Raw genomic sequence first — 144,179 nt, forward strand, 5'->3', positions numbered from 1 at the left:
GTGACGCAATCCTAGATAAAACTGGCCCCTAAGTCAGATGTAGGGCTGCTGACAGAGCTGTATTGGTAGATATACCAGCGGATCATGGATTAGTAGATCATTGGCGTCTCTCTCACCCTACAGATCAAGAATATACATTTCTCTCTTCTGCTCATGGCTCAAATCCAGGATAGATGACTTTCTTGTCTCTCATTCAGTAGTTGCATTTACTACTGATTACCATATTTTGGAAGCTGCCATTTCGGATCACTCTCCAGTTCCTATTGCCCTAGAACTAGGTCTAGTTTCCCCAGGTCGAAAACTATGGCGCATGGATATTCAAAAGTACTGTTCACCCCAGGGCAAATCTCAATTACACTCCCATTTTACTGAATATCTAAACAACAATAAATCATCAGTTTCTTCCTCAAGAACAGTTTGGGCAGCTGCAAAGGGAACTATTCGTGGACAATTGATGAGAGACTCAGCTCTAGCCAATAAAGCAGAATCTTTACGTCGTACTTAACTTGAGGATCAAATCATCTCTCTAATTCGTCTGTATACTTACCAACCCACCGCAAATAATCGCAAAAGTCTGGAATTGGCTAAAATGGAACTCAATAACTTATATACTTCCAAAGCAGAATATGTCCTTCAATGTTTAAAAGGGAAACATTACAAGCAAGGCCAAAAGGCACAGCTTAAACAATGTGAGGCCTCTATGGCCATCCCAGCAATACGTACTGAATCGGGTGAAATCTTCACTAAACTGCAGGAAATAGCTAATACTTTTTCATCCTTCAGTAGGAAACTTTACACTCCCGAAAATTCAATAACTGAAGAACATATAGCCACTTATCTTAAGAATATTGAACTTCAATGTCTTCCAGATGAGGACAGACAGTTACTTTGTGGTGATATCACCAGAGAAAAGATTGCTGCAGTCATTTCCAAATTGCCTTATCATAAATCCCCAGGTGAAGACGGTTTCCCTGCAGAATTTTACAAGTGATCTGGAGAGGAAACAATTGACATTCTTCATTCTGCTTTCCATTAAGCTATCCAGTATATCCAGCATATTTTAGTTAATTGCGCCATATAAAATAAAAACAAAAATGGAATGAATAAAACAGAGGTTGAAGGTTACAGAGGTCTGGCATCCCTAAACTGCCTCTTCCAGAAATTGGTAGATGCTCTGGCAGCCCTGCTGACCAGTCTAGAATTTAAGAAAGTGTTATGTGACCACCTGGCTATAGGTAAGGCTACAAGGCAAACGTGCTGCCTTGTGAGTTTTACTTGACCTACGTATAAGCACTGTATGTGACTGCTGGCTTGAGAATCTTTTCACCCTTGCCAAAGAGAGACCACTGTTCATCTCCTTACACAAGCCTAGACAGGATCCTCAGGCCAGGACATCTGTCAAGGACTTGTCAGTGTGATCATTGATTACTAAATTCTTAGCAAGTCAAGATTCCTGCCCCCAATGAGTCACCCTAATTACTCTGGACTTGTGCAGTGAGAGAATGCTTCCCCAAATATTTGGATCATATCATGTACTTCCATCTCTATACCTTGACCAATAGTAGCAGCGTTAGATCTGGACAAAACTTAAGTAACATTGGGTGGAGATACATTCTTACTATGCTGATGAGCAATAACTAGGGGAAAACATGATGAAATGGGCTGCTTTGTTATATTCCCTACCAACAATCATGGTTTGTATGTGTCATATACTCTCAGATCCTTCAGAAGTTAGAAGGAAATTCACACTATTGTTGTCAACCACCTTTTGTTTACTCTTGTATATTGCTAATTATAGCTCTAACTATGTAAACCCTTCTTTACTGAAACATTGGATATATCTGCTTCTTGTACCTGAAGGATAATGGTTGCATACCAGTTGTTGGGAACATACATGGGGAAATGCAAATTATGGAGGTGCAAAATTGTTTTTTGCTTATATATGAAACAACATTATGTATTTTTATTGTTTTTAAAATCAAAATGTATTACACTGCAGAGTTTGGTAAAGCATTATTGTTAAAATTGCTCCCATTGTGTGTTAAGTGTTGAAGGCATGAAAAATGTTTGCATGGTATTATCTTAAAATCCAGCACTGTTACTGATATGTGGCTAAATTCGGTACTTTTATATTTTCACGATGTAAAGCAATGTTTTAAAAAATCATGTTATAACTATGCATTCAAATTTAGAGAATAAATAGTTTTTTGTTACAGCAATATTATGTATTTGAATAGCAAGCTTTTGGAGCTTGTCAGATACATTGTTAATGTATTCATTGTGTGCAACAGCTTTTTGTTGAATGAACAACCACGGCCCATCCTAATGGACTGAGGGGCCATGCGCCCTCACCCTTTGGCCGCTATAAAGAATTTCTCTCAGGCTGAGCAAAGGTCAGCCTGACAGACACCCTTTATTTTCAGGTCAGACAGCTGGAAGCTATACATGTGCTAAATGTGCAGGCTCCTGGCTGTCTTAGCTGAACTTTACTAGGCTGAAGAAGTAACAGCTCCTGTGAGCATGACGTCTCCAGTCTGGCAACGCACCTCAAGGCCCTACCACTTGTGATGAGTGGGAGCGTCACTGATTACCTCGGACCTGGGTGCTTCAGTTTTAAGCCCTGAAGTGCCCAGGGCCGAGTGTCAATCACTGACACCTCATCATAGAGCGGGGTGGGAGCACTCACTGAAGCTTGGGACTTCTTCCTTCACTCATTGGCTGACCTTAGGTCAGCCATTGAGGGAAGGTAGCTGTGCCAACCCTCCATGGATCTCTGAGGCAGAGCTGCACTGGTAAGTGTGATTTTATTTTTAAAGTGTGGTGCATGAGTGCAGGAATATTTGGGAGTGAGTGTTGTGAACAGATTTGTGTGTGTGTGTGCATGTGTGAATGCTGGAGTGTGAATGAATGTGTATGTTTGCATGTTTGGGACACTGCCCTCTTCCCTGGTAAAAGTACAGGTCATCACTTTGAATGAATGGCTTTTTAAAATACCATGGAAAAGTTCAATGCAATGTATTAGATAGAACTTATGAAGTCCTGATTTCTGGGTACCAAAGTCAAGATCTAATTATGTTGCACTATTGGGGCTTTCAATTAAATACAAAGACACACACTGTATAGCCTCTTCTGTCAGAAAGATTTTGAAGGCAGACAACAATATTTTCCCCTGTATTTCAAAAAAGGAGCCACCATTTATAAGGTTTTGTATCAATCAATCAATCAATAAAACTTTATTTCTGTTTTGTTCGAAAACCATAAAAGTACACATGCAATAGTACAAAAATTCATTGTTTTAAAAAATACATGCCATATCAGGATATAGAAGGTGCAAAATATAAAATCAGCATTTCTGAAAGAAGGAAAGTACATAATTTTTCCAAGTTGAACATACTATTTCATACAGGAATTTCATTGAATAAAAACCATTACAAATCCATGCATTTCCTGTACTTAAAAGTTGATTTTAAAAATTCAAGTACATGGAGAATACTGTCACTGTGCAAAAGTTGTACATACATCATAACTGGTATGATCTGGCGGAAATTAAGATTTCTTAAAAGTGTCACCAGATTGCGTTTACGGGGATATTCATATAAGCTACATAAAAACATAAAATGCAGCATATCCTGCAGAGACTTTCCGTCGCAGCCGCAGGGAGCTACAACTTTACTAAAAATAGCAGTTCTTGGCCTAACAAGCAAAACATGAAAGAGATTCAGCCTGAATCTAGTCAGTAAATTTTTTTTATGAGAGGTCAGAGAGCACATTAAATAAGGCTCGATAGATGCAGATGTTTTTAGCATAACATATTTTCTGACACTCGGCTTCTGGATCTCAAGGGCTATAAGGTTTTGTATTTTGGATAGCAGGCTTTTGGGGCACAACAGAAGCATTCTAAATGTATTCACTGTGTGTGATAGGCTTCGTTAAAGTTTATTGCTTTTCAAAATAGAATGCAAGCAGTCAATGCACCCCTCCTCTTTCTGCCCTAAGCCCCACCCATTTAGTAGTAAGTGTGCCTCATGTTCCTACCCCATCCATCCTACATTTACTACCAAGTAGTAAACATAAATGTGTAGAAATCTCTCCATGGAAAAGGTAGGAGAGGTGGAGGTGGTATTTTCCCCTCATATGTTTGAGTATTGCATTTTTACAGTAGGTAGCATTTTTGTAGTACTACTTTATGCACTAGAAAATGCATATTGTATTTTGGGACACGGTTGTCTGTGTGCTTATCCATTCCAAGCACCCTTAATCGTTGTGAGCTCCATATCCCCAAAAATGTAATCTAATAAAAGAATTGTAATATATTTATATACTTTCTTCATTGTAGTTCATTTCTCCCTCAGACCCTACAATGATACTTAAAGATCAAGAAACAGACATGTATGACATTGCCACAAACCAGGGCACACTAAAAGTATGCCTGGACAGAGTGCTCAGAGTTCCGCTGCACAGAACTCTGCGATGTGCTTAAAAACTCTACTGCACTACACGGAGAACCGCAAGTCAGAGTGTGTTAGATAAATGCTGCTCGCGGTGATTTTCAGTGCCAGGTGTTTGTCCGCACTGTGCAATCATCGCTAACGGGCACCATGTACAGTGCAAGCGGGCACTCCTTCCTTTCTGCCGCTTGAGTAGATTTTTTAATCAAGCAGCAGCTTTCTCAACACGAATGGCCGGTTTCTCAATGTAAGCGGTAGTTAGCATACACAACCACTCGCAATGAGAAATCTGACCACTTGTGTTGAAAAATCTCGCTGGGAGGTTGATTTTCCATGCCCTTGCTTGTCAACTTGACGTTGACAATCACGAATGAAGAATAATCTTGCTGGAAGGGGGATGTTCCTAGCTTGCTAACTTGATGTTGATGAGCACGAGCAAGGAAAAAAACTCTGCTCCGCTACTTGGAGTGGACTTTTTACGGAACTCCGCAAGCCCTGCGTAACGCAAAGTGCAGAAAAATCTGAAAACTCTGCAAACTCCATGGACGGAGCATGATTCAACACTGAGACTTACCTAAAAGCCTCAACCATGTTCTAAAGAAACAGTTAATGGATGAACCCATTTCAGGATCTTTCACAAAGAAATGTTCTTCACAAACTGAGAAATCAATGGTGCTTTATGAATTGTAACATGAAAAAATACCCAAATGTAAGCAATTCTTTTTTTTTTTTTTTTTAAGAATTAACCAGGTTAAGGAAAAGGACAACAGACTATCTATTATTTCACTAAGTGTATATTTTCTGGTTGTTTAAACAGTAGTTAACTTCCATATTCCCACTGATGGTGCAACTCTACAAAATAATCTGAAGCCATCATCGAACTGAAGGAGCCAGACAGCAGTGCTCCAAAACCCAAAACTACTGTCTTGAACCAGTGAGCACAATTCTGGGCCTAAAAAAGGCTATCTGTTGACTCTAAAAATTGTTATAGACCTTTCAACTCTTCGTAGATTCCTGTGAACCTAACCCCACTTCCAACCCTATTACTAAAATGAGTATTAATAACGAAGAAGATAGATTCTGACTTGTGATGTAGACCTCAAGGCTTACTCAGCAACAGTCACCATGTCCCCACTTGACCTTTGCATAAACATCCAGCTCTAAATAACCTGCAATTAGGATTCTGAGTTTTGATGTAAGTCTCGAAAATCTCCAAGAGAGAATTCCTCTCTTAACCCGTGTGTTAAACCAGATTGTTCTACTCAATCTCATGCTGTTGATGCTGTGTTGAGAGTCTTTGGTTATCTTGAAATTCAGGTGGGGCCTCAGCCATAACATGAGATTATTGTGAGAAATTCCCATAGATCCAATGTTTTATGTAGATATAGAAGTTCTACCACAACCAGACCCATACACTCTAATTCTTTTTCCCTGTTGGCTAAATAGATCATGAGTGCTGGCAGCAATATCTTTGTATGCGCCATGCATACTTTCCCATGATTTCAACTTCTGATGAAGTTTTTAAGGCTTTCCCTGAACCAGCACATCAACACCGCTTTGACATTTGAGATCAAAACCATATGAAATCTGGGCATTAAGCCACATTTCAAAACAGAATGTCATAAAAGGAATAGTTTAGCAATTTGATACAGCACCTCAAATTCATTTGCAAAAGCTTCAGGAGAAGATGACTTGCCAAAAGATGGGTCCCTGAATGAGAATATTGAGGGTGTGAAGAGAGCAGGTCTCTGTTAGGTTATAGACCATATACACCCAACTCCTTTCCACATTCACAATGTCCAATAAGGTACTGGTAAATGTGTACAAATTGTGCAAGCAGTTTGCATTGAAGCAAACATGTGTTATCCTGTCATGTTTCACAGGGGCAGGCATAGCCCTATCACCCCTGTGATGAAACAAAAGGATTAAAAGGAGCACAGAGCAGCTGGAAACAAATTTCAGTTGCTGCTCATGACAAGTGTACTGAATCTGTGTTTTTCTGGAGGGGAAGGGTTGGAGTGATGGCCTTCCGCTTTGCACTGGCTGTGCGAGATCTCCATCAGACTGGACTCCATAAACCAGGGTAGTAATGTCATAGTGGTGGCTCTGATGTATTTTATCATTAAGTGTTAGGTGTTAAAAACAATAGCCAAGGGCAGTGTTACAAGAGTTTATTAAGCAAAAGGGCTGGGGTGAGGCTGGTTGAGGGGCACAAAGTTGGAGGGGGTGTGATATCAGTGCTCTCTGCCTCCGTCCTGCAACCCAGCAACTGGTGTTGTTGCTTATTGATAGGTGGAATGGAGCCTGAAGGAAGAGTCCAGCAGCCCCCTTCCTGGTTAATTAAAGCTCGTACCACATTATTTCAAAGTTCAGCGCATTTAGTTTGGAAGTTGTAGTTACCACGTCAATTTTGAAATCTCCTCTCTCTCTTTTCTTATCAGAACTAAGAAATTTGCCAGTTTCACCATTTACCAATGCCCACCAGTCTTGCCATTGTCCAAGCTGGTTTTGTTTCCTGAGTGGATTTTAATGTTGTGAGCAGAAGGACTTGATGGATCCACAAGCAGGAAATGAACAGGCATTGATATATTTGGCCTGAACAGCAAGTCTACACCAGCAGCCAGCTACATCTTCCACCTCTTTGCAGTGGACTGCTGGCATTACTGAGTCTTCTGCCTCTGGCTGCCAACAATGACCATTAAATAACTCCTTGAAAAGGTGTTGGTAGGGACTGACGCGGGGAGGTACACACCTCTCCTGCCTCTGAGAGTTCTTGCACTTCTAGCGTAACAAAAGTCGGTTCCCAGGCTGGAGGTTGTGTGGGCTGTGAACTGCAGACTTGAGCAGCCTCAGGCTGGGCTAGGGTTGTAGGGGCTATAAAGGGAAGGTGTGGGCAGTCACAACTATTCGTGGTCTGACAATTGCAGCTCGAGTAGAAAATATACTTGAGTGGCAGCAAATCAACTAGAGAAGCTGCGCCCTGTGGTGTGCTGTGTGGTGCTCTTTGCACTATTTATTCAGCCAGAACTAACTCCTGGGGCTAAATCACAGTATGAGCAGCGCGATGTGTGTATTTACGCTTGTTTGTGAAATTCCACTGTATCTTGTGGAGTTTTTTGTAACACCTTGAGTTCCACCCAGGCCTAGAAAATATATTGCAAGAGTGTTATGTAGAAAAAGTTGTTCACAAGCACATATACATCTATGGCCATCATCTAAATTCTGATAAAAACTGGGAGTAAATTTCCTTAACACATTCTAACAAAAACAAAATTAAAGGGCTGTACAGTATTGGCCCATAACTTTGAAGCTTATAATTCATTTTTTATCTTTAAAAAAAAGTATTCTTGAGGCTCTAAATGATGGCCATTAACAATGGTTGCTTTGTTTTTCCGTGGTCTAAATGTTATTGCCCACACTTCTTTAGCATTTTGGCAAATCAAAATTAATAAGGGTCTATTCCTTCACATGAATACTAGGGCACTTATCATAAGATGCGTAGGAGGAAGAGGTTTTTTAAAATGGTCCTGTGAAAACATTGACAAAACCTTTGATTGTCAGGCTAAGCTGAAAGCATACTGTCAAGATGATGTATTTATCCTAAGCCAAATATGCAATCTGTTAAGCGACATTGTCATGCAAAAGACAAAAAAAGAAATAGTTTACAGTAAGACACCACTGAGATGATAAAGTGTATTGAGTACATAGACCCCTTTCAATATGTGATGTCAGCTTCAATGTTCCTGCCAGTGAAAGACTACCAGTCTAGCGGGATCCGTGATCCCAGTGGTGCTGGCGGTCTCGTGGCAGTCCGACCACCACAGTCAGAATACTGCAAGCGACCTGTAGTGTGGTGGCCGTCGGACTGCCACCCCAGGTTCAGCAGTCCTATGGATCCGCCAAACTTGTAAAAAGGCCCATAGCATTGATGAAACCTGATTTGTATATTGGTCAACAAAAACTTGCTATTCTACCCCTCCTCTCAACGGGAAACATTTTTATTCAGCACAACATGGAGGCTGATGAATTTTGGATGGTGCTATTTTTCCTAGACAGACCTTTGTAGTTAAGGGTGTGACAACTGCATTTTAATATGTTAGGTGTTTCTCTAATGGCTGTACCCCATGCTACAAACCGTATGCGTTTTTTTAGTTTGTGTGGGTACTAAATATAAACCAACGTACCATGGACTGTTAAAGTCCCATGATGCTGAGAACCACAGTATCTTTGTGAAATCTTTGCTGGAGCATGAGGGGTTAGGCATGGTAAAATCAAATCAAATCAAGAACTCCTGTCATTCATTAAGAACAGGATTTTGCCTGAGTTGTTATGAAGCTATGCAAGACCCTGTATCCATAAGCGAACAAGGTGAAACTGTACCTCTATGACAACTGTGCTTCTTTGTAGGAATTTTAAAGACCTTAACAAATACTTTTCAGTTTGCATGTGACATAAATCATTTGAAGTATGCTGCTCTTTAAGGACTTTTTAAGTGAGGCTGCAGAGATGGTGGTAAATAAGGAATGCATCTGCTTCAAACTGGTGTCATAGCGGTGATACTTTCAAAGGAGCTGAAATAGATGGAAGGATTTAGAAACATTGTGTGAAGTAAGATCTTAATATCTCCAAAACTGCAAAGGCATGCAGTAAAGTATCACAGAAACTCAAGAAGGAAGGTTAGGTCTAAAGGGAAACAAGATAGGAGCTATATCTTCGCATTATGATATTGGATATCCTCAAATGGGCTAAAATCATTGTTAGACCACAAATTTAGCTTGAGGAGTTTGGGTATGTACTGGAACGGGTAATAATCTTGAGGCAAACTGATGATGTTTTGTTGTCACTACTGCACATCATTGGTAAATTTGCATCTGAAGTAATGCACTACAAGTAGTTTCCTATGTGTTCGTCACAAATCTCAAAGCATAAAGACAGATGGAGACTCTCCACAGTGACAAGAAAAAGGCAGCATGGTTTATTGTAGAATCCATTTAAAATGAAATGCTAGAATGAAAGTATTCATACAGTGGAAGAATAGAGGCATAGACTGCATATAATAGAGGCAGGCACATGGTACAAGATCTAAGAGTTTTTATGTGGCACTGATCTCCTGAACTGGCAGTCCAATCTCTGACCGCAGGAGAAAATGCGTGGAAGCTCAGTTCATGCATTAGAAATTCTTTGCTCACAAAACATTTCAGTGACTGCACAGACCTGCCTCCATGGAAAAGTGATGAACCAAAATATGTATGAAGAAGGAAAGAAACAAATGGAGAAGTGCTGGCTCCCCATGTCCAGAGTAGATTGATGAGTAGGCAGACATGATGGACATTTACGTTTCTATGGAGGCCCTTGTTATCATCTTGCTGAACAAGATTTTGAAGCAACTGCTGTATCTGCTCGTGCAATATTTGGTGGGTGAACAGGGCTTATATGCCTCTGGTGATAAGGCAGGGAGAGGATACAAGCTTTGATGTCAGCAGAGGGATATGGCATTGTGCCCAGGTTGACCCACCTGTCAGTCACAGGGTTATAACAGTGGACCAAGTGGGAATCTCTGTAGGTTTCATAAGAGTAGCCACCAAGGATATACAGCTCATCATGTAACACAGATGAAGCAGCAGCAACATGAGCCTGTGTGAGACGTGCAAACTGAGTCCAGCAGTCTGTAGCGGGGCTGTACACTTCACACATGTACTGATCTTCAAAACCCTGCACACTATGTCCAAGCCCCCCTGCCACATATAACTTTTCCCTGATAGTTTCCATTACGTGGCCAGCTCTGATGGCATTCATTGCTGAGAGATATGTTGCATTCTTCACCGGGTCATAGAGGAAGAAGGAATTAAGGCATTGGTAGCTGCTGTCACAGCCTCCAGAAACATAAATCTTGCCATCACAAACGGCTGCATCATGCCCACATAGAGGCTGCGGAAGTGGGTGTGCATACCTGAAATCATAAAATATTAGTTAGTGACAAGAGACAAGTGTTGACAAACAATCACTCCACAGTCTGCTGCAATGCTATGCTCCGGCTTCAGTTAGCCTGTGGTGGAATCATCCAATTTGGTTTTGGTTGATATTTGACTTTCTGATGGTAGAGGCCTTCATCAGATAGAGTACATCTGCCTTCATCTTTTGTCAAGCTTAGGTTGGGCCTTAATGACATACTTACAGCAAGTGCTACATTAAGGTGGCTGTAGGCAGCATGGTTGTAATGAAAGGCCAGCAAAATAGCCTACTGATGAGGTGAGGTGGACCAAAACCTAAAAATATTATTTTGATAGGTGCTCCAAAAGTCCTTGCACTGGACTTGGGTGCACTAGTGCCATTCAATGCAAATTAGTTCTCTTTGAAAGTAAATCAAGCATGGACCTCTCAGAGGTTGAAAATAGATGCAGTCCTCTTTCTGTTCAGACCAGTTTGTTGCATTGTGGCTTTTGACTGCTAGGAATAGATAGTGGACAGACAACTAATAGAAGTTTACCATGTCTAAAGGTCACTAATTGAGAGGAAGATTCTCCATAACTTACTTCCAGGAGTTATTGGCTGGATTGTAGCACTCCACAGAATTCAGGCAATCTGCATTAGTGATGTCTGTATTTCCCCCAAGAATGTATATCAGGCCATCTAGACACACTAAAGGGAAGTAGCTGTGGCATTCTTTCATTTCCGCTAAAGTTTCCCATGCGTTTTCCTGGGGGCTGTACCTAGAGGGAGAAGAAAAATACAACTCAAACCCAAGTAATACAGACAGAGCCAAGATCGTTAGCTCAGCTCGCATGCACCCTGTTCTGCTAATGATGCTGTTCTAACACTGATGCCTACAACTGTCTATTCGGTAAACCTTTTAAATTGATTCCTAAGGTCATTGCAAGGCTATTACCGCATCTCTGGGGAGAGTGAGAAAAGCATTCCTAGAACTACAACAGCTTGGGAAGCTTTCGGTGACTGAGTATCCAAGTCACAAAAGTAAACCAAATTTACCTCTTTTATGTCCTTTAGGAGGGCGAAGTCTCAGCCCATTTAGGACACCTCTGTACTTTTACTCCCACTGAAGGGGTAGGAAGTGAGAATTCCCAGGATGTGGTTTAACAAGGAAGTTGGGGAACACCCACACACGTACATCTATGCGCACTCCAAAACTCAGTTTCCTCCCCTTTCCACCATAGATAGGCTTCTATATTTACTACAGAACAAGGCTGGGGTAAATACACTTCCAGGGAGGGAAGGGGGACACAGGATCCTATTTCCTCTGTTCAGAGTTCTTCCTAGGAGAACACCACAGAGCGATAATAGTATCCCACTAGGAATGTCACTCCACCTTCCCAGAAGAATGTTTGAAAACCTGCACCTCATGTAGCTTTCCATGTGTACCACTAGAAATGTTTGTGAAATGCAGAAATTTGGACAATTACATACAGGAACAGGCAGAGATCTCCACCAATGATCTTCTGACTTTCTTTATGAATTGGGCCCTTTCTGTTGGTTAACCTTCATGCTTCTCCCCAGGAGTTCTTTCTAGAAATCGTTCCGCATTTAAAACATGTCTGGCCTCTTTATCTCAGGGACAGCATGAAACCTGAGCTGAAGCTGAGTCTTTATTCAGAGGTAGAAGCAGAGGTGCCCCCCAGAACCAAGGCACAAAAGCAAAGATGTGAGGCTAGTACTGAAATTAGATTAATGACTATTTTTAAAAGTTTAGACCAGTGTTTGTTGGTGTTCCGTACCAGCACTATTCTGTGTGAGGTTACAAGTGCAAACAAACTCTGATACGTTCATGAAATATTTAATTGTAAAAAAGAGGTACTTACTTTGACTGCATTCTACAGTGAGGCCTCGTGAAACAACCAGTCACAATCCATTGGTGGATGGTCTATGCATGTACATGTGAAAAATGCCCTCTTTTTGGCTCTCCTTACCACTGACAGTTGCATCCCCTCACTGTCCACGATTCAGCAGTTGCTGCAGTGATGTCTGGTTTTATCCTGACAGTGCTGATACCAACCACCCCCCCCCCCCTTTGGGGGCAGAGTACAGCAGTGGCTGGCATTGGCTTATGAGTGGAGGGTATTGGGGTCGCAGAAAGGGGGTGTTGTGGGTGGTGTCACGTGGGGAAAAAATAAAAAAAACATAAACTTACCTTGAGGATGGTCCTGTGTCACTGCTCCTGCTCTCATGTCTCCGACTACAGGAACAGGAAGCAGGCAGCTAGGATCCCTCCCCTAAGCCAATCACAACACTGCAATGCAGCATTGCGATTGGTCTGAGTGCCGTGACACAGTGATCAGCCAGGGGGTGGAGGGGGCAATGCAGGCTGTAATGCAGCTTGCATGGAGAACAGAGAAGTACACATGACTGGTTTGGTTGCCCCAAAAAAGTACGAGTGCCCACTAATCCATCCCCCACTTTTTCTCTTTTCAGTTACAACCATACAAGGAAAAGGTCCACTAAATATGGTCTGTATGGTTACGTGAATGTTTTTTACTATTTCATTGCACAGACAATTAGCAATCACAAAAATCAAGTTAAAAATGAGGTCCTGAGGAAAGCCTACTGACCCTTCATGGGCTACGGATGCCTGGGAACATTAATTCCTAAAAGCATCACACTGATCGATTTTATCCTAGCCCTATATCCCAGAAAAACAAATTTGTTACAAAGGGTTTAAAGCGTATTTAACACCCTCACTCAACCTGCATTTACTCACTGTTACCACTCAAAGAGCTCCACTTACAAACGTGTCGAGGCTACTCATTTACGCATGGGGATACCTGTGGGTGAGGACCCTATATATATATATATATTGTCAAAGGTACTGGATCCCACTAGTTAGGAGGACACAGAGACGGCACACCAGGAGGTCTTTGCACAAATCCTTTATTGTGCACTCGTAAATCAAGGACGACGCGTTTCGGCGTTTTTCAATATATACAACAGCAAATATTGAGAAGTCAACACGCCTTAATAATTTCTTTCCGCTTTGTTTTTTTTTTTTTTTGTGGTTAAAAACTTTTATTGAGCAACAAAGTCATGTGTACAGAGATGGGCCTACAACCGCACGGGCTGGCCGCTAAGATCGGAGCATAACACGGTATAAAACAGTGGTCGCCACTCTGGCGGTCAGGCACAATCCGGATACAAAATGTCGCCCACAATATGGAACAGGATAAGACATTTTTCTTATTTTAAAGCACACCAGAAACAACAAACAACAAAAACAAGGCGAAGGAGTAATACACAGAGAGTCAGCCCTGGAGGGGGGGGGGAAACCTCACTAAGCAGGAATACAAAGTCACAATCAGTAGGCTAAGTCAAGGCGGGGGGGACAGCGGAGAGGTCAATCAAACCAAAGGACAGTATACGAAAGTTCAGGAACGCCAATCTAGGGTGACAAGGGAATATCCGGGGCCTCCACCAGGGGAGGAGCACAAGTATATCAAACCAAAGGACAGTATACAAAAGTTCAGGAACGCCAACCTAGGGTGACAAGGGAACATCAGGGGCCTCCACCAGGGGAGGAGCACAAATATCCCCGCGATAGGCATTCCACTGACACCAGATCTTCGTCCATGCCCTAGGTCTGCCCCTGGCTGTGTAGACAGTCTTTTCGCGGAACATAGACCAGTCCATGTTTTCTTCCCACACGGAGACAGTGGGGGGCCTGTGCGAGCCCCAAAGTTGCGCTATGTCCCGCTTCGCAACCATATACCCCAGGGTCGCCCACCTGGTTTGAGCCACCGAACAATCGGTAGGTTCCCAAACATTCAACAAACATCTCCTTGCCTCCGGCACCAGGGCAATTCCAGTCACAGCAGCCATCACCGCAAGTACCCCCGTCCAATAGGCAGCCACCCTCGGACACTCCCAAAGAATGTGAAGAAACGTGGCACTCATCCCACACCCATGCTTGCAGAGGCCATCCGGGGAAAAACCCATCACAACCAAACGAGGACCAGTAACATACACCCGGTGGAGGATCTTGAGCTGAACCAGACGGAGACGGGCCGGAATGGCGACCTCTTTCGGAGAAGATAGCGCCACTTGCCAATCCTCGTCATCCAATTCCAGCCCGTCGCCGACCCATGCCTCCCGAAGTCGAACGAGCAAGTCCGTGCGATTGTGAATAAGCTTCTTATAAATCAAGGAGATAGTGCTATCAGGGATATGACCATCCAGGATACGATCTTCGAGGGGGGAGGACTCGGGGACAGCGGTACCGGAAGTCAGAACAGAAGTGAGGGCATGACGGACCTGTAAATATCTAAAAAATTCCCTATCACTCAGGTCATAATCATTCCGAAGGGCCTCGAAAGACTTCACCGTTCCATTCGCACACATGTCACCCACTCTACAGATCCCAATCATGTCCCAGCGGTCAAACCCCTTCGTTGTCCAAAGACATCCCAAAAGCTCAGACGCGAAAAGCGGAGTCGCCAGCGTCACTCGTTCATCCCACCCTAAGCTCACATTCGCAGTGCGCCACACACGAACCGCGATCCTAGTCGGTCCCGTAAGGTGGAGCCCAGCCGACCTAGAGTAAAGCGCTCTGTTAAAGTCACTACCCGGTAGCTGGAGTCTGTCCATTTCAAAGGCCGGATCCGGACCCGGGGAATACATCGAATGGTTAATGGCAGATAGTTGCGTAGCCCAATAATATCTCCTGATATCAGGAAGTGCTATGCCCCCGTCATACCAAGGGATGGTGAGCTTCGCAAGTGCAATACGTGGGCGCCCGTCCCAAATCAGTTGCCTTTGTAGACTCTCGACCTCTCGGAAATAAGTAGCGGGGATATCGTCATAGCAATTCTGGAGCGCGTAAAGGAATCGCGGCAAGGACATCATCTTGAATAGGGCGGCCCTGCCCAGCGGCGACAAGGGTAATTTACGCCAGCGAGCAACGTCCAGCCTCAATCTATGAAGCGGGGGAAGGAGATTACGTTCAAATCTGAGCGACGAATCCAATGTAATAAAAAACCCCAAGTATTTGAAACCAGACTGAACAACCTGGATGGGAAATCTATTCGGCAACGGGGGCAGATCACCCGAAATAGCATAGACGCAGGACTTGGCCCAGTTGATAATCAAACCAGAATTCTTACCAAACGAGGCGAGAACGTCAAACAGGACATTCAAAGATTTACGCAGGGAAGTAAGATAAAGAAGAATGTCGTCCGCATAAAGCGAAACACGGTCCTCGAAATCTGGGGACCAACGTATACCCTTGAGAGAAGGTTCCCAGCGAATCCACGCAGCTAGCGGCTCTAACGCGAGAGCAAAAAGTAGTGGAGACAAGGGGCACCCCTGTCTGGTCCCCCTACCAAGGGGAAAGGGAGCCGACACTCGACCGTTAACCACGACCTGTGCCAGGGGGTCGGTATACAGCAGCTTCACCCACCCAATGAACCCCGGGCCAAAACCAAACTTCTCAAGAGCCGCCCAAAGGTAGGGCCACTCTATCGTGTCGAAGGCCATCGAGGCATCCAACGAAGCCAAAATGGCCGGCTCCGTCAGAAGCCCCGCCCTAGCGATGGCTCCATGAAGGCGACGCAGGTTAAGAGCTGTGTTACGGTGCGGGATAAATCCGGATTGGTCAGGATGAATCAAGTCACTAATGACCGTTAGGAGGCGAGTAGCCAGGACCTTGGCAAGAACCTTAGGCTCGACATTCAACAGGGAGATGGGTCTATATGACGAACAAAGATCCCGGGGCTTACCATCTTTAGGAATTACCACAATCGTGGCCAGACGCTGGTCATAAGGGAGAGCACCCCGCTCACGGGACTCCGAAAACATCGTTCGAAGATAGGGCGCAATCCGATCAGGGCGCAGTTTGTATAACTCGATTGGCAAACCGTTCGGGCCCAAAGCCTTGCCCGAACAGAGAGAGCGAATAGCAGTCGCGATTTCGTCCGTAGAGAACGGGGCCTCCATGGAGGACCGCTCCAAGTCGGAGAGGCAGGGCAAAGCTATGTCGCGCAGCAAGAGGCGAGAGTCGTCGTCATCCCTTACCGACACTGGGGAGTAGACCGCACGAAAGTAGTCCGCAAAACATTCCACTATTCCAACCGGGTCCGTTACCCGCTCACCATTCAAAGTCTGAATCACAGGCACCACTCGATTCGCCCTCTCTTTCTTGTCCAACCAGGCAAGCAACTTACCCGCTTTGTCCCCAACATCATACAGACGACCCTGTTGCTCCCTAAACATCATTTTGGCCGCATCTGTGACCAGAGACTTATAGGCAAATTGCTTCAGACCCAGGGCATGAAGTTTGGCACGAGTGACACCCGATTCCAGGTCAGCCTCCATCTCAAGTATTTCCATCTCAAGATCCACCACCTCCCGATTCCTTGCCTTTTTGGTTTCAGCAATAAGGGACAGGGCCTGCCCACAAATTACTGTCTTAAAAGCCTCCCATAGGGACACCGCAGAAGAGACAGACCCCTCGTTCTCCAGAAAGTAATTGTCCAGGGACGCAATCAATTGACCACGGGTCTCAGGGGAGGCCAGGTACCAAGGGTTGATAGGAGCCACCCGGCCCGCCGCCTCCACCCCCACATCAAACCAGAGCCAGAGCGGAGAATGGTCCGAGATGCCCCGGGGGAGGTGCCTAATCTCCCGGACAGCCGACGACTCTTCAGCTGGCATGAGGAAGTAATCTAATCTAGACAAACTCCCATGGGCCCCAGAGTGGAAAGTATACTGAAGTTGAGTGGGGTGCATAAGTCTCCAGCAGTCCACCAAACCAAAGGTATCCAAAAAGCCACCCAGCCATAAATGAGTCTAAGGAATATCCCTAGGGGGGTAACGATCACTCAGACCAGAGAGAACAGAATTAAAGTCACCAGCCATGAAAAGAGCACCATCAGGGAGTCCCAGCAAAACTCGGCCCAAATCAGAGAAGGTAGAGGTCTGCAGGCCAGGGGGCACATAGACGGTGAACAGGGAAAGGGTCTTGCCCTCATATCGTCCCACGAGGACGGCATAACGCCCCGATCATCGAGGATCACATCATCTATCGCAAGGGGAAGAGAAGCCCGGACAAGGATGCCCACCCCCCTAGAACCCGTTGTAAACCCTGAGTGTGCAGCAAGACGATAGCCCCACCCCAAGTATTGCCCACTAGGTGCGTCTCCTGCAGAAAGACAATATCGGGAGACAAACGTCGCAGGCATCGCAACACCACCCCTCGCTTTATACGATCCCCTAGACCATTGACATTCCATGAAATAAACCTCAGCCCGCTACCCCCCATCCCACGAAGTAATGCAGAAACCACCCCACCCCCCAATGAGCATGACACTGAAAATACAATTAGCAAAATAGAATCGCCTTGAAAAAACAAAACACAAACTACAAACGCCCCAACAACCCCCCCCCAACACCCAAGGAAACACCCCCCACCCTGCACCCCTGCAGTAGACAAAAAAGCCACCCCAACATGCAGTGTGCCTGTCGCCCAAAAACCCACATTCTACAAAAAGACCCCGGAGGAGGAAAAGGCCCTGTCCCACCCGCCACCCCGACAGAAATAAGGGGAGAAGAGAGTACACAGAAAACAGATCACTCAAGTACAGAACCCAGGAAGAAATTACATGATACGGAAACCGGGGCCCAGATAACAAGTTCAACTCTCCGCGCCACCCTCGGCACCACCCGGGTGCTCGGTGGGATCAGCGAAATTAGGCCGGTCCGGCAGAGAGTCCAGCCAGTCATTCACCGAATCAGGTGGATCAAAGAAAAGGGTCCGTTCATTGTACTCCACTCGCAGCCTGGTAGGAAAAAGCATGGCGTATTGCAGACCCAGGTCCCGAAGACGCTTCTTGACTCCACGGAAGCCCATTCGCTGCCTCTGCACCAGCTGTGAGAAGTCCGGATAGAAGTTCACCGTGGCATTTTCGAAGGCCACCGGGCCCTTAGCTCTCGAGGCCTGCAGGATAGCGTCTCGGTCCCTATAGTAAAAAAGTTTTGCGACAATGGGCCTCGGCGGGGCGCCCGGCTTGCCCTGGCCACCGGGAACACGATGGGCACGTTCCACCGCAAAGAATTTGCTCAATCCGGATGGAGAAAGGTAGTTTTGTATCAAGTCCTCAACCAGGAGATCAACAGAATGCGGTTCAGGATTTTCCGGGACACCAATAACACGTACATTACAACGCCGTGCCCTGTTTTCAAAATCCTCCAAGCGCTGAGTCATGAAATCGTTCACCTTTCTGAGGTTGCCGATCTCCGTCTGTATCTCCGAGACGTCGGCCGTGAGGCTAGATGACTTGAGGTCCAATGACTTCACCTTCTCATTGGTTTTAGATAAGTTGGCCCGAATCAGGTTCACATCAATAGCCAGAGTATCAATTTTGTGGGCCAGAGCTTCATACTGTTGGCCGATGGTTTCTCTCATACCCGAGATGGTGCCCATGATGTCCTGCAGGGACGGCTCCGCCGAAGCCTCCGAAGGGTGCCCCACGGCACTCGGCCCAGACAAGGCGGCACCGGGGGACACCTTCGACTGAGTGTACCGGTCCATGATATTAGACTGGACCGGGCCCCCGCGAAGGGGCGTCTTGGTCTTCCGCCGCTCTTGGTCCCCCCTGCCAGTCATATCGGAGACCGCGTCCCCACGGGACCCACGCGACCTGGTGAAAATGGCCACAGGAAGACAGGGCGCCGGAGCCAGAAGTCAGCAGCGAGGGCAAGTCGAGGTGTGAACCGGCCCGGAGGGACACGAAGCAGACAACAGGCTCAACTGCAATCTCGCGCCGCTGGACTCAGTACCGGCCAGACACCTCCGTTGGAAGACGTAGCCTGAGTCAGAATCGAAACCGAAAGTTAAGAGGGGGACCCATGAATCGAGTCCCCCTGCCGCTGTTGTTCAACTCCGACACGGCAACAGAGCCTCACCAAGACCCGGGCGCGCCACCAAGGCGGGCCCCGAAAGTTTGAGTCGATGTAGCTTCGGTGCCCCTTGTCCAATTCAAAATCCGAAAACAATATTAAGATCAGCCCAGGTTCCTCTCCATTAATCCTTGTGAGAAATCAGGATATGTTCAGGATATCATGCCGGGAGTGGCGGGGGTCCGGAGAGCGCTGTGCTCACGCGGCCATCACGGATGCCCGCCAAGCTCCTCCTGTCTTTCCGCTTTGTTGCTTAATAATTCTTTTATTCCTTTCTTTGGAAGCTTCATTCAGTACAACATACAGCCTTCAAACCCGCAACCAGGCAACACGTTTTTCACGCCTCATTGTGCTTCTTCAGGGCTGTTACAAACATAAAGTCATGAATCATTTCACAACCATGAAAAAACAGATAAACATGGGATTCCAAACAAAATGTATGTACATACACAGTCTATTATTCTACACATTACATTCCTATTTTACAACACACTTGATGGCAACTACTTTAAATCAGTCCTCCTAAGTTGCACTACAATTTAAACAAAATTACTAAAACTTCCATTGAGACATCGACCAGATTCAGTTTACCCAGGTACACAAAAGTAAATATTTGAATAAGCAAATTATGTTTAGTAAAACTGCATAGTATCATTAGTCATTTGTTAGGCCCAATATAAATATTCATGCTTTTCCATGCAGGTGTCCTCATTATGAAACTTATTTCATACTTTTTACTCTCTTGAATGATCCCAGTAGAAACGGATATGTAATAAAATCAGTTACCTTTTAATATATATATTTTATCATCTTCCTGGTCTTTTTTGTAAACTTCAATTTTCCTCTTTCTGGTTCATTGAATATCAGTCTAGGAGAGGACAAAAAAATGAAAAACTCCCTTACTATTTCTAATTGTTTACGTACCCCCAACAACACTTATTAGCTATTCTAATTTGATTTTGATTCTAATAATGATCTCACCTCATGAATTTTATTATGCGATACTTCATGTCACTTGTATAGTTTCCAGTGTTCTTATTGATAGTTTGCCAATGTAGAATCCCCCTGATAAGATTCTGAAAAAAGGGAACAATGTGAATATCTTATTGTGTCTATTACAAGAAATTGCTACTTCCGTAGTTTTCTCTTTTTATAATCCATGCTAACTCGAGCAATAATCTTGAGTATATCTCAATCCACATTCCACCCAAGATTCCACTGCCAATTTCCTTCCCTGTCCAAGGAATCAACAACGTTCTCCCGTGCCCATTTTTAACTAAATGTAAATTTGTACATTTTTCAGGATAACTTGGGAGTAAGGTTTTTTGTCGTGATAGTGTAACCCAGTATTAAGTGGGACCACCGGATGAATTTCGGTTTGACTTCAAATGACAGACAGAAATGCAGGGCAACACGAGGGAGATCCATTGAACATGGAACCATTTGCTAATAATTGCGGGTGGATGTTTCCTGTCTCTCATTTTGCCCGAATAAGTTAATAGAAATAATTTACAATTCGTTACAAATGGGCATGGGAGTACGCAGTTGATTCCCTGGACCGGGAAGTCAATTGGCAGTGGAATCTTGGGTGGAATGTGGATTGAGATATACTCGAGGATATTGCTCGAGTTAGCATGGATTACAAAAAGAGATAATTACAAAAGTAGCAATTTCTAGTAAATAGACACAATACGATTTTCGTATTTTTCCCTTCTTTCTGACCCTTATCAGGGGGATTCCACATTGGCAAAACTATCAAAAAGAACACTGGAAACTATACAAGTGACATGAAGTATTTGAGTATCAAAATCAAATTAGAATAGCTAATAAGTGTTGTTGGGGGTAGATAAACAATTTGAAATAGTAAGGAAGTTACTCTCCTAACATATAGACTGAAATTCAATGAACCAGAAAGAGGCCAATTGAAGTTTACTAAAAACATCAGGAAGATCATAAAATATGAATATTAAAAGGTAACTGATTTTTATTACATATCAGTCTCTACAGGGATCATTCAAGAGAGTAGCAAGTATGAAATAAGGTTCATAATGAGGAAATATGCATGGAAAAGCATGAATGTTTATATTGGGCCAAATAAGCGAATAATGATACTATGCTGTTTTATTACACATAATTTGTTGGAACATTTACGTTTGTGTACTTGGGTAAAGTGAATCTGGTTGATGTCTATATGGATGTTTGAGTAAATTTGTTGAAATTGCAATGCAACCTAGAAGGACTGATTTAAATGAGTTGCCATCAAGTGTGTTGTAAAATAGGAATGTAATCTGTAGAATGATAGATATAGAGAGTGTATGTACATGAATTTTGTTTGGAACCTCATGTTTATCTGTTTTTTCATGGATGTTAAATGATTCAGAACTTTATGTTTGTAACAGCCCTGAAGAAGTGCAATGAGGCGGGTATCATGCGTTGGCCATTTTGTTGTTTTGAAGGTTGTATGCTGTACTGAATGAAGGTTCCTAACAATGGAATAAAAGAATTATTAAGCAACAAAGCGGCAAAAAATTACTATTGCATGTTTAATTCTTGGTATTTGCTGTTGTAATGATAAAAAAATGCTATACTGGTGAAGACCGGTAACTGAGATACCAAGCGCCGGGCAAGAGTCCTATTACGCAAAGAATTGTTATACATACACTCTCACTTTTTCTGCATGGAACCTCTTTACCAAAAACTGCCAACGGTACATATGATGCATTATGCTCGCATTTGACACTAAACATCGATCTCTAAGCATAAATGTAACAAAATAGTGCTTCACACCCCTTGCACTCTCAGTATGAATTAGAACAGCTCTTAGAGAGAGCTCCAGCAAATTCTTAATTGTTGTGGTGCCTCAATGGTGTGCCCTACTCTAAAAACCAAGGTGAGCCAAGCTCATGAGTGACCTCAATAGGTATATCTTTAACTGCTTTAATAACAGCATACTAAGGAGGTGAACATTCATATGTTTTCTCAAAGGCGACTCGACCACCTGGCTTGCCTCACACTTTGGGTAATGTGAAAGCTTCTACCGCCTTACTATTTCACTATCTACCTAATTTCCCATTCACAAAAGAGAGAGCTCCAGCAAATCCTTAATTGTTGTGGTGCCTCAAAGGTGTGCCCTACTCTAAAACCAAGGTGAGCCAAGTTCAAGAGTGACCTAAAGAGGAAAAAATTTATATCTTTAACTGCTTTAATAACAGCATATTAAGGAGGTGAACATTCATATGTTTTCTCAAAGACGATTCGACCACCTGGCTTGCCTTACACTTTGGGTAATGTGAAAGCTTCTACCGCCTTACTATTTCACTATCTACCTAATTTCCCATTTACAAAAAACCTGCAGGTTACATGCAGCTTTGAACAGTGCCTTGTAAAGTTTGTGTGAAAGTGGTTAAACAACACCTCTTTTCACAGGAGAGAGGCTGTAGGGATATGCACCCTCCAGTGGTTAGTGCTGAAACCTTCTTAGATTTATATGTTTGTGCTGTGCTTGTGAAATCTCTTGTATTTACTGTACCTTAAAAGAGGGTTCTTACCAGTTCGCAATGGCTTAATTGCTGTGTTCACTTGCTTTTGAGGAACTTTTTTGTGTTTATTTTTTAATGTCTTTTTCTTGTTAGACTCTAGCCAACACGTGTTTCGTCGTTCGGAACAAGACACCCGCGACTTCCTCCGGGCTGGAAAACATATACAAATAATACAGTACCAGCCCAGGTTACATCGGGCAGCAATGCAAAAATACAGGTAATCTTGCATTACACTCATGCAAGTTGCATAAAAGGTCCTTGCCAATCAACAATGCAGAGGACTCACACGTGTGAGGGAAGGTAAATATTTCACCACAGTAGAACAGGACCTTATGTCTGATACTCAATAAATAATATCAGAGCAGATCAATGATGGTCGTGTATGTGAGACAGGAAAGCACAGCTGGTGCATATAACGGTCGTGGGAATTGGGAGTGGGTGACGTAGTGTTCAGACTTTTATTCAATAAGTGCTTTAAAACCCCCATGTGATTACATTCCACATGTGATGTCAAAACTGAGGCAAGCCCCAGGCCTACCTTATGAAAATCCACTCAGTGTTAAGTGCCTAAAATAAATGATAACATCTGTATGTAACAATAATAAGTAATGCAACATATGCTTGACATATCAGCACCCAGAGGTAGGAGACATACCTTCTGGCTGGTTATAATTCCGACCCAGCCTAAATATGGCTGGGCAATATTGCTGGGAGTTCATTATCGTTCCTTCTAGGAGTTATCCAATCTGCAAAGATACATCCAGTAAATCAGAGATAACCTAATCAGCTAAGTCCACACTATATTCAAACTGTAATATCCCTAATAAATCTCCAAAATCCAATCAAAGCCAAAAATATAATCGTTTATAACACCATTGTCTGTAAATATCACACGCTACCACCCAGCACATCCTTAGTGTCTTATCAGCTGTCACATGGGAGTAGGGCATGATATTAGCAACGCTAGATGTCACCTCCCTTTACACTAACATCAGAACCGATCTAGGTATTAAAGCTGTGAGACGGTTTCTGAGTAAAAGACCCGCTAACCAATGGGGAAATGATCATCAAAATGATTGAACTAATTCTTGAAAACAATGTGTTCCTTTTTTACTCTAAGTGGTACAAACAAATGCAAGGCGTGGCTATGGGCTCAAGGTTCTCTCCTTCTTACACCAACCTCTTTATGGGTGGGTTTGAGGAGGAGTGGATGTGGGGCCCAAGAGGCACCCCATGGAATGAATCGATTATATTTTGGGGGCGCTATGTAGACGATTGCATCATGATCTGGTCTGGGAGTATGGCAAGCCTGACCCAATTCTGTGAACAGTTGAACCACAAAGATATGGGTATCCACTTCACACATAACCTAAGTGCTACACAATCTATTTCGCAAACCAACCTCTTGTAACGCTATACTGCACACCAGCAGTTCACACCCTAGATACCAAATGGAATCCATACCTTATGGGGAACTGACTAGGGCGAGGAGAAACTGTAGCAGCGACAACAACTTTATTGCCTGTAAAGACAATATGAAACAAAGGTTTAAAGCAAGAGGATACAAGGCCCACATATTTAAACAAGCAGAAATCAAGGTGGGGAAAATTGTGAGAAGTGATACCCTTAAGGACAAGACAAATAAAAAAACAGACCAGAGACAGGTCAGACTTATAACCAATTACAATGAGGCAGCCATCACACTTAGGAAGAGCATGAAAGCTCACTGGAACATGCTCACTAGTGATAAATCTCTGAAAAACCACATCTCAAAACATCCCTTGATAACATACAGATGCAGCAAAAACATAAAAACTTGGATCAGTCCCAGCTATCCGAAAAGGGTAGATAAATCATCCAACTGGCTTGCTCAAAGATGTACAGGATTCCACAGATGTGGATGCTGTAAGATATGCCCCTTAGCTATGAATAATACCAGAACGTTTCGTAGCCATCTGGAGAAGGAATATGAGATCAAACAAATGATTAATTGTAATAGTCACTACATGATTTACATGATCAAATGCAAATGTGGTAGCTTCTATATAGGGAGCACTATCAGAGCATTAAAAGAAAGAATATACGAACATCTGAGGGCTATCAAACATAGAGATACATGATTTGTTACTGCAAAACACATCAATGAAGGTCTTGCCCAAGATGATAAGAAAACAATTGCCTTCTGTGGTATTGAACAAGTGAATCTACACCAAAAAGATGGTAGAGTTGCAGCTTAGACGTAGAGAAGCTTTATGGATAATGAAACTTCAAGCAGTCGAGTACTGGATGAACTCGGATCATGAACTTCATTACTTTCTAAGGGACTGAGGAAATTGAGGTTCTTAATTGCCATCATGATGAAAGTTACAGTGCAACTGAAAGGGAATCCAATTACTAGCTCATACAGTGACATTACATTGGCACCAATGTCGTGTCACTATATTTATAAACTACAGGATATATGATGTGAAACCAATCTAATGTGATATTATGGTTAACAATTATGATGTATATATTGAGAACTGGAATAGCTACATGAGATATAACGGCATGTCACAGCATTAATAAGAGATGTATTTTGACGCACAAAAATAAGTGATACTGCTGTGTATTTGGCAGTTTTTTAGCAATTTGTTTGCAATTTTGTGAAATCATCATCTTCTGTGGGATTCGCTTGGTATTTCACTAAATTTATGTATGGCATTACATGCTGTATCTCTGAATGATCATATGGCGATTCCACATTGTATCATGCATTTCATTTCCGTCGAGCATCACGGATAAGACTAATTAATGATGGCATCACAGTATATATATTGGGTAATTTGCACCCTTCCTATTCCCGCGATATCTAGAACCTTTGTAATTATCCGCCAAGGGATTCTTTCTCATTATCATCATATTGTATAGTGGATGGATACACTGGACGATACTTACTCACTCTTAATCACATAAGAAACTGAATGTGAATCATTTCACTTATCATTTTTTTAATAGAACCGGTCTATACATATGATATTAATATGTTCTGGCGATACTGGAGACAATCTTATTTATATGCTTTTGTTATCTGACACCTATATGTCTGCAGAACTGAAATACGGATCGATTTAGATATGAAGATAATTTAAATTTTTTGAGGCGCCGAACCATTAGATATTGATGAGCTTGGCTTTTATGTTTCATTTTTCCCCTGACCGCCTTAGTATTGGGGCTCAGATATACTCATCAGTATTATTGACTAACTCTATGCGATTCATATTACGCACATTTTAGCCTTTTTAGTTAGAACAACCCAGTTTAAAGATGGCGACGACTCACTTTCTATTTTTCTATTTACAGCAGACATTATGGCAGAATGATTTTTCTAACTTTTTAGAGCTGCAGATCGGTAATCGGCTCATATTACATTGTAGTGTCGTGTACTTTAATTCACTTACAATCCTGATATGAAGAGAACATATAGAGTGTTCACGCGTACTACGCACAACATGGTGGAGATCTAGTCTTTAGATTTCCAACTATATAGGACTCATTTCCGGGAACCCGCTCACACACGAGTGGAGACGCCGATGGATTTCATGGTGGGGAGTTGCAGCTTGCTGGCGAACTCGATATAATAACGTCTGGATTTATTGTACACGTCACAGACCTTGATTAATATGTAAGTAGGAGCCATGAGCCCATTTACACTGAGAGGGGAATTTGTTGTTTTAATCTGATATATCAGCCCATGGATACAGATATTAGTCACAAGGGCTAGTCTAACTCATATGGTTTATTATATACCTAGGAATCTAGTAACTGTTATAAATCGGAGACTGAATTTGTTGTGTGGTTTATACCTGTGCCGGCTGACCGGGTGGTAGCGTGTGATATTTACAGACGATGATGTTATAAACAATTATATTTTCGGCATTGATTGGATTTTGGAGATTTATGAGTGATATTACAGTTTGAATATAGTGTGGACTTAGCTTATTAGGCTATCTCTGATTTACTGGATGTTTATTTACAGATTGGATAACTCCTAAAAGGCACGATAACGAACTACCAGCAATATTGCCCAGCCATATTCAGGCTGGGTCGGAATTATAACCAGTCGGAAGATATGTCTCCTACCTCTGGATGCTGATATGTCAAGCATATGTTGCATTACGTACTATTGTTACATACAGATGTTATCATTTATTTTAGGCGCTTAGCACTGAGTGGATTTTCATAAAGTAGGCCTGGGGCTTGCCTCAGTTTTGACATCACCTGTGGAATGTAATCACATGGGAGTATTAAAACACATTCTGAATAAAAGTCTGACCACTACGTCACCCACTCCCAATCCCCACGACCGTTATGTGCACCAGCCGCGATTTCCTGTCTCACGTATTCGACCATCATTGATCTGCTCTTATATCATTTATTGAGTATCAGACATTAGGTTCTGTTCTACTGTGGTGAAATCTTTACCTTCCCTCACACGTATGAGTCCTCTGCATTGTTGATTGGCAAGGACCTTTTATGCAACTTGCATGGGTGTACTGCAAGATTCTCTGTATTTTACCATTGCTGCCCGATGTAAACTGGGCTGATACTGTATTATTTGTATATGTTTTCCAGCCCTGAGGAAGTCGCGGGTGTCTTGTCAAGAACGACGAAACACGTGTTGGCTGGAGTCTAACAAGAAAAAGACATTAATACATAAACACATATGATGCTAATGTTTATGTCATATATTTTGGAATTACTGAACTGTTGAAATCTATGTATTGGTGTGCTAGGATACTGAACAAAGCCTTGTTTACTGTCAGGATAAGATCTCTTCCCACGGAAAAGGCATACAGCTACTAGTAAGGGTTGGGCAGTGAACTCTGCTCCGCTGGTGGAGTTTTTGAAGTTTTGGGCACTCCACACTCACACTGGAGGGTGGTATCCGTTCAAAAACTCTATTCTGCAGCACCGTAGAGTTTACGGGCGCACCCACTTACCACTAGTGAGCAGGGCGGCCCTATTCCTCACTCATCCAATTAGTAAGCCTGTTCTTTCGCAGTTGTAGTTACTACTGATAATCCATAACCATGCAATGCCACTTCAGTGCATGCCACACTGCCAAGTCACAGAAGGCTTCATCTCATTGTTAGTGCACTGATACTCAAAGTACGTCCCGGGGGCTGCATGAAGCCCTCCTGACCCATACATGCAGCCCCATGGTCAACAGCAGCACTGGGCTGCTGTTTACTCTACTTAGTAATAACATTTAATATAACAAATATGTTAAATGAGATATTAGATAAACTGTGAAGCATTAATTTAAAGGTTAACTGAAGCTAGAGAGATGAAGTAACCAGATTGTCCTGTACTGCTTTCTTTCGAAACACCTTTATTTTTACAGAGATTGTGCAGCAAAAGTGTAAAATTGATAGTCAAAATTCAAAAAGTGTTTTTTATTAGAATGCATAACCGTTTTGCCTTAGAACATCAGAATAGATCTGTGGATTGAGTAGTATTTGTTTAAAATGTTATAGTTTCCAAACATTATTTAGAAACATTTATTTGCCACCCACCCTGGCAATAATTCCTGTAGTGAACTAAAAGTCAAGTCAGTTGTTATGTGCACTCTTTGGGTTGCCTTGGGTCCTATTATGCATGAACAACATTATAGTTCAGTAAATCAAACACAGATGATTTTTTACAGCGCACATCCTGAGAGTCATGTATCTTGAGGTCCTATTATATGTGATAACGGAGATAAAGGAGTGAAAGCAGAATAAAACAATACCCTGAGATCACACAGTTTGGTGAGCTGGGGAAGCTGAGAATAATCCCCAACCTTCTGGCTTCTACATTGTTCAATTCAGTCGCTAGAGCAGTCGCGGCCCATGCAGGTAAGCGCGGTGGGGCCCGGCAGGGGGCACGGCAGGGCGGGGGAATGACAAATGACAGAATAGTGAAAATAAAATAAACAAACAAATACATAAAACCACTTACCTTGCACTTTCCGCATTGCAAAGTCGGCAATATGGTGAATGCAAGGTAAGTGGTTTTATTTATTTATTTGTATTTATTTTTTATTTTCCCTAGTCCATCGTCTGTCATGTCCCTCCCCACCACACCACCATGCTTACCTGCATGGGCCGCAACTGCACTAGGTGTATATGCTTTGCTTCCCCTACATTCACATTACTGCCAACAGCCTCAGCTCGAAACCCCGACCGCCAACCCCCAACCAGCTGGCATCAATGCGGCCCTCGGTCACATCACAGACCAAACTTTTAGGAGAATGTTTGCAAGCACCTATGTGATAGTGGAGGAGAGGCCTCCACATGCAGGTAAGCCAATGAGCCTACCGTTGGCTGTGCTGCTCATGATTCCTATCATGAAATACCCCAGTAGTCATACTCTCTCCACCTATCGACCCCTCCCAAGGGTTAGTTCTTTTAGAACATGTTGTGTGCATGCGATGAAAGGTGCAACAACTGCGTGTGGAAATCTGTGGAATCTCACAGAGTTTTTCGGTAAATCTGCAGAATTCCACACAGGCCTCCTTCTAACAGAATGCTGGAATGCTTGCTTTTTATTACTTAGTTGAGTAAAGCATTTTCTTTAGCCTTAGGACATTTGTGGCATTTTCTATTTATGCCTCAGTACCTTTCTTTGCATTTGTAGACATTATCGTATTGATTATTTAAACTTAATCTATTTGGTCATTAGATCAAATTCTAAATGTGTGTTTAATGTGCATTAAAAGTAAAGCTATTCTACCAGAGCCATGTTGTATTTTACTGCTAAACAGGCAGACACAAGTGCAGTTACCTTGCAGACAACAGGTTCATGATTTGAATAGTACAGCAGGTGCAGTAACACTGGGTCCAAAAGTTGTCAGAAGTCCTCTAAATACATAATATTGCTATATTTGACTACAAAACAGGATGTCACCATTGCAGTTATCTTGCAGTTAAAAGGTACTTGATTTGAATGGTATAGCAGGTGCAGTGGCTCTGGGGCTAAAAACCTCAGGGACCCCACTTAACCCAGATTATTCCTAAATGTTACTACTAAACAAGACAGTCACAAGGCTTTTATCTAGCAGTCAATAGGGTCATGGTTTTAATGGCGCAGCAGCTGCAGTAGCACCAGGGCCAAAAGCTTTAGGCACCACACTAAACGCCTAATATTGCTATATTTTGCTACTAAACAGGCAGTCAGAAGCTCAGTAACCTTGCAGACAACAGGATCATGATTTGAATGGTGCAGCAGGTGAAGTGGTACTGGGCTCAAATGTTGTCAGAACTCCTCCAAAAACCTACTATTGCAATATTTTACTACTATGCAGGCAGACACAATTGCAGTTATCGTGCAGTTAAAAGTGGCGTGATTTGCGTGGTGTAGCAGGTGCAGTGGCACCAGGGCGGAAAGCTCCGGAGACCCCACTAAACACAGAATATTGCTAATTTTTACTTCTAAACATGCAGACACAAGTTCAGTTATCTGGCAAGCACTAGGGCAATGATTTTAAAGGTGCTGCAGATGCAGTGGTACCGGGGCCAAAAGTTGTCAGTACTTCTCTAAACACCTAATAGTGGCATATTTAACTACTAAATAAGCAGTCACAACTGCAGTTACCTTGCAGACACTAAAGTAATGATTTCAGTGGGCATCAGGTGCAGTGACACCCGGCCCAAAGCTCTGGGAACCCCTCTAAACACCAAATATTGCAATATTTTACTACTAAACAGGCAGTCACAAATGCAGTTACCTTCCAGACAATGAGGTCATGATTTGAATGGTGCAGCAGTTGCAGTGGCATTGGGGCCAAAAGTTGTCATAACTCCTCTAAAACACCAAATATTGCTATATTTTACTACTAAACAGGCAGTCATAAATGGAGCTATCTTGCAGACACTAGGGGCATGATTTGAATGGTGCAGCAGGTACAGTGCACAGGGCCCTAAAGTTGTCAAAACTCCTCTAAACACATAATATTGCCATTACATCAATTAATTCTATTATTTTCCTCTTTCATTTCATTTTTTTAAATGTTGCTATTACTTACCCGCACTTTACCACTAGTTACAGCACAATATATAGGCTTTTTGTACATAAACAAGTCATAAAACTTTCACAGGCTTTCTGTAACTTATATTGTACAACTATTCAGCAAGCTACAACTTGCAACAAAAAACAACTTATTATTAATCACATAGGCAAAACCTATGCCAATGCGCGTTTCACTTGCTATGTGATATATCTATGAACGCGTTGAACGTGTTTTTATGATAATAATTATTGAGAATCTACACAGCTAGCCTTCTCTTTTAAAACCCCTTGGTGCTATGTACAGACAGAATTCTTTTTAGGTCTGGTGAAACTAGTTTCTTGTGTTTAATACACAGAGAGTGGCATTTGGGTCACCCTTTGTTTGAACTTTTATTCTTGCTTTTGTGAACCCCCTTCAGCTACTGGATTGAGACATTGTAAACCACCTCTTGGATGAAGACAGGGAGGGGCAGATTTACAAGCCCCCTGCGCCACCATTACGTCACTTTTCATGACGTACTGGTGGCACAGGGGGCTCCTGCATATTTGCAAGGACAAGAAAAGTCACCCTGAGTGACTTTTTCTCTCCTTGTAAATAAGGCCCCTTCACACACAGCACTTTGCATTGAAGGGGCATTCCATGGGTGTTTCTGTGGGTGTTCCCACGCAACACCCATGGAACAAGACAAATCTCCAGATTTACGAGAAATCGTAAATCCGGAGATGCGTCTGAATGCTATGCCACCCTAGAGGTGGTGTAGAAAAGTGCAACGAGGAGAAATGTTTTAATTTCTCATCGTTTTTTCCTCTTTCAATGTGTGCTGCATTCTACAGCATGCATTGAAAGAGGAAAATGCCTGTAATGATTGTTTTTGTGCAGGAAGGTGCCCCTTGCTGCACCACAACAATCTCCCCACGACGCAGGCATCCTTGCCTGCGCCAGCGCATGGTGGCAGTTTGTGCGACAGTGCAGGGGGAGTCACAGAGATGCAACTTATTCTTGTAAATGTGTTGCATCCCTGTGCTGCGGCACTTCCTTGTAGGTTTGGCCCGAAGTATTTAGACTCAGTATCAAACTACAGGGTATCTGGCTGTCTCCTTCTACCTCATAGGAAGTTTTTCCATTGTAATATATGAAGGGATATTTGATAGCTGAGAGCACTCAGTCATCATGTTTTTGTCCTATTCTGTTCTTTATCTCATGAATACGTTTTACACAAATCAATCCTTTCTTGGCATGTTTCACCGCAAGAAAACCTTATTTTTTCAGCAAATAAATGATTTCTATGATCGTTCCTCTAATGGTTTCCATTAGACGAACAAACGTTGTCAGTCTCTTGCAAAAACATGCAGCCACTAGTCCACTGGAAAGATTCAGTGTGCCCAGAATTTCCACTGCTTCTACCTCTGTCCTGTTGATGACATACAAATCTAGTGTGCCTAGACAGGGGCGTAACAAAGGCCCCTGATGCCCCTGCGGTGCGTGGGGGACCCCAGGCTAACCCATACTGGAGGGGCCCCCCTCAGCCCCTACTGATTTGAGCGTGAGGGGCCCCTTCAATATATCTTGCAGGGGGGCCCCCTCACATTTTGTTATGCCAGGCCTGTAACTGAAAATACAAAACTGAGTTATTGGCTTTACTATTGATTTTATGTTTGTATTGCATGTTTTGGTTAACAATGGCATTGGTGCTACTGTGGGGTAGGCACATAGACAAAGCTTCACATTTGTTGCATACTCACAGAGTGCATCCATTGTTACACATTATGTCACAGTGCATATTGGCGTAAGAAAGGTGCAATGAATTGGGCAATAGCAAATGCATTTATGGCGCAATAAATGCAACTAGTTATTACGTTAAGAACCATAACCTGATATAGCCTAAACTATTAACAAACCTAGACTAGCAGGCAAATACATTTAACAAAAAATAAATATAAGATGTAAACAATGGAATGCTGATCAACACATGGATCAGTGTGAGGGGAAAGGACATGATGCTGATCAGATAAATGCTTAACCCCTTCCCTGCTGCCGTCTGCCGTTGGCCGTCGCGAGCACTACCTTGCTGGTGCTGCGAACGTCCAAAGCCGACGCGGCCCGCCCACTCCGCGGAACCGCTGCACTGCGGCAAAATAATGGCCGCGGTTAAGGGGTTAAACCCTACCTGTGTCCCATAGTAGCTACTTTCATTAATACCTTCTTGTAAGCTCTTTGGAACTTACACAGAGTTGTGAACGCAGTCTAGAAATAGCCTTTAGGAAAGATTATACCTATGTACATGTTGAAATATCCTGAGCTTACCTCTTCAGAGTGCCAAGTCCATGAGATCTGCCTAGGTGTATTACTTATTCCAATAGGAGTTCATTAAGTTTGGTTTGAACCACCTGGTTTTGAACCATTTGTGGCAAACTGTTTGTGGCTTTCATGTCTTTAGAAGCACAAAGGCAGGGCGGCACCCTAGTCCAATGCAAGCATGGAAACAACCTCTACACTTTGTAATATATTCTATTTTGGTACTAAAACAAAGAAAGGAACCGTTCACTGTAAATATTCAACCATCTGGCTAATCAGACAGAGATATTTCTAGACTGTAGTTATGTATATCTCACTCTGAGTCAGTGCTACACAGTGTGACAGAGACAGGACCTTGGAGCCTGGTGGCCATCTGCAACCTCACAGGTTTGGCTTACCTGATAGCTGTCTTCAGGACATCTTGCTTGCCATAGTAAAAATTTCCCCCAAAAACATAGATATTGTTATCCAGCGTAATCGCCCCATGACGAAAACGTGGCATTTCTGGAAGAGAAATCAGCTTGCGCCACTCAATGTACTTCACAAGACCAATTCCCGTGATGAACTTGTGTGCAAACCACAATTCCTTGCTGGGTTTTCTGTTGGAGAGATCATCATTGAGGCTATCCCCTCCAATAAGGACCAGAACCTTGTCTGGGAACCGTACGCGGCAAGGAAGCTGACTCATCACAGAGGGTCCTCTGGGGTCACTCAGAAGGGAGGCCTCCAGGACTCCATAGCACCTTCCTGATGGGGCCATCAAATCAACAGCTATAATCTGCCTCATCTCCCTGTTGGTCATTAGTGGAAACCTCACACACTTCATGACCCGTGCCGCTTGGGACAGGCGCTGCTTGCGGTCTGTGTTGATCCACTGGACCACTGATAAGAAGACCTCCAGCTCTGTGGTTGTGTAAAGAGCATCTTTGCTGAGGAAGGTCACAAGCTGATCTGCTGTGAGGTCCTGGTATTTTGGCACTGCCACCACCTGTTTGAAGTTCCTCAGGATGAACTCGTCAGTGAAGCTCTTGAGATCTTGCAAACCATAGGCTTCAGCCAGGGACATCACGTCCAAGCTAAACTCAGGACTCATCTCTTCTCGCAGGAATTGGAAGCATAGTGTCAGCATGCTTTGCATCTGGTATTTCATGGCAGCTTCTGTAGTTTCAAAGATACTGTCCCAGTTTACCTGAATGATACCAGAATAGATAAAATCAATGAACAGACGAAGGTCTGCAACAGAGAGAGTCTTCAGCTCAATTGTTTCCTGTTTTGCTTCTCTCATTCCACTCATCAACATGCCATGGAAGAAGTCACTCCCAGCCGCTAGAGCTGCACGGTGCACTGGAAGAATACAGGAAAAGAATTATAAATCTTCTTAATCGAACTAAAATGGTAGACTTAAAGTAAGGCTCATACAGCAGTTCAGTTTGAGACAATGGAGTGAGGAGTGTCAGGGGATTCAATTGATTAATGTCTTGACACTAGATTGATTGGCTGTAACAGGGAATGCTTGTTCTATATTCTTTCTTTACAAAAGCATATGATAGGATGCACATTTCAAGGCATCACACTGTAACTTTTGAATTAAATCAAATTAATACATTTGAAATGTGGCTATTAATATGACAACTTTTTGTAATGGTTTAAGACTGGAATATAGCATGTTATGACACTGAAATATGCTGTTATTTGAATTAGGAAGGTGCGTGCAGTAAGACTATATGTGCACAATACATTATTCCTTGCATGTCATCACACCAGAGGGGGCACCTACTTGCATTCTACGGCTCCTGTTGCTTCACTGGGTCTCCCTCCCTCCCGCCGACGCGGTATCCCATCCCACGACCGCTGTGCGGAGGGGGGACTCCAACCCCCAGAGCCCTTTGCGGCGGACGCCGCCTCTGACGATTCCGCGCCCGGGGGCGCTTGAAATAGAGAGGACAGTCCCGGTGGAGCGGGCGCTGTCATCACACCAGAAGGGGCACCTACTTGCATTCTATGGCTCCTGTTGCTTCACTGGGTCTCCCTCCCTCCTGCCGACGCGGTATCCCATCCCGCGACCGCTGTGCGGAGGGGGGACTCCAACCGCCAGAGCCCTTTGCGGCGGACGCCACCTCTGACGATTCCACGCCCGGAGGCGCTCGAAATAGAGAGGACAGCCCCCACGTCATGGGAGCGCATGGGCAGCGCCTTAGAGGGGTAAAAGCTAAGCCCGGGCAAAGGGCGGGCCCTCTGTGGCCCTCAGGGGACATCAGCGGTCGGGCGGGCCACCCCTCTAAGACGATATTAAGGTGAGCTCACATACAGATCATGGGGAAATGAAATACCAGCACCATCACACAGGCCCCTGAAGGTCCTACTGTTCTCCCGCCCACCTTTGAGAGCATGCTGGAAAATGCCTTCCATTTAGTTAGCACGGAAATTGCTAATACTAAGAGGAGAATGTCAATGGGCCTCATGAGTTCATAGTCCCAGCAAGATTGCTCTACCAATGCTGTGCCGCTTTCTCCTATGGTCCTAATTACTAATCCCTCTTTGTCGGCCATTCCACCGGTAGCTCAACTTGGGGGCAGCTGTCCAACCATTATCATTGACTCACAGCTGGATTCTGACGCTCCAGCTGCTAACCCTTCCTTGACCCCGAGTAACAAGACTGTCGGAGAGAAAAGGAAAAGAGGCCCTGCGAAACTAACATTAAATAAAAGGAATCAACCCCCACGTAACAAGAGTCAACCCACACCTCAGAGTATGTGGACTAGAGGGAAACAACCATTAGGGGGTGGCACCGATAACAATGAGTCTTTGCAATTAGCTGAGGGGGACACAGCCATAACCCCCCCTAAAGAAGGACATAACTCCACCTGTACACAGACAGAGCCTACAAATGAAAGTGTTACTCAAAAAAAGCTACATGGGAATTTTATTGAGACTATAGTGGACACAATGTTTAAACAAATGGAAAGTCAAATGATCAAACAGTTTAATACAATTTTTAAAAGATTAGACAGATTGGAAAATCTAGTAAAAAGGGAAGATGCAAAAAGGAAAGGGGTAATCAGTCTTGATCTACTGAGGGGAGAACGGCTATTGAAGGATATGGAGACTGCTAGTAAGGGCATTTTGGGAGGTGGGCCAATTACCACTAGTAGTACACAAGCATCTAATACTGTACCCAGGGATGCCTCTGCAGGCAAACGTAAATCTGTAACCGTATTGCAGCATACTCCTGCAGCTGCTGCTGCTGCAGTTGGACCACCGTGCTCCGCTAGTGCGGTTGTTGGCACCTCAAAAGGAGGACCTAGTTCAGACATTAAGAAGACAGGGAATACAACTAACATGGGTTCAGATAAGGGACAAGTCGCTGACGCCAGGCCCATAAAACATCCTGGGCCAGCACTGCACTTGCCCCCCGACGCCTGCCCTTATGTTTTGATCTTAGCAGGTGTACCTTCGCTTAAGGAGGGACAAGATGAGTCCTGGGTCAGCTGAATAACAAGTGTATCGACTGGTTGGTTAAACATAAAGGGGTAGGGCCAAATATCTCAAGTGAAATTCTGTCAGTTCGCCGTGTGAGCTTGGTTGGTCCCCTATTTAAGAACATTAATGGAGACTGCATTGTAATTAATTTTAGGCATCCCTCAACATCAAGATTCATATTTAATAGCAACAACATCTATCCTAGCCCTCCAACTGTCGTAATTCCTTTATCGTTGGGTTATTTTTACAGGCCCCCACAGAAATTACCTGGCCCTGGTCCACCACCCTACCCACTGTTTAATAGATACAGCATACTATCTGAGCTAGAGACCCAGGACTGACCACCAGCTATCCCTCCAGATATAGCATGCAGTGATTACCTGAATGCAACTGGATCCGTTGAAGGACTGACAACCTGTTCTCCTATAGAGGAGTCGAAAGGTAATATCGAGGTTGTACTGCCATCTGACCGGAAAATAACCGCTCATGCCATTGCTACCCCTATATTGTCTGACAAACTAACAATTTTGAGTTGGAACATTGCTGGCCTAAACACAAAAATGAAATCTAGGGACTGGTTAGATTGGGTTACTAACTATGATATTCTAATGTTCCAAGAAACTTGGTGCACTAGTTCCCTGCTCCTTGAGGGTTATAGCTGCCATAACCAAACTGCAGCCGTTCCGGCTATGGGCCGACCGAGTGGGGGCCTATCTACTTGGGTTAAGATTACATCAGAAGCTAAAATTGACCCCCTGAAGATCAATGACATGAATTTCCAGGCCCTAATTTATACTAATAGGATAAAGTTATATTTTAATTAATTTTTATAATAACGACTTCACAACACATCCAAATACAAATTTTATAAGATTGTTTGATTTTATTGATGGAATTGTGGATCGGCAAAAGTATGGTAAACTTGATGGCATTTGTGTTGGAGGTGATTTTAATGCCCATATTTATTCGCGAACCCCCCCTGCAAAAGAGGGAAAGAACTGTTGAATCATCTAGCCACACGAGACTTAGTCAATGTTATAGAGAAAGTAAATACTACTGTGAACACAGGACCTGTGGCCACGTATATTGGGCGTGGGAGTTCAATCACAGTAGATTATGTTTTTATATCTCCCCTGCTCGGAGATTGTCTATTAGAGGCTGAGGTTGTCAACACCATATATAGTGACCATAACCCTATTTTGTCCACTTTTAAATCTTTCAAAAAAACGTGTAAACGCAAAGAACCTGGGGCAAAAAATCTGGTGGCGTCAACGGACAAACATAGGGTAGCTTGGAAGGGGATAGACAATAAGGGGGTCTTAGCCCGTACAATTAAAAAGTACCCTTCGTTAGTGTCTGTCTGTTTATCTTGTGATAATTCTGGACATGACATTATCGAGGCTTTTACAGGGTTGTGCATGGCCATAAAAAAGGAGATTTCTGAACCCGCCCCAGCCAATAATAATGAAAATCCCAGGTGGTTCGACACTTCATGTTCCAGAGCAAACCGTGAATTACGGGCTGCTCTTATGGCTGATCCACGGGACCTGCCTTTGGTGAGGAGTCTTAGGTCAAGTTACAAGCGCACCGTAAAAACACGAACAGAAGAGCTATTAAAAGATCACTGGGAATCCCTTGCACGCACGGCAGCACTGAGAGATGTCGGCGGATTCTGGGGCGAGGTTAGGAGTTTGAGATCAATTGGATCAAACATCACCCCCATAAACTGTAATATATCAGGGGATATGTGGGTGGATCATTTCTCAAGCATTTATGCTGCACCACACCCATTAACGGAAATATATTACCTCTCTATGTCATTGAACATCTCAATAACGGAGGTGGAAGATGCTATCTCCCAAAGTGCAAGTAATAAAGCACCTGGTCCCGATGGATTATCCATCGATCAAATTAAATCAGAACCTGACTTTTGGTCACCTTTATTGTGCAATATTTTTAACAATTTATCTAACAGCCAAGTCCCGGCAACCTGGTCAAACAGCATTATCGTGCCAATCTTTAAGAAAGGCGATAGACTAGATCCTGGCTGTTACCGCCCCATATCCTTAATAGACAACACCCTGAAGATTCTAGGAAGAGTCATTTTTAACAAGATCAGGACCTGGGCAGAGGAAAACATGATTTTACACCCATGTCAGTTAGGCTTTAGAAGCAATGTGGGGACTGTCGAGCAATGCTTAAATTAAAATTTATTATTGGCTAAATACACCATTGCCAAAAAATCCCCTTTGTATTTGGGGTTTATGGATTTAAGTTCAGCTTTTGATTTTGTCAACCGTTCCCGCCTATGGTCTGTTTTGTTAAATTATGGGTTAGATGAGTCACTTGTTTATTTTTTAGCTCACCTACATAGTGATTTGAAAGCCCGCGTTCGAATAAATAATGAAGGTGAAGTCTCAGGGGACATTTTAATTGGCAGGGGGTCAGACAAGGTTGTGTCCTGGCCCCCCTGCTTTTTATCCTGTACATAAATGAATTGAGTAACTCTTTGTGTAAATTGACTAGTGATGTCCCGAATATTAATAGAAAACCACTTCCCGCACTTCTTTACGCGGATGATGCGGTCCTTATAGGCCGCACACCCAATGCATTACGCTCTTTAATAACAGGCTTCATTCTATATATGGCCGACCTTGGTCTATGCACTAATTTTAGTAAATCCTTTATAATGTCCTGTGGCCCAAAAAAGCATAAAATTTGTCATATTGTGTCAGGGAATAATGTTTTAAAAAGCACCAGCACTTTCCCTTACTTAGGTCTGTTGTTCTCCGATTCTGGATCCTGGCAGCCTCATGTTGCCAGTGGGAGGAACAAAATGGGCAAAGCCATCAATTCCATTATTAGCCTCCGCCAACCCAAACACGCCGATGTAATAACACCACTGCTACAAATTTACAAAATCCAATGTCTACCAACAGGAACTTATGGTGCAGAGGTGTGGGGTTATTCGAATTGTACCAACATACAGACCGAGCAGAATAGATTCTGTAGGAAGGCTCTGGGGGGGGGGTCATCTATGCTCCAACTTATGTTTGCCATAAGGAATTGAATCTCCCATTTATAGAGGACTTTATAAGATCTAGGCCCGCCTTGTTTTGGTTGAAAATATGGCTGAATCCTGCTGCCTCTTTGACCCGTGAAATTATCACGGATTGTTTAAAATGCGAGCGGGCTAACTACATACCCTGTCTTAGGGCAGTAGAGAAAAGCTTAGTAAGCGTGGAAAAGGGGCATCAATTTTCATCACCCCTAACTATTGATTGCTCCCATAAGAACTTAGTAAAAAGGGCCTTGTATGACCAGTACAGAAAGGAGAGGGAAAGGACCGAGCTTGTAAAGCCCACTATTATAAAGTACATCCCCCTTTTTGAAACATTTGGTAGGTCTAATAATATGCCCCAGGGTTACTTACGGAAAAAATTGGGCAGATGGAATAGGAGTTTGCTGTTTCGCTTCAGGGATGGGAGCATTAAAAATTTACTCTGCTTCCCATTAGGCTTTAATAAAAATTTGGAAAATGTAAGCTGTCCTTTTAATTTTGGTGGTAAACAAAGCCTTTTACATTTTATGTTTTTCTGTGGTTTTTATGTAAAATATACTAAATATTACCTAATCCCATATTTTAGAGAGAATGCTCTGATGGATTTTAACTTAGCATTTAGAGATTTATTGATGCGAGGCACCAATGATGTAATTTTCAGAGTTAATTTCTTTTTCCAATCTGCTGTTCGTTCTCGAGCAACAATGAACATGGTCTGATATAGTTTGCACTACTTTTGCATAGTTTGCACTCTTGTATATTTGCACTAGGGGTTGTATTTTTGCACATCTTATAGTTAATTAGTTTGTATATTGCCTCTATTGTAGTATATGCCTGGCTAAACATAATACACGTTGTATCCTAAAATAACGTTATTGGAAGCCTATCTTATGAAATTAATTGTGCCACTTTTTATCAGCTTTTTAAATGATTGTTTTATTGTTTTTATTAGGATGAATTGTTGTGATGTACCTGTACTTTTATGGATTGTTTTTATATCCGAATAAAGATCTTTTGACTTTGACTTGACTTTGCATGCCTCACAAACTGTTAGTACACTAATAGTACAACGGAAAGAGTGTTATCCAGCAACTCTTATTGTAAACCCATCCTCTGAGTCAGGCTATCACTTCAACCTTTGACATCGATGGAGCTCTGTGCACCATCATTAAGAGGAAGGACTCCATGTTGCTGCCCTCCAATGAGAGTCAGGGATTAAGGCTTCAACTGACAAAGAAGGCTTGTTGCTGGTGTGACCTGAAGGAAGTGAGTTAGACTACCCTATGTGTGAATGGCCTGTTCTGACTCATTTCAAGGAGTGTAGACTGAAAAGGTTCCAGCCTTGCAATGGGGATCCACCTTCCCAAATTCCATGTTCTGATAACAGAGAAACAGGGAAATTGATTTATGTTTTTGAAAAACCTGCTTTTCCTATTTGCTGACGTGATATGGTGGGTTAAAAGGAACTGTGTATTTTCACCAAAAGTGCCCCTGCATTGTCAAAAGAAGTTCTTTTGATGGCAGAGGGCTGCAGCAAGCTGCAACTCATAGATTTGATGAGCGGGCTGTGTGCGGTTTTGTGGCCCACACTATAACAAAGGCCCTTAATCTTGCAGGTGACTCGGGTTCAGAAACGAATACATAGTTACCACATCAGCATTGTGCTGTCAGTTGGATGTCATTTGCTTGTTAGTTGGATGTATAGTCAGTGTTATAGTTTATAGAAAGGACATTAAATTAACTAAGAGCCAGCATGGATCACTGCTCTTAGAGGTGCATTTCCCGGTGCTTGAGGGTGAGGGTTCCAGAAATACATTTAGAAAAATCCAATTGATATTTTGACATGAACTGGGGCTCGACTGACACCAGTTCAACAGAATGGGATGCATTCAATGTTCTGGTTCTGTACTAGGCAAAGCTGACGGAGTGAGCTAACAAATAGAGAAATACATTATGACACAAGAAGATAAATCTGTTGGAAAGAGTTTTGCTGTAGGCCCCAAGAAATAGTGGTACAGTTATGGCCCTTAAATGTCACCTAGGTGATTTGTGTAAACAACTAGACAAGCATTTGTACATGTCATACAGACAGAGACTCGATACAAAGAGTGATACATCAGAAACATGTTAGTTTGGTTGTGGAAGGGGAGGATCCAACAGGAAAATACATCACATATACTGAATGAAGAGGAAGAGATTCTTAAAGTGCAGTAGTTCAGTAGAATGTGATAGCTTAGAGTTTCTGGATCGCTCTGCTTTCTCTTTTTCAGGCGGAGGTTAAGTATCAACATGCTATTTTAACTGCGGGTTCATCATTTTGTTATTGCCTCCTAGCTATGTGATACCCAGTGGGCATGCTGCTAAGTTTCAGACACTCACATTCTGAGAGCCAGATGGAAGAATTACTGGAGCTAGGAAGACGTTACAGAGCAGGATTGTATGGTTTGGGAAGGGCCTCAGCTGTGGCTCATGGTCGTAGTCCTAGAAAGTCTGATAACCTGCCAACTGAGTCATGAGTAGGTGAGGGCCACAATGTACGGATAAAGATGCAGCGTGATGAGAACATCCCATAGACACTGAGCCAAAATGGGGAACAGACCAAAAAAGGAAGTACTGAGCTTTGAAGAAACCAAAAGGTATTGGTTTGCCCTGGAGATCATGAAACCTTTTCTTCTTATCTTGTGGTTGCTTGAAAAAAGGGTATCAGAGAAGAATGCTCCATCTTGGTACAAGTCATATAGTATATAGGTGTGTGAGTGGATTTGTGAGTCAATGAGTGAATGTGTGAACGCTGTATGGGTCTGTGAGTGCGTGTGTGAGTGGTTTTGTGAGGGCCTGTGTGAGTAGGTTTGTGAGTAGCTGTATGGGTCTGTGAGTGGGTGTGTGAGTGGCTGTATGGGTCTGTGAGTGGATATGAGAGTGGCAGAATGGGTTTGTTGGAGTTCTGGACTTTTTGGTTCCGTCCAGAGGTGTCAGGGAAAACACCCGAAGACCCCGGAGTTCAACCTGTCTCGGTGCACAAACAAACAGAAACACGGGCTTCTCGATGGTGGCGTCAAAGACCAAAGGTTTATTACTGCAGGGACACAGAAGTCACAGAAACTGCACACGGGCAGTGTCTAGGAGCCTGTTCAATTTGTACAAAGAGGGTTACTCCTTAAATACTAAATATTCTGCTCGGGGCAAATTCTTTACATGTTACCACAGTTCTAAACATTCGTGTCTTAAACAATAAATATTTGGCGTTTGCACAGGAATCGTCAACAGTATCTGATGTCAAAACATTACGAATGAGGGGTTCCCACTATTCCATCATAATCCCATGTCAATTTCTCATTCAAGACCCGGACCGCCTCATCGTGAATTTCGTTACCTCCCCCTAATAAAGGCCCAGAAGGAAAGGAGCAGAGCCAGGTGCAGAAGATAGAAAGACAGGATAAGAGATGTTTGTGGGTCGTAAATGGGCACGGTTACCAGCTTCGGCCGCCTAATCATGATCAGGCCAACGAACACAAGAACCAGTATAGCAGGACTGGCCTCAGGCTGGGGAGGCAGTTCTTGCCGAGTCATGCTGCCACAGCATTGCTGGCCTAAGGTGCACGTGTCACTAGCAAGGTGAATCGCCGGTTAAAGCCTACGTGTCCTTAGATGAAAAAGAGGTCATTGCGTGTCCATTGACTATGTGAGGGCAAGGAATACAAAATGGCTTCCGTGTTCCAAGATGGATGCCACGGGTAGATCAGAAATGTGTTCATAACAGGAGTGCTCTTGCTCGTAGCATAGCGAAAACACCAGGATATACTAAATGGATCATTTGCGGTTCACTGATACCAAAATCATGTGTTTACGACAATGATGAAAACACGGGTTAAAATCGTCACGGAACCTCAGACCCTCCTTTTGCCCTTACATAGGCAATTACTCAGTCTATGTCAGAGTCTAACTCTATGCTCATTAGGTCAGCAACATGTTGTTGCATCATCATCCTGTCTCGTGCCTTTTCTCCTAATGCAGGTGGTTTTCTGAAACAGGTTGCAGCACAGAGACTACACAAAGCGGGACCACATTGGATAATAAGGCAGCACGAGAACAGAAATACTAGGATGACACCAATGACCATCAGAACCTTCCATCCCCACGCTGATACCAGAGTCCAAAACCACTCCATGAAGGACCAGTTTCCCTTGTCTACATGTATAGAGTCGGAAATCTTGTGTAGCTTAGAGATCGCTTCATAGACAGTCGGTGCATTATTGGGAATAAAAACACAGCAGCTCGATTGGATCATTCTGCATACCCCACCTCGATCTGCAAGTATTACGTCTAGAACCATTCGGTTCTGCAACGTCATGAGACGATCCGCCTGAAGCTCAGCTGTTAAGTTACTAAGGGCACCAGCCGTTTCTGTAATAGTAGATTCAACTACCCGTGTTAGTTGACGTAGATTTCTACTATTGTCCATAGGCCCCCAAAACGGAAGGAAACCTTTGAAGAAGTCTCCAGCTTCCTGACCAGCGGTATCTTCCTTGCTGAAGACACCTCTTGCTACTCTGGTCTTGTGATAATCTGAAGAAGCAGTGTATGTCGGAGGTAACAATCGAGCAATATAACATGAACCTGAAAAATCAGCAGGCAGCCATGTATATGCTCTGTCCTGACAGATGAAATAAGTACCTCTAGCAGTAAGGAAGGCAGGGGAGGAGTTAGACGGAAATACGTAAGTCTCAACGCACTCACTCCTCCCTAGCTGAGCTCTCAGATTTCTCCCATTTCCTTGCAAACAGACCTGACCTCGGTGAGGCACGACCCAAACTGAAGTGGAGCTTTTACGTTTGCTTTCTCCCAAACTAAGGCGATACTCTGTAGAGTTCCAACTCAAATACACCCGTAATTCATCTCTAGGGTAAGATGGAGTATTATTGACGTCTTTAATCATGTCAATAATTCCCTGGACTAAAGCTTTGTTGGCTGAGTTGTATTTAGTGGACCGTGGTGGACGCGGAGGATAGGTCTCAAGGGCATATGAAAAAATGGTCTGAAAGGCCTGAAATGATCCATTGTAGCTAAAAGGCAAGACTAGATAGGGAATGCCTTTATCCATAGTGTGAGGTATCAAGCCACACACCCAGCAGTCTGTAGTATTAACTACCAGTTGGTGTTGATGCAAGAGCTGTACAAATGTATTGTTAATAAATTCTGAGCGTCGAGCTTGTTCGTGTTCTGGAAATGAGTGAAAAGAATGCATAGAAGAAACCGTAGAAGTAGTAGGATCAAGGGGAGGTACTGTAGTTACTGGCATAAAAATCAAATGCACACCAAAGATGATTCCACCCACCAACGTTATCAAAACAATTAAAAATGTAACTGCACATTGCATTAGAAAGCATTTGCTGTGAAGTATTCTGTACAGTCTATTTCTGCGAACATAAATTGCATTCTTTCTTTGCAGCTCAGGAAGCTCCATCTTCTACGACCGTTCGCGACCACTGATGATGTGTACGTAGATGAAAATGCCTCTATCAGCCCTGGGAGTTCCCAGAACTAACAGAAAGATCGACCTTGTGTCTGACCCCCGCAGATTCAACTAGGCACACAGCCACGACCCTACGGCTTACCCAGACGGCAAGGCAATTTTAAAACAAAAAGAAACAATACAAAGTATTAGCAAACTTCCTGGCTGGAGGCAATGTATAGAAAATTCAAATCTGAAAATAGGCAGTTTCCTGCTTTATTTGTCCATATTGCGAGGCCGCAGATTGTATCTCAGTTTTGCAGGAGCTGTCTGGTCTGGAAACAATGTATTTTCAGCCGACGTTGTAATGTTCACGTTTTCAGATGACAAATGTTCTTTTGGTGCAGATGGCAAATGTTCGTTGGGTGCGGATGACAAATGTTCAGGGTTCAAAAGAGCAGTTTCAGGAGGAGAGTCAGAATTTGGTGAATCCGTGATCAGTTCTGCATCGCTGAAAGGTATGAACCTGGGGACTTGTTCCGTTTCAGAGGCACCGATTCCTTTCTTTACCCAGTTGTCGTAAGGAAGTGGCAGAGGCACACGTTTGACGTGTGTCGTATGGATCCAGTTCTTCCTTCCGGCCACACGAATAGCAGTTCTCGTTGCTAGTAAGACTTGGAAAGGGCCAATGAATCTGGGTTGAAGATTTTTCGTTCTTCCAAAATTTCTAATGACCACCTGGTCACCCGGTTTCAGCTGATGACCTGGACTCTCCGGTGGCTTTGGCAATGCATCGAAAACCTGTTGGTGAATAAGACTCAATTTAGCAGTCAAGTCGAAAAGGTAATCAATTAACATTGGGTATTCCAGCTGCTTGAATTCTTTTGGTCTAGGTACCCCCCAAACATTTGCAGGACGACCAAAAACTATTTCATATGGACTAAGTCCTACTCTAGAATGTACAGTTGCTCTTGTTGATAGCAAAGCCAAAGGCAATGCGTCTGGCCAGGACAAACCCGTGGATGCTTGTATCTTAGCAAGTTTCAGTTTAAGGGTGCCATTGTAACCCTCGACTAAACCCGCGGACTGGGGATGATTCGCACTATGAAACTTCTGTCTAATCCCTAGGCCGGCACACACACTCTGCATAACTTTCCCTACGAACTCACTTCCGTTATCTGACCATACAATCCGTGGCATTCCGTATCTGGGGAAGTATTCTTTAAGAAGAATTTTGGCAGTGGATAAGGCAGTATTGTCCTTTAGCGGGTATGCTTCGATCCATCTGGAGAAAGCACAAACTACCACTGGGACGTACTTTAGGTTATTACAACGATCCATGTGAATGAAGTCTAGCTGGATCACTTCAAAGGGGCAGGAAGGAGGAGCGAAATGACCTGCAGGTGTGGGGATTCCCTTGCCAGGATTATGCATCAAGCATACCATACAATTTCTCACCACTCTCTCTGCACACTTACTAATCCCATCATTCTTCCAGACCGGAGCCAACATCTTACAAATCCCTTTTGAACTGATGTGCGCTGTTCCATGTGCCATCGTTACTACTGCAAGCACATACGCATCAGGCAACATCCAACGCTGTTGTTCCGACAAGTCAATCCAACACCCACTCGAGTCCAATTTACCCGTGCTCTCTTTCCATGCAAGTTTTTCCTCCTCAGTCGCCTCTTTCTGAATTTCTTTCACGCTTTCCACTGTGTCTTCACACATTCCAGACTCAGAAATCCATCTTGCAGACGTTGAAACATACATTCTACTCATCATATTTCTAGCTGTCTGTTTTGCAGTCTCATCAGCAAAAGCATTCCCACGACCAACATCATCCGTGATTGCTTTATGAGCAGTGCATTTCACAATCGCAACTTCAGTCGGCAAGGTTAGAGATTCCAACAAGTCATTAACTAGCTGACCATGTTGAATCTTAGTCCCATGGGACGTAATGAAACCTCTCTCTTTCCACAAACGGCCAAAACTATGGGCCACGCCGAACGCGTACTGACTATCTGTGAACACATTCACTCTCTTTCCCTTAGCTAAAACGCACGCTCTTGTTAGCGCGATCAATTCTGCAGCCTGGGCAGAATTCTGACTCACTCTTGCAGTCTCCACAATCGTACTCAAGGTCGTTACTGCATAAGCAGCAGTCACATCACCATTCTCCAATTTGAAGCAAGACCCATCAACATACAACGTTCCATCTGGATCTGATAACAGAGTGTCTTTTAGGTCAATTCGTCCTTTTGTTTCTTCCTCAGTTTTGAAACAACAGTCGTGTGGTTCGGAATCACTCGACTCTTGGCTAGTCGGCAACAATGTTGCTGGATTCAATACATTGCATCTCTTGATCTGAACGTGACTAGCTAACAGTGTCAGTTCATAACCTGATAATCTAGCACTGGTGAGGTGCTGCGTCTTGGTTCGGTTCATGAGTGTATCCACAGCATGAGGAACCATGACCACTAGCATGTTGTTCATTACTAAACCAGCAGATTGTCGAATGGAAGCTGCAGCTGCGGCTGTAGCTCTCAAGCAACTAGGCAATGCTCTGGCTACCGGATCTAACGTTGATGAAAAATACGCACAAGGGCGTTGTTTATCACCAAATTTCTGTGTCAAAACACTCAATGCACAACCTTCTCTCTCGTGGACATAGAGCGTGAATGGCTTACTGTAGTCGGGTGTACCCAATACAGGTGCTGAACACAGTGCATTTCGCAATTCAGAAAAACTCTGCTGACATTCTGCAGACCATGGTACCGGACTCGGAACACCTTTCCCAGTCAAGGCTACCAATGGTTTTGCTAAAAGAGAAAAATTTGGGATCCATTGCCTACAATATGAGGTAATACCTAAAAAGGCACGTACTTCTCTCTGCGTGCTAGGAACATTCATCTGTGTAATTGCTTTTATTCTCTCTGGGGTCAACTTCCTTCCCTCCTTTGACAAGAGATGACCTAGGTAGGTCACTTCTTGGCAGCAGTATTGCATTTTTGAAGGTGACACCTTGTGATTCAAATCTGACAAGTGATGCAATAAAGAAATTGTAGCTGTTTTGCAAGTTTCCTTGTCATCGGCAGCCACTAGAAGATCATCGACATATTGTATTAAAGCAGAACCAGGAGGAAGTACGAAGGAATCTAACTGGCTTTTTAATGTTTGACTGTAAATGGATGGGCTTTCACAATAGCCTTGTGGAGCGCGTTTAAACCTGAAGCTTCGTCCTCCTAGAGAGAAACCGAAGATATCTCTGCTTTCTTCAGCTATCGGAATGCTGAAAAAGGCATTTTTCAAGTCGACAACCGAAAACCATGCTGCTGTAGCAGGAATCAACGTTAACAATGCAGTAATGTCTGGAACCACAGGAAACTGTGGAATCACAATTTTATTAACCTCTCTAAGATCAATTACAAACCTATATACTGGAGGTTTTGTTGGGTCAGTTCTTTTCAAAATAGGCAGTACAGGACTATTACAGACATTACCTCTAGTTTCTTCTATAACGTCCTTCTTGATCAGATCTTGTACTATCAGTAGGAGCGCACGCTCACCTTCACTAGAGATTCTGTATTGTGGAATTCGTGGAAGTTTGACATTTGCTTTCAAAGTTACTATATAGGGTGGAATTTCCAATAGACCTACATCATTAGGACCAGTCGCCCAAAGAGTATCAGGGAGTGAACGCAGCTCTGGTGGGAGCGCATCCATCGACAAGTACATCGGAGAGATTATTCTTTTACCCAACGTAAGCTGTACTCCTGCTGGAGAACAGTACAATGTCGCGTACAGGCGTTTTAACAAGTCTAAACCAAGCAGATTTTCGTTACAACTAAGCATGGGCGGATTTTGCGGATTCGCAATCCGCGAATTTGCGGATTTGCGTATTCGCGGATTGCGAAAATACGCGAAATCCGCGAATTCTCGCGGATTAGCGGATTTTTTGGGGGTGTGTGTGTTCGCACGGGTTTCTGCAAGTTCGCGAGGGTTTTGTACTATTTCGCAAATTGCGAACTTACTTGTCGGGTCGCCAGTTTAGCGAACTTGTTGTTTCTACGTGCCCAGCCTGTTTGCTAAGCTTTCTTCATCACCGCCACCCTCTGTCACCTCTGGCACTCTCTTTGGTCACCCATGCCACCCTCTGGCTCACCCATGTCACCCTCTGTGTCATCACATCACCCTCTAGTTCACCAGTGTACATTATTGGGGCAAAGCAAAGCACTGCCATCCTCTGTCAACACTGGCACTCTGGTTCACCCATGCCACCCTCTGGCTGGCACACCCATGCCACCCTCAGTGTCATCACAACACCCTCTGATTGACCACTGAGTGAACAAACACCTGCTAAGTGCCTTAAGTTTTGCAAACAACAACACCTGCCCTGCCCCAACTGACATTAATGAAGGCTGGCACCTGCTTGTCTGCTCCCTTTCCTTTTTGTTGCAAATGCAAAGTAAATAATTTTTTTTAACAGGATGCAATGGCATACTTGTAACTATTCTGTGACTGTCAGAGCAGGGTCACACAATAGTTGCAAGTAGGCAACCGGATTCTGGAGGGCCCCTTCAGGAAGCACTACAGGTAAATGGTTACAAATGATGAGCTCGAACTTTTGCACCTGCTCGTTCGTTTTGCTTTTGCAAAACTCGTTTTTCGGTAATTTCGCCCTATTCGCGGGGCGCGTCGTAGTGCGAACTGGCCCGTGGAGGCCGCGAACTCGTGCGAGTTACCTCAAGGTTGAGTATGGGCGCCGCCATTTTGTTTGCGTGACGTATTTCCGTTTCCGCCCGCTAAGTGTAATCTCGCCCGACTCGCGCCTTGCGAATACAAGTTCGCACGAGTTCGCGAGAGAAATCGCGTGCGAACTTACTTACGCGCACGTGATCGGGCCGCCATCTTGTTTTTCATTCATTCCTATGTGTCTGGGTATGGTGTTTCTATCCTCTCTATATCTCTGCCATCCTTTGCTTGTTTTACTATTTTTTTGATCTATTTAACTTATTTTCTATCCCTGTATTTTTCTAGATCTATATTTTTGTGTTTTAGGCTATTTTTGTTTACTTTTGAACTACTTTTTTAAACTTTTACTTTCCTTCTTCCCTACTCTTATTCTTTTTCATTTTGTCTCTTCTTTACTGCTCACACCTGCCCAGAACATGGTCAAGACAGCTGTGAAGCTGCCCAAGACGGGCACCGCAGCCCGTGCCCGGCTCCCGTGTGGTCGATTGAGGGCGGAAATGGTGGTGCCCCGGGAGATTTTCAGCCCTGAGGAGGTGGGCGCACTTGTTTTTTACGTGCAGCGCCGTCTCCCCAGGACCATCGCGGCAGGCGGCAGGATTGCTGCTGGTTACACCAACAGCCAGGAGCGACGGAAGCGGTGGGGGCAGGGGTGCCGGGCCCTTTTTAAGATCACGGGGGTCCAGCGCACCTACAATCAGGTCACCCACCGCTGGACCGACATCCTTGACCGAGAGCGTGACCTGCTAGACGTGCTGGGAGTGGAGGTCCCCGGTCTTGGTGAGTAGTAGTAGCAATTTTTTCATTAATATTTCAAAATCTTCTGTGCATTTCAGGTGCACTGTTCTCCTTCTCTGTGCCGGTGCCACTGCTTATTTGTTATCTATTTTGTGTTCATTTAATTGGGCTGAGTATGAGTGTATTTTACAGAACTGCGTAATGCTAGACACAAAGGGGCAGATTTACAAGCCCCTTGTTCCACGTTTACACTGCCTTACCTGGCGCACAGCGACGTAAACGTGGCGCATCCCTGCGAGTCATGTACAACGTGATGCATCTAAGGAGATACGCCACGTGAATGCCTGGGCCTGCGCCTCAATGGGTGCGTTCCCACGCAGGGGGGGAGTGGGGGGTGGGTGGTGCCGGTCAGGCAGATGTGTGCCTCGCAAAAGTGCCTGCGTGAAATCTACAAGATTTAGCGCAGGCACTTCCGCGACGCTGCTATGTCAATTCTTTATGCCTGCTTGCTTGAAGCAGGCGTAAGGACTGATGCGGTATGTAGAGTATTGGGCAGCCCTGAGCACTGCTATAGTTGCATTGCGCCCGCGAAGCGACTCTAGAGATGCGCCCCTATTTCGTCACGAGATGCGTTACGCATCTGCCTACCCTTGCGCCAGGGTTTGCCGCATTGTAATAGCGGCGCATCTGCCGTGACGCAAGGTTAGTTTTGCGTTACGTATTTGTTCTGGTGCACATCTGGAGGTGTCCAGCTCAGAACTCGTAAGTATGCCCGTAAGTGTCAGATTAGCAATTACCTGCGCATCCCTGCAAAGTGTGTGGCACGGCAGCACCACCCATGGTGCGCCGTATTTACAATGCGGCACACCATGGTCCCAAAACGTCACCGAAACGTTACGCATCGGTGCCGTAAAGGCGGCTCTTTGATGGAGTTGCGTTGCAACGATGGCGCAGCTCCAGCAATGCTGCGTCAAGCCGTAAGTCTGCTTCATGCAGGCGCAGGGTTTCAGTGACGCATCATTGTCCTAAATGACTGATTGAAATTTTATATATTCCCCATAGCCACTTTTAGCATGCGTTCCTGCGCAGGAACGCCATCCCTTGCGATGGAATGCTCCCTAATGGCGCAGGGTTTTAGAATGGGATGCATCTCCCATATGTGTCACGTTGTTAATATACGCCAGACCATGGCGCCTCTCTTGTGGCGCTGCGTCACAAAATTGACGCAAGAATGGAGCAGAAGAGCTGCAAGGGGCTTGTAAATCTGCCCCTAGAGTAGAGGCTCAGGTGCAGTCCTTCCTTTGTAGCCCTCTTTTTGGATGAAATAGTAGGTTCTTGTTCTTTCTAAATGTTTGATTTGGTTGACAAGGACATCGGCAAGCAGCAATCATCAATGTTTTCTGTTATTTCTTTCATGTTGTACGTCAGGTCCGCCCAGGGGCAAGCGGACCGAAAAATCTGATGCAGCAGTGGCTCCAAAGGAGGAGGATGCAGGCCAGGGCGGCGAGTGCTCCTTTGCTGGCCCCAGTAAGTTTTCATTTAAATATAGAGGACCTATTGTTGTCCAACCATTCCTAATTTAATTGTTTTGAAATAGTGTTTAGATAGGAGCAAAATCAATAATCCTACTGTTGCAGGGACAATTCTCCACAAACCGAACTATGGACACCAAAGACCAGAGTAATAATATTTCAGAGTGGCGTGTTTGGCACACTGTATAAATAAACCTGGTAGTGTCAGCAGCACTGATTCCTCCTTCCAAAAATTGCAAAACTTTTCGCTCAGTCACTCTAGTCTGGACTCTCTGGAGGAAAAACTACAGAGTCAATTCAAGTTTAAAAGCTTTATTAAAAGTTTAAGTAAACACATATATTAAAATAAAGTTAGTTGGAAATGGAAAAGTGCTTGGTGCAGAGTTGATGAGTACTGGATTGGTAGAAATTTCTTGTGGTCGAGCCGAGCTTTCACCTGGTTTCAAGTTGATGTTCCTCTTGTCCTTAGAAGTCCAGTTTCTGTCTGTTCAGAGAAAAATAATGTGTGTTAAAATTAAGCAAGCATTCAACAATTGTGACAAAAAAATTAAGCAAGACAACAGCTTTCCCTGGAAGGAGGGACATTTACTTTAGACTAGAGTAGACACTCAATTAATTTTTCAGTTGTTTTCACATTTTTTCATTCATAGACCAAATACTAGTGGAGTGGTGTAATCTAACATTCTTAAATCTACTTTGTAGGTGGAACATCTGGTGGCGGGGCCAGCTCGGATGTGGTCATCATTGACTCGGAGTCCGAGGGTCAATCTGGGGAGGAGGCGGCGCTAGAGGAGTCGGACCAAGAAGAAGTACAGACTGTGAGGAAGGAGACAGTGGCGGTGGCGAGTACAGGTAAGCTGGATCATGGTACTATCTGACTCTTAGATAGGATATGATGTGTATCCAGTGGTGGCCCAGTGACAAATTACAATATGGTAATTACAGCATGCTGGGACCGAAAGACAGATAGAGGCAGAGACAGAGAGAGAGGAAGACAGAAGGAGAGATAGAGAGGGAGGGAGCCAGAGGGAGGGTGAGGGAGGGAGACAGAGAGAGAGAGACAGCGAGGTAGAGGGAGACAAAGGGAGACAGAAAGAGGGAGACAGAGAGAGAGAGAGAGAGAGAGAGAGAGAGAGAGAGAGGGAGGGAAACAGACATATCGCCTGGGCCTGGTGCAGATGATACGGTTGCTGGTGTGGTTAACGGCTCAGAGGAAAAATCACTCACTTCTGCCACATCTCTTTCATATGAAAGAGCACCAAACCAAGGATACAAGTGAGTTGTGGGAAGGGAAATGGTGATTCAAGCGCCCCTCCCTGCGGACGCCCATGATACTGGCCTGAATAGTTTTGTACTGCCCTGGCTAGTTGCTAGTTGTACTGTGACACAACTTCCTGCTGAATCATTTTGTGTTAATCATATTCCTAAAGAGCATTGCTTACAGATTATGTCTTTCTTTCTTCATATAGTTGGCAATACTAAAACCTCCAAACCAACGAGGAGTATGCTGGCTGTACTGGCCCGGCAACGGAGGCTGGAAGCAACTGTTGCCGAATATCGGCGACTGGTGGAACTCGAGGGGGATGACACGCACTCCAGTGCATCCAACTTAACATCGTCTACATCCTCCTCTGTTACCCCACGTTCTGCCGGTAAGCACAGTGCTCCAGCGAACCGGAGCCGTGCCGGAAGACGCCACCGCCGAGCAGCAAAAGCTGCACCTCGCAGCACTGTTAAAGGTCGCTTGCGCCGTGCACTCCGCAGAGTGTCAGACCTAGAGGCGGAGGTCCAGAAATGGCACAAATTTCAAAATGTGGTGGAGGGCCTCCGCCTAGAGCAAGCCATCCTCCAAGAAAAATATGATGCCCTGGCCCTAAAGCATGATGCCCTGGAGGCCAAACTTACCAGCTTGCATCCCTAGAGTGTCCCTTGCCCCTTTTTTTGAGACTTTTGGGTGGTGGGAATTGGGAGTTGGGTTTTTTGGGGACTTTTGAGGACTATTTGTTGGGGTTAGGGAGGGTCTTGCGGGAGATTATTTTGTTAGGGATATAAATATACTTTTTCAAACTTTATCTGAGCATACCTGTTTTTTTACTACTTTTGAGCTGGGTGGGTGGTGGTTTTGCAGTAATTTCATTTAACTGAACACTGTCATCGTGTTGGTTCACGTGCAATAGGCCAAATGTTTTCCTAAGTAAATGCCTGTCACAGACTTTGTTAATTCAAGAGCCCTAGGACTTTGCTGCTAGTACCACTGTCACTCTCTCGCCTCTCCGAATACTCCATTATACTACCTCCCATCCAAAAGCTTATCTTACCTGTAATTTGTGTTTGAGGGCTGGCTCCACCTGGAATTCACAGAGTCCTAACGCGTTCTGCAGCAGGGCCACAACTGGAGTTTCCCGGCGTGGATTTTCTGCAAAGCAAAAGCAATCAACATTAGAAATGTGGTAGCGGTGCTGACACAACCCTAAAACCTAGAAGCCCCAGAGACAGCACCCCTGAGACAGGCAAGCGAGCAATATAACGCCTACACGTTCACGTGCAATAGGCCAAATGTTTTCCTAAGTAAATGCCTGTCACAGACTTTGTTAATTCAAGAGCCCTAGGACTTTGCTGCTAGTACCACTGTCACTCTCTCGCCTCTCCGAATACTCCATTATACTACCTCCCATCCAAAAGCTTATCTTACCTGTAATTTGTGTTTGAGGGCTGGCTTCACCTGGAATTCACAGAGTCCTAACGCGTTCTGCAGCAGGGCCACAACTGGAGTTTCCCGGCGTGGATTTTCTGCAAAACAAAAGCAATCAACATTAGAAATGTGGTAGCGGTGCTGACACAACCCTAAAACCTAGAAGCCCCAGAGACAGCACCCCTGAGACAGGCAAGCGAGCAATATAACGCCTACACGTTCACGTGCAATAGGCCAAATGTTTTCCTAAGTAAATGCCTGTCACAGACTTTGTTAATTCAAGAGCCCTAGGACTTTGCTGCTAGTACCACTGTCACTCTCTCGCCTCTCCGAATACTCCATTATACTACCTCCCATCCAAAAACTTATCTTACCTGTAATTTGTGTTTGAGGGCTGGCTCCACCTGGAATTCACAGAGTCCTAACGCGTTCTGCAGCAGGGCCACAACTGGAGTTTCCCGGCGTGGATTTTCTGCAAAACAAAAGCAATCAACATTAGAAATGTGGTAGCGGTGCTGACACAACCCTAAAACCTAGAAGCCCCAGAGACAGCACCCCTGAGACAGGCAAGCGAGCAATATAACGCCTACACGTTCACGTGCAATAGGCCAAATGTTTTCCTAAGTAAATGCCTGTCACAGACTTTGTTAATTCAAGAGCCCTAGGACTTTGCTGCTAGTACCACTGTCACTCTCTCGCCTCTCCGAATACTCCATTATACTACCTCCCATCCAAAAGCTTATCTTACCTGTAATTTGTGTTTGAGGGCTGGCTCCTTCATTTCTTCATTTCTTCATTGTGCAGAATCCAGGCATCAGCATTATGGGTAATGGATAGGGTGAGTCTGGAGGAGGAGGACTCAGGATAGACGACCAGGACTGAGTTCTTGTCAACTAACTGTTGTGAACCTGAGGAATGCTGCGGCATCAAAATCAAGACAGTTCTGTTGATGGGCTTGTTGTTTTATTGGTTGATTACAGTTTTGTTGGGAATGTGATGAAGCACTTGCTAAAGAAAGACAGACACACAGGAATAAAAGTGAATAAGGAGGACTATTTACAATTAATGAATGATTGAGTCATTTTCAGAACTCGCTGTCAGGGAAGCAGAACTCGTCCTCATACTCTGCTAAATCATCAGTCGGGGTTACTTCTGGTAACTGAGGAGAACTTTCCTCGGGTAGGGCGGTGTCCTCTTCTTCCTGCGTGCATTCTCGTACTCTGTAATCTGGTGGTATGAAGTGCTGGTTCATCTTTATCAAGGTGAGCCGCTCCACATTTGCGGGCAAGAGGCGGGACCTTTTGGAAGTCACAATGCCACCAGCAGAACTAAAAACACGTTTTGAAGACACGCTTGCGAGTGGGCAAGACAAGTAATTGATAGCCAGGTTGGTGAGCTCTCGCCATATTTTTCTTTTCCCATGCCAATACGCCAATGGGTCCTCAGTAATATTGACCTCTGTTGAGTCATCCAGATAGGCCTGCACCATTGAAAGAATGTCCTCCCGGATTCCTGTACTTTGCACTTCTGTGTCCTTTCTAGGACCAGGAAACCCTAGCTGAGTTAGCCAACTCGCTTCAGACATATCGCATGCGCCTAGTGCAGATGATACGGTTGCTGGTGTGGTTAACGGCTCAGAGGGAAAGTCACTCACTTCTGCCACAGGCACAGATGGTGAAGTGCTTTTTTGGGACGCCTGATCGCCTGCTGATTCACTAGTAGTACTGTCTTCTCCTACAGTTTCCTTCCGTTCTATTTCAAAATGAATGGCTGACTGAGCTAGCCAACCTTTGTACTCTGTAACATCCGATGTTTCAAAAGGAATTATTACTTTGCCAAACAATGGCTTTTTGTAACGTGGATCCAGAATAGTAGCACAAATGTAGTGCTGTTGTTTCTTGATATTTACAAGCCGTTCATTGCTAACTAGGCGTTGTAATAATCTCTGCGCCAACTCATGTGCTTCGTTCTTTCCAACGTCCTTTAATTGTGAAGACACCACCTTGACTTGGTGCTCGAGCTTCAGCAACAGTGGGATAGCTTTGCTCAAAGAACAGTCCTCCCTGCTCACGTCACGCGTGAAGACCTCAAAAGGCCGAAGCATGTCTGTCAGGCTTTTAACTAGCTGCCATTGCTCCACCGCTAGTATCATTCCTGTCGTATCACCACCCAGGTTGTAGAAATACTCATTGACTACTGGAAACAGCTCATGCAGACGCTCAAGCATGTAGAAGGTTGAGTTCCAACGTGTTGCCACCTCCTGGATAAGTGCTTTCACTGGCATTCTACGTTCATTTTGCTTGCGCCTCAGCTCCTTCCGGGCCTTAAAAGAATGGTTGAAATGTGTGCATATTCTTCTGCAGATGGTCAGTGTTTTGTCGACTGCAAGTTCTTTTTTCAAAAAATTTTGCACAACAAGGTTGATACAGTGCGCCAAACACGGCACTCTGAAATAGAAACCGTCCGCCATGGCCCTAACTACATTGCTGCCATTATCTGTAGAAACATAACCAACCTTGCAATGTCTTGGGCGCAGCCATTGCAAGACCTTTTTGTTAAAGTCAGCCAAAATGTTGACTGCAGTATGACTTTTCTCCATGCCAAACATGGCTAATGTTGCATGTTTACGAGCACCCTTAAAAATCTCGACCAAGTCACCACCTGCATTTATCTGTTTAATAACCCCTGAAAAAGAGACCCAGTGTGCAGTGATGCACATGTAATCAGTGGCTGCGCAACTGGTCCACATGTCTGTTGTTAGGTGTATAGTGTGAACAGCACTCTTCTGCAAAGCTGCCCCCACCAACTCAAGCACCTCTTTGTGTAGTGCTGGAACAGCAACCCTGGCAAAATAGTACCGGCTAGGAACCTTCCATTTAGGGGCCAATGTTGCCACGAGTTCAAGGAAACCCACACCTTCGACAAACGAAAAAGGGAGAAGGTCCACCGCTAGCATTTTTGCCAGCTTAGTGTTATAGAGGCGTACAGTTGGGTGGTTGCGTTGAAATTGCGCATCTGAGGAGAACATGGCTGAAATGGTGCGCTGGACAAATTTACGGGATGATGCTGATGCCTTCTTCGACCCACTTCTGATCAGTGTTGACATTTTCCGCATTGGTGTGTCTCCCAGACTCTCAGTGTGCCTGCTATGTGTTACGGAGGGTGTGGTGCTGCAAGGGGTACTGGGTGCAACCGGACACATGTCTGACGCTTCTTCTACCTCCCCATCATCTTCAGATGAAACACCTACTATGGGTATATTTTGGCCACTTGCCCTTTGGGATCGCTTTCCCTTGACGTTTGCTAGGTGCGGAAACCAATCGACAGCGTGCTTTCTTTCAAGATGACCTATCTGGCCTCCGGTTCCATAGTTGGTACCAGTCTTACCACGGCTAACGCTAGTCTTACAAATGCAACAAACGGCTATGTTATCATATTTTTCATGGACACTAAAAAAGTTCCAAACTGGGGACTGGAAACTTCTGGTTTTGCCGCACGAGGTGATACTGCTGCCAATGCCAGATGAAGCAGTGGTGGATGAGCCTTGCAGACATCTACTGGGTTGTGCAATTATTGCAGCAACCTTACTTGAGGGAGTCGAGCTGGATGGAGTCCCCCTCCGGGGAGAAAATATGGGAGCTGTAGGTTTTGTTGAACTTGTGGTACTACTTGACTGCGTTGGTGGTGCTACCAGTGGCACGTCGCCAGGGTCACGCTCAGCATGACGTCGGGATAGGGTGTAAATGTCTGTCTGCTGCATGGCCGGTGTGGCTGGACTGACATGTGTGATGACTAGGTCATTGCTGTCATCCTCTTCAACAACATCAGAATGCACCACTTCATCAAGTCCGACGTTCGGATCCATAAGTATGAGCTTTCCGGGGCCCTTCCTTTTAACATTTGATACCTTTCGCAGCTCATGGTGTGCCTCCCTCTCAGACGTCGGAGATGGTTGCCAATCTAGATCCAGATCATCTGATGGAGCGGGGCTTGAAGAGGAACTTCTACACACCCTCCTTGATCTTTTCCTTGCTGGGGAGCTGGGAGAAAATGAATCATCAGGAGGAGTGGCTTCGTCTTCCTGACATGATACCCCGGCTCCAAAGTCAATTTCCTCCTGTGCCCCTACTTCTGGAAGAACAACCATTGTGGGCACTTGCACCGCTCCATGGCCATCTTCACTGACCTCTACTTGCAAGTCTCCATGGACCTCTCCTCGGCCTTCTCCTTCTCGGCCTTCTCCTTCTCGGCCTTCTCCTTCTCGGCCTTCTCCTTCTCGGCCTTCTCCTTCTCGGCCTTCTCCTTCTCGGCCTTCTCCTTCTCGGACAGCTCCTTCTCGGCCTTCTCCTTCTCGGCCTTCTCCTTCTCGGCCTTCTCCTTCTCGGCCTTCTCCTTCTCGGACAGCTCCTTCTCGGACAGCTCCTTCTCGGACAGCTCCTTCTCGGACAGCTCCTTCTCGGCCTTCTCCTTCTCGGACAGCTCCTTCTCGGACAGCTCCTTCTCGGACAGCTCCTTCTCGGACAGCTCCTTCTCGGCCTTCTCCTTCTCGGACAGCTCCTTCTCGGACAGCTCCTTCTCGGACAGCTCCTTCTCGGACAGCTCCTTGCGCATGTACTTCTGCTTGTACTAGTAGCCCATGCAGTTGTTGTTGCGGCTTTGGTTGTTGAATAGTACTTGTGAGATGAGTTAAAACCTGTGTTGATGGCGTGCTGCTACTTTCTTGCGATGATCCAACATCACTGGTCGTTGGTGATTCAACAACTAAACAGGCTACCTGTGCAGCACTCATGGTGGGCCTTTGTTTTTTTGGTTGTTGTTGCCCAAAAAATGTCTTGGTTGAGCAACCAGTCGCCTTGGTAAGTGGTGCCACTTGCTTCTTCTTCTCCTTAGTAGAGACATCTTTCTTGGAAGAGGACCTACGGGCACCTCTTTTTGGAGCCATCTTCTTCAGATGTCGGAACAACAGGCCGCAGCAGCACTTCTTCCTGGCACTGATGCTCAACGATGATGATGCGTAGTTTTGTGCACCTAAACGCAAACGAAGATAGAGGAACATCAGTAAATATAAATGTTGCATATGTAGCGCTTGAATAAACAGTTAGCAAGTAGGCATTTATGAATACACACGTGCACACCACACAATATGGAATTTTCAAAATTAGGATTTGCTAAATTTTTGGGAAACAGGAATTTAACATTGATCCAAGAGAGCACACACACAGAGGGTTGTGCTTTCATGTACCCCTGACTCCGCCTGGGCACAATGGGTGAAAGCAAGGCACAATGGGTGTAGGCCTATGTCTCAAAGCTCACTGCCTGCCTTCAAAATGGCCGCTTGACCCCCCCATCCACATGGCCAGGACCATGCCTCAAAATGGCCACCACCAACATAGCCAGCACCCAACCCCTACTCCAAAAAGTGAAAACACACAACACAAATCAAATCACCACAATCCAATGCCATCCATCCATTTTCAGAAGGCTTATGCTGCCTGCTGGTGGTTTTCCGGTGCAAAATTGCATTTTTTACAATTTCGCGAGTGCGAGATTGTTGCTTCACGGCGCGAACGTGGCAAAAACCCACAAAATCCGCGAACAGACCGATTCTGGGCCCCCCTGGGCATAATGGATGACATCAGAGCACAGTGGGTGCAGGCCTATGGCACAAAGCACACAACTTACAAATGGCCCCTAGACCCCCACCCACACGGGACCAGACAATAAAATGGCCCCCACCCCCATAGCAAGCCCCCAACACCACCCCAAAAAGTCCTAAAACACACAAAAATCAGCACAATCCAATGTCATCCATGCCCTGGCCAGAATCATGTTAACAAAAATAATTTCAACAAAACAGTTGTATCATCCATGCACCCATAAATAAGCCTGGTGGTTTTCAATTCATGTGCAGCAGAATTGTAATTTTTACAATTTCGCGAGTGGGAGATTGTTGCTGCGCGGGACACGAGCAGTGCGAACACAAGCAAAAACATCCTCAGCTCGCGAACTTGCAGATTTTCCCCCCAAAAAAGTCGAAAAAAAACAACACACACAAAAATCACCACAAACAAACAACATCAACTTACTTCTTTGTGAAATCAAAATTCGAATCCAAAAGTAATCCAAAAAGCCTCAAATCCAAATATCCAGCAGCAACCACAAAAAGTAATCCTTCCCAGTCAAGAATGATCGAAAAGTGGCCAGGAAATGGAGGAGCTTGCTGGACAGGAACAGGAAGTTGGAGACTGGGGCACTTCCTTCACCCCACCCCTATGGGAGGAGCTTGCTGGACAGGAACAGGAAGTTGGAGACTGGGCCACTTCCTTTACTAAGTAATTTTTGTACTTTCGCTAGTGCGAGATTGTTCCTGCCCGTGCCGCGGACCGCGAGCAGCGCGAGCAGTGCGAACACAAACAAAAAATCCGCTTCGCGCGGATTTTGCGTATTCTCGCCGCATCCGCGAGAGTTCGCGGATTGCGGATTCTCCGAAAATACGAAAAATCCGCGAGCGTAACGGATTTTACGCCCATGCTCTGTCGTCAAAATCAGGGGTGCTTTCAATTGACAGGGTCCAACAGAAATAGACAAAGGACCAGAAACAGGGTTATGAACAGGGGCGCCCGAAAAACCTACTGAAACGTTTGTTGAGCCAGACAAAGGTGCGCCAGGGAGTTTCGCATGTATGATAGAACTTTTTGCTGCACCAGTATCCAACAGAAACGGTTCGACTATACCTGATGTTGCTACTGCGACATAAGGCCCACTCTGATCTACTGGAACTGATACTACTCCCTCTCTTTGTCCATGGCTGTCCTAGTACTCACTTTGCTGAACTTCCTCACTAGCTTCATAATAGTCTTCAACATGATACTGTGGAGACCTATTCTGTTGGGCAGATTGTCCATTTCGCTGGTCGAAATAATTAGAAGGGCGATCACTCGTCTGCGGAGGCATAGCACCTCGTCCTCGACCTCTAGAGTTTTGCATAGAACTACCACGACCTCTCTGAGCAGCCGCAGTATTATTTTGCGTTCGAACTGGACACTCACTTTTGTAATGACCTTCCATTTTGCAATAAGCACATTGATTCCATTGGTATTGTGGCCTTTGAAAATTATAATCTGTTCTTTGATATGACCCTTGCTGCATGTTAGTCTGATTCGTGCGAGGCGGATATGCTTGCTGTAAAAGTACTTTAGTTTTTAAATCTTTCGTCTTTTTATCTGTTTTTTCTTTCTCCTCTTTATCCCTATTTTCATAGTACTGGGCAGTCGCAAGTATTTGCGCAGTCGTAGAGACAGCCCACGCACTTTCAGAATTCTTTAATTTACCACTAAGTTCTGGCAACAGATTGTGCACAAATTTATCAACAAATAATCTCTGGCCTCCTTCTGTGCTCATATCCTGACCACTATGATCCACGAAAGTTTCCTCGAATCTTGTGAAAAAGTCGGAGACGCTTTCGTCTTTCTTTTGTTTGCACGCGGACAATTTGTCCCAGTTAACGCGCAATGCTGGCATCAAGGTTTTCATTAAATCGATTATTCTACCAGGTAAATTAGCAATTAAAGGTTCAGGTTTGGAACCACCTATTTGTTGACCATCCGCTGCAATTATAGCTGCCCAGTCACCACCTAGGGCAACTGGATGATTCTCTTTACGAATTTTAGCCCAAATTGGTTGTGGTACTACATTACCAAATAGCAGATCTATGTCAGCAAGATTCAATACACAAGCGTCAACTGTTTGAGCCAACTCTTTGTAGTACCCTGCAGGATTTTTACGTGGATCTGGCAAGGCCTGTTTCACTGCTAATACTTCAGCTCGCTTCCATGGAATATGTATCCATACTCTCTGGAATTGTGCCGGAGTGGCTGCAATACCAAGCGGTGCATTAGCTTGCACAGCTTCACGCCAAATTGGTGGAACCTCTCTCATTGGATATTGACGATTTTGTTTCGTACTACGTTTCTCTAACTCTCTTGGTGAACGAAGGGATGGGTCATTCCTATAACTTAAAATTAGTTCCATCGCTTCTTTTATATTTTGACCAACTATCATACCTGCAGCAAACTGTTTCTGAACATTAATTAATTCTCCTAGATTTGATTCAGGGTCATCCTCTTCCAATTCCTCACGTAGAAGGAAACACATTTCATCGAACACATATCGTTGTGTCGGTTCATTCCATTGCATAAATGTATCTAATACATCTTGTACATTATATCTTCCAACTTTTGAAACCCATCTAAGAGCAGTGGAATCTAATATTCCTCTTTCTTCAGTACTGGGAAGCTGACTACGTCTCTGCACAGAGTCAGAGGTAGGAGTCTTAATCAGAGTTTTATAGAAGGGAGATAGAATATTAGAGACAGAATCAGTGATTCTCCGACGAACAGAAAGTGGAGTCATAATATTAGCAGAAGCAGTAAATAGAGTAGCAGTTGGAACAGATAGATCAGGAACAGTAGGAGTAGCAGGCAAAATAGCTTGTGAACTAGCAGGTGTGAGCGACACAGGCATAGGCAAAGAAGCCGGCAACCCTAGAAGAGGGGTTGTCAAAGGAACATTAACATTGACCACAGGAGGTACAGGAACTTGATTCAGGGGAGCGGGAACAGGGACACCAGGTTGTCCAGCAACCGGTAATTGAACATTCGGTATAGGTGGAGCCGTAGCACCCTGTGCATACGGTGGGGGTGATCGTAACAAGTAAGACAACAGGGGATCCTTTTCAGGGTCCTCTACTATCTTAGCCGTACTCGATGGCAAAGCAGGATAGCACTTGTCTATCGCTAAATTACGTTCTCTATTGGCCACCTCCATTGCCTTCTCAGACTCGTTGAGTTGCAGCTGCTTAGCAGACTGTTCTAAAGTCAACTCTTGCTCTTTCTGTTCTTTCTTCAACTTTTTAATTTCTCTCTGTTTAGATTCTTTTCGCCAATAACGGAAAGAATCAAACATTGCCGGCCGGGCTTTCTTCTTAAACAACCTTCTTTCTAGATTATCGAGAACTTCAGGTTCAAAACTACCATGTAGTGGCCAACTAAGGACACCATCTTTCTCTGTATAGTGGATCCATACCTCGTTATAAGAGATAGGGCCCACACCAAACTTGCAATATAGATCATAAAGGGGAGTTCCAATCGGAGGAACCAAACACGAGTCCTCCAACTGGGAATCACTGTTGCAACTAAAACAAGACAACATACAATTTTTCCGACTTACCATTTTATAATCCGGAACACAAAACAAACAAGACACAAACAGAAAAGATGCGCACTCGAACCAAGAACTTAGGCCTACCAGAACTGACAAATGTATCGATACCTGAACTGAACAGAATGATTATCGTAACCAGAATAACCAGTGATAATCTTACAGAACTGAACTGAACTGAGAACTAAAAGGATTATCCAAACAGGAGCAACCCTCACAAAATACTTAACTGAGGCACTGAAGACGTCACCAAGGAGAAACCCGTCACGTCTCGCCGTACTAAGGACTGCACCTCGGGTCCAAGACAGGGCGACGGTCAAGGCAACGGACCACTGCAGCCGTCTGAACGGGAACCCTCGTGGAAGAGAACGTCGGGCCACTTTTGCGATATGCCGGGATCGATGAAGTGGGGCGCCTCCCTCTGAAATCTTCACACGAAGCTCCTCGAACTCTTCAGGCTTTTGGACCGGTACCGAATGACGTCGCCCCACGTTGGGCGCCAATTGGAGTTCTGGACTTTTTGGTTCCGTCCAGAGGTGTCAGGGAAAACACCCGAAGACCCCGGAGTTCAACCTGTCTCGGTGCACAAACAAACAGAAACACGGGCTTCTCGATGGTGGCGTCAAAGACCAAAGGTTTATTACTGCAGGGACACAGAAGTCACAGAAACTGCACACGGGCAGTGTCTAGGAGCCTGTTCAATTTGTACAAAGAGGGTTACTCCTTAAATACTAAATATTCTGCTCGGGGCAAATTCTTTACATGTTACCACAGTTCTAAACATTCGTGTCTTAAACAATAAATATTTGGCGTTTGCACAGGAATCGTCAACAGTATCTGATGTCAAAACATTACGAATGAGGGGTTCCCACTATTCCATCATAATCCCATGTCAATTTCTCATTCAAGACCCGGACCGCCTCATCGTAAATTTCGTTACCTCCCCCTAATAAAGGCCCAGAAGGAAAGGAGCAGAGCCAGGTGCAGAAGATAGAAAGACAGGATAAGAGATGTTTGTGGGTCGTAAATGGGCACGGTTACCAGCTTCGGCCGCCTAATCATGATCAGGCCAACGAACACAAGAACCAGTATAGCAGGACTGGCCTCAGGCTGGGGAGGCAGTTCTTGCCGAGTCATGCTGCCACAGCATTGCTGGCCTAAGGTGCACGTGTCACTAGCAAGGTGAATCGCCGGTTAAAGCCTACGTGTCCTTAGATGAAAAAGAGGTCATTGCGTGTCCATTGACTATGTGAGGGCAAGGAATACAAAATGGCTTCCGTGTTCTAAGATGGATGCCACGGGTAGATCAGAAATGTGTTCATAACAGGAGTGCTCTTGCTCGTAGCATAGCGAAAACACCAGGATATACTAAATGGATCATTTGCGGTTCACTGATACCAAAATCATGTGTTTACGACAATGATGAAAACACGGGTTAAAATCGTCACGGAACCTCATTGTGAGTGGGTGTCTGAGTGTCTGTGTGGATGTGTGAGTGGTTCTTCTGGATCTCAAAGTGGATGTATGAGTGACTGTATGGGTGTGTGAGTGGCTGTATGGGTCTGTGAGTGGGTTTGTAAGTAGCTGTATGGGACTATAAGTGGGTACGTGTGTGAGTGACTGTGTGGGTGTGTGAGTTGCTATTTGGGTGTTTGAGTGGCTGTGTGTGTCTGTGAGGGTATGTGAGAGTAGATGATTGGGTGTGAGTCTGGGTGTCTGAGTGTCTATGTGGGTATGGCAGTAGGCCAGAACGGAACCTCACCTGCCTCTTTTTCCAACAATACTCCACAGTTTTGCACAAACTATCTACCCAACTGGAGTACTTTCTTCTGGTTAACTAGTAGGTGCTAACTCATTGGGTAAATATTTAGTGCATATTCTACATTACATTTGCGCAATGGGTGGGGGAAGTGGGGTAGAGCTTACAGATGATTCTGGGCATTTACATACTAAGGGTAATTAAAGGGGAGAACCAAGGACTCTGATCTCACCTGGAGATGACGAGAAAGAAACCACTTGTCACACTTGGTTCAAACAAGATTGCACTCTAATAGATGACAATTCTGCCAAGTACTACCCATCAGATGTTAAACTAATGTATTGTAGTTTGCTGGTCCACATAACTGCACTAAAATACATTAGTCACGCATTTCAACGCCTTGACATCACCTGCACACTGTGGGGGAGAAGCTGTGAATGACCACAAAGTCAGAGTGGAGCTGCATTATCAGCAGCACTGCTGCAAGACTTGTACCTGCCTCATTCAATCAGCTCTGTATAGTAAAAAGTCACTTTTCACATTAGCAACCTGCTCTCACCTCGGGTCAGAATGCTGGAGGTTCGGCTAGTATCATACTGCCATTATCAGTGGGTTTTGGCAGCCTTTAGGTGAATCGAGGGGTGGCACCACCCCACCCGCCATTAGTACCACTGACTCCTTTTAACGGGCGCGGATTGCATTATCCGCAGATCATCATGGTTGCTGACTGATTTTTTTCTATCTTCGGCATCCGCTGCCAGAGTGAGGCTGCTGGTGCCTAAATCTGTCTCACTATAATGCTGCTGGGTCCAGACTTGGCGCAGGCTCTGGAAGGATGTTTTTAATTCAGTTTTCTGCTGAAGGACCTGGGCCCTCAGGAAGTGCTGTGACCACCAGAGGTTTCAGTGAAAATATAGGGCAATCTATCTTCCCTGACCTCGACACACCTGCTGCTGCCCTGTTGTGTATGCATGTGTTGGGGAGCACTGGTGGTAACTTTGTGTCTGGTCACGGTGAGAGCACAGCCACTGAGTGTCTTTAAAAGGCACACAGCACAGTTCGCAAGTCAAGACAGCGGGGTCAACACTCCATGAACTCCTCACCATGACAGACTTCCATTGTGACGTTCACAGCAACTGACTGCATCCCGTGTGACTCATGGGCACTTCAGCAACAGCATGAGGCAGCAAGCAGCTGCAGCATAGAGCTGTATCTCTGAGAAGCTTGGTCAGAGTTTTTGTCCACTGGCAGTTTTGACTCACAAGTGCTGAGGGTTAATTATCCTGCTCCAAAAGAAGCATACCACACATTTACCACAGGCCAGACTGAATTTTCTGAGAATTGAAGCAGTAAGTTAATGATTTTATCACAGAGATTTTTGTGTGGAACTTCTGTTGCACCATAGCACCTAGCTCTGATCTAGGAGGGGTGGGTGAGGTACTGTATATATACCACCTGTAAAGAACGCGTGCCATGCAGATCACAGAACTGCATTTTATGTGGATAGCTCAGTGGGTTACTGCCTTTTTTACAGAGATCCTTTTGTTATTATACTTGAAATTTCTGATATTTATCTGTTTCCATTGACTTTGTTGCTTGAATCTGCTCACAAGAAACTGTCACTTTAGTGTCACATATGTGGTATTGAATGTCACTCATAAGTACACTGAAACTATGAAAATGTCACACAAAAGCAATCTGAAAACTTAGCATCTATGAGATGAACAATGCAATCACCTCATTAAAGATTAATGAAGGGGAGGGGGTTGATTTTGATTCAGGGACCCAGGGAGCTGTTGGGGACCATGAAGGGAGCCTCAATGCGCTTGTGGTCCCTGCCGACTTCCGTCCTATAGCAGGAGCCGGCATTGCTCCTGCACGCAGGGAGCAGCCAAGAATACTGCTCCCTGCGTGTGGTAGTAATTTTGTATTCTTTTTTCCTTTCTGCTTGATAGCGGGCAGCAAAACAGATAAAAAGTCCAATTTCAGGTAGCAGGAGCAGTTTTCATGCTCCCATCTGCTGGGAGCGGATTTACTATTGATCTTACTTGGTGGTAGCAGCTAAAGCTCCGGTCAAGCAAGAGCAACAGCTATAATCCAATATTGTGAGATAGGGAGAAGGCCCTGGGGGAGTTGACGGTCCCCAGGCCAAAAATAGCTCCAGGAGGGGGGATCCTCCTTTTCAAATGCACTTCTTTGCCCTGCGGAGGTGATGATCCTTGGGGCTCTTAACACCATAGGAGGGGTGTGCATGTTTCCCCCTCCAATTTTTCAATTAAACCCTGGGAGGTGGTGGCCCCTGGGATTTTGATGAGCCTAACGTGGGAGGTCCACCCTCCACCCCTACATTTTCTAGGTAAATACCCAGGGAGGTGGTGTTCAAAGAGGCTCTAAGTAGCCTTAGGGGAGATCCACATGCCACTCCTCCATTTTCTAGGGATCCTGCCGGGGGTTAAAAATGTCATTTAAATTTTGCCACAAAATCCCAAAAATTGTGGCAAAATAGGAGAAAAACAAATGCACCATTTGTGTGGTCCCTAGGGGACCCCAGCACCAGGTCTAGGGGATCAGAGTATCCCTTCCCTGCCCCCTTTTCTTTTTATTTTACTTTTGTCTGAGTCCCAAAATGGCAGCCAACACTTCCTAGTTGAAGTGTTGACAGCCAATCAGATATCAGCATGGGACTGTTGGATCCATGGAGCATTGGTTGCGGGACCACCCCTTTTTGTCAGCCCCCGCTAAATTAATTACCCTGAACTTTTAACAAAGCAACTGAACTGGGTGGCGTATACATTTTGAACATTTCGTCCAGATTTGTCAAATGGCGCCAATGTTATTGGCAAAACAAAAAAGGCTTTTCCTATGGAAACTAGGTCCTCTACTAGAACTACCTACTGGCATACAGTCACTCAGACATTCACTCACATACTGATACAGACAGTCACACAACCACTCATATAAGGTATTTTAAAATAGTATGGTTAATTACTAGTAAAGAGAGAATAATATTTTAACTTATGCTGTAGCTTAGTATATATATCTTTAATTCTCAAAAATGTTTACAAAACACTAGTACTCATGGGATGATGTCATCAGTGATGTCATTTGAAATGCCATCAGTGATATTACTGACCAAGTCATGAGTGGTGTAATATGTGAGGTCATAAGCAGTGCATTGCTGGGGCATAATTTATGGTTAGCTCGGGTAACTATATCTACTTAATGTCACTGGCTTTCTGCAAGGGAAAAATGAGTCTAACTATAACGCCCTGTAACCTTTATTTTTTGCAGTGAATTTTCATGTTTTAAAAAAATCTATTTCCTAACTATAACATCCCTGAAACCTTTGGTTTTTCTAGTGAATTTCTAAGGTTTTTAAATTGTATTTCCTAACAGTAACCTGTAACCCTTGAGAGAGAGTATGCGAGTGAGTACATGAGTGTCTCTGTGGGTGTGTGAGTGAGTGCATTAGTGTCTTAAAGGGTGTGTGAGTCGGTATGTGAGTATCTGAGTGGGCCTGGGAGTGGTTGCATAAGTGTATCACTGGGTGCGTGAGTAGGTGTTTGAGTGAGCGGGTCTGTGAGTGGGTGTGTATCTCTCTGAGTAGGTCTGTGAGTGAGTGCATGAGTTTCTCAGTGGGTCTGTGAGTGTGTGTATGAGTCTCTGAGTGGGTCGGATAGTGGGCTTGTGAGTCTGAGTGGGTCTGCCAGTGGGTCTTAAGAGTTTCATTGGGTCTGTAAGTAGGTGTGTGAGTGTCTAAGTGGGTCTGTGAGTGAGTGTGGGAGCCTCTGAGTGGGACTGTGAGTGTGTGTGTGAGTCTCTGAGCGGGTCTGTGAGTGGGTGCATGAGTCTCTGAGTGGGTCTGTGAGTGACTGCATGAGTTCGTCAGTGGGTCTGTGAGTGGTGCATGAGTCTCTGAGTGGGTGTGTGTGTGTTAGTGGGAGTGGGAGTGGATGCGTCAGTGTTCACTGTTGTGCCCTATTCCTCTCTGTTTTGCCGTTTCTGCTTGTTTTTCTGCCCTCTGTTTTGCTTTTCCTGCTCATTTATCTCCCATCTGGTTTTGTCCTCTTCTGCTCTGTTTTGTCTTTTATGCTAATTTTCTACTGTCTGTTTTACCTTCTATGCTCATTTTTCTTCCCTCTGTTTTGCCTTTCCTGAAATTTTTTCTGCCCTATCTTTCCCCTTTTATTAGGGACCACCACCTCTGTGGGTCTTTACTGACATTAAGGAGGGGGCCACGGGGAACCTCCCTCCATTGAGCACCAGGAGCCCCAGGGACCACAACCTCCAGTGGGTTTTCTTTTAAGCAAAGGAGGTCGGCACATGGATCCCCTCCTCCGAGGGCTTTCCTATGCCCCGGGGACCACCACCTCCCCGGAGCTTATCTAAGAATTATGTTGGGGCCACACAGACCCCCTGGCCCTGGGGACCACCACCACCCTCAGGCAAATACATTCATTGAAGTCAGAGGGGGGCTGTGTAGATCCCCTCCCAGGGACTATACAGCCCTAGGGACCCCATCCCATGGTCTTTCTCAATGGGGAAGGGAGCTGTGTGGCCCCAATTACCTGGGCTGATTTGGGCCCTGGGAACCCCATACTCTTGGGCCTGGCCATGTCTCCTGGTTCCCCCAGGACATCCAGTGTGAAGCATGGGGACCACAGGGGAGCCTCAAGGCCGCTGCGGCCCTAGCCAGCTCCTTGCCACCTCAGGTAGCCAACAATGCTTTCACAGATAGAGAGCTGCTAAAAATGCAGTTCCCTGTCTGTGAAAGCAATCCTTTTATCTGTTTCCCTGCCCACATGAAGGTGTGCTGGAAAAACAGATTAAAAATACACTGTCAGCAAGTGGAAGTTGTTTCACAGCTCTTGCTTGCTGAGAATGGAGTTGGTGTTCGTTTTTACTTGGCAGGGGCTTTGACAGATCCTGCCAAGTCAGAGCAAACAGCTATGTCCCTGAGAGGTGATGGTATTGGCTCTAGGATGGGGGCCATGTGTCCTCCCTCCTTTCTTCTGCACAGGCTGGACCTGGGGAGGTGGTGGGCTCCGGGGCAATATATGGTCCGGGAGGGGGGCTACGCAGCCCCCTCCCAGTAGTATTTCTTTTTTATGCCCCAGGGACGTGGTGGTTCCCGGATTTGGGGTGTCTGTGCCGCACTGGCAAATTGTGTGTTTATTTCTGTGGAAACGTGGAAGTCCCCTTCTTTATTAAAACCTAAGCCTGTGGGAGGTGGTGGTCCCCGGGGCTTCTAGTAGCCCAGGATACAGGTTGGCACACCCCTCCCTCCATTATTGAAAATAAAGCCCCGCGGAGGTGGTGGTCCCCAGGGCTCAAAGAGCCTCATGAGGGGTGCCATGCGCAACCCCCTCCTTTAAAAAAAAAAAAAGCCTCCAGGACCTGTGCCACCCAGGGTTTCATTTAGAAAGAAGCGCAGGAGCCCATGCTTGTTTTTAAAAAATGTTGCTGGAGTTGCGGATCCACCTTGATTTTCAGCAGAATCATTTTTCTTTAAAGGAATTTTTGCCCTATCTGGGTCCTAGTGGTACCCCACGACTGGAGCTGGGGGTCAGGGAATTCCTACCCTGCCACCTTTTTTTTAAAATGTTTTTTTCTGGGACTCAGCTGAAGCCGAGTCCCAAGATGGCTACTAACACTTCCTGGTTGAAGTGTTGGAAGCCAATCAGATATCAGCACGAGATCCGGAGGCTTTGCGGAGCATTTTCATCTATATATATATATATATATATATATATACATATACATATATATATATATATATATATATATATATATATATATATATATATATATATATATATATATATATATATATATGTCACACCACTCCTCCTGAAGAAGAAGAAGAGACCACAAGCGGGGAATCTTTGGAGGCATTAATTGTCCGGGGTTACAACATGGCGAATGCATTTCGGCTTAAAACAGCCTTCTTCAGTGCCGGAGGTGTTCGCAGTCAAAGGGCGCATATAGCGGATTCAAATATCCCGCCTTGACCTGTGGCTCGTCATTCGCCCCACCCTCAGGTAATATATATACACATATATATATATATATATATATATATATATATTCGCAGAACTCCGTTTCTTTTGTCCTAAATTCACCAGAGAAACGACGCAAAAAGACCAAGGCAGGTAATTTCCAATATTTTTATTTTGCGTGCAACACCATGACCGCCATGACACGTTTGGGGCCCTATGAGCCCTTGTTCACATAAAGTTGTAATGGCAAGCCCCACCCATATAAAGTGCAAGTGCAGGTCATCTGACCACCAGGCCTAATGACATGAAAAACAGACTTCCGCAGCAACTCATCATAATACATTAGAAAGTTCTAATCATTTACTTTCTGCAGTTTTAATATTTACATTTCTAAATGGATGTCAATGAACCCCTCTATGCTCCACAACTTAGTCAGGATCATAGATCTAGCAGCATACATAAAGGAGTGCAAAACTCTCGCATGAGCAACATTCCGCAAATAAATATACAAATATACAACCACATAAATAAGTATTTAAAATGTGCAAATTTGCTTCAGAGTGTGCAAAATACGTTATATTTGTGCAAAAGATACTGTGGTCTAGGTAACTTTGACTCTAACTGCTTGCTACAGAATCGAGGTCTGTGCAACATTTACCTAGTTATATCCCACTTTCAATATGCTAATGAAGGGGTCTTTCACTGCTGATGTAATTTGACTACCAACAGTATGCTTTTTCCATCTCAGCTGCTTTCTTTGAATTAGATCTATGACCCTATATGTGTGGAGCCATGGTGCCATAATAAAGCCCCAGTGGGCTGATTACATTTCCTGGATACGCTGCGTCCCAACTGCCTATCCACTGTGATCAAATATTACTGTGCAACAATATGGATAAAAGAGAAAAAAACGAGAAATTATCATGTAGGTCATATAGACCAACCCTTGTGTAACAACCTAAAGTTATATTCTAAAACAATTTGATTTTTCTCTTGTATACAGCCGTATAAAAATTGATTCATACTACTGACTAGGCATACAACTTGTTAGTTCCCTTTGCTGTCATAGAGATCCTCTACATCTTGGGCCACTAGAGACACGTATACATACATCACTTGAGTTCAAACCGTTCGGGATGTATCGTGTCTCTAACAATCTCAATTGGGCCTCCCGGTTTCCCCCTCTAAGCAACTGTGGTACCATGTCTATGACAAAGTAACTCAAGCACCCCATATCATTTCCATGACAAGAGTTGAAGTGCCTCGCCACTGGGTATGCCTCATCCCGATTGCTAATTGCCCGCATGTGCTGGAGTATGCATTTGTGGACCTCCAACTTGGTACTCCCCACATATTGCCGGCCACACGCACACTCCAGCACAAACACAGCATAGTCCGATTTGCATGTTATTTTTTAGAGATGGCCACTGGCACATCACTGAAAGGAGTGGTGTAAGACATCTTATTTTTACCCAGTTTGCACGCTTTGCACGAGGCACATTTAATGAACCCTCTGGTGGTTTGTAACCAGGAGCTACTTCTAATCACCTGCGGACTGATTTTATATATATATATATATATATATATATATATATATATATATGAAGAAAACCACTCCTACTGCAAGGAAGAAGAGGCACGTACACAAGGCGTGTATGGATCAGGCTTGTTTATTACAGTTCAGGTCACCCACGACCCTGCAGAAAAGGAGAGACGCGTTTCGCCTGCGCAGCAGGCTTTATCAATCTATCTATATATATCTATATATATATATATATATATATATATATATATATATATATATATATATATAGATATTACCTACTGGCGGTCGCCAGTAGGTATATATAGTTAGGATTTTTTCTCTATGGGTTTTTTGAAAATTCTATGTCTAATAACTTTGGCGTTTGTGGACGGAATTGGCTGAAATTTTCAGGAAAATGGCACATTTTGTTTCTGAGCAGCCCTTGAAAATTTGGGGGGGGTTCGTCAAGGGGGGGCCGAGAAAAAAGGGGGGTCCCAAAACGTGTTTTTAACATTGAGTTTTCCATAGGGCGGTTGGCCTCACTTTTAGCCCGAACGGCTGAATGGATTTGCACGAAACTTGGCAAAATTGTAGGGACTGGTAGCCCGATGTGCCTTTTGTAGGTCTCAATATATGTGCTCCAGTGGATTTTGAGAAATTAACGTTTAAAAAAAGATATATATCTGTAACAGCGGACCGGGCAGCGCTCTGGTTCGCGGACTTTTCGCGCAACGGAGCTTTGTGAAGCGAAGCTGATTGGTTCTCCGGCGTCTGTCAACATTCCAAACAGTCCGTAGCGGCCGCCATCTTGTCTCTCGGTAGGATCGAGAGACAAGAGGAGGTCAAAACAAAGGGGGAAATAACTATAAGGGGGCATAGTAGATCCTCGCTGACCCCCTAGGTTTGATGTGGAGGTTTTAAAAGGGCCCCGCAGGGCAAAAAAAAAACAAAATAATAATAATCGAACGGCTGAATGGATTTGCACGAAACTTGGCAAAATATTAGGGACTGGTAGCCCGATGTGCCTTTGCTAGGTCTCAATATATGTGCTCCAGTGGATTTTGAGAAATTAACGTTGAAAAAAAGATATATATCTGTAACAGCGCTCCGCTTCGCGTACTTTTCGCGTTACGGAGCTTTGCGAAGCTGATTTGTTCTCCGGCGTCTGTCAACATTCCAAACAGTCCGTAGCGGCCGCCATCTTGTCCCTCGGTAGGATTGAGAGACAAGAGGAGGCCAAAGCGAAGGGGGAAATGACCATAAGGGGGCATAGTAGATCCTTCCTGACCTCTTAGGTTTGATGTACCATTTTGCCAAGTTTGGTGTAATTCCGTTCAGCCATTCAGGCTGTAGACGTATGTAAATGTCCTATGGAAAATTGCATGGGGAAAACACATTTGAAAGTGTTGAAATTTAGAACCAATTAAAATGTTACTTTGGTTTTGTATTTGTGTGTGATGAAAGTTAATTGGTTATGTATATATGTCAAATGAGAGGAAACCACAGCCATTTTGTGATACTACTGTCTGAGGTACATTTGTGAGGAATGTTTGGTGGTGAATTTCTGGTGTTTGATTTACACAGTACTAACACTTCTGCTACTTTTAAAAAGGTGAGTTGTTAATTTGTATGGGGAAGTATGTTGTACACTTGAAGATAATTTGAAAAATGTTTTCTGTTATTTATTTGCAGTCCTTCTGTTATACTAAATACTTGATAAAGTTAGTTTTATATTATGTATTACTAAAGACGATAAATGAAAGTGATTATTTTTTTCTGCAATTTACAGCAAGCAATTTCAAAATAAAATGGCTCACAATGAAGAGACCGTGGCAATTTCTTTTGAATTGTCCAACACATTGATTGAAATTGAGAGCACCAATAATGAAATATTGTCACAAGGAGGACATGACTTGTATGATTCCATTAGATTGATTGAAATGGACAGCACCAAGAATGAAATATTGTCACAAGGAGATGACTTGAATGATTCCACTACATTGATTGAAATTGAGAGCACCAATAATGAAATATTGTCACAAGGAGGAGATGGCTTGTATGATTCCATTAGATTGATTGAAATGGACAGCACCAATAATGAAATATTGTCACAAGGAGGAGATGACTTGAATGATTCCACTACATTGATTGAAATTGAGAGCATCAATAATGAAATATTGTCACGAGGAGATGACTTGAATGATTCCACTACATTGATTGAAATTGACAGCACCAATAATGAAATATTGTCAGAAGGAGGAGATGACTTGAATGATTTTTTTGATCAATCTCTTGATGGCGAATTTATCGAGTGTTTGGAGACCATAGAGTTACAAGAATCATCATTGGAGACTTTTAATGAGGACATTGCTGATGAGGACATGTTACTAGTTCTTTCAAATTTAGAAAATTCTGAAGAATAAATTTATATTTAGAAATCAAAAATTGTTTGAGACATTATTCATTTTTATTTTTAATTTATGAGGTTGTAGCGAAGTGATTGTAGTATAAAATGAGACTTATAGTATAGAGTGCAACATTTTTATGTTACATGGTAAGTTTACTCATATTTACTTCCCTTCTGCCACTATATTATCTCCAATGTGTATTTGACATGTCTTCTTCATCTCCGGCCTCCTTTCTCTCACTGTGTGTCTCCGATGCATCTTATCGCTGCTATTTTGTGTAATTACAGAAGAGAGTAAAATAAAATAGTTCGGAACGTGAAAAGGGGGCAAAGTAGAGTACTCCTCACCCCCTAGGCCTTTTTAGGCGGTCCCAAAAGGATCAGTTTCTGCTTTCCTGAGAGATTATGGTATGAGTTCCATATACCACAATAACTTGCATTACAACATGCAAGATATCTATCTCCTATTACCAACTTTTGGAGATATTCGCGCTAAGCGCGAATATCTCCAAAAAGTAACACCTGCCCTGAGCAGTTCTTAGCCATGTTATCCAATGGGAGGTGGATAACATGGCTAAGAGTATTAGCTCGGTAATGCATGAATATCGCTGAGTTTTTAGCGATATTCATGCATTGCGGCCGTTTATTATCGCATTTGCGATAAACCTTGATAATAGTAAGGTTTATCTTCGATAATTTCTGACGATGCTTAGTGGTAAAAAATTGGTTGGTAAGCATCGTTAGCGATAAATATCGCTTAACTTTGGTAATATGCCCCAACGTTTGTTAACGTTCGATTCGAAGGAAATGAGGAAGTGTTGAAAAACATTGTCTGCGCCATCTTGCCTTTTTTGAAATGCCACACTTTTGTCGTGCACGGCAGCCATTTTAGATGTCTTGACCAGACCCACTCTCTGCACGCTGTCGATTCGTAGCATGGCTCCTCACCCTCGTAAGCATCTCCCCCAGGCACTGGTCACCACCGCTCTCTGTCTTATGCATGGGCAATAAACCTCCCCCCATCTGCGCTGCTCTTCCCTGAGAATCACACTCTGTGCCCGCCCGACACCTCCCTTTCGCCCTATTCACTACCGCACCCTCTGACACTCCTCTTTCTCTGTGTCCGATTGTCCAGGCTATCAGCTAGCCCTGCAGATGTAGTTTATGGCCCCAGCTGTAAAGAATCACCCCTCTTCAAAGGAGTTATAGTAGATCAAGGCCCACACTCGATGAGATCCGTCACACCACACGTGTTCCTACTATCTGAAAACCATCCTGTATTGTGATTGGGGAGGGGACCGAGCCTGAAGCGGAAGATTCCAGGAATGACTCTTTGTACATCAAAGTTTTTACAATTATGTGTCACATTAAAAATATATAGCACTCCAACAAAGTAGTAGGAATATAAAACTTTAATAACATATAAATATATACAACAAAACAAAAACAGTAAAAACATTTAAACAACGAAGAGACCGTGGCAATTTCTTTTTAATTATCCAATAGATTTATTGAAATTGACAGCACCAATAATGAAATATTCTTGTCAGTAGCGGTCTGTTGTGCGAATAGTTCCAAGGCAGCAGAACGCGCTGAAATCTAGATGGCACGAAAGTGATGTCTAGTAAGTTGCCGCCCAGCAAAAAACGGCGTGGGGCGCCGCGGGGGTGAGTGAGTCCAGTAGGCACCACAGCTATTCTTACCGGCATTGCAGAATTACTGCTGGGGACAATGCCTGTGCTGTAGCAGGGTCACAGCAGAAACAAAAAGGATTCTGTTGAAGATGTTGTTGGTTTTCAATTTGAAAACAGTTCTGGTGTCAACTGCTATGCTAATGTAGTGGTTAATGTTTTGTTTTCTCTAGAAAATGTAAAAGAGGGGGAGGCAGTCCAAAGTTCCGTTAAAAGGGCAAAGGAAAGGATCGGTGGTTTGAACTATCAGTCAAAAAGGGGAGGGGGTGCAATAATTTTTCCTACCGGGTCACACTGTGCTTTCACCGGAAGTGAGGTCTGCAGGATTGTAGTAATTCAAAGTGAGGCTGGCGCCAGCATGGGAGCGCCGACGTCCCGCGGATACAGTTTCGTCACTCCACGGGCGATCATGGCAGTCATTCCCCATCGGGGGTCGGAGACTCCCGCGGCTCCTCTAGAATCTTCAAGGTCGTGGAGGACTACGGTGGTGGAGTCAACCAGTGACCGGGCCATTTCTTTATGTTGGGCCCGCTCTTGCCAGGTCGACCGCCATTTTGAGAGTTCGGCAGCTACCGGCGATCGCGGGGTCACATGAGCGGACGGGCTCCACCCTGCCGGGCGAGACGTTGCAGCATGGCCACAGTGGAAGAACCGTTATCTAGGTCGTTCCGAAACTGTGCAGCACTGTAGTTGTTAGGATGCCACCGCCTGGAGCGCTGAGGGTGCAGCTGGGAAGTCTCCACCTGGGGAGGCGGGAGAGGCCTGTTCGCACCGTCTCTCCCTCCCAGTGCACCCCACGGCGTCTCGCTTGAGATTTGTTATGGCCGGACCAGGCGATGAGGACGAGGGGGGGGTCGGAGGCATGTGCAAGACATCCCCCCCCAGTGTTGTCGCAGCCATTATAAAAGAAAGAAGTGTCCCGTCCGTCTTCGGGCCGGGCTTCCGGTGGATGTCGGCCGGACGCCCCTGGCTCTGGCCCCATGAACGGGTTTCTTGGTTTATCGGCTGCAGCCGGATCCCGTCGGCCTCGGCCCCCCGACCGTTGGTGGTCGGACCGGAAGAGCATGTGGCGGGACTACCTGCAACTCTCAAGGGCCACCGCGGCCGGACTGGGAGAGAGAGGGGAGGGTCGAGGAGACATTCCCCCCCCCTGCAACTGTTCAGCGTTGTAAAGGCAATCCCCTGGCCGGGTCCCGCTGGTCTCGGCCTCTTCTCCGGCTACACCCTACGTTAGGATCTCCTGGCCGAGGCGTGGCAGCAGGACCTGCCTTATATGGGCTGCTCCCGGCTGGGCGTAGCTGGAACCCTGCCCCACCTTGGAAGTTTCCAGAGTGGGGGTGGATGTTCTACTGACTTGCATTTTCCCTAGTCTATCGATTTTTTTGGCGTGGCAGGCGGTGGGACAGCGAGGGGTGATTTGGTTTCTCTTACTGTTTTTCTGGTCTCTCACCACTGGCATATTTTAACGTTTTCTTGTTTCTAGGACATTAATAGGTTTTATCATTACGTTATGTTATCGTTTCTTTGTTCGTTGTTTAATAAAAGTTCATGTTCATCAGTGGCCTACTGATTTTCGTTTTCCTATTTTTTTCTTTCCAGGTTGTTTCATGGTAAAGTTTCTGTTAACAGGATACAGTGATCACTTCGTTATTATTGCATATGTCCTTTTCACTAGGGGTGCTCTCTGGTCGGGCCAGATGACGTATCTCTAGTAAATGGTCCGGGTGAAAAAGGTGCATCAATCAGTGGGGAGTAGATAGGCATGACAGATTACAACGGGGGAGAACGGTCCGCATTACGTACCCTTTCACTACTTGCAAAGATTTTCCTACGTTTATTTGCAAACAGGGAATACCTCCAAAAAGAACTAATTCCCAAACAGTCAATGTTCGGACAATCAATCAATCAATGAGGAATGAAATAGGTACGACGTGTTAAAGGCTTGCGTTACCTACCCTTCACTATCTGCAAAGGGAGATAGAATATTCCTATTCTTCCTCGTTTGCAGGTAGAGAAGATCGTTAAGAGAATTAACTTCGAACAATTCAATGCTCGATTGAAACAATCAACAAGGGGTACTGTGAACACAAATGAACGCCGCTTATATACATACGCATTGCTATTTTCAACAGGTTGTTCCTAATGTTTCTATTTTAGCGAGGTCAAAAGAGATCCCATTAGTGGCCTACTGATTTTGCTCGATTCCTTTTGTTTTTTTACACGATTTTTCGCTATCTGCAAAGACTAAACAGAGTATTGCGACTCTGTGCTTGTTTGTAAATAGAGAATGAACCAAAGAGAACAATCAATCAAATGGAGAGAGAAGCAGGCACGACGGATTACAAAGGGGGAAAGGGCTGCGTTAACTACCCTTCACTATCTGCAAAGAGAGAGTACTCCTAATAGAAATGAGGGGTGGGGGGCAGCAATCAAAGCAGATCAGTGTGCATAAACACGAAAAAAAAAATTCTTACCACGTACTTGACATTCGACAGCTTATGATATTTGCTATTAAAAAACCATTGAAATTCACTGAAAAAACCATAGGTTATAGACCATATATAGTTAGGAATTAGCATTTACAAAACCTTGAAAATTCACTGAAAAAACCATAGGTTATAGACCATATATAGTTAGGAATTAGCATTTACAAAACCTTGAAAATTCACTGAAAAAACCATAGGTTATAGACCATATATAGTTAGGAATTAGCATTTAAAAAACCTTATTTTACTCACACAAAACCATTGAAATTCCATATATAGTTAGTTGCACTAACTATATATCGCGCACCCGCAATCCACTGCTGATGATGTCACATATTACATCATTCATGACATGGTCAGTGACATCACTGATGACATCACTGATGACATCTCAAATGACATCACTGATGACATCACTGATGACATCATCCAGTGACTGTGTGTTTCTGTAAAGTTTAAATATGTTTTACATATTGAAGAATGAGTAGATGTAGAAGTGTCTGGATGAAGGATTTAGTAGGTGCGTGACTGACTGTATGAGTGAGTGATTAAATGTGTCTCACTGAGTGCATGGGTTAGTGACTAAACTGTCTTAATTTGTGCATCATTATGTCTGTTGTTCTGTAAACTGCTGCATGTGTTGATCAGTAGCTATATGAGTAACTATATGGGTTATTGATTGATTGCCCAAATATTTGTATGGGAGACTGAGTGTGTGTGTGGCTGGCTGGGAGGTGTGTGACTCTGTGCAGATCAATGTGTACTTGTATCAATGATTGTATAAGAGAGTAATTATGTGTTAGTATATGTTTCAAAATGTAAGGTGCTCTATGTTTAACTGTATAGATTAGAAAATGGAAGTGTGATTGATTCTTTACAGGACTGACTAGGTGTGTGAGTAACTCCATGGATGAGTGACAGAGTGTGAGAGTCTGTATAGGTGTATGAGTGCATATGATAGTGTTGTAAAGATGAGTGATTGTATGTATGAATGATTGTATGGGTAAATGAGTGAATGTGTGTGTAAACATAGGAATCACTGAGTGCGTATGTAGTAACTAGTATTGGTGTGTCAATGGTTTCAAAAATTATACTCTGTATTTAACACTGGGTGTAACAGAGGTTATATTAAAGTGTGAAGAGATGCATTGTATTGTCACATGAATGATATCATCAGTGATGTGGTCATTGATGTCAAATGAGATGTCATCAGTGATGTCATCAGTGATGTCATTTGAGATGTCATCAGTGATGTCATCAGTGATGTCACTGACCATGTCATGAATGATGTAATATGTGACATCATCAGCAGTGGATTGCGGGTGCGCGATATATAGTTAGTGCAACTAACTATATATGGAATTTCAATGGTTTTGTGTGAGTAAAATAAGGTTTTTTAAATGCTAATTCCTAACTATATATGGTCTATAACCTATGGTTTTTTCAGTGAATATATATATATATATATATATATATATGTATATATATATATATATATATCAAAGCTCGAAGGTGTCCACCTTTGAGTAGCACGCGAACAGCAGCTTGGTTTATGTATAGGTGAGGACGGGGATCTACTCGTAGACGCCGCTCCGTACGGGATCTGCCCGACGCGTTTCGAAGCTCCATATGCTTCTCTTCAGGGGCTTTAACGGAAGCGGTGTGCGCAACCACCGACTCACTTCTCCATTTTATATGCAACACACCCACCGATGGGAGGCTCAAATGAGACTGTGCATTCTGGGAAGAGTGGTCCGGGAAGCACACAATCAAGTCCTGTATGGACTCCACAAGTGGGCCCGTCCTCGATTCCAAGTACGACTGCTGCTTCACTTTCGTGACCCCCAGGGTACCGGGGTGGCGCATACTCCGTGGCTGGACGGCCGCGTATAAATCAAAGCTCGAAGGTGTCCACCTTTGAGTAGCACGCGAACAGCAGCTTGGTTTATGTATAGGTGAGGACGGGGATCCACTCGTAGACGCCGCTCCGTACGGGATCTGCCCGACGCGTTTCGAAGCTCCATATGCTTCTCTTCAGGGGCTTTAACGGAAGTGGTGTGCGCAACCACCGACCCACTTCTCCATTTTATATGCAACACACCCACCGATGGGAGGCTCAAATGAGACTGTGCATTCTGGGAAGAGTGGTCCGGGAAGCACACAATCAAGTCCTGTATGGACTCCACAAGTGGGCCCGTCCTCGATTCCAAGTACGACTGCTGCTTCACTTTCGTGACCCCCAGGGTACCGGGGTGGTGCATACTCCGCGGCTGGACGGCCGCGTATAAATCAAAGCTCGAAGGTGTCCACCTTTGAGTAGCACGCGAACAGCAGCTTGGTTTATGTATAGGTGAGGACGGGGATCCACTCGTAGACGCCGCTCCGTACGGGATCTGCCCGACGCGTTTCGAAGCTCCATATGCTTCTCTTCAGGGGCTTTAACAGAAGCGGTGTGCGCAACCACCGACCCACTTCTCCATTTTATATGCAACACACCCACCGATGGGAGGCTCAAATGAGACTGTGCATTCTGGGAAGAGTGGTCCGGGAAGCACACAATCAAGTCCTGTATGGACTCCACAAGTGGGCCCGTCCTCGATTCCAAGTACGACTGCTGCTTCACTTTCGTGACCCCCAGGGTACCGGGGTGGTGCATACTCCGCGGCTGGACGGCCGCGTATAAATCAAAGCTCGAAGGTGTCCACCTTTGAGTAGCACGCGAACAGCAGCTTGGTTTATGTATAGGTGAGGACGGGGATCCACTCGTAGACGCCGCTCCGTACGGGATCTGCCCGACGCGTTTCGAAGCTCCATATGCTTCTCTTCAGGGGCTTTAACGGAAGCGGTGTGCGCAACCACCGACCCACTTCTCCATTTTATATGCAACACACCCACCGATGGGAGGCTCAAATGAGACTGTGCATTCTGGGAAGAGTGGTCCGGGAAGCACACAATCATGTCCTGTATGGACTCCACAAGTGGGCCCGTCCTCGATTCCAAGTACGACTGCTGCTTCACTTTCGTGACCCCCAGGGTACCGGGGTGGTGCATACTCCGCGGCTGGACGGCCGCGTATAAATCAAAGCTTGAAGGTGTCCACCTTTGAGTAGCACGCGAACAGCAGCTTGGTTTATGTATAGGTGAGGACAGGGATCCACTCGTAGACGCCGCTCCGTACGGGATCTGCCCGACGCGTTTCGAAGCTCCATATGCTTCTCTTCAGGGGCTTTAACGGAAGCGGTGTGCGCAACCACCGACCCACTTCTCCATTTTATATGCAACACACCCACCGATGGGAGGCTCAAATGAGGCTGTGCATTCTGGGAAGAGTGGTCCGGGAAGCACACAATCAAGTCCTGTATGGACTCCACAAGTGGGCCCGTCCTCGATTCCAAGTACGACTGCTGCTTCACTTTCGTGACCCCCAGGGTACCGGGGTGGTGCATACTCCGCGGCTGGACGGCCGCGTATAAATCAAAGCTCGAAGGTGTCCACCTTTGAGTAGCATGCGAACAGCAGCTTGGTTTATGTAAAGCCCCTGAAGAGAAGCAGATGGAGCTTCGAAACGCGTTGGGCAGATCCATTACGGAGCGGCGTCTACGAGCGGATCCCCGTCCTCACCTACACATAAATAAAGCTGCTGCTCACGTGCTACTCATAAGGTGGACAACCTTGGAGCGTGAATCTATATGCGGCAGTCCAGCCGCAGAGTATGCACCACCCCGTTAACGTGGGGGTCACGGTAGTGAAGTAGCAGCCGTACATGGGATCGAGGACGGGCCCACTCGTGGAGTCCATACAGGACTTGATTGTGTGCTTTCCGCACTACACTTCCCAGAAGTCTCATTGGAGCCTCCCATTGGCGGGTGAGTTATATGAAATTGGAGAAGTGTAACGGGTGCGCACACCGCTTCCGTTAAAGCCCCTGAAGAGAAGCAGATGGAGCTTCGAAACGCGTCGGGCAGATCCATTACGGAGCGGCGTCTACGAGCGGATCCCCGTCCTCACCTACACATAAATAAAGCTGCTGCTCGCGTGCTACTCATAAGGTGGACAACCTTGGAGCGTGAATCTATATGCGGCAGTCCAGCCGCAGAGTATGCACCACCCCGTTAACGTGGGGGTCACGGTAGTGAAGTAGCAGCCGTACATGGGATCGAGGACGGGCCCACTCGTGGAGTCCATACAGGACTTGATTGTGTGCTTTCCGCACTACACTTCCCAGAAGTCTCATTGGAGCCTCCCATTGGCGGGTGAGTTATATGAAATTGGAGAAGTGTAATGGGTGCGCACACCGCTTCCGTTAAAGCCCCTGAAGAGAAGCAGATGGAGCTTCGAAACGCGTCGGGCAGATCCATTAGGGAGCGGCGTCTACGAGCGGATCCCCGTCCTCACCTACACATAAATAAAGCTGCTGCTCGCGTGCTACTCATAAGGTGGACAACCTTGGAGCGTGAATCTATGTGCGGCAGTCCAGCCGCAGAGTATGCACCACCCCGTTAACGTGGGGGTCACGGTAGTGAAGTAGCAGCTGTACATGGGATCGAGGACGGGCCCACTCGTGGAGTCCATACAGGACTTGATTGTGTGCTTTCCGCACTACACTTCCCAGAAGTCTCATTGGAGCCTCCCATTGGCGGGTGAGTTATATGAAATTGGAGAAGTGTAACGGGTGCGCACACCGCTTCCGTTAAAGCCCCTGAAGAGAAGCAGATGGAGCTTCGAAACGCGTCGGGCAGATCCATTACGGAGCGGCGTCTACGAGCGGATCCCCGTCCTCACCTACACATAAATAAAGCTGCTGCTCGCGTGCTACTCATAAGGTGGACAACCTTGGAGCGTGAATCTATATGCGGCAGTCCAGCCGCAGAGTATGCACCACCCCGTTAAGTGGGGGTCACGGTAGTGAAGTAGCAGCCGTACATGGGATCGAGGACGGGCCCACTCGTGGAGTCCATACAGGACTTGATTGTGTGCTTTCCGCACTACACTTCCCAGAAGTCTCATTGGAGCCTCCCATTGGCGGGTGAGTTATATGAAATTGGAGAAGTGTAACGGGTGCGCACACCGCTTCCGTTAAAGCCCCTGAAGAGAAGCAGATGGAGCTTCGAAACGCGTCGGGCAGATCCATTACGGAGCGGCGTCTACGAGCGGATCCCCGTCCTCACCTACACATAAATAAAGCTGCTGCTCGCGTGCTACTCATAAGGTGGACAACCTTGGAGCGTGAATCTATATGCGGCAGTCCAGCCGCAGAGTATGCACCACCCCGTTAACGTGGGGGTCACGGTAGTGAAGTAGCAGCCGTACATGGGATCGAGGACGGGCCCACTCGTGGAGTCCATACAGGACTTGATTGTGTGCTTTCCGCACTACACTTCCCAGAAGTCTCATTGGAGCCTCCCATTGGCGGGTGAGTTATATGAAATTGGAGAAGTGTAACGGGTGCGCACACCGCTTCCGTTAAAGCCCCTGAAGAGAAGCAGATGGAGCTTCGAAACGCGTCGGGCAGATCCATTGCGGAGCGGCGTCTACGAGCGGATCCCCGTCCTCACCTACACATAAATAAAGCTGCTGCTCGCGTGCTACTCATAAGGTGGACAACCTTGGAGCGTGAATATATATATATATATACATATATATATTCACTGAAAAAACCATAGGTTATAGACCATATATAGTTAGGAATTAGCATTTACAAAACCTTGAAAATTCACTGAAAAAACCATAGGTTATAGACCATATATAGTTAGGAATTAGCATTTAAAAAACCTTATTTTACTCACACAAAACCATTGAAATTCCATATATAGTTAGTTGCACTAACTATATATCGCGCACCCGCAATCCACTGCTGATCATGTCACATATTACATCATTCATGACATGGTCAGTGACATCACTGATGACATCACTGATGACATCTCAAATGACATCACTGATGACATCACTGATGACAACATCCAGTGACTGTATGTTTCTGTAAAGTTAAAATATGTCTTACATATTGAAGAATGAGTGGATGTATAAGTGTCTGGATGAAGGATTTAGTAGGTGCGTGACTGACTGTATGAGTGAGTGATTAAATGTGTCTCACTGAATGCATGGGTTAGTGACTAAACTGTCTTAATTTGTGCATCATTATGTCTGTTGTTCTGTAAACTGCTGCATGTGTTGATCATTAGCTATACGAGAGGCTATATGTGTTATTAATTGGTTGCCCAAGTATTTCTATGGGAGATTGAGTTTGTGTGGGGGTGGCTGGAAGGTGTGTGACTCTATGCATAGATGTGTGAGCAGTTTATTCACTAGGTGTATGAGTTCAAGAGTGCATGTGGAAACAGCTACATGGGCAGTTGACTGTGTGCATGAGTGTATTGATGAGTGAATGGATATCTCAATGCTACATGTCATAGTAAGTACATATGTAAAACACAGTACATGTGAGAGTTGGCATATATAAATAACTGTGCATGAGAGCCACTGAATGAGTGAGTGGTTGTATCGATCATTGTGAACTTGTATCAGGGATTGTATAAGAGAGTAAATATGTGTTAGTATATGTTTCAATAAGTAAGGTGTGTTTAACTATATAGTTGAAGAAATGGAGGTGAGATTGTTTCTTTGCATGACTGACTGGGTGTGTGAGTAACTCCATGGATGAGTGGCAGTGTGTGAGTGTCTGTATACACTGAGTGTATCTAAGGTTATATTAGAGTCTGAAGAGGTTTATCGTATTAGCACAAGAATGATGTCAAATGAGATGTCATCAGTGATGTCATCAGTGATGTCATTTGAGATGTCATCAGTGATGTCATCAGTGATGTCACTGACCATGTCATGAATGATGTAATATGTGACATGATCAGCAGTGGATTGCGGGTGCGCGATATATAGTTAGTGCAACTAACTATATATGGAATTTCAATGGTTTTGTGTGAGTAAAATAAGGTTTTTTAAATGCTAATTCCTAACTATATATGGTCTATAACCTATGGTTTTTTCAGTGAATTTTCAAGGTTTTGTAAATGCTAATTCCTAACTATATATGGTCTATAACCTATGGTTTTTTCAGTGAATTTCAATGGTTTTTTAATAGCAAATATCATAAGCTGTCGAATGTCAAGTACGTGGTAAGTGAAAACATTTTCGTGTTTATGCACACTGATCTGCTTTGAATGGTGCCCCCCCCCCTCATTTCTATTAGGAGTACTCTCTCTTTGCAGATAGTGAAAGGTAGTTAACGCAGGCCTTTGCCCCCGTTGTAATCCGTCGTGCCTGCTTCTCTCTCCATTTGATTGATTGTTATCCAAGTATTTACTATTTTAGAATTAGTTCTCTTTGGTTCATTCTCTATTTACAAACAAACACAGAGTCGCAATACTCTGTTTAGTCTTTGCAGATAACGAAAAATCGTGTAAAAAAAAAGAAAAGGAATCGAGCAAAATCAGTAGGCCACTAATGGGATCTCTTTTTGACCTCGCTAAAATAGAAACATTAGGAACAACCCCTCATGACAAATACAAAACTAGTGAGATGAACTGAACTCCACACAATGATGGCTGCAAAACAGCTCGGCTCCGCCACCCACCCCGCCCAAAATAACGATAAAGAGCGGCTGCCATGATTGGTTGCGGAATGGCCACGACGGAGCTACGAAATGGTGCTGCTCTCATGCTAACCCCAGCTTCAGTCTGAAACATCCAGAAACACTGTAGACTACCAATTCGATCAGTTCCGGTAGCGCCCCAATGTAACCCGGTAGAGAAGAACTAGCCCTCCCCTCTTTGACTGATGGTTCTTGTTGCCTGTCCCTTCTGTTGTCATTTAACAGAACTATTTAGCCTGCTGAAAGGGGTTGTGTTTCGACCGCTGGTTGGTGGAGACATTTTGACTATATTCTGGACCTGCGTTGTCGCGTAATGCGTCATATGACGCGCCGCGTTAGCGCATCCGGAAGTCATCCGGGGCGCGCAGCGCGTAACGTAAGCATAACAAGTCATGTGACTTGTTAATAAAACTTTTCATTGGTTCATTTTACTTTTCTTATTCTAATGATGAAAGCCTTGGTCATATCACCTAAAAATTACGCTTTTAATTACTTCCGAACATTATTTTTTCTTAAATATATGTTATAATGTTCCAGGCTAATGTACTTTCCCGGAAATTTTACAACTGTCCTGCAAGTAAAATATATTCTTTTTTCGAGAAAAAGAGCGTTTCTTCGTCCCATGACGGAGCCGTTGAGCAAAAGAGGGTCGACCTGCTGTCTTAGTCGCCGATACGCCTGAATATGAGATTCTTATCGATCACTTTATGTTGCAGGAATAGAAAACACAACAGCCCTTGACCATTTATCTTTACTGCGTTCCTTCGTATTATACCTTTTACCCTTCATGTAATTGGTCTGCTTTATTTCACTTGCCTTTTAATGATTCTAAAACAGTGACTATTATTAAAAACTTTACCAATGTATATACTACTACCATGTTTTCTTTTAAAAACCTTTATTGTGAAAATTTCATTATACAAATACGAGCCTATAACCACGTGGGCCTGCCACGGAGCAAACTGTAATCGTATATGATGAATAGACATTTACACTGTAGAGGAACGTAACGGGCGGGCCATTAGGTTGCAAGAACTAAGGTGTCTAACAGTTACGGAATCGGTGGACGTACATTTTATAATTAAAATACGACAGGGCCAGTTACAATAAAATTATCTAGATATACATTTGCGGGCAAGTACCATGGGTGACGTTAATTCGAACTTTCAACAGTACAGTAATCAATAACACATCAGAACTTAATATCAATAGGGATGTCGAAATATTCAATCAATTCTCGTCCCCGCCCGCCATGTGCTTCAAAACTGCATACGTATCTCGTGATTTCAAGGTTCTGCAACCAGTACACAACAAGGAGTTACGAGTCCCATTTATTCTGGCGCCATTTTGGGCGAGGACGGGCAGGTCCAGGATATAGTCAAAATGTCTCTACCAACCATCGACTATGATGATGTTCATATGCTGTATTTATTAGAGTAACACTCATCTGTCCACATGAAATTAATTTACCACAATCTAAACATGTCATTTTAATCTTTCCAAAGTTCTTCTAAATATTTGGGACCGTTTCCCTTGCCTCTGAAGCTCTCAGTGCCACTTCTTTGATGAATGTACTAGCAGGTCAGGGGTTCTCCTCCAAATCTCTCTTTTATGCAGCACTATAATTAATTGGTGCCACCTCTCCATATGACGATGCATGGTATAGTTACCACAACTATATTTTTTTTCGGTTCCTCTGGAGAGTTCATCGTGGCAGATGAAGCGTGTAACGTACCGGGCATTTACCTTTTTTTGCATGTACAGGAAAGGAAAAAAAAATCGAGCGTCCAAGTTCTAAGGTGTCCCAGGGCCATTTTAGTGGACCAGGCCCAAATCCAAAGAACAGGCCGCCATTTTGAGAGTCCTCTTGCAGCCGCCTGTCGCTGTAGCATCAAGAGCAGCCGAAACTCAGCTGAATGGCAACTGAAACGGTAAATGGGCGCCCCACTACATTTCAGCATTGTAGGATGACCACACCAGTACAGCAACTTGCTAGACATCACCTCGGTGCCATCCGGATCTCGGCGCCCCACTGCAGATGAAGAGCCTCTCAACTATGAAACCACCACGGTGACATCCGGATCTTGGCGCGTTGTGCTGCCTTCGGCCTATTCGCACATCGGTCCGCTACTGACGCCATCTCACAGGCTAATGGGGTGACCCACGCCGAGTTTCAGCATTGTAGGCTGACCACACCAACTTGCTAGACATCACCTCGGTGCCATCCGAATCTTGGCATCTCAACGCCTAGTGGTATCTTCCATACAGAAAATATTGTTACGCTGCCTTTGGCCCCATTCGCACATCAGTCCGCAACTTAGACATCACCTCGGTGCCATCCGGATCTTGGCATCTCAGCGCCTTGTGGTGTCAGTCAGAAAATATTGTTGCGCTGCCTTTGGCCCCATTCGCACATCAGTCCGCTACTGACACCATCTCACAGGCCAATAGGGCGCCCCACGCTGACTTTTACCATTGTACGATGGCCACACCAGTGGCACAACTTGCTAGACATCACCTCGGTGCCATCCGAATCTTGGCATCTCAACGCCTAGTGGTATCTTCCATACAGAAAATCTTGTTACGCTACCTTTGGCCCCATTCGCACATCGGTCCGCAACTTAGACATCACCTCGGTGCCATCCGGATCTTGGCATCTCAGCGCCTTGTGGTGTCTTCTACTCCGAAAATATTGTAGAAAATATTGTTGCGCTGCCTTTGGCCCCATTTACACATCAGTCCGCTACTGACACCATCTCACAGGCCAACAGGGCGCCCCACGCCGACTTTTACCATTGTACGATGGCCACACCAGTGCCACAACTTACTAGACACCACCTCGGTGCCATCCGGATCTTGGCATCTCAGCGCCTTGTGGTGTCTTCAAATCAGAAAATATTGTTGCGCTGCCTTTGGCCCCATTCGCACATCGGTCCGCTACTGACGCCATCTCACAGGCCAACGGGGCGTCCCACGCCGACTTTCAACATTGTAGGATGGCCACAGAAGTGCGACAACTTACTAGACACCACCTCGGTGCCATCCGGATCTTGGCATCTCAGCGCCTTGTGGTGTCTTCTATTCAGAAAATATTGTTGCGCTGCCTTTGGCCCCATTCGCACATCAGTCCGCTACTGACGCCATCTCACAGGCCAACGGGGCGCCCCACGCCGACTTTCAACATTGTAGGATGGCCACACCAGTGCGGCAACTTACTAGACACCACCTCGGTGCCATCCGGATCTTGGCGCGTTGTGCTGCCTTCGGCCTATTCGCACATCGGTCCGCTACTGACGCAAACTCACAGGCCAACGGGGCGCCCCACGCCGACTTTCAGCATTGTTGGATGGCCACACCAGTGCGGCAACTTACTAGACACCACCTCGGTGCCATCCGGATCTTGGCGCGTTGTGCTGCCTTCGGCCTATTCGCACATCGGTCCGCTACTGACGCAAACTCACAGGCCAACGGGGCGCCCCACGCCGACTTTCAGCATTGTTGGATGGCCACACCAGTGCGGCAACTTACTAGACACCACCTCGGTGCCATCCGGATCTTGGCGCGTTGTGCTGCCTTCGGCCTATTCGCACATCGGTCCGCTACTGACGCAAACTCACAGGCCAACGGGGCGCCCCACGCCGACTTTCAGCATTGTAGGATGGCCACACCAGTGCTGCAACTTGCTGGACACCACCTCGGTGCCATCCGGATCTTGGCGCATTGTGTTGCCTTCGGCCTATTCGCACATCGGTCCGCTACTGACGCCGCCTCACGTGCCAACGGGGCGCCCCACGCCGACTTTCAGCATTGTAGGATGGCCACACCAGTGCTGCAACTTGCTGGACACCACCTCGGTGCCATCCGGATCTTGGCGCGTTGTGTTGCCTTCGGCCTATTCGCACATCGGTCCGCTACTGACGCCGCCTCACGTGCCAACGGGGCGCCCCACGCCGACTTTCAGCATTGTAGGATGGCCACACCAGTGCTGCAACTTGCTGGACACCACCTCGGTGCCATCCGGATCTTGGCGCGTTGTGTTGCCTTCGGCCTATTCTCACATCGGTCCGCTACTGACGCCGCCTCACGTGCCAACGGGGCGCCCCACGCCGACTTTCAGCATTGTAGGATGGCCACACCAGTGCTGCAACTTGCTGGACACCACCTCGGTGCCATCCGGATCTTGGCGCGTTGTGTTGCCTTCGGCCTATTCGCACATCGGTCCGCTACTGACGCCGCCTCACGTGCCAACGTATTTTCTCCGCATTTTACACCCTATGCCGCATAACAGGTCATGTGACTTGTTTATAAAACTTTTCATTGGTTCATTTTACTTTTGGTTTCCTAATGATGGAAGGCTTGATCATGTGACCTAAAAACAACACTTTTCATTGGATGAAAACTTTTTTTTTTTCCCAAACGATGAAAGCCCCACCTTGTTTCTGGATGTTTCAGACTGAAGCTGGCGTCAGCATGAGAGCACCACCATCTCGTAGCTCAGTCGTGGTCATTCCGCGAGCAATCATGGCAGCCGCTCCCCACCAGAAGCCTGCAGGAGTCGGAGCCCCCAAAACTTTTGATGAATTCTCAAGGCGGAGGGGACGCTTTCGAGAATGGGGTCCAAGACCTAGCAGACAAGCGTCCGATTTCCAAGGTGTCCCAGGGCCATTTCAGTGGACCAGGCCCAAAAAGGAAACAGCCTGCCGCCATTTTGAGAGTCCTGTGACAGCCGCCTATCGCTGCACCGCAAGAGTGGGCGCAACTCAGCTGAATTGCGGCTTTTGACACAGTGGACCAAAAACGGACGGAATGGCAACTGAAACGGTAAAGGGGCGCCCCACTACAACAGATGACACTCCACCTGGACAGGCCCGTTCACCGCCTCCCCCGGGGCGCCCCGCGCCGTTATTCGGAGCAGCATTGTAGGATACCAAAACCAGTGCGGCAACTTACTGGACATCACCTTGGTGCCATCGTTCTGCTGCCTTGGAACTATTCGCGCAACAGTTTGCTACTGATGACCCACCCCCCGCGACGCCCCATGCCGTTATTTGCTGGGTGGCAACTTACTAGACATCACTTTAGTGTCATCTAGATTTCAGCGCGTTCTGCTACCTTGGAACTATTCGCACAACAGTTTGCTACTGATGACCCATCCCCCCGCGACGCCCCACGCCGGAAATCTGGACGTTGTGCTGCGTTGGGACTATTCGCACAGCCGACCGCTACTTCGTTGTTTTTCCCTAAAAATGTTTATATGTTATTACTATTTTTGTTTTCTTGTATATATTTATAAATTATTAAAGTTTTATAATCTTACTACTTTGTCGGAGTGCTATATATTTTTAATGTGACACATAATTGTAAAAACTTTGATGTACAAAGAGTCATCCCTGGAATCTTCCGCTTCAGGCTCGGTCCCCTCCCCAATCACAATACAGGATGGTTTTCAGATAATAGCAACGCTTCTGCTGTGACGGATCTCATCGAGTGTGGGCCTTGATCTACTATAACTCCTTTGAAGAGGGGTGATTCTTTACAGCTGTGGCCATAAACTACATCTGCAGGGCTAGCTGATACCCTAGGACCAGCCTGGACAATCGGACACAGAGGAAAAGGAGTATCAGAGGGTGCGGTAGTGAATAGGGCGAAAGGGAGGTGTCGGGCGGGCACAGGGTGTGATTCTCAGGGAAGAGCAGCGCAGATGGGGGGAGGTTTATTACCCATGCATAAGACAGAGAGCGGGGGTGACCACTGCCTGGGGGAGATGCTTGCGAGGGTGGGGAGCCATGCTAAGGATCGACAGCGTGCACAGAGTGGGTCTGGTCAAGGCATCTAAAATGGCTGCCGTGCACGACAAAAGTGTGGCATTTGAAAAAAGACAAGATGGCGCAGACAATGTTTTTCAACACTTCCTCATTTCCTTCGAATCGAACGTTAACAGACGTTGGGGCATATTACCAAAGTTAAGCGATATTTATCGCTAACGATGCTTACCAACCAATTTTTTACCACTAAGCATCGTCAGAAATTATCGAAGATAAACCTTGCTATTATCAAGGTTTATCGCAAATGCGATAATAAACGGCCGCAATGCATGAATATCGCTAAAAACTCAGCGATATTCATGCATTACCGAGCTAATGCTCTTAGCCATGTTATCCACCTCCCATTGGATAACATGGCTAAGAACTGCTCAGGGCAGGTGTTACTTTTTGGAGATATTCGCGCTTAGCGCGAATATCTCCAAAAGTTGGTAATAGGAGATAGATATCTTGCATGTTGTAATGCAAGTTATTGTGGTATATGGAACTCATACCATAATCTCTCAGGAAAGCAGAAACTGATCCTTTTGGGACCGCCTAAAAAGGCCTAGGGGGTGAGGAGTACTCTACTTTGCCCCCTTTTCACGTTCCGAACTATTTTATTTTACTCTCTTCTGTAATTACACAAAATAGCAGCGATAAGATGCATCGGAGACACACAGTGAGAGAAAGGAGGCCGGAGATGAAGAAGAGATGTCAAATACACATTGGAGATAATATAGTGGCAGAAGGGAAGTAAATATGAGTAAACTTACCATGTAACATAAAAATGTTGCACTCTATACTATAAGTCTCATTTTATACTACAATCACTTCGCTACAACCTCATAAATTAAAAATAAAAATGAATAATGTCTCAAACAATTTTTGATTTCTAAATATAAATTTATTCTTCAGAATTTTCTAAATTTGAAAGAACTAGTAACATGTCCTCATCAGCAATGTCCTCATTAAAAGTCTCCAATGATGATTCTTGTAACTCTATGGTCTCCAAACACTCGATAAATTCGCCATCAAGAGATTGATCAAAAAAATCATTCAAGTCATCTCCTCCTTGTGACAATATTTCATTATTGGTGCTGTCAATTTCAATCAATGTAGTGGAATCATTCAAGTCATCTCCTCGTGACAATATTTCATTATTGGTGCTCTCAATTTCAATCAATGTAGTGGAATCATTCAAGTCATCTCCTCCTTGTGACAATATTTCATTATTGGTGCTGTCCATTTCAATCAATCTAATGGAATCATACAAGTCATCTCCTCCTTGTGACAATATTTCATTATTGGTGCTCTCAATTTCAATCAATGTAGTGGAATCATTCAAGTCATCTCCTTGTGACAATATTTCATTCTTGGTGCTGTCCATTTCAATCAATCTAATGGAATCATACAAGTCATGTCCTCCTTGTGACAATATTTCATTATTGGTGCTCTCAATTTCAATCAATGTAGTGGACAATTCAAAAGAAATTGCCACGGTCTCTTCATTGTGAGCCATTTTATTTTGAAATTGCTTGCTGTAAATTGCAGAAAAAAATAATCACTTTCATTTATCGTTTTTAGTAATACATAATATAAAACTAACTTTATCAAGTATTTAGTATAACAGAAGGACTGCAAATAAATAACAGAAAACATTTTTCAAATTATCTTCAAGTGTACAACATAGTTCCCCTTACAAATTAACAACTCACCTTTTTAAAAGTAGCAGAAGTGTTAGTACTGTGTAAATCAAACACCAGAAATTCACCACCAAAAATTCCTCACAAATGTACCTCAGACAGTAGTATCACAAAATGGCTGTGGTTTCCTCTCATTTGACATATATACATAACCAATTAACTTTCATCACACACAAATACAAAACCAAAGTAACATTTTAATTGGTTCTAAATTTCAACACTTTCAAATGTGTTTTCCCCATGCAATTTTCCATAGGACATTTACATACGTCTACAGCCTGAATGGCTGAACGGAATTACACCAAACTTGACAAAATGGTACATCAAACCTAAGAGGTCAGGAAGGATCTACTATGCCCCCTTATGGTCATTTCCCCCTTCGCTTTGGCCTCCTCTTGTCTCTCAATCCTACCGAGAGACAAGATGGCGGCCGCTACGGACTGTTTGGAATGTTGACAGACGCCGGAGAACCAATCAGCTTCGCAAAGCTCCGTAACGCGAAAAGTACGCGAAGCGGAGCACTGTTACAGATATATATCTTTTTTTGAACGTTAATTTCTCAAAATCCACTGGAGCACATATATTGAGACCTAGCAAAGGCACATCGGGCTACCAGTCCCTAATATTTTGCCAAGTTTCGTGCAAATCCATTCAGCCGTTCGATTATTATTTTTTATTTTTTTTTTGCCCCGCGGAGCCCTTTTAAAACCTCCACATCAAACGTAGGGGGTCAGCGAGGATCTACTATTCCCCCTTATGGTCATTTGCCCCTTCGCTTTGGCCTCCTCTTGTCTCTCGATCCTACCGAGAGACAAGATGGCGGCCGCTACGGACTGTTTGGAATGTTGACAGACGCCGGAGAACCAATCAGCTTCGCTTCACAAAGCTCCGTTGCGCGAAAAGTACGCGTAGCGGAGCGCTGCCCGGTCCGCTGTTACAGATATATATCTTTTTTTAAACGTTAATTTCTCAAAATCCACTGTAGTACATATATTGAGACCTACAAAAGGCACATCGGGCTACCAGTCCCTACAATTTTGCCAAGTTTCGTACAAATCCATTCAGCCGTTCGGGCTAAAAGTGAGGCCAACCGCCCTATGGAAAACTCAATGTTAAAAACACGTTTTGGACCCCCCTTTTTTCTCGGCCCCCCCTTGACGAACCCCCCCCAAATTTTCAAGGGCTACTCAGAAACAAAATGTGCCATTTTCCTGAAAATTTCAGCCAATTCCGTCCACAAACGCCAAAGTTATTAGACATAGAATTTTCAAAAATCCCATAGAGAAAAAATCCTAACTATATATACCTACTGGCGACCGCCAGTAGGTAATATATATAAGGTCTAAATGTAAGTAATGAATTGGGAACAAAGGTTGTACAGTTTAAGATATGTAATTGTAAATAATCCTTTTTTTTACCAAGGCTAGCACGGCTTAGGGGCACTGGCCCAGAAAACTGTTGAACCGTTATTGCTTGAACTGTCGAAAATGATGTTCTTAATGCACTTGCATATTTTAGGATGGAATATTTACATTTGATACTCTGTTTTTTAAGGTTTGCGCCGAAACAGATATTATCTTTTCATTGTTACTGCACAAAAGTTCCCTTAACTCGAAAGTGGTAAAATGGCCACTACATTAGCAGGCAACTTGCTTAGTTTTTAATGGTCCTTTTACGCTGTTTACTACTATACCTGTGTATTTGTAGAAGCGTTCAATGGCAGTACAAACATCGTGATCAAGGGAGCATGACTCCCGAAATGCGTTGATGAATGTAACAAGAACAAAATAAAAGCCTGATTGAATGATTTCCACGCACGAGTGCCGGATGATTTCTTTGAAAATGCAAAGGAAAATCCTATTTTGAATATATATATATATATATATATATATATATATATATGGTCAGAGGCGGCAGACCTGTAAGCAGAGAACGGCCCGGGACCAGGGTTCAATTCCTGACGCGACAGGGTCTTGGACCAGGGTCAACGGACTCGATAATTCTCGCCTCAGTGCCTACTCTAACCAGGGAACACACTCGGTAACTCTGGGCATTAAGCTTGCCTCATCTCTACGCCGGCCCCCCACAGACGCTGGGGATGCCTGGTTTCACCCTGGAGATTCCCCGAAAGGGACCATCTCACAAGGAAAACCAGGACGGGTTCCCCAGCGGTCTACAGCGCCAGGACACTCGGGTAGAGTAACAGTGCGCTTTACAAGTATCCCACATATATATATATATATATATATATATATATATATATATATATATATATATATATATATATATATATATATATATATATATATTGATTACCAGTCCAACTCCACATCAATTACGGAAGGCACTGACACCGTGAATCTTCAACTCAAGAAAAATGTTTATTCCATGAAACTGCAAAAAGACGCGTTTCGGCGGAAGCCTCCGCCTTGCTCACTATATATATATATATATATATATATATATATATATATATATATATATATATATATATATATGCCTGCTTATTCCAAACTGACAAACAAGTCCCTCAGCTTTGGAACACGATAGAAAGAAGGAACGAAAGGCCCAAGATGCAGGTGAGTTTTTTTATTGTTCGCACCTCGTCAGCATAATGTTTCGGCCTACACGGAGGCCTTGGTCACATGACGCCATGAGAGACGTGGGCAGTTTTAAAGTGCAAGTGCAAAGAAATTAATGCATTTCATTGGTTGACATGAGAGTGAAGCAGGGGTATGTTAATAAGGCATAGAAATATATATACACACTTTTTTTTTCTTTAATGTCTCAAAATTAGCAGAACAGCTTTATACCAATATGTACCAAATGACAAAAAGCACTCTTTCTGGACCAGGAGCTAGCTATCTCTGCTAAATTTGGTGTAATTACATACAGCGGTTCAGGCTGGAGTTGTGTTCGAAATCCCTATGGGAATTAGCAGGGGAAAACACTTTTTGACCGCCTATTTTTCGTGGCCCCCACATGACAGATCCCCCCGAAACTTTCCATGCACAACAGGATTTACAGGACTATTTTTTGGGAAATTTTGAGAAGATTTGCCAAACAGCACCAAAGATACAGGCAAATCGAAAAATGCATTGCTATGGAAACATGGTCCTAACTATACCTACCTACTAGCGACCACCAGTAGGTCTATCTATATACATATATATTTACTGAAAAAAGCACAGGCTTAAAGGACATTATATTTAGGATTTGTTTTTATTCAAACTTAGAAATTCAATTGAAAAAACAAAGGTTACTGGGACGATGTAGTTAGGTTCAGATTCAGCAGTTATAGTAGGTATATTTATCTCCAAAACTATAACTCCTGTCCTAAGAAAACTATAACGTACACCCCAGCCATGGACAGTTTTCTCATCAATAATTTTAATGGAAATGTTACAGTGATATTATCAATGATGGTATTTCCTAACTATAATATCCCTGCAACATTCGGTTTTGTTCAGTGATTTTCTAGGGTTTTTCCCAGTGATCCCATCTCTTGGTGCCCGGCCATATTGTAAATGGGCAGCGTTCACGCATATCCCCATTCCAGGCTGGTTTCTGGCCCCAGGATCCCAACTACTGGGGCCCGGCTATATTATAAAAGGGGAGGGGCCAAACAGCCCCCTTTCTAGACCAATATCGGCCCCCAGGACCCCATCCCCTAGGGCCTGGCCAAATAGAATGGGTAGACATGTCACCCCTTCCTCGGCCATTTTCCTTCCTGGTGGCACCATCCCCCAGGGCCCTGCCAATAAAGGGTGGGTGCCCTGAAGCCACCATGTTCATGTTTTGGGGCGCAGGGGGAGCTTGACTTCTTCAGTGCAGGCAGAGAAACAGATGAAAAGTCTGCTACCAGTAGGTAGGTCCATTTTATAATCTCCTGCCCACTGGGAGTGGACTTAGTGTTTGATCTCGCTTGGTAGGAGCTTTGAAATTTCTCTGCAAACGCAGGTTTCCCGGCCCGCACTGTGTCCCGGGGACAACGAAAGGGCTTTTCATGGTTCAAGAAGGGGGACCACACAGCCCCAATACCATTAACGACCGTGGGATGGGGTCCCTGGGCCAAATCCCCCTTACCCTTTTTGATGATGCAGAGCTCTGGGCCAGGTTTCTACTGTTTCATGTGTGTTGTTCTTGGAAAATAACAGGAATTCTGTCTCGGTTGGGTCGAGTTTCAAGTGGGCACTGGATATCTAGGTCTGAATGATGTTCAAACAGTGTGTGAGGAGTTGGATATCTGAAGGAGAGGAGAATCTTGATGCGGTCTGTGAGGAAAGCACCAACTTGCTCCATGTAAAGATTAAAGATGATAATAATATGATGTAGTTATGTGAAATTAAGCAAAGTCATCATAAAATAAAAATGTTAAACTCTTTTTAGCAACAGCCAGGAAAAGTGACAAAAATCGGTGAAAATGGCAGTATCCGAAAATCTCAAGAATAGTTGTTACTGGAAATTGTCATGAAGCAACTTTGTCACAAGGAAAATATTTCTTTATTATTGACCTTCATGTTAAAGAAGTTCCATATGCACTCGCTCTCAAATTTCATTGGTGTGAAAATTCGCTTCATACTAAAAAAAAAGAAAGTGCAAAATACACAAGAGCTACAAGCTAAAACAATGTATTCGGGTTCTTCGAGTGCACCTACGATAGTTTTTTTTATCCAAACTGCCCTAATTATGCCTTGAGGCATAATTGCTTAATTTAAAGAATTACTCATAAAAAGCATTACATGAAACACAGGAAATTACACAAACTATTTTGGAATAATTGAAATTTCACACAAGTCTACTATAACAAGACAAAGATGAATGTTGCAGAGGTGCCTACTGTTAATTCATTTTGATGGAATTGGGTGAATTAGTGAGTCTCTCAAAGACATCAATTTTGTTTTGTTCAAATTCCAGTCAGGGCAGAGGTTAGCGCACAGCTGCTAGGTTGCATGCACAGGAAGAGTGTGGAAGACCTACCCTCTTCTGCTCAGTCCTGACTGTTGGTACATTAATTGATCAATCTACTGGGTTGGACGATCATTTAAACTTTTAAAAAGTAGATAACTCCCTTCTAGAGGGTTGCCCTCGTATAATTTATTATAGGTGTGGCGTAGGCCCATGCCCTTTTGCTGTGTGGCGATTTAGATTCCGTATGCATTTTCCCGATTCATGCCCTTATATAGGTACAATTCACATTGCCCTTATATAGGCATAGAAATCAAGCCCTTATTTAGGCATAGCTAATGCAGCCCAAATACAGCATGGCTACTTCCATCCGTTCATCTACGTCACAACAATTTCTTGGAAAACCAGGCTCTTAAGCTGAATGGACTTCCACTAGCCTGGATATTGATTTCTCCAAGAAACTCAATTTTATGCATGAACAACTATTACTTAGGGGTTCATCCATGACGTTCATATGCCCGACTTTTTGTCAAAGCTGGCATTCCTAAACACCTTCAAGGTATAAATATACCTTCACTTGCTATAGCAAAGCACGGTCTGGGTCGGTGCAGTTCGACTACCTACTTGCACGACGCAGCTCTCTACAACAAGTGCCGAAGGAAGCCAACTCTCCAGCTGACACACTGATCAGAAGCTGACCTCCTCTGCCGAGAAATCCAGCTCCAGTGTTTCTGGCTCCCCTTGCGGGTTTTTGGGAAATCGAGTCCGTGAAAGAGATACCAACCTCTCTCATTCTAAGGTATGGAGCTAATTAGAACCTAGAGAAACCTTTAGCAATTCCTGGCAAAAACTAAACCTATGCTAAAGACCACACTTACTTTTTCCCTCGTACTAGACCTAGGTTAGGCACATTGGGGTAGGCCTATTTTAGAAGCACCAGTTGAGTATTTTAGCCTGCGTTATTTATGTATGTATTTTTATATGTCATAGCACCAGACAATGCTATTACAGTATTATTTTATACTACTGTTTACGGTGTACGCATTATACTTTGCATTCTGTCTAACAATTGTAGCAGTTCATATCTCTTGCATGAGAAAGAAGACTGTTCAATAACCCCTTTTATTAAAATGCCCGTCTCTCTATTTTTCTCTGCAACTCTGTAGAAACGAAGCATGCAAGATTAACTGAGTAAAATAGTTATCTATTGTTTCCACGACTCTGAAGATACGTTTTATTCTTGGGAAACAAAGTTGTCATGTTTATGCGGTTGTCAGAAACGAATCCCTTCTTGTGTATTCGAGAAAGTTTCTAGTGACCTCTGAGCTAACTGGCACTCAGAATTAAGTTTAGTATATTCGATAGAGACATAATGGCCTCAGTCCTATGTCACATCTATAGGGTATTTTATTCCGATGCGCAGAGCCTATTGGGAATATAGGAACTACACTACACTTTCTGGTCCTTATGAAGTGTCATGGATTATTTATAGAACACGGGGGTACGAAACGTGATGACCCTATTTTTACCTCACCTACACATATTGAGCTACTTAGGTAGATTATACCCCATTGTTGCCTTAAAGATTTCTATTTTTTAATTGTCAGGGAAGTCTTCATATTAAAGAATGATTTGATATCCTTCAGACCATTTTATTTCACCTTTTTCACAATCACTACCACTCCACTATGGGACATCTTTACACTCATCAGACGGCATTAACAGCAAAAAGATCTCTGCCAACGTGACTCTTTGGGGGAACTGTAGGGCATTGCATTTTCGGCCCGATGAGGAACACCCACCCGATGAGGAAGCATGATATCCCTACGGGTGTGTGAGACAATCCTGAGGATTGCCCTTAGCATACTGTTCATAACCTAGTCTCCTTTATTTATAGGAACAGTACTCTCCTTGTTGAATTCAATACAATAAATAAGTTTTTTTTAACTCCTCACCAGGAAGCCACATCAGTTATGGGCAATATTACACCCCTCACAGATAACGAGGTTTTGAAGGCAATGAGCGTAGTGAAATCTGGATCCCCATTAGACCCTTGCCCCCACTTCATTTTTGCGCAGATTGCCCCCACTCTCTGTCCAATGATTACTCAGCTTTTTAACAACTCCTTAAAACTGCCATTTTTCCTAATATATGGAAACATGCCTCAGTAATTCCCCTTTTAAAAAAAGCAGGAACGGATGTCCTCAATCCCGAAAACTATCATCCCATTTCCCAACTCCCCTACCTTTCCAAGGTTTTGCAGAAGTTGGTAAATAGGCAGTTGTCTGAGTTTTCGGAATCAAATCATCTTCTTGATCCATCTCAGACAGGATTCAGAGCAAACAACAGTACAGAGGCAACGCTGCTGGCAGTGTTGGACAATGTTAGACTATGCACTGACCAAGGTGGGGCAGTTGCTCTGATATTGTTGGACCTGTCGGCAGCGTTCAACATGGTCTCTCATGACAGCCTGATGGAAATTCTCTATGAAAAAGGAATTTATTCCAATGCATTGAGCTGGCTACGTTAATTTTTAAGTAACCGGACACAATCAGTACATCTCGGTCAATTTCAATCCAAACCCAGCCCCATCGGCTGTGGTGTCCCGCAGGGAGCCTCACTAAGCCCCACCCTATTTTATGTCTATATTTCATCATTGGCTAAAATTGGTAGGAAGTGGGGCATTGGCATTTGCTCCTATGCGGATGACACACAACTGATGGTGGCCCTGGATGAAAAACCAGAGATTGCTAAATCAAAGTTGCACAATTGTCTTACAGAAATGGCCCAATGGAAGCACACGCAATGCAGGGAAATCCAAAATCCTTTTGTTTGGTGGCGCCAAATTAGTGTGGGACGCTACCTGGTGGCCACCCACTCTTGGTAATGTGCCAATTCCAAAACAACATGCTAAAAACCTGGGCATCATTTTTAATGACGCCCTCACCATGAAGGAACATGTGCGGTCCCTTTGTGGCAAAGGTTTTGCTATCCGGAAACTCCTGGCCAGACTTTTCCCCTGGATACCATTGGACTGCAGAAGAACCTCTTTACACGATTACAGGTGCTGCATAACGCTGCTGCGAAACTTGTCTGCAATAAGGGGAAGCTCGATTCTGCCGCAATGTGCTTGAAGAAACTACATTGGTTGCCTATGCGCCAAAGATCAGCATTTAAACTACTTAGTTACACTCACAAAGCTCTGCACAAAACAGGCCCTGGAATACTTCAGGAGAAGATTGAGTTCTATGTTCCCACAAGGAGTTTGCGGTCACTTCAACTAGCCTTTGCCAGAACAAGGCGAATTAAGAAAGTAAGGACAGGAGGACGATCATTCTCCTATTTAGCAGCTAAGAGGGGGAATGATCTATCCCAGGATCTACGACTCACCTCTAATTACATTCAGTTCCGAAAAAAAATAAAAACACATTTATTCCCTAAATATTAAGCTATAGCCGACTTACCAGGACATTTGCTTTAGCACCTTGATATCCCTCGGGATGAGTGTAGCGCTCTACAAATAAATAAAAATAAATAAAAAGTAAAATAAATTGATCAAACTTTCGTAGTATGGGTACTGGACCTTTATCTGCTCCTAGTCACCCCTTCTTCTCTCTATTACATTATTTGAGGCTGACCTTAATGGAGCGCAGATTGTATATACAAACCACATTCATCCTGGTGCAAGATTTTTTTCTGATGTAGGGCCTGTTTTATTTATTGGAAGAAAGGGTGCTCCATCGCAATGGCAACAGAGTACCTTTTCTGTCAAACACATTTAGAGCCGGGTGGAATTTCAGTGTATAGACAGCAAATAATACTCTAGCTCCACCACCTATACACATGTCCGATGACTCAACAGAGTGAGGGCCGTCAAATTTTTTGCCATGTGTCTGCCCACTGTAATTGAACTGGGCGGACCGTTACCTATTTTTCACTGGCTGTGACTGTCATGAAAAACGTGCCGTTAAGGAGCAGTGAAAACTTTTAAATGACCCCACACAATAGGAAAATGCTCCCATGATAAGGAGGTAATTGTTCCTTTTAATTTAAAAAAGAAAATCTGGGTTTAGGATATTATTTTTGAAAAAAACCCACAAATTGTACGTTTTATGCATGGCTCTGTCATGTTAGCGGAACTCTCTGCCAAATCTACAATGCATTTCCTGCAATTGCCATGACAGTGGTAGTTGGAGATGCTAGAAATATCTACAGTGGCAGCAGCCATCTCTACATATGTTGGACGGAGTACCCTCGCCATGGCAGGAGTAAAGTCCACCAAAGATGAAATCATCCCCTTAGTTGTTTAAGTCCCAATCCAACACAGAAGTACACTTGTAAAGCCCCCCAGGTCCTCAAGTAAGATACTTAGAGACTCACAGAGTGTTAGACAGAGGCCAGCAGCAGGGCCCAGCCCACGGTCATTTGTCGCTGGTCAGTTACAGGAAAGGCCTCTTGTAACTTGCTGTATGCCTGTAGCTTGAACAGGAGGTCAACTTTATGGCCCTTGATTTCCACTTCTTTGTCCTGGGTACAAGAGAGATCAGGTCAATGAGAGCAGGGAAAGTCATTCAGGCTCTTCCCAGGTCACAGTCATCAGGTTCAGTCCAGTCCGGATCTTCCTTCTAGTGTTTTGAAGTGGGTGCCATGAGATGCAACATTTGTGCCTTGCAAGAGGTAGAGGGTAGGAATAACTCTTGGGCACACGTTAACCAATGGGGTAATGTCCCCGTGCCAACCCTAACCACTTTGGGTTTTTTCAAGATGGCGAAAGTCTTCAGCCACACTAAACTTGGGCCCTGAGAGCTGGAAGTGTGTGTGGATTATACTATCAAAAACTTCACCCAAGAGATACATTTATGTAATCTCATTTTAAACCCAATCGCATAAGAAAAGTTATAACTTCCTTCAAATTAGGGTGATACTAATTGTGATCTTCACTTTATATTATCCTAATAATAGCCCTCCAAAGATTCCTTCATGTGATGTTGGAATAACCAATGTAACACTGCCCAGCTCAAAATGCATGCATTTGTATTGGAAGAAGCATTCTGGAGTAACAAAAGCATTTAAGTTCTGAGAGTAAGCAATTGTGATATCCAAATTTAAGAACACAGTGGTATCTTCCAGAGTGGAATTGATTTAATGTATACTCAATAAAGGACGTTGATCAATGCAAAATATGTTATTCAGGATTTGAAGACCATTGCACAGGCGTAAATCTTCTGCACTCTTTAATATGATCACCAGGAGAAACCAATGATAATATTTCAATGGTTCTATTATTTTTCTGTCACACAAATTATGTAGTAAATACCCTCAATTTCCCTTAGTAACTGAGGGGCATATTTCATAATATATGCCTCACAGCAATCACTGCAAAATTGCACTGTATTTTTCTTGAATTTTTTTGTCCATAATTTATTTCAGGCACCATGTCCTATTTCTCCTCTAGAATATGAACAAAGGTTTGATGTTCATGAATTAACCTGATTCTAAGTTTTCCTGGTGCAACGCACCTCAGATCAAGTCCTCTTTCCTGCAATGTACAGCTTCCCTCTAGTACATGTGCCCCTACAACTCCATTAATATAAATCCTAGTAAGTTTATCTCTTGATCTCTATATGCTCCTGCTTGAGTATCCTAATTTGGAATTCCTCACACATGAATATAACATAACGTGTTCTTCAACTCCACCCACTTTAATAATGCTAGATTGCAGTTTACTTTTTTCACTATCTGTTGCAAATGTATCAGTTGTGAATTTGATGAATGTTTATTTTCATACTTAACCTCTATATGCAGCTTGTTAACATTTCTTTTTGCATCTATTGCATTTTCTGTCAGTGGCAGAACGTTCCTTGTGGGTTCCTAAATGTCTGCAACTCCCTCATTCATAGCAAGGCTATATTAAAGCAGATTTGTCTGTGTATTTTTTTCTTTTGCTGGGCCCTATATTTTTGCTGAATTTAGATCTCTGTGCACTGTAACCCTGCTAACCAATGGTAAAGTGGCTGTGCTCCACCTTTAAACATGGTCAAACTGGCATAATCCTAATTAGTATAGGTAACTTACTTAAAAAGTCTCTGGAATATGGTACAAAATGCATACATGGTCTGTTAGTTTAATGTCACTAGTTGACTGCAGCATCTGTTGTGCTATCCCCTACAGTGACAGCGTAAAACGTGGATTCAGATCTATTGTAGCCTGACTGTGGCAGTATAAACACTGCAATCTGACCTGTGAAAGCAAATCCTTGACATGTCAAAACCTACCTTTTAACTATTTATACGTCACCTCTATTTAAGTGTAATATCCCACAAGACAGGGTGCATGGTATTTAAAAGTAGGACATGAAGAAATGTTTTATTAACATGACAATAAAGTGGTAAGCACCCAAAAGTGATTTTCCCTGTGGTAGCCTAGCTGCGCTATGTAGAAAATCAGAGCACAGATTAAAATCCTAACACTGTATCTCAGCAATTAGCCTAGCTAGAAAAATAATTAAACAACAATCCAATGGTGGAGTTGTTTTTTTTAATAGGTCGATGGGGAAGTAACTTTTAGAAAGTTACCTTTTCTTTTCCTAATGTTTCTGGAAGCTAATTTGCATTTGCTGTGAAGTGGAGGGAGACTTTAAAGCATTTTTCAAACTGCAGGATGAACTAATCTATGGGGATAAGATTGTTCTACTGGGGATAAGTTTGTTCTGCGATTAATGTTGAATAAAAGAAAATATTCAGCAGTGCCACAAAGGACTCCTTGATGTGTCTCCCACCAAAAGACACATCAAGGATCTATGTTGGTGGCCAGCAATCAAATGAGTATAGATGTTTGGTTTACACAATTTGTAATTTGCAGCAACAGTGATAAATTGAAGAAGCTTTGTAGGGTTGAAGTAATAACTTGGGTTAGCCATCATTATACCTTTTGCAATGGTACTTGGAAAGACAACATAGGGAATTATTCATTAATCAAAATGCCAAGAGATAGACATGTTTGAGAAGGAAATATAAGAAGTGATTTTCAAACTTCTGAATGATTTTTTCTAGTGAATTTGTTCAGAAAAGTGCCCTTGGACAATCATCCCCGATTTATCTCCATGTGCATGGTTATGTATTTAAATCAATTAGGTATAGTGGAGAAGTGTGGCTCACTGGTTAGAGGCGGCAGACCCTGAAGCAGAGGTCAGACCCGGGACCAGGGTTCAATTCCCGACGCGGCAGGGTCTTGAGCCCAAATATCCACGGACTCGATAATTCTCGTTTCGGTGCCTACTCGAGTCACAGGTTCACACTCTGCAGCTCTGGGCATTAGCTTGCTTAATCTCCACTACGGCCCCCTGCGGCGGGATGCCTGGCTTTCACCTTGGGGATGCCCAGTACAGTTATCTCACAGGGAAAAACCAGGACGGGTTCCCAAGGCAAGCGCCGAGATGCCTACGGGTAATCGAGCGCTATATAAGAATGCTTAATAATAATAATAATAATAATATTAACCCACAAGATAATATTTTTTCCCTCTATAATTATTGGTCAGGATGAGAAGTACCAGAAGGTCATAATGAATACAATTCAGCTACTAGATAAAGGTCTTGTAAGATTATAAAAAGCATTCCAAAGTTTGCTTTGGTCATGTAGAAAAATGTTTCATTTAATAACCGGTTCTTCGCCATTTCAGTTTCTAATGGGCTGCATTTCTGGTTCCAAGCTAATTCTGTGGTGGAGGAACAATGGGGAAATGTTCCAGTCAATGGATCATAATGAGCTTCATAAAACTTTCAACACTTACATAAATAGAAGAAGGTGTAGATGAATCTCAAACAGCATTAAAACAATTCACCAACTTGTCTAATATTGTATTCCTTCTTTGATGTACTCATTTCTTCTTTATGACGGTTCTGTGGCTAAAAGAAATGGTATTTGAGGCATCTGATGCACAGGAAGATTTAGCAAGGATCAGAAAATGTTTCTAATGGGGATGCAATTATTCAAACCACATGCAGAGAAGATGAAATTCACAGCTAATTTCTGTAAACATTTTCCCCTGTGAAACACAAAAGAGGGAGTGAAAAACTGAAGAGTTTTATGCCATTTGTAGGTTGTAGTTTTTTATTCTTTTTAAAATGAAATCTCTGGGGAGGACGCACAAACTTTACTTGTAAAGTGATCTTTAAACTACATCCAGTTGCAGTTTGATCTGATGGGTCGATGGTACTTTTAAATGTACTGTTTATTTCTGTGATGTGCCAAGAGCATATGCACCATTTCATAAGCATTACCCTCATTTTTTTCTTGAGAAGCTGACATACATGATAATATAGAGAGGAAAGTTAACGATGTAATTATTGCCAGGACCCAGCCTGCAAGTGAAATAGGAGTGGGTTCTCTTGTTCTACTATTGTAAAAGTCCTACCATGTTTACAGTGAAATTCCCTTCAAAATCAACAACTAAGTAAAGCTTTAAACATTCAGCCTAATTTAAACATGGGCCTTGAGTTACAGCAGGAATGCCTTCCTACATAGATTCTGATGCTGTTGGCAGAGTGTGGTTCATGTTAACGTGGTTGTGGCTGTAAACCAGCCAAAATAAACTCTCCTGTCGAGGTAGAATCAATTTCCAAGAAAATAGCCCATCCAGTCTGTTCTAATGTGACAACTGGTATCAATACACAAACAATAGGGAACAGTTTTGTTTCAATACTGTAGGCTATTCTTTTACTAACGACAATGCAGTGCAGCCAGGAACCTGTTCCAAGGAAATACAAGAGCCAAATTTACCAATAGTGAATGTACAACCACTTCCTCCAGTTTTGGAAGGTTGAATCTACTAATTACTACATGATTGGTGTCAGATCACAACAGATACTTGGGTTCTATAAGCTGTGTTAGGATCTCAAATAGAAGTTTAGAATGATTCATTAAAATCGTTCTTTCTAAACTCCATTCACTTTCAAATATCAAATACATTTTCAGTTAATTTCTCAGAAAATCCAATAATTATTAACAGAGGGGGCAGTAGAACATACAGTCTTTGATCATTCTCAATTTTTAAGCAATCTATTCCTACTAAAGAAGAAAAACTAAAAATTAAGACTGATAATAAATATATACCATTTCAATCAGTTTGTTGTCTATGAACACTTCAAGATGAAAACATTCTTAATATCGGAGTTTTCCTCCAACCTTTCGATTTGATTGACTGCTTATCTATCAGTTCCCATATTTCCACTTCATCAAATGTTTCTTCAATTCCAGTGAGTGTACGACTTCTGCCAGTTCACAGCTCTACCTTTCAGGCTCTCTTCAGCTCCACATTGTTTTGCAAAACCGTTGAAGCCGCTAATGGCCTTTCTAAGGAGATAAGGCATATACTTATCAATTTACCTTGATGATATTTTGATAATGGCCCAGGACATAATGTCTATCTTGATCTAATTGCAAAGTACCATCCCTTCGCTGGAAAGTTTGGGGTTTGTTATAAACCAACTGAAATCCCTTTTGTCTTGAATAGTGTCAACAGAATTCCTAGGTTTCCTGGTGCATTCAGGGTCCTATATTTTAAGTTTGCCAGAAGAAACATGTCTTGCTTTCAGAACAGAATGATGTTATTTGTTAGCTTGTTCTCACTGATTTCTTAGCTTTTTTGCAAATATAGTATGGCTTTTGCTACTTTAATGCAAGCAGTTAATCCAGGGCCAATCCATAATGAAGCCCTCTAGAGGAAAAAAAACTGTCATTTTAGGAAAGGTCTAAATTATTCAGATTTTGTTCATTTAAATGTGGAGACAAAAGAAGAAGTAAGGTGGCAGTTAGATCATCTCCATCCTTGAAATGGAGTATAACATTTCAAGGCTACTCCAGACATTCCATTAGAATGAGATGGAAGTTTCTCAGAATGGTGTGCTTGTTGTGGGCAGTTCTTGACAGTTGACATGCAATCTCTGAAGGAGTCATCTGTGCTCATAACTATTTAGAACTTCTTGCAGGCTTCTTTGGAATTCAGACTTTTTTTTAATTACACACATTGTTCAGTTCTTCTCAAAGTGGACGACCTTACAGTGGTGAGATACATCAATCCTCTGGGAAACACTTGTTCCAAAATTCCAGTCAATGCAGTGAGATAATTTGGAGAATTCTGCCCACAGCACCACATTTGAATAGCAGCATATCTTAAAGGCCACCTGAACTCTGTAGCCCATTGGTATTTTTGCCATCTCAGTGACTCCAGCAATTGACATCTTCATACTCAAATATTTTAAGTTCTTGAGACATCAAGGGGCCCATTCTCAATAGACATGTTCATGTCCAGCCTGATTGTCTATCAACCCCTATCTTACTGGTGAACACCAGATCCTGCAGCACTAGCAACAGACATTCCTGCATCCTTCGGGTCAAGGCTTTCCCTACTCCTTTCCTTTTTTCTCCTAATTTCCCATTATATATACAAAGTCAGAAGGGAATCAGTTCGATACGTTTTAAAAACTCCTTTCCCAAAATCTGGTTCCTGAACAATGTTCCATCCCAAAACTGGATTTCTGATCTCCTGTAGATGTTAATTTCATTCAGTTGTTACAAGATGCATTGAGTCTTCGTCTCCATCTGGTGCTTTCAAGCAGTCCACAAGTATCGGCCAAATTAGAAGACATTCTAAGAGCGGCTTATTGCTCTTCAGTTTCCACTTTCAGAATATTTTATTTAAACCCCATTTTGCATGTTTCACTGCCCGTTGTAAATCCCTTTAAATCGGCATTATATTACTCTCCAGTCTTAATATAAAATATACATTTTTCAAGTGCTAATGTAAAAAAGTCTGTAAAGATACAGAGGTAAATATTATCCCACCACTAATGCATGATTTTTGAAGAATGTTATTTCTATGTTTTATATTTATTTTTCTTCCATTCATGATATTAAATAATATTTTGGTTCTTCAGTGCTTTCAACAACAGTTTCTCAATCATCCAGATTGACTGTCCGAGGAAGAGGAATGGATTGTGGAATTTCTCAGGCTATCTTCTGCATTTTCCTCCTCATTCTACTGTTTCTTCACAAGTTGAACTGAGTCTCAGCATGAAAACAAGGAAATGATAGTTGTCATAGGATACTACTTATAACTTACTGATTGTATACCTGGGGATGTACATTTGTAGTTATACGGCAAGGTCTTCCCTGAAGTGTAGGTCTCTCTCTCTGTTTACTATAGTGTTTGTTCTGCTGTTACTAATTGGCTCCTATGCAAAAATAAACATCACACAAATAGTCTTTCTTCTGCACCCCCTTCCCTTAGCCTCTGCTTACTTCTCAGGCTATTACCAGTTATCCATCTATCTGCATAAATAAACGAACCCACATGGACATCATTTAGGGGCCGCCAAGGGTTGCAGCTGCGACCCCTTGGTGGCCCTTTGCTACCACTGGCACTGCCTTTGCAACCCCTGGTCTCATAACTGGCAAAATCAGGGACATGAACATAGGGCCAGCTCCACATTCATTATAGTCTGCCTGTTTTCCACTGCACTCATTGTGAATAATATTTTAATATTCTGTATTAATGTAATAAAAATGATGATTACTTCGGTACTTTGGTGGCAGCTATGGTAAATAAAAAATGTTTATATGTATATTGCATGGGTGCTTATGGGTAAGAGTGTGCTTAAGTGATAGACCAAGTGCATGTGTGAGCAATTGTGTCTGTGTTTGCAAGCATGTGTGTGCGAGTGAGCGTCAAGTGACAACTAGTGAGCGAGATTGTGGCCTAGATTTTCTATTCTTTAATGCAAAGAAGCACTGCACAAAAGTTAAGCAGGTGCCTTGCATCAAAGGGAGAGAGAAAGAAATATGTGATATCTAATAAGATATGCCACATTTATTTCTCTCTCTCTTTCGGCAGCATTTGCCAATGGCACACATGTCTAGGCCATAGTGCAAGGTTGTGTGCATTCTCTGAAGCATATATTTTGCACTAAAAGTGGTGATCTCCAATACAAAAACTGTGTTTTAAGGGTTGTCCTACTTTGTATGCATGCTGTGCAATTCAGCACACATGCAAAGTTCAAAGAATTAGGAGAAATTAAAAAAATTCTCCTTGTTATGCCTATCTCAAACAGGCTCAAGACTTTTCAGCAAATTCCTGTATACCAATAATTGTACATAGGGATATGCAATAACCACTATGGGTTGTTAACTAGGAACACTCATATGCCACCCATGGAACACTGCTTGATGCAAAATAATTTAAAGCAGCTCAGGGCACAACTTTGCGTTCCTTTCGGATACTATACAGTGCAAATTCCCAATTGCTCAGATGCTAGGGTCATAAAGTGACATGCCTTTCTTGAAAAAGTCAGGTTTAGGGGTAATATGATGTCACTTCATGTGATGTCATTTAGGCCAAAGGGTATGTGATGTCACTTCCGTTACCTCTGGAATTTTGGTGAATTGACATCTATGTAAATGTGTTTCTCATATCGCCAACTCAAAGCAGATCATTCACCTACTTCAAGTCGGTGCAATATTGTTTATGGGGTCTTATTGGCACATCCCCAAAGTCAACTTTCCTCTTAATCGGTTCACGTACCTCCTTACTTGTAATTATACATAATTGTGTGAGAAGCTTAATCTAGTATTTAACGCTATTTTCTTAGTACAAAATGCACCCTCACATCCATAATGAGCCAATGGATGTATTTTGCTCTAAGAAAATAGCACTAAATGCTATAGAACACTAACATCAGTAGCCAGCAACCACTCTCTCTCCCTCTTAGTTCTTTGTTCATGTGGTCCAGCCGTAGGATTTTGCCCCAACTTACTCTTAATTACTAAAGCTGGAGAAAACGCATAGTTGCAGTAATTTCACATCATAAGAATAATGTGTAAGTAGTGAAATTACTCCAATTACTCTTGCATAATTAGAATTTCACCCAGGCCTAGTATCTGCACACAGATATAGATGTTGAGGCACCATTGAATGTCCCATATCTTGACTTCCATTGATAGGCAATGTTTGAAGTGGCATATGAATCCGCCCAGGTGTGATCAGGTATCACCTTAGGACACTTTCATCTCTGCTATGCACATTGCCCTCATTAGGTTTTGGAGAAAAATCCATGAGGTATTTCTTGCTTGTGAAACATGTCCAATTTGTTTCTCACACTTAGCACCAGTGGGTAACACGTCTACATGTTTCCCATATATCGTCCATGCCTTGAGAAAAAATGATTCTTTCTACATTCTGTAAGTAAGACAAGTCTAATTATGCTTCACACATGATTGCCTTGTTGGCCTTGTTGGTTAGGAAGTGGCCCTTAAACACTACCATCTGGAACTTAGATGTCTGACTCACTAAGGTACAGAACCCACTCCTGTATACATTTGTTAGACACTTTGTGGCTATTGTTCATTCACAGTTAGAGTTTGCAAGCAGAAAACAACTCACCTACCCAAAAACGTTATGTCATTCACTTGAAGATGAACATCACAACCAATTCCTTTTTTGTAGAGGTCCTGTATCCCACGCAAGGTCTCACATTTCTCATCAACCTCTGCTGTGGTCATGTGCTGTGTCTTTGGAGGTGATGGATTCTTAAATCTCATGCAGACAGCTACCAAGCGGGGTACTTGCAGAAACTCAGCTGCCAGAAGGATTTCATCAGTTGATGTCTTGTGCAGTTGGACAGTTCCATGGTAAGCAAAGTCCAGAATGGCTTGCCAGCCTCTCACAGTGATTTTGCCTTCTAAGTCCACAGTGTATAGTGGCTTCTTCTCTTCCATAAGTGTGTAGAAGTATGAACTGACAGCTGCCAGGATGAAGCCATGGATATTGTACAGTGTTCCACCTGTTGTCACAAACAGATCAACTAGGAGCCCATCTTCTCTCAGCCTGGACATATTGCTGAAGAAGGTATCAAGGTACTCCTTGCTTTGCAGCTTCTTGTCTGAGTCACTGGAGCCCATCATAGTCACCTCCGGTTTATTAAGCAATTAGATTTGATCTGAAAGCAAATTACAAAGACTTACAATTGTGGATACAATACAAAAAGGGACACACAGGACATATGAACAAGATACAATTCTGGCTAAGATACTAAACTGCACTAACATGACAAGTAGGGACAGAAAGAAACATAGATCAATTTTAAAGGAATTATATCTCAGAACATTCTGCACCACCTTAACAATTGTCAACAACAGTGTCTCTGATTGAAATCTACTGCAGTATAAGCATCTTTTGTTGGTTTTGATATAAGTATAGAGCTTGATGTAAACATGACAATTGCTCACTTGATAAGCCTCTGTTTGTATGTGTTAGCACATTATAGCCTGAACAGTTGGCTTTGCTAATGCTTGTTGTAATAACCACGCTGGGATCATATGTTACTCAAATTACTCACTAAGTGCACACCAGAATTGCCAGTGCTGTATTCAATAAAAATAAAAATGGTTGCATTTAATCACATCTGAACAATTGTTATTGTCTCAGAGTAGCCACCAATTTAGCCTTTCAAATACATGAATGAATGCACCAACCCGAACATAAAACCCAAAATACCAGTGAGTTATTAAGCACATAAACAAATATAAATATACTTCAACAAATGCATAGAGTAGCACTCATGTTGGTGGAGCCACTTCAAAGACTCAAATCCATATTCAGATTCACAATGCAGTCACACAATGCCAGAGACCCTCATCACCCCACTTACATCTCTCATGAGTTGCTTCCTCATCACCAGATTTGCGCCAAACATACAGCACACACATCTCCATTTTCCATATGTTCCCAAATGGTTGGACCGCAAGGACTCCTGGTAGATCATCAAAGATGTACCCAGCTTTATGTCCAGTAGTCCTGAGCCTCAGACGTTTGCAGTAGGGATGGACCGTCCTTCAATGGATGGCTCACATGAGATTTGCTAACTATAAGATGGTTGGCTCTTATATTATCTAAGTCAATTGATGTGTGCTCTGATATTTGAATCATTGCCCAACTACATTTCATATTTGTAAGTGTGAATCAAGACACTCGTGATCTGTCCCAGTCTCCAGAATTCAAGTCCTCTAAATCGCACCACAAATATCCCCAGGGATGTGAATCCAGATATTTCTGGTGGAGATCTGGAATTCCTAGCAGGAAGAATTGCTGAATTACAGAACCCACCGCGATCTTTGACATATATTGGGTTTTACCGACTACTGCTATAACATGTTTGAATTTCTATTCTGATCATGAAAAAAGAGAGCGTTGAGTGTTTGGGTCAGTTGCTTTATCATCAAAAGCCCCAGACCCTTAAATAATGTGTTGAGCCCTAAATGCTTACTACCACTGGAGCGTCTCATTTCTTCTCTGATTTCACAAACAGGAAATCTAAGGCAGGTGGTGTTCCAATCAGGTTTCATTGTAAAATAATGTTTACTCTCTTCAACAGATATTAGATGGTAGAAGATCTCATGCAGGAGATATTAAAGACTTGTGGCTTAGGTTATTGGGAAAGCGCACCCAGGTCTGAGGATTAATAATCCTCCAAGAAGTACAATGAAGAGTCTTGCATACTCTGAATCAGAGCACTCCAAGGTGAACCAAGAAACTTCACAGCTAAGATAAACCATACATAGGACCAAAGAGATTTAAATGCAATGGCACTCTTTGAGACTCTGCAGCAGAAAAATAAAATCCCACCAGCTGGAATGTTTAAATTCTAGTTAAAGCCATGAGTTTGTTTCTTGAAAGGGGCTGCTTAAGCTTTCAGGTCAGACATGTTCCTTGTATTCTATGGTATGTGCATATAAGACCCTTAAACAACTATAACCAGATTTGATAGTTCAAGAGCATATAAAGAATAATATTTTCCGCATTAAATGCTTCCAGCCACTGAGGATATATTGCTGATAGTGCCCAGGGGAGCAGCTAGTGCTTACTTTTTATTTTGAGGCAAGGATAGAGGAGTCAGGCAAGAAGCCTAGAGAAATTATAAGATTAGTTAAAACCTCCTCAACTCCGGAGGCTTCTACTAGAGTACCCCAGCCTTCAGCAGAATGGTGTGACCAGCTGGCATCATACTTCCAGAATAAATGTATAGCCATTAAAGCGAGATTTTTCTCAGGCTTCACAAATGGGGCAGAGTCTACCGGAGGTAGCAAGTTTCAATATGACTACTACTGGGGTGACCACACTTTCTAATTTCCAACCTGTTCCTGTGGAGGGATCGCTGGCTTCTAATAGAAGGCTCAAATATGGATCTAGATTTGACACTTGTCCTCCAAGATGATTGCATTATGGGCATCAACTATCAACCCTTTGGTAAACAAAGTGATTAATGCCTTGTGGTTGTCAGGAATTGTGCCTGTTCTATTGAAGCAAGCAAAAATAATGCCTCTGCTGAAAAAGCCCTCAGCTGACCCCAATGAGCAGTTTAAGTTTAGACCAATATTTTTACTGCCATCTCTGTCCAAAGTTCTGGATGAGTTTTTAATCAGCAGCTCTTTCAGTATCTTGAAACTAACAACTTGATGCATCCAATCCAGTCTGCTTTCAGGCCATACATAGACTGCATTGATGGAAGTCACAGAGCACATTAGAGCCACCTTAGACAAAGGGTATTATGTTAGATATATCGGTGGCCTTCGCTACAGATCCTCATTCAAGGATGCTCGCCTGGCTCCAAACTATCAGGATTGAGGAACTGGCCCTGAGATGGCTGACTTCCTTTCTGGAAGAGAGAAGGCAAGATGCATGGATGCTTCAGTTTTCCTCAAGAGCACACAAGCTGTCATTGGAAGTGCCACAGGGCTCTCCCATGAGCACCACGTTGCTTAATGTGGATGTCACTCCCTTAGCCGTGTTAGCTCTCTTATGCCGATGATACTTGGTTGTTGTTTACTTGGGGAAAGGGATATGTGTTTGAGGGGGAGACCATCAAGAAATGCCTCTAATCTGTGATTCAGTGGATGAAATACTATTCTTACGTTATAATGCGCCTAACTCATGACATTCCCTTTGGCAGAAAGACACCCCCCTTCCAGGCCCTCAGGAGGGAACAGTTAGCACATGATTCGAGACGCTGCGTTCTTTGAAAACGTTTTTAGCTCTTTAATCTCTCTCTGCAAAAAATACGGTTATCCAGGCCCTAATAACATCCAGATTGGATTATGGAAATGCCTTATATGATGCACTCCCGGATTATCTGCTTAATGAGCTTCACATGATCCAGAATACGGTAGCCTGCATTCTTCTCAACCTTTCTCCTAGATCTCATGTGATTCCACAATTAAAGGCCATGCACTGGCTTCCAAAAAAGAAACATATTTTTCAAAATGTTTGTTCTAGTCCATAAAGCACTACACTCGATGGGTGCAGGCTATCTCAGGGATATGACTAAACTCTATGTCACCTCCAGACACCTGCAGTCAGCCAACAGTCTGCTGGCAAGGATTGCTAAGGTTCGCAGTTTGAGAACTGGAGGACAGACTTTCTCCTATCTCGAGCCAGTAGCCTGGAACAAGCTCCCTCTTGAGATATTCCCTGTAACGGAGATGTTTGTGTTTAGGAAAGTTAAAAACCTGGCTTTTCAACAAGAGTAATATTAAGTCTACGGGTGGCAGGTGGACTTATTGACACAGCGCCGAGACAATCCCAGCAGCAGCCATGCACTTTACAAATCACTGTCATAGTCATAGCCATAGAAGTGCCTGAAGATGCTTGTGTGGCCCCCTTCAGTCATATGAATTGCACTTGTACATGTTTTAATGCAATTGCCCAGAGCCCCCACCTTCCACCCCCTCACCCCACCCCTGTATCTGATTGGGACAGTCCCACAGCAGCGTTTTTCTAATATTTGTGCAATGTGCGTTTTTAAAAACGATGGGGAATATTATCAAGCAGGGCGTTAAAAATTATTGCCGTTTTAGCGGCAGGAAACTGCCGCCAAAGCGACGATAATGGGCTTGATAATATGGCCTTGCAAATTCCAATAGAAGTCCATGTTCTGACGTTAACATGGGCTTCTATTGGAATTCTCTATGGCATACTATCAAGCCCATTATCGCCGCTTTAGCGGCAGTTTTCTGCCGCTAAAACGGCGATAATTTTAACGCCCTGCTTAATAATATGCCCCATTGCTCTTTAATAGCAAAGCATTTAAAACAAAGCACTGTTTCTGAACCTCGCTGCCCACTCTGTTGCAAAAGGTCAATAGGTTTCAAAAATGGACTGGGCATGCGCACTCTGCTTCTGCTAAGACAAACGCCCCTGCTTTCCAGTCCACAATCAGGCTCCTTAGTGAGCCAGAACTGCAGGACAGGACAGAAGATCCACGTGCAGGGGCTCATGAAATCCTCACTCTTTCCTCTGGCTCCAGGAATATCGTACACATTTGACTATCCTGTCACAAAAACAACAAGACAAGCAGCTCGGGCAGTAGCAGCAGCAGGGTCAGGTTGGTGGGTAGGAGCTCTGCGCTTCAGCCCAACATGCTACGCCAGCATTGAGGGCCATGCTTGAAATTTCTTGATATTTCTCCTCAGGTCCTTTTATATCACCCATTGAACACTCACATTCAAAGTGTTCTGGTCGCTCTTCCTCCCTGCACATTCTCAATGTCCTTAAGGGTGAGAATTGCGAGACTGAGATTAAATCAGTGTGATCCAAAAATAATGAATGTGCAAAAACAACAGTTGATGGACAGAATGCAGAACAATGTCATACATTCACCCCAGTACAGATATATGGGCCTAAATCCATCGTTGTTTTGCTCACCACACCACCCCAATTCAGACATGGCCATATGCAAATCAGCCTTGATCCTGTGCCTGTGCCTGTACGAATTGCAATGATTTCAATTAATTATGCAAATAAAACACTTACTTACTTACTTACTTACATGCTAACATTACTTGGACAGATGTGGCACAGCAGCCAGAGCGCATGACTTCACACCATATGACACACAGTTTGGATTCACGCTTTCATCCCCGAGACTGGCAGAAGCTAAGCTTAGCAGCATGGGACTTTAGACAATACCTCACATATTTTCCATACCCCAGCACTTTCAGGCCAGTATGGGTCAAAAGTTTGTCCTAGTAGGTATAAACACATGCATTATGTATGAGGGGCGACTCACCTCAGATGGCTACTCGCTTTGTAAAATTTATGTTTGAAATTAATCTTTTGTTATCACTAGGTGACCAAGAATGAACTCTAATCTTCAAAACCAATCTTTCCTTTTTATGTGCTCATTGTTTTTATTAGAATTCGATTAGTGATATTTAATTCTTAACCAGTGCCTGTACGAATTGCAATGATTTTAATTAATTATGCAAATAAAACACTTACTTACTTACTAACTTACTTACATGCTAACATTACTTGGACAGATGTGGCACAGCAGCCAGAGCGCATGACTTCACAGCATATGACACACAGTTTGGATTCACGCTTTCATCCCCGAGACCGGCAGAAGCTAAGCTTAGCAGCATGGGACTTTAGACAATACCTCACATATTTTCCATACCCCAGCACTTTCAGACCAGTAGGGGTCAATAGTTTGTCCTAGTAGGTATAAACACATGCTGACATTACTTCCACAGGTGTGGTGCCAGGGCACATAACTTCACAGCATAACACACACAGTTTGGGCTCACGCTTTAATCCCGAGTCCCGTAGCAGCTCACCTTAGGAGCATCGGACTCCAGGCAATACCTCACTTAATTTCCATAGCCCAGAACTTTCAGACCGGTAGGGATGAGTAGTTTGCTTCACACCCCCTGTATAGCACACCCTAAACACCCCACAGTGGTTACAGTGCTTTCACCCTCCTCTTTCCTACTTGTTTCCCCCTTTTTTCCCCTTACACCCTCCAACGGAATCACAAAATGGCTGCCAACACTTCCTAGTTGAAACCGCTTGAAGCCAATAAGCAGCAAGCTCGTGCTCGTAACACCTCAGCCAATCAGATGGCAGAATTCCCAAATATCGATATCTGTAAATTTCGATATTTCTCCAAAACTACTGAATGGATTTACACCAAATAAACAAAATCGTGCTTTCTAGGCCAAGACCCTTTTCTTCCTATGGAAACTTGGTCCTGTAAAAAGGCAGGGCCGAATTCGACCAAGAACCCTTCAGTATTTGCCCGGCGTTAGCCGCCTCTCATACCATTCAATATTACCAAACAAAGAGGCAGGCGCTGGAGGCTGGAAGGCAGGAAACAGGAGTTTATTCCGACGGAATCAGAACACGTCAAATCAGACAACAGGGTATCTTCTCGAGGTGCTCTAACAGCATCTCTGAGGCCTGGCCTCTTATACACAAGTTTATGACTTTATTACATTTATGACATCCGTGGTATTGCTTTGAAGTACGAAAAAGGCATGTTTGGAATCCCCGGTTCAGGCCCGTTCTCACACATATCTACAGTAGGGGTCCCCACCCAAATCTCAGCATGATGGCTATCGCGCAGCTGGACATTCCGCTGGGAACAGGAATGCGGGCGATCGGTCGGATCTAGGGGTGTGAAGGCATTGATTAATCCCCGCTCCTTTGATGTGAGACGAGGTCCTACTGTAGGGGGCAATAAACTGCATCTGTTGGGCTAGGTGATGGCCTGGGATCAGGCCGGACAATCGGGCAGGGAGGAAGAAGTTATCAAAGGGCCTGTTCTATGAATGAGATGAAAGAGTGAGGGGGTTCAGCACGGGATGTGGTTCGGAGACAGGGTCGCGCTTGAGGTGCGTTCATGGCCCAAGCAGGAGAGACCGGGGCTGTCGGGCGCGGGGGATGCTTGTGAGGCCGAGGAGTGAGGGGGAGAGACGCGCAGGCTATTGGAAGTGGGCAGAGAGGCTATGGCCCACAAAATGGCTGCCACTTACGTGCATGAAGGGGCCTAAAAAGGGACAAGATGGCGTGGCCACTGTTTCACGATTTTCACTTTACTTTCAACAGTGGCTGTGGTGAACATAAATGAACGCCGCTTATGTATACCTAATTTAGTCATTTTCCACAGTCCCCAGTTTTTATCATAAGTTAGTTAATTTCTGTTCATGTCACAGGTGAGGATGTACAAGCTGACATTAGTTATACAAATCGCTTTGGTAGCCTATATGCATTACGGGCAGATGGAAATAATTCTGCTATCAATGCTGACAGACTCGTACATAACCATATGTAGTCAAGGTGATAGGCGAGGAGGCAGTGCATACAAAATTACATTAGCTGTGTCATACATTAGACCTGGAGATGGGGACATTACTTAGATGATGTAGGGAAGTCGTTCGAATACAAACATGATGTCATACAAAAAAATGTTCTGGCAGAATAAGGGCTATTAAGTACATTACTTGAGGTCTGGACTCTGTGGGGATCAAAACTAGACAGCATGTTCATGTGTATGACTGGTGTTCTATAATCATCATGATACAGAGTTGACGCTTTCTTAGTTATCCATGCACAGTTGAAAGTGACCGATGTAAGGTTTCGAAAGCTCAATTGGGTGATAATCAATACAAAGTGGTTGGGAGAGGAATTCAACTTAATACAAGTGACAGTCAAGGGGTGGTAATGTTCAAAAAAGGTTCTTCTTTCCAGTGTCTTATTACAGCGAGCCATCACTGGTAGGCTCTCATTGATCTTCCTCTTTTTTCGTTGGCACTGTTGAGCACCGGCGGTGGAGCTATGCGTCCAGCCCTAACCCAAATTTCGCGTTGCAGGGTGTGGCCATTCTTTGCTCTCGGACCACAGTCCTGATTGTCTTGCTCCTAACTGATCTACCATAGGTACTTTAGGCGGAGTACCCGCATTCCGTTCTTCTTTCGTGACAATCCCTATTCTTTCTTTGTGCTGTGTTTCTTCTTGAAGTCAAGTTAAAAAAAAAACTCCATATGGAAAAAGGGGGGGTGGTGGGGGCGTGCTTTGGGAGGCCGAGGGAAGAGAGGGTGGAGTGGGATCAGATCTGAAATGGACCAAGGAGGGCAGAAATCTCGAGCAAGTGGGCCCATCAATCGGGCTCAATGGGCTGGGACTTTCGGCACGAGCTGGTCAACATGCAGGGGCTTCTGGACAGCCCTTCTTTCTTTCATTTTCCATGTTGAGAATGGTGCCTCATCCCGCATCTCTTTCATCTGTGGCTCCGCCTTGGTCGAGGTCATAGATGTTCCCAGATCTGCAGCCAGGCTGTGCGTCACGTCCGGCCCCTCTCCTCCGACGACTGCATGTTATCTTTAAATAAGTACAAAAACAAGTCTTAGAGAACTGGCAGGGGAAGACGTTCACATACTTCAATTTCTCTCCCAACCCCAAGTAGTTGGGGAAACGCTTATCGGTCACGATAGGGTGGATGTTTATTAATCCTTACATCGGGGTATGCTATTAACTCATGAATCATCGCTGTGGTGCAGGTTTGCAGGCATTTTTACTATTTTCCATCAACATGTCTGTTTGGTGTTTATTCCTGTTACATTCGCTAACGTGATTTATCTTTAAAAACAAGGTCATCAGCTACACTCTTTAAGGTTTTCTGGGATGGCTGGTACAGAACTGGGACCATTCTGGAAAAACGGGGATGTTTCGGACACTATACTTTTGTGCAATGGGCGGTGGTAATCTGAATGATGAAGGTGGTGTTACTAAAGCACTAAAAAAAGCCACTGACATATAGCTCCCTTTTAAGGGCCAGATTAGGGGACATCAGTCGTCTTACCTGTCCTTTCTTTCTCAGCCAATTAAGTTCCATCATTTTACAGAAAGGAGAAGTAGTAATATGGCAAGATACGATCGTTTTGTTTCTGTCAATTTGTTCAAACACTGTCGTGTTCAAAGCCAATTATACATGTACCGGCGAGGTAGAGTGTCGTCATTTATTCAAAAGGGAGCAAGGGAGCCCTCAGAGGGAGAGAGCGTTGTGCGAACCAAATAGGCTATTAGTACACGTACAACATAAAGAGAGAGAAAGGAAAAAACGTGTATAATAATAGGCTATTCAGTGCACACACACATAGAACAGTACGGGTCAGTTTTACGTGTAAAAACACAAGCTGAGGGAAAACATAAATTCCTAGTTTACGTACACACAAATACCAGATAGGGCGCGACAGTACATACATCAAAGTACGAAAACCTAAGACAAGACACAGAGCTATTTTGGGCAAAAGGACTTTGTCATGCGTGTTGCATATTCTCAGTATTCCCTTTAATTCATTTGGGGGGTCGAGCTCTTTTTATTCTCCTTTCTTCCTAATAGTAGACAATTTTTGTTGGTAACCTCGTTTCAAAAATACTTACTCCTTTTTAATTGGTCGGACACTAGTCCAGTCGTGCTTATACTCACGGTGGGGTCTTCCAACATCTAGCAAATGATGATGATAATGGTACAATTCCGGTTTTTCTATGAGGATGGAAGAAGAAGGGGTAAATCTAAAACATGACAATGTCCCTAATTTCTGGGCTGAGGGGGATTTTGGATGAACCCCGACCCGGGGTACTCTTAACTTCTCTCACTGGGGCGCATTATTTTGGGTATACATTTGGGATATCGGTTGGGGTCGGGTTCGTTGTACTGCAGTAACCCTTCAAGTTTCTGGTGTAGGCCACTCTCCCATTTACTAGCTCCGGAGAGAGAGTCATCTCTAATTAAGGAATGTGCTATACTCTTATTCGTCTTTCACATACAGGTACCATGTTCAGGGTTAATTTTCCTAGCCCATTAACCGTTCGATCAACACCTCAGTCATACAAAAAGCATTCTTTTGTCAACCCAGACGTGTGCCACACATAAGTATTCATACGGCACAAATCAGGGCCCATGCGCACATTCATCCCATACAAATTTTTTACGTTCCCAGAGATAGCTCCTGTATACAATGTACCATCTCACAGAGCTAGCCTATTTTTTATTTTTTTTTATTTTTGCGTGGAACACGGTGCGTTTTAGGTCTTCTCCATACTTCAGCTGAAATTCCGATATTAACCTGCAGAAAAAGAAAAGAGGGGGAGGGGGCAGCGTTCAAAGCACATCAGTGCGCATAAACACGAAAATGTTTTTACCTACCACGTACCTGACTTATCTCTTTGGGATGCAGTACCTTGCATCTCGGCATTGAAGCCCAGAGGAACTGGTAGTGCGGCAAAGACAACCGATGATAGGCTGTTTATTACATAGATCGCTCGAGGGTGGTAGTACAGACCGCATGTAGGAAAGGGTCAAAAGCCAGGGGTATTCAGTATAAGGTGAGGGGGGGTGACGGAGTCATGTTTTCATTTGAAGGAAAGAAATGATCTACAGTGGTATTGGGTCGTTCCTATTCGCAGAGCATGGAAACTATTGGGGGGGTGGCAAGTTTCACTGAGGGCTTTCGTGCCTTCAATAGTATGCGTTTTGCCTAACGTTAGACTAGAGGGCATTCCTCTGGTGAGTTTTAGGAGCGTTTAAAAACTCCTCTGATACACGGGGTGGGTAAAACAAGGATTATGATGTTTAGGATTCCGAGGACCAGAATGCGCTTGGGGTTCATCACTAACAATACTTCGGGTCAATGTACTTCTTCGGGGAATTTACAACTGTAGTATAATTAAAGATTCCTAGTTTGAAAAAGGCGCACTTTCGATCCACAAGGGGGCTGTGAGGAAAAAGAGGTCTGGTCTACTGTCCTATTCACAGATATATCTAAATATCAGGATCTTTACCTATTGCTTATGCTGCAGGAATGTAAAATACGACAGATCTTGACTATTCTTTTCGCATTATTTCTGTGTACTATGTCTTTTTAATTTTTCATAATAAAAATTGCTTCATTTTACTTGCCCTTCATTTATTTGAGGATAGTAGCCTTTATTCGAAAACCTACCAATCCAAGTGACTGTTATGATGCTAGTTCCATATATTTAAAAAAAAAAACTTTATTTGTGAAGATGTCAGCATTCAAATACGGGCCTCCAACCATATAGGCCGGTCACGGAGCAAACAGGAAACGCAAGAGGTAAGGAGAGATTACACTGTAGTATAGAAGTACGTAACGGTCGAGCCATTTAGTTAAAAAAAAACTAAACGTGACTAATGGTTGCAGGATCAGTGAAGGTTAATTTTATAATTGGAAGTATAACAGGATCAGTTACAATAAAATCGTCCATACGCACACCATGGGCGAATATCATGAGTAACATTACTTCGAAGCTTTAATAATACAATAATCAATAATGAATAAAAACCCACATCAATAGGGTTGTCCGCATGCCCAGTCAGTACCCTTCCCCGCCCGTCGTGTGCACAAAGACCGCATACATATCCCATAACATCAAGGCTAAGCAACTAGAATGTCATAAGGAGTTGCAAGTCCCGCCTATACTGGCGCCATTTTGGTTGAGGCCGGGCAGGTCCAGAGTAGTCCAAATGCCTCCAATAACTAGCGGTCAGACCAGAACCCCTTTCGGCAGTTCAAAAAAATTCCGTTAACGCCAACGGAAAGGACAGGCGGCATGAACCGTGACTTAAAGGTGAGGAAGGCAGAATCTTCCCTACCGGGCCACGCTGAGGTCCCACCGGAACTGATCGAGTTGGTAGTCTACAGTATCTCTTAGTAATTTAGGACAAAAGCTGGCGTTAGCATGAGAGCACCGCCATCTCGTGACAACGTCGTGGCCACTCCGGAGAGCGGGACAGCAGGCGTATCCCTCCGTCGATGCACTGAATCACCCTCCCTCACGGCACCAGATGAGGGTAAGGCGGCGGTCACCCCCACCGGAAGCCCGCGGGAGTCGGGGGCCAACGACTTCCGTAGAATCTCTAGAGCTGAGAGAACGTCTTCAAGAGTGGGGTTCATGCCCAAGCAGGCAAGCATCCGAGTTCCATGGTAGCCCAGAGCCATCTTAGTGGACCAGGCCCAAATCCGGGGAGCCGGCCGCCATCTTGACAGTCCCACAGCAGCTGCCCTTCACTACGGCCACCGGAGCGGGCCCCTCTCCGGTCAGCCAGCCGCGGGGGACCCGCAAGTGGAACGCGAATGGCAGTCACGGTGCAGGAGAGGAACCTCCATCTGGAGGGGGAGGGGGCCGTCCGCGCCGCCTCTCCGCGGGCGCCCCACACCATCTCCTGGCGCAGGTATACAAAATGGCTGGACCAGGCAAAAAAGGGGGGAGCCATCAGCAAGGCATCCCCCGTACACAACTTGCTGGACACCACCTCTGGACGATCCGGGGACGGGCCTCGGCGCGTTGTGTTGCCTCCGGTTTATTCGCACAACGGTCCCTTTTGGTCGGCCTCCATCCTCCACCTCGGGCCGCCACCGATGTCGCCTCGCCGGCTGATGACTGCAGGCAAGGCCCCGGTCTCCACGTGCCGGAGGCCTCATTTTCCGGACGAGCGTAGCTGCGGATCTGCTGCATTCCGGAGCCCCCAGGACGGATGGTAGGTATCAGCAGATAAGGTTGTCGTTATTGGGCAGGGTGGGCGGCAGGATAGACACGTTTGGTCGGCGGAGCCGAGCTACCTTGCAGCCATCACGGTGTCGAGCTCGGCTCCTCCCACTAGTTTCGTATTTCTCATGAAGGGCTGTTCCTAGTGTTTCTATTTTAGCGGGGTCAAAAAGATCCCATCAGTGGCCTACTGACTTTGCTCGATTCCTTTTGTTTTTCCTAGCAATTTTTTATGTCATAGTTTGTTGGAAAGATACAGCGGCTAATCCGTATTTTATATACATGTCCTTTTTATTAGGGGTACCCTCCGGTGGAGCCGGATGATCTACCTCTAATAAACGGTCCGGGCTGAACCAACTACTGAACAATGGGGAGAAGATAGGCATGACGGGTTACAATGGGGACAAAAGTCTGCACTACCTATCCTTCACTACTTTGCGAAGACTAGGCAGAATATTTCTATTCTACAGTATTCGCAAATAGGGAATACCCAAAGAGAGAACTAATTCCAAACAGTCAATGTTCGGACAAACAATCAATCAATCAAAAGAGGAATAAAATAGGCGCGACGGGTTACAACGGGGGCAAAAGCCTGCGCTACCTACCCTTCACTATCTGCAAAGAGAGAGGGAAATTCCTGTTCCTCCTCGTTTGTAGGCAGAGAAGATCCTTTCAGAGAACCAATTTCGAACAGTAAATGCTCGAACAAACAATCAATCAATGGAGAGGGAAGTAGGCGCGACAGGTTACAACGGGGGCAAAAGCCTGCGCTACCTACCCTTCACTATCTGCAAAGGGAGAATACTCCTATCCTTCCCCGTTTGTAGACAGAGAATCTCTCAGAACCAAACAATCAAATGCGTAATACTAGTATTTTCCAAGACAATCAAACAATCAATTCGCAATTCGTCGTGTTACACGACCTTACCTGGACCGCATGGACAGTTTCTCGTCTTTCGCTTCCAGCGCCTGATCGTCCTCTATTCTCCGTAATTGTTGTGGCACTCCTGATGGTTCCCAGTCAGGACCGTAGATCACTCGAGAGAGGTCTGCTCGGAACCGGTGAAGTTCGGATGATCGGCTGCCAGACGAGGGGTTATCGGGCAGGTGCACTTCCCGATCGTTGCAGTCGTTCACTCTGTCGTTGGGACCTCTCCCACTGGATCCACGTGTCGCTGATGGGCCCCACGTTTGGGACGCCAATTGTAAAAAGGCAGGGCCGAATTCGACCAAGAACCCTTCAGTATTTGCCCGGCGTTAGCCGCCTCTCATACCATTCAATATTACCAAACAAAGAGGCAGGCGCTGGAGGCTGGAAGGCAGGAAACAGGAGTTTATTCCGACGGAATCAGAACACGTCAAATCAGACAACAGGGTATCTTCTTGAGGTGCTCTAACCGCATCTCTGAGGCCTGGCCTCTTATACAAAAGTTTATGGCTTTATTACATTTATGACATCCGTGGTATTCCTTTGAAGTACGAAAAAGGCATCTTTGGAATCCCCGGTTCAGGCCCGTTCTCACACATATCTACAGTAGGGGTCCCCACCCAAATCTCAGCATGATGGCTATCGCGCAGCTGGACATTCCGCTGGGAACAGGAATGCGGGCTATCGGTCGGATCTAGGGGTGTGAAGGCATTGCTTAATCCCCGCTCCTTTGATGTGAGGCGAGGTCCTACTGTAGGGGGCAATAAACTGCATCTGTTGGGCTAGGTGATGGCCTGGGATCAGGCCGGACAATCGGGCAGGGAGGAAGAAGTTATCAAAGGGCCTGTTCTATGAATGAGATGAAAGAGTGAGGGGGTTCAGCACGGGATGTGGTTCGGAGACAGGGTCACGCTGGAGGTGCGTTCATGGCCCAAGCAGGAGAGACCGGGGGCTGTCGGGGCGCGGGGGATGCTTGCGAGGCCGGGGAGTGAGGGGGAGAGACGCGCAGGCTATTGGAAGTGGGCAGAGAGGCTATGGCACACAAAATGGCTGCCACTTACATGCATGAAGGGGCCTAAAAAGGGACAAGATGGCGTGGCCACTGTTTCAGGATTTTCACTTTACTTTCAACAGTGGCTGTGGTGAACATAAATGAACGCCGCTTATGTATACCTAATTTAGTCATTTTCCACAGTCCTAACTATAACTACCTACTGGCGACCGTCAGTAGGTAATATATATATACATAACTGGCGACCGTCAGTAGGTAATATATATATACATAACTGGCGACCGCAGTAGGTAATTAATATATATATATATATATATATATATATATATATATATATATATATATATATATATATATATATATATATATATATATATATATATTCACAGGATGTCTCCACGGAGACAAAGATGAGTCGCACTCGTTCCAGACAGTTTTAAAGCATTTAATTTTCTGCTTGCAGAGCGGCGCTGTGTGTTTCCGATGCATTTCGGTCAATACCTTGACCTTCTTCGGGGAAAGTCGCCTCAGCATCTGCGCAGCCAAACATTCACTCGCCATGATGTTGCTCTTGAAAGCTGCTCGCCCCCTGGTGGTCTCCTTCAACGGGTTTGATAGGCGCTTTAAGCATGCTGGTTCCTGTAGTGTAATGCTGGCTGCGTCCCGTGGTGGATGATGCTGGTGTTCATACTGCTTTTTTAAAATTGTCCAAAATTACCCTCGCTACCATTTTTAAGGCACTTGGGCGCCTAACCAAAGTCCAGTCTCTGGTGGCTGCCGGCTGCCCTTCAGCTATAGCTGTACACAAGGGGTGTCCAATTCGGGCAGTATCCGGCGATCTTTGCAGGCGGTGCGTTCACTCGGAGCAGGACCCAGCTCCATAAATATTCACAGGATGTCTCCACGGAGACAAAGATGAGTCGCACTCGTTCCAGACAGTTTTAAAGCATTTAACTTTCTGCTTGCAGAGCGGCGCTGTGTGTTTCCGATGCATTTCGGTCAATACCTTGACCTTCTTCGGGGAAAGTCGCCTCAGCATCTGCGCAGCCAAACATTCACTCGCCATGATGTTGCTCTTGAAAGCTGCTCGCCCCCTGGTGGTCTCCTTCAACGGGTTTGATAGGCGCTTTAAGCATGCTGGTTCCTGTAGTGTAATGCTGGCTGCGTCCCGTGGTGGATGATGCTGGTGTTCATACTGCTTTTTTAAAATTGTCCAAAATTATATATATATTTAAAATCCAACTCCTGATCGCCAAAGTTCACCACAGGTACGGACCACAGCATGCGCAAAAAGTTTTTAAGAAGGTGGTTTTATTGTCCCATCGTCTCCAGCATAACGCGTTTCGGCTACGTCACGGTAGCCTTGATCACATGACAAATGGAACCAATAGTGATGTTTATATACACGGTGCAATCATGGAGCTGGGATTAAGGCGCATAGGTATGGAAAACAGAAAATGATGTACAAAAAGTATGAAAGTACAAATACTTTTAAATATGTACAACCTAACATCGTATGTATTAAAAAAAAACATTAATTGTACATGCCGTTGAATTGACTGAACATCAGACAAACGTATTGCCAATTCATGATCGAAAATATATATCAGGGTACACCAATGTTCAACGGTTGTGCATCTTCTTAATTCACAGTACATCCTATATATTGCTAAATTCTTGGTCCAGCCCCAAACGAACATAAAGTGCTAGTGTAAGAATAAAGCATGTGTGCAAATCAGTGCAAAAAAGTGCAAAAGTTTCAAAAAACGTGGACAATCAGATATAAAGTTATACAGTCTCATTTACCAAGCTGATAAATATCTTTTTCAATGGGCGCTTCAATAGACAACCATGTTAAAGAAAACCTTCATAAATACATACTGGTTCTATAGTCATATCAAATCCCAAAATACCGTTGGGCAACCTGATAACTCTGTTCAGTATGGCGAGGAAGGCTAGCTAAAATTCATTATGATTCATAACAGGAATTTTAGGATTATACTGGAAAAATGTACATAACATCATATAATATTGAAGGAGAAACCAGTGCTGTATGAGATATCAGGATATACATCCTGAAAAAAGTGCTTTATCAAACGAAAGATTATCGACCCATTTCCACAATACATGAATGTTCATTGACAGTGCTTGATCATATATATGTGTGTGATCAAGACTCGTAAAGAGTTGAAATGCGTATTGGCGGCATCAAGAACATAAATATTTAAAAAATGCACCTACTTTGTGGTCCGTGTCTGTGTGTGGGGAGGTAAAGCTGAGGATTCTGCGGATACCTATATATATATATATATATTCAGCTCACGGTTTCAAAAGAGACAGCTTGAGTCAAGGAAACCCTGCAGGAACTTGAGCTGGATATATATATATATATATATGTATATATATTCACTGAAAAAACCATAGGTTTCAGGAGTTATATAGTTAGGAATTAGATTTTAAAAAAAGCTTTGAAATTCACTCAAAAAACTATACGTTTTAGTGGTGTTATAGTTAGCTGGACATTTTACTCATACAAAACCAATGAAATTGCTCCTATATAGTTAGTTGTACTAACTATATTTCGCGCACCTGCAATCCACTGCTGATGATGTCACATATTTGATCATTCATGACATGGTCAGTGACATCACTGATGACATCTCAAATGACATCACTGATGACATCACTGATTACATGACGGCTGGTGGGAGGAGCAGGTGGCCTGGGGTGAACCTAACAAGGAATGGACAGATCGCGCTGTGGGGTGGTACCTCTTCATTGATGATCTTTTGATCATATGGAACGGGCCCCCCGACAAGGCCCAGGAATATATCAAAGTCCTGAACAAGAATGACATCAATCTGGAATTCTCGGGTGAAGTTAGCACTACATCTGTGAATTATCTAGATATCAACATCTACATAGATGCAGGAGAAATGAATACCCGTCTGTATCGTAAACCTACGGCGGGTAATTCTTTGTTAGAAGCCACCAGCTGTCACCCCCCTAATTTGATCAGAAGTATCCCCTATGGGGAACTTCTTAGAATTAAACGAAATTGTTCAGACGAGAGCGAATTCCAAAGTGCCGCTAGGAAGAGCATGCAACGCTTCAGAAACCGTGGTTACAGCGAAGAAATACTTAACAGTGCTTTTGAAAGGGCCAACAAACTAAAAAGGTTAAATCTCCTCAAGACTAAACAAAAAGAAGAGCAGGATACCAAACAAGGAGGTAAATTCCGCCTGATTACAACATACTCGAAGAATGCCATGCACCTCAAAAAGATTCTGAAAAGGAGCTGGCATATACTTCAGACCGATGAGGTTCTAAATCAAGATTTACCATCTAATCCATTGATAACCTTTAGAAAGGCGAGATCCTTGAAAAATGACCTAGTACAGAGTCACTTTGTTAAAAAATCGAAATCAGCGTTTGGTCCCATGCAAGGCTTCTTCCCTTGTGGAAAACGCAAAGCTTGCAAAATTAGTAAAAGAGTCTTGAGATATGAAATTCCCAACGTAGGAGTACGTAGAAAGATCAGAAGTTTCCTTACATGCACAACCCCCTACAGCGTCTATTGTTTAACCTGCCCATGTGGGCTGCGCTATGTAGGGAGCACTATCAATCCCATGAAAATGAGAATACTGGAACACATGAGGGCCATTGCTAAGGGCGATGAGGCTTACCCTGTTGCGCATCATTTTGACAAGGTTCATCAACGTAACAGGGATTTATTGAGTTACTTTGGCCTGGACCATGTTCCAAGTAATCCTAGAGGGGGAGATAGGCTGCTTAGACTTCGCAGGTTGGAGTCGAGATATATTGTTGACATGCAAACAAAGCACCCTCTGGGTCTGAATAGCAGCGAAGAACTGGCTATACATTTGGGGGATTAGCATGTATTGTTGGTATGTTCCAGATGAGTTTGGTGGAGGCTTATGGTCGGCTGAGTTTATAACTAAGGGTTTCTTCCTTGGCCATAAGTTTATGTACATACTGTAATAGATGCCTGGATTGCATAATTGTGTATTATATGTAAATAGAATTACTCTTCTCTAACCTCTTGTACCTTTCTCCCTTCGGAGTTCTCTTTCTTTTCTTCTTTTTCTTCTTCTTTTTTCTTCCCTTTCCCTTTGGTACTTTGTTATCTTATTGGTCACAGTTAGACACAGGTGAAGAAGCATGATAATGAGCATGCCCATCCAGGGCTTTATTTTGTCTTATACTATGTTGGTTTATTGTAAATTGTCTATTTTACTTATATATTGTAAATAGATATGCCCATCCATGGGCATAATTTCGATTGAGACATCAATTGAGTGATTATTTTGATACTCAAAGATGGCGCTCATGTTAGGACCTGATTTTCATGTGTCCTTTGTTGCTTTCAATTAACCTTGTGTTTTTAACCTGGACCAAGATGGCGCTTCGGTAAACATGGATGAAGGTCTATTACCGAAACGCGTCTGTTAAGCAGTGTTTGTTTGGTGTTCGAATAAATTAACCCAAACTGTCCCTCGTGAGTGCTTTTTTACCGTCTGGGCATTGGATATTGTCCTTCTGAGCGGAAACGGAGCAGCGATTTGATAAGTGGGTGCACCCCCATTTCAAGGAGCACCCGCCTGTGAGTGCGAGGTACCGGTGATGCGCAGGAGCTTTGTTATTTATATATATATATATATATGTATATATATATATATATATATATATATATATATATATATATATATATACATATATATTCACTGAAAAAAACCATAGGTTATAGACCATATATAGTTAGGAATTAGCATTTAAAAAACCTTATTTTACTCACACAAAACCATTGAAATTCCATATATAGTTAGTTGCACTAACTATATATCGCGCACCTGCAATCCACTGCTGATGATGTCACATATTACATCATTCATGACATGGTCAGTGACATCACTGATGACATCACTGATGACATCTCAAATGACATCACTGATGACATCACTGATGACAACATCCAGTGACTGTATGTTTCTGTAAAGTTAAAATGTGTCTTACATATTGAAGAATGAGTGGAAGTATAAGTGTCTGGACAAAGGATTTAGTAGGTGCATGACTTAATGTATGAGTGAGTGATTAAATGTGTCTCACTGAGTGCATGGGTTAGTGACTAAAGTGTCTTAATTTGTGCATCATTATGTCTGTTGTTCTGTAAACTGCTGCATGTGTTGATCAGTAGCTATATGATTAACTATATGGGTTACTGATTGATTGTCCAAGTATTTGTATGGGAGACTGAGTGTGTGTGTGGCTGGCTGGGAGGTGTGTGACTCTGTGCAGATCAATGTGTACTTATATCAATGATTGTATAACAAGGTAAGTATGTGTTAGTATATGTTTGAAAATGTAAGGTGCTCTATGTTTAACTGTATAGACAAGAAAATGGAAGTGTGATTGATTCTTTACAGGACTGACTAGGTGTGTGAGTAACTCCATGGATGAGTGGCAGAGTGTGAGTGTCTGTATAGGTGTATGAGTGCATATGATAGTGTTGTAAAGATGAGTGATTGTATGTATGAATGATTGTATGGGTGAATGAGTGAATGTGTGTGTAGACGTAGGAATCAGTGAGTACATATGTAGTAACTAGTATTGGTGTGTCAATGGTTTCAAAAATTATACTCTGTATTTAACACTGGGTGAAACAGAGGTTATATTAAAATGTGAGGAGATGCATTGTATTGTCACATGAATGATATCATCAGTGATGTGGTCATTGATGTCAAATGAGATGTCATCAGTGATGTCATCAGTGATGTCATTTGAGATGTCTTCAGTGATGTCATCAGTGATGTCACTGACCATGTCATGAATGATGTAATATGTGACATCATCAGCAGTGGATTGCAGGTGCGCGATATATAGTTAGTGCAACTAACTATATATGGAATTTCAATGGTTTTGTGTGAGTAAAATAAGGTTTTTTAAATGCTAATTCCTAACTATATATGGTCTATAACCTATGGTTTTTTCAGTGAATTTTCAAGGTTTTGTAAATGCTAATTCCTAACTATATATGGTCTATAACCTATGGTTTTTTCAGTGAATTTCAATGGTTTTTTAATAGCAAATATCATAAGCTGTCGAATGTCAAGTACGTGGTAAGTGAAAACATTTTCGTGTTTATGCACACTGATCTGCTTTGAATGGTGCCCCCCCCTCATTTCTATTAGGAGTACTCTCTCTTTGCACATAGTGAAGGGTAGTTAACGCAGGCCTTTGCCCCCGTTGTAATACGTCGTGCCTGCTTCTCTCTCCATTTGATTGATTGTTATCCAAGTATTTACTGTTTTAGAATTGGTTCTCTTTGGTTCATTCTCTATTTACAAACAAACACAGAGTCGCAATACTCTGTTTAGTCTTTGCAGATAACGAAAAATCGTGTAAAAAAAAAAGAAAAGGAATCGAGCAAAATCAGTAGGCCACTAACGGGATCTCTTTTTGACCTCGCTAAAATAGAAACATTAGGAACAACCCCTCATGACAAATACAAAACTAGTGAAATGAACTGAACTCCACACAATGATGGCTGCAAAACAGCTCGGCTCCGCCACCCACCCCGCCCAAAATAACGATAAAGAGCGGCTGCCATGATTGGTTGCGGAATGGCCACGACGGAGCTACGAAATGGTACTGCTCTCATGCTAACCCCAGCTTCAGTCTGAAACATCCAGAAACACTGTAGACTACCAATTCGATCAGTTCCGGTAGCGCCCCAATGTAACCCGGTAGAGAAGAACTAGCCCTCCCCTCTTTGACTGATGTTTCTTGTTGCCTGTCCCTTCTGTTGTCATTTAACAGAACTATTTAGCCTGCTGAAAGGGGTTGTGTTCCGACCGCTGGTTGGTGGAGACATTTTGACTATATTCTGGACCTGCGTTGTCGCGTAATGCGTCATATGACGCGCCGCGTTAGCGCATCCGGAAGTCATCCGGGGCGCGCAGCGCGTAACGTAAGCATAACAAGTCATGTGACTTGTTAATAAAACTTTTCATTGGTTCATTTTACTTTTCTTATTCTAATGATGAAAGGCTTGGTCATATGACCTAAAAATTACGCTTTTTATTACTTTAGAAAATTATTTTTTCTTAAATATATGTTATAATGTTCCAGGCTAATGTACTTTCCCGGAAAATTTACAACTGTCCTGCAAGTAAAATATATTCTTTTTTCGAGAAAAAGAGCGTTTCTTCGTCCCATGACGGAGCCGTTGAGCAAAAGAGGGTCGACCTGCTGTCTTAGTCGCCGATACGCCTGAATATGAGATTCTTATCGATCACTTTATGTTGCAGGAATAGAAAACACAACAGCCCTTGACCATTTATCTTTACTGCGTTCCTTCGTATTATACCTTTTACCCTTCATGTAATTGGTCTGCTTTATTTCACTTGCCTTTTAATGATTCTAAAACAGTGACTATTATTAAAAACTTTACCAATGTATATACTACTACCATGTTTTCTTTTAAAAACCTTTATTGTGAAAATTTCATTATACAAATACGAGCCTATAACCACGTGGGCCGGCCACGGAGCAAACTGTAATCGTATATGATGAGTAGACATTTACACTGTAGAGGAACGTAACGGGCGGGCCATTAGGTTGCAAGAACTAAGGTGTCTAACAGTTACGGAATCGGTGGACGTACATTTTATAATTAAAATACGACAGGGCCAGTTACAATAAAATTATCTAGATATACATTTGCGGGCAAGTACCATGGGTGACGTTAATTCGAACTTTCAATAGTACAGTAATCAATAACACATCAGAACTTAATATCAATAGGGATGTCGAAATATTCAATCAATTCTCGTCCCCGCCCGCCATGTGCTTCAAAACTGCATACGTATCTCGTGATTTCAAGGTTCTGCAACCAGTACACAACAAGGAGTTACGAGTCCCATTTATTCCGGCGCCATTTTGGGCGAGGACGGGCAGGTCCAGGATATAGTCAAAATGTCTCTACCAACCATCGACTATGATGATGTTCATATGCTGTATTTATTAGAGTAACACTCATCTGTCCACATGAAATTAATTTGCCACAATCTAAACATGTCATTTTAATCTTTCCAAAGTTCTTCTAAATATTTGGGACCGTTTCCCTTGCCTCTGATGCTGTCAGTGCCACTTCTTTGATGAATGTACTAGCAGGTCAGGGGTTCTCCTCCAAATCTCTCTTTTATGCAGCACTATAATTAATTGGTGCCACCTCTCCATATGACGATGCATGGTATAGTTACCATAACTATATTTTTTTTCGGTTCCTCTGGAGAGTTCATTGTGGCAGATGAAGCGTGTAACGTACCGGGCATTTACCTTTTTTTGCATGTACAGGAAAGGAAAAAAAAATCGAGCGTCCGAGTTCTAAGGTGTCCCAGGGCCATTTTAGTGGACCAGGCCCAAATCCAAAGAACAGGCCGCCATTTTGAGAGTCCTGTTGCAGCCGCCTGTCGCTGTAGCATCAAGAGCAGCCGAAACTCAGCTGAATGGCAACTGAAACGGTAAAGGGGCGCCCCACTACAGCAGACGAGCCTCCACCTAGGAAGGCCCGTTCACGCCGCCTCCCCCCCCCCTTCGGGCACCCCACGCCGTTATTCGGAGCAGTATTGTAGGATGGCCACACCAGTGCGGCAACTTGCTAGACATCACCTCGGTGGTAACCGAATCTCAACGCCTTGTGGTGTCTTCTATTCAGAAAACATTGTTATGCTGCCTTCGACCTATTCGCCGCAAGTGTGCACACAACTCAACTGCATAGCTTGCTAGACATCACCTCGGTGCCATCCGGATCTTGGAATCTCAGCGCCTTTTGGTGTCTTCTCTTCAGAAAATATTGTTGCGCTGCCTTTGGCCCCATTCGCACATCGGTCCGCTACTGACGCCATCTCACAGGCTAATGGGGCGCCCCACGCCGAGTTTCAGCATTGTAGGATGACCACACCAGTACAGCAACTTGCTAGACATCACCTCGGTGCCATTCGGATCTCGGCGCCCCACTGCAGATGAAGTGCCTCTCAACTATGAAACCACCACGGTGACATCCGGATCTTGGCGCGTTGTGCTGCCTTCGGCCTATTCGCACATCGGTCCGCTACTGACGCCATCTCACAGGCTAATGGGGCGCCCCACGCCGAGTTTCAGCATTGTAGGATGACCACACCAGTACAGCAACTTGCTAGACATCACCTCGGTGCCATCCGGATCTCGGCGCCCCACTGCAGATGAAGTGCCTCTCAACTATGAAACCACCACGGTGACATCCGGATCTTGGCGCGTTGTGCTGCCTTCGACCTATTCGCACATCGGTCCGCTACTGACGCCATCTCACAGGCTAATGGGGCGCCCCACGCCGAGTTTCAGCATTGTAGGATGACCACACCAGTACAGCAACTTGCTAGACATCACCTCGGTGCAATCCGGATCTCGGCGCCCCACTGCAGATGAAGTGCCTCTCAACTATGAAACCACCACGGTGACATCCGGATCTTGGCGCGTTGTGCTGCCTTCGGCCTATTCGCACATCGGTCCTCTACTGACGCCATCTCACAGGCTAATAGGGCGCCCCACGCCGAGTTTCAGCATTGTAGGATGACCACACCAGTACAGCAACTTGCTAGACATCACCTCGGTGCCATCCGGATCTTGGCATCTCAATGCCTAGTGGTATCTTCCATACAGAAAATATTGTTGCGCTGCCTTTGACCCCATTCGCACATCGGTCCGCAACTTAGACATCACCTCGGTGCCATCCGGATCTTGGCATCTCAGCGCCTTGTGGTGTCAGTCAGAAAATATTGTTGCGCTGCCTTTGGCCCCATTCGCACATCAGTCCGCTACTGACACCATCTCACAGGCCAACAGGGCGCCCCACGCCGACTTTTACCATTGTAGGATGGCCACACCAGTGCCACAACTTGCTAGACACCACCTCGGTGCCATCCGGATCTTGGCATCTCAGCGCCTTGTGGTGTCTTCTATTCCGAAAATATTGTTGCGCTGCCTTTGGCCCCATTCGCACATCGGTCCGCTACTGCCGCCATCTCACAGGCCAACGGGGCGCCCCACGCCGACTTTCAACATTGTAGGATGGCCACACCAGTGCGGCAACTTACTAGACACCACCTCGGTGCCATCCGGATCTTGGCGCGTTGTGCTGCCTTCGGCCTATTCGCACATCAGTCCGCTACTGACGCAAACTCACAGGCTAACGGGGCGCCCCACGCCGACTTTCAGCATTGTAGGATGGCCACACCAGTGCTGCAACTTGCTGGACACCACCTCGGTGCCATCCGGATCTTGGCGCGTTGTATTGCCTTCGGCCTATTCGCACATCGGTCCGCTACTGACGCCGCCTCACGTGCCAACGTATTTTCTCCGCATTTTATACCCTATGCCGCATAACAGGTCATGTGACTTGTTTATAAAACTTTTCATTGGTTCATTTTACTTTTGGTTTCCTAATGATGGAAGGCTTGATCATATGACCTAAAAACAACACTTTTCATTGGATGAAAACTTTTTTTTTTTCCCAAACGATGAAAGCCCCACCTTGTTTCTGGATGTTTCAGACTGAAGCTGGCTTCAGCATGAGAGCACCACCATCTCGTAGCTCCGTCGTGGTCATTCCGCGAGCAATCATGGCAACCGCTCCCCACCAGAAGCCTACAGGAGTCGGGGGCCCCCAAAACTTTTGATAAATCATCAAGGCGGAGGGGACCCTTTCGAGAATGGGGTCCAAGACCTAGCAGACAAGCGTCCGATTTCCAAGGTGTCCCAGGGCCATTTCAGTGGACCAGGCCCAAAAAGGAAAGAGCCTGCCGCCATTTTGAGAGTCCTGTGACAGCCGCCTATCGCTGCACCGCAAGAGTGGGCGCAACTCAGCTGAATTGCGGCTTTTGACACAGTGGACCAAAAACGGACGGAATGGCAACTGAAACGGTAAAGGGGCGCCCCAGTACAACAGATGACACTCCACCTGGAGAGGCCCGTTCACGCCGCCTCCCCCGGGGCGCCCCACGCCGTTATTCGGAGCAGCATTGTAGGATACCAAAACCAGTGCGGCAACTTACTGGACATCACCTTGGTGCCATCGTTCTGCTGCCTTGGAACTATTCGCACAACAGTTTGCTACTGATGACCCACCCCCCGCGACGCCCCACGCCAGAAATCTGGACGTTGTGCTGCGTTGGGACTATCCGCACAGCCGACCGCTACTTCGTTGTTTTTCCCTAAAAATGTTTATATGTTATTACTGTTTTTGCTTTCTTGTATATATTTATAAGTTATTAAAGTTTTATAATCTTACTACTTTGTTGGAGTGCTATATATTTTTAATGTGACACATAATTGTAAAAACTTTGATGTACAAAGAGTCATCCCTGGAATCTTCCGCTTCAGGCTCGGTCCCCTCCCCAATCACAATACAGGATGGTTTTCAGATAATAGGAACGCGTCTGCTGTGACGGATCTGATCGAGTGTGGGCCTTGATCTACTATAACTCCTTTGAAGAGGGGTGATTCTTTACAGCTGGGGCCATAAACTACATCTGCAGGGCTAGCTGATACCCTAGGACCGGCCTGGACAATCGGACACAGAGGAAAAGGAGTGTCAGAGGGTGCGGTAGTGAATAGGGCGAAAGGGAGGTGTCGGGCGGGCACAGGGTGTGATTCTCAGGGAAGAGCAGCACAGATGGGGGGTGGTTTATTACCCATGCATAAGACAGAGAGCGGGGGTGACCACTGCCTGGGGGAGATGCTTGCGAGGGTGGGGAGTCATGCTAAGGATCGACAGCGTGCACAGAGTGGGTCTGGTCAAGGCATCTAAAATGACTGCCGTGCACGACAAAAGTGTGGCATTTGAAAAAAGGCAAGATGGCGCTGACAATGTTTTTCAACACTTCCTGATTTCCTTCGAATCGAACGTTAACAGACGTTGGGGCATATTACCAAAGTTAAGCGATATTTATCCCTAACGATGCTTAGCAACGATTTTTTTACCGCTAAGCATCGTCAGAAATTATCGCAGATAAACCTTGCTATTATCAAGGTTTATCGCAAATACGATAAAAAATGACCGCAATGCATTAATATCGCTGAAAAGTCAGCGATATTCATGCATTACCGAGCTAATGCTCTTAGCCATGTTATCCACCTCCCATTGGATAACATGCCTTAGAACTGCTCAGGGCAGGTGCTAGCTTTTGGAGATATTCGCGCTTATCGCGAATATTTCCAAAAGTTGATAATAGGAGATAGCGATGTTAGCGACTGTTTCCAGTCGCTAACATCTTGGCATGCCCACTTTGCATGTCATTAGTGATAAATATCACTCACATGCAAAGTGGGGCCCAAGATGGTCGCTATCTCCTACTAGCCGTCGCTAACTGGTGTTAGCAACAGCTAGGTAATACAGATATAATTCTATCTCCGCGAAGCGGAGCGCTGTTACAGATATATATCTTTTTTTGAACGTTAATTTCTCAAAATCCACTGGAGCACATATATTGAGACCTAGCAAAGGCACATCGGACTACCAGTCCCTACAATTTTGCCAAGTTTCGTGCAAATCCATTCAGCCGTTCGATTATTATTATTTATTTATTTTTTGCCTCGCGGGGCCCTTTTAAAACCTCCACATCAAACCTAAGAGGTCAAGGAGGATCTACTATGCCCCCTTATGGTCATTTGCCCCTTTGCTTTGGCCTCCTCTTGTCTCTCGATCCTACCGAGAGACAAGATGGCGGCCGCTACGGACTGTTTGCAATGTTTGCAATGTTTACAGACGCCGGAGAACCAATCAGCTTCGCAAACCTCCGTTACGCGAAGCGGAGCGCTGTTACAGATATATATCTTTTTTTGAACGTTAATTTCTCAAAATCCACTGGAGCACATATATTGAGACCTAGCAAAGGCACATCGGGCTACCAGTCCCTAATATTTTACCAAGTTTCGTGCAAATCCATTCAGCCGTTCGATTATTATTATTATTTTATTTTTTTGCCCCGCGGGGCCCTTTTAAAACCTCCACATCAAACCTAGGGGGGCAGCGAGGATCTACTATGCCCCCTTATGGTCATTTGCCCCTTCGCTTTGGCCTCCTCTTGTCTCTCGATCCTACCGAGAGACAAGATGGCGGCCGCTACGGACTGTTTGGAATGTTTACAGACGCCGGAGAACCAATCAGCTTCGCTTCACAAAGCTCCGTTGCGCGAAAAGTACGCGAACTGGAGCGCTGCCCGGTCCGCTGTTACAGATATATATCTTTTTTTGAACGTTAATTTCTCAAAATCCACTGAAGCACATATATTGAGACCTACAAAAGGCACATCGGGCTACCAGTCCCTACAATTTTGCCAAGTTTCGTGCCAATCCATTCAGCCGTTCGGGCTAAAAGTGAGGCCAACCGCCCTATGGAAAACTCAATGTTAAAAACACGTTTTGGGACCCCCCTTTTTTCTCGGCCCCCCCTTGACGAACCCCCCCCAAATTTTCAAGGGCTGCTCAGAAACAAAATGTGCCATTTTCCTGAAAATTTCATCCAATTCCGTCCACAAATGCCAAAGTTATTAGACATAGAATTTTCAAAAATCCCATAGAGAAAAAATCCTAACTATATATACCTACTGGCGACCGCCAGTAGGTAATATATATACATACATATATATACATATATATATTGGAGTTCAATGTCATCAAGAAGACCTGGCTGAGAGGGGGAAAAACCAAACCCCCGGAAGACGACGACGCCAGACCCGAAGGGGTGGGTGGCAGAGGAAGAGGAAGGGGCAAGACGACAAGCTACAACACTCGCAAAAAGGGCAACAGATGGTAGATTGCAGTGAAAATTTAACCATCGTGAATCTAACCAATCAGGAACTTACAGAAACTGAAAGAAACACCTTACAATTGGGCCTCACTTTCTGCCCAAGTGACCAATTAGAGTTCACACAAACTAGAATTGATTTATTTAAATTGACAAGGAAAATGAAGCTGCACAAATTCCATAAAATCAAACCCTGTGCCACAGACTCCCGGAAAATCAGGAAAAAGAGAACTACTGCCCAATTGACTGATGTGCTAACCGTGAGGGACTTGAATGTAGTCCAGGCATTGGAGGAATTGAGGCAAGAACAAACCCAAACATTGGAGGTTCAATCGAATATTGAGCAGCAATCGCCTCAAACAACGTTTCGAGCACCCTCACAATTCAACCCACAGATGCCCTATGACGCTATAGACACTTTCTCGGATGCCGTCATACAGGACCTGGTTGATCTAAGAACGAGTACCAGTAAACGGTCCAACTGGAAGAAGAAACATAACCTGTCTAGAGAACAACAATCCGCCCTCGAAAACATCCAAAAGAATGATAAGATCATATTAAAACCATCCGATAAGGGAGGAAATATCGTTCTATTGACAAGAGAACAATATTGCCAAGAGTCCCTTCGACAACTAGAAAACCAGGAATACTACTGTGTTACAAATGATGAGGAATATGAACACAGCAAGAGATCTTATCATGACCTTCTGACGAAATGGCGGAATAAAACAATGCTGGACACGGACGAATTTATGTACCTTCGGAATCCTGAACCAGTAACTCCAACTTTCTACCACCTCCCCAAAATACACAAACATTCAACAAGTCCCCCAGGACGCCCCATTGTATCATCGAAGGGCGGATTGACAGAGAATCTTTCGATCTATATTGACTCTTTCCTGGCTGAATTTGTGGTAAACTTGAAATCGTATGTACGAGACACCAAACATTTTATCGAACAGATAACAGACATCACATGGGACAACTCTTTCTGGCTCATTACCTTAGACATAACCAGTCTATATACCTGCATTAGACATGATGTTGGGGTCAATGCAGTGAAATATTTCCTGGATAGGAGACCTGGAAAGTATAGAGAACATGGTCTAATGCTAATAGAAATGTTACAGTTTTGTTTGCAAAATAACATCTTTTTGTTCCAGGACACTCTCTTTAAGCAGACCTCCGGGACGGCGATGGGAACCTGCTTCGCCCCCAGCTACGCAAATTTATTCGTCGGCTGGTGGGAGGAGCAGGTGGCCCTTGCCGGAGATAACATCAAATGGGCAGAAAACATAGTTATGTGGCGTCGATATATCGACGATCTGTTCGTGGTGTGGAGGGGCTCCTTCACAGATGCAAATAATTTTGTCAGGGATCTAAATGAAAATGATCTGAATCTGGTATTCACTGCTGATATCAGCAGTGAGGAAGTCCACTATTTAGATCTGAGAGTCTTTGTCAGAGAGGGTAAAATACATACTGCCCTATACAGAAAACCCACTGCGGGGAATAGCATACTTCATGCTAAGAGTAGTCACCCACCTAGCCTAAAAAACAGCATACCTTATGGTGAAATGTTGAGAATAAAAAGAAACTGCTCACAGGAGGAAGACTTCAGGGTGGCAGCCAATGAGAGTATCCAAAGGTTCCTGCTGAGAGGATATGATCCAGCTATCCTCGAGAAAACTCTTAAAAAAGTGACGAGAATTCCCAGACAGGAACTGTTGGCCAGTAGCTCTAAAAAAACAACCAGTACTGAGAATGCCAATAAATTTAGGATGATCACTAAATTTTCACAAGGGGCCAATGTTTTGAGAGGGATTCTCTCGAAAAGCTGGCATATACTGCGCACAGATCCAGTGATCGGGTGTGATGTACCAGAAAGACCGCTCATCACATTCCGCAAATCCAGATCCATTAAGGATATGATAGTCCATAGTCATTTGACA

At 44.1% G+C, this 144,179-nt stretch overlaps 1 protein-coding gene across 1 annotated transcript; it reads right to left on the minus strand.

The window, feature by feature from the left end:
- Positions 1-9,748: 9,748 nt before the first annotated feature.
- Positions 9,749-114,003, minus strand: LOC144753575 (kelch-like protein 33). Its single transcript, XM_078641218.1, has 4 exons — positions 113,468-114,003; positions 33,608-34,553; positions 10,982-11,158; positions 9,749-10,398 (listed from the first exon to the last, which is right to left on the minus strand). Exons 1-4 carry the CDS (start codon positions 113,982-113,984, stop codon positions 9,807-9,809), a joined length of 2,232 nt encoding a protein of 743 aa, XP_078497344.1. The 5' UTR covers positions 113,985-114,003; the 3' UTR covers positions 9,749-9,806.
- Between the last annotated feature and the right edge of the window lie 30,176 nt (positions 114,004-144,179).

This window comes from Lissotriton helveticus, chromosome 5_1 (assembly GCF_964261635.1).
Source record: "Lissotriton helveticus chromosome 5_1, aLisHel1.1, whole genome shotgun sequence".
NCBI lineage: Eukaryota > Metazoa > Chordata > Amphibia > Caudata > Salamandridae > Lissotriton > Lissotriton helveticus.

Coding starts and splice junctions, on each gene's coding strand:
- LOC144753575 (XM_078641218.1), bottom strand. CDS start 113,984: ATGATGGGCTCCAGTGACTCAGACAAGAAGCTGCAAAGCAAGGAGTAC. Junction 11,159..33,607: donor GTCCTGAAGACAGCTATCAG/GTAAGCCAAACC, acceptor TTCTCCCTCTAG/GTACAGCCCCCAGGAAAACG. Junction 10,399..10,981: donor CCAGCCAATAACTCCTGGAA/GTAAGTTATGGA, acceptor TTATGATTTCAG/GTATGCACACCCACTTCCGC.